This window comes from Aquarana catesbeiana, linkage group LG02, assembly GCF_042186555.1.
Source record: "Aquarana catesbeiana isolate 2022-GZ linkage group LG02, ASM4218655v1, whole genome shotgun sequence".
Classification (NCBI taxonomy): Eukaryota; Metazoa; Chordata; class Amphibia; order Anura; family Ranidae; genus Aquarana; species Aquarana catesbeiana.
In genome coordinates, this window is record NC_133325.1 from 752,174,393 (window position 1) to 752,304,127 (window position 129,735).

The 129,735-nt window shown below is 44.0% G+C and overlaps 2 protein-coding genes across 4 annotated transcripts in view; both read right to left on the reverse strand.

The window, feature by feature from the left end:
- Window positions 1–3,700: 3,700 nt before the first annotated feature.
- PAXBP1 (PAX3 and PAX7 binding protein 1) lies at window positions 3,701–56,608 on the reverse strand. Its single transcript, XM_073617134.1, has 18 exons — window positions 55,917–56,608; window positions 53,910–54,035; window positions 47,799–47,969; window positions 46,122–46,340; window positions 45,195–45,298; window positions 43,491–43,711; window positions 41,662–41,851; window positions 38,529–38,652; window positions 32,188–32,290; window positions 27,236–27,351; window positions 25,752–25,951; window positions 21,381–21,525; window positions 21,072–21,193; window positions 18,723–18,799; window positions 18,434–18,500; window positions 11,100–11,246; window positions 7,856–8,010; window positions 3,701–4,955 (listed from the first exon to the last, which is right to left on the reverse strand). The coding sequence occupies exons 1-18, from the start codon at window positions 56,134–56,136 to the stop codon at window positions 4,838–4,840; spliced, it is 2,625 nt and encodes an 874-aa protein (XP_073473235.1). The 5' UTR covers window positions 56,137–56,608; the 3' UTR covers window positions 3,701–4,837.
- A 39,680-nt stretch (window positions 56,609–96,288) lies between these two features.
- Window positions 96,289–129,735, reverse strand: part of EPCIP (exosomal polycystin 1 interacting protein) — a 36,094-nt gene continuing 2,647 nt past the window's right edge. Inside the window, exons 1-2 of one of the 3 annotated variants that reach the window (XM_073617138.1) lie at window positions 110,558–110,698; window positions 96,289–97,071 (exon numbers count right to left, since the gene is read on the reverse strand). In XM_073617138.1, coding sequence (XP_073473239.1) covers window positions 96,340–97,041 — 702 coding nt within the window. In that variant the 5' untranslated portion in view covers window positions 97,042–97,071; window positions 110,558–110,698 and the 3' untranslated portion in view covers window positions 96,289–96,339. Of the gene's footprint in view, window positions 97,072–106,595; window positions 106,863–110,557; window positions 110,699–129,735 lie in introns of those variants that run through there. The other 2 variants (XM_073617136.1, XM_073617135.1) reach the window with 2 other exon arrangements.

The following is a 129,735-nucleotide window of genomic DNA, read 5'->3' on the forward strand; positions in this document are numbered from 1 at the left end:
GCTCTGGAGCAGGTTTTCATCAAGGATGTCTCTGTACATTGCTGCATTCATCTTTCCCTCCATCCTGCATAGTCTCCCAGTTCCTGCCACTGAAAAACATCCCGACAGCATGATGCTGCCACCACCATGCTTCACTTTAGGGATGGTATTGGCCAGGTGATGAACAGTGCCTGTTTTTTTCCCCAAACATGACACTTACTATTCAGGCCAAATAGTTCAATCTTTTTTTTTTTTTTTTTTTACTTGGAAAAAAAACGTTATTAATATAAAACACATTTTACAAGTCAATCGGGTACATATAGCCACAGAAGGTCAGATACATATTGCAACATCGAAATTAAATATGCAGGAATATTACAGTGCATGCATACACATATATTCACGTGCCATAAGTTATGCGGCAGATTAGTCCAACTTGTAAATAAACCGTGTTTTAAGTGTAGGGGAACGCTGCACTGGATTTGGAACCATTATACACAGATTATACACAGGTCTCCCCGTCCTCCAACCATCTGTCCCAGATCTTTGAATATTTTTGTGCGGGTCCCCTGTGTGCGTAGACCAGTTTCTTAAATGGCAGGGTGTCAACTGCTTTTTTTCCACAACTGCATCCATCTTTGCGCGCTAAGAATGTTTCAAAAATGAAAATTGTGTGGTATTTGTCCACCTCCACATCTGGCAATAGTCCCAAAATACATAACTTAGGGACCAGCACCACAGGGGATCCTATATTATAATGGAAAAAAACGGACAACCTGCATCCAATATGCCTGAACATGTGTGCAGCTCCATATGAGATGGTAAAACGAGCCTGACTCAGCTCTGCACAGGCGACACGTCGGGTCTGGCGTGTGTTGAAACTTTGCCAATCTCACTGGGGTCAGGTAAGCTTTGTGTACTATATACAGTTGTGTTAGTCTATCAGAGAGCTTAGGGGACACCGGCTTGGTTCCCTCTAAAATCTCGGCCCAGTCAGTGTCATCTATAAGTCCTACGTCCTGTTCCCATACTGTTTTGGCCTTGTGTGAAACAGCAGCTGCGCCTCGTTGTCTAATTGTGTAATATAAATGTGATATAAGCTTGGAGGGGTCATTTCCCAGAACTATATTCAGCAAAGCGGGAGGCTCCATCTCTACATTCAAGTCCGGCGGTTGGGCTCTAAGTGTGTGGCGGAGCTGCAGGTATTTAAACGCTAATTGGTGTGGAAGGGAAAACTCCTCCTTGAGAGTCTGAAACTGCTTGAGCCCAGAGGTGGACAAAACCTGATGGAGATACAATATTCCATGTCTAGCCCAAACTATCGAGTTTGGAACTGTTTCCAGTTCCGGCATATGACTGTTAAGCCAGAGTGGGGTGTGGGAGTGAAATTTCCCCACATTCTGCTTCTTTAGAGACATTTTCCATACCCTTTGGTGATGTAGCAACATGCCCGCGTTATATCGCGCAGAGGTACCTTGTGTTTTTTTCCCCCCGAAGTATATCCTGAATGGGTGTATATGCCGGGTGTCCTGGTTTGTCACAAACTAAAGATCTATAGCGTTGCATTTCCGACGTGTGGAAATGGTACATGTGGGAAAGCTGCGAGGCTAAATAATAGTCCTGTAGGTCCGGGAGAGATACACCCCCCATGTCTGTGGGGTTTTTAAGGGTTTGCCAAGCTAGCTTTTGTCTACTATTACCCCAGACAAACGAATTTAGGATAGCTTCCATCTGCTTAAAGATTTTTAGGGGAATATATAGGAGGGCGTGCCATATCAAAGAATTTTGGGCAGTATAATCATTTTAATTACATTTACGTGCCCCATCACCCCCAATGGCACTCTAGACCAAGTTTGTATTTTACTTTTTAATAAGTTATATAAAAGGGGTTACATTCAGGGGTGTATAGTCTACCAGGTCCCTGGTTACCTCCACCCCCAAGTATTTAATCTTGGATACTCTAGCAAGTGGTAGTTCAATCAGAACAGAGAATTCTGTTTCTCGTGGTCCGACGGTCCTTCATGTGCACCTTTTACTGAGGAGTGGCTTCCGTCTGGCCACTCTACCATACAAGCCTGACCAATGGAGTGCTGCAGAGATGTTTGTTCTTTTGGAAGGTTCTCCTCTCTCCACAGAGAAACGCTAGAGCGCTGTCAGAGTGACCATTGGGTTCTTGGTCACCTCTTTGACGAAGGCCCTTCTCCACCGATCGCTGTTAGGCCAGGTGACCTGCTCTAGGAGGAGTCCTGGTGGTTCCAAAATTCTTCAATTCACAGATGATGGAGGCCACTGTGCTTATTGGGACCTTCAATTCTGCAGACTTTTTTTGTACCCTTCCCCAGATCTGTGCCTCCATACAATCCTGTCTGAGGTCTACAGGCAATTCCTTGGACTTTATGGCTTGGTTTGTGCTCTGACATGCACTGCCAACTGTGGGACCTTATATAGACAGGTGTGTGCCTTTCCAAATCATGTCTAATCAGCTGAATTTACCACAGGTGGACTCCAATCAAGTTGTATAAACATCAAGTATGAGCCATGTAAACAGGATGCATCTGAGCTCAACTTTGAGTGTCATGGCAAAGGCTGTGAATACTTATGTACATGTGATTAGTTTGTTTTTTAAAAATTTGCAAAGATTTCAAACTTCTTTCACATTGTCATTATGGGATATTGTTTGAACTTCCAGTGACCAGTATGAGAGTGATAACACCAAATTTAACACACCTGCTCCCCATTCACACCTGAGACCTTGTAACACTAACGAGTCACATAACACAGGGGAGGGAAAATGGCTAATTGGGGCCAGTTTGGACATATTCTCTTAGGGATGTATACTTATTGTTGCCAGAGGTTTAGACATTAATGGCTGTGTGTTGAGTTATTTTGAGGGGACAGCAAATTTACACTGTTATACAAGCTGTACACTCACTACTTTATATTGTAGCAAAGTGTCATTTCTTCAGTTTCTTTCTTTAGAATAAAACATTTACAAAAATGTGAGGGATGTACTCACGTTTGTGAGATGCTATACATACACACACACACATATATATATATACATATAAAATGTATTTATTTTTATTGCAAAATCCTCTTTCATGGAGTTGAGACATGGGAAACCTGACACTGGTTATACTGCCAGTTACAAGAGGCACTGGCAAACAAACACTAACCCAGCCCATTGCCTGAAGGTCACATTATAGACTAGCCACGACGCACATGCAGTCCAGAAGAGTCTGGACATAGCACTTCAAAGTCAAGCCTAGGGAAAGCCATTATTGGATAGCTATGTAGAAGCATGATGTCATGAGGAACCATAATTGGAACTTGACGGATAAAGAATCTAAAAATTAACACTGAAGAAAATAAAAAGGATGGCAAAGATTGATTAGACCTTATACAGTACAGTGCATAACGCTAACTTGCGTTACACATCCCATTGTTGTGCTGAACTAACCCTTGGAGTCATCTCTAGCGCTTTCACAACAAACCTAATGTATAAACGTTTCAGTACTAAGAATTGTCCTCATATCCCACCCACAGCCATCAATCAAAATCAAATCTGTCCTGTAAAATGGTTTCAGGCGTCTTGATTTTTTTTATAGGATTGTGGCTATGAGGAATATAGGAGTGCCCCTGGGGGGAAAAAAAAAAAAAAGCCTTACAACAAACTTTACATTTGCTTGGTCATTTTAGCATCATAAATACAAGAGACAAGTTAAAAACAGCCTAAGAAATTTATTTAATTTCAGAAAATATACAAGAGTTCTCAGAAGTGGTTTTAAGCTTAGCGTCTGTACATAAATTGAATTAGTTCTTCTGTACACAATTCACAAAAGAAATATGGACTTCACACAGTAGACATGAACAACGGGCAGGAAACAGGAAAACCATCTGTCATTTGCTTCAAAATTGTAAAGTTGACCATAGACGGGCAGAAGTCCCCACTGAGAATAATGGACAGCCAGGCATCTCCCTGTCCTCAAACTCAACGTCAAAGCCCCGGGATCAGCGAAGTTGTTTTACAAACTCACATAAGATTTTAACGGTACAGATAATGGCAAAAGTCTGGATGTCTAAAATGGCGCTTCACTTGTACCACTATAACTTAGAACGACTGAGGAACAAGTAATTGTGTGGCTCATGCTCTGTGGGAAATCGGTTAATCTTGTCCAGGAACAGAATTGAATGATCCATAAAAATTAGGAACCAGCTTCATATTTACAGTGACAAGGCATTATGGAGAGGATAACAAGTGATTCCAAAATGAGGGTCATCCAACTCTTTTTTTGAGTTCCATCTTCATGTACAAAACATCCTTTTGTAAGATAGCATTCTATCCACTTCAGGCTCTGGAGGGAGCATGTTCATGTAAACAGCAGGAGATGCATTTCTTTGGATTCTGGCTCCAGTTTGGAGAAGGAAATTCACTCATTATCTTGAGCTCTGGGAATGAAGGTGTGTCTATAATGCCAGGGACATTGGAAGCGGAGCAAGTTTATAGATAAAGAGACCAGCATAGGGATGTATTTGGCATCCCATAGACATTGCCTTATTAAGGACAATAAATTACTGCAATTTATTTCTCTCAACTGAAGAGAAACAAACATTCCTCCGGGCCCGCGTAATCCTTCCCCTGAAACTCCAGCACAAAGAGTCTCTGAACAATTGTGCAGTAATGCATGCAACGGTTATGCATATAAACCCAGGTACATATACAATCCTCAGTCACTTGTTTGTCTTTTAGACATATTGACCTTTGTGTTAAAACCAACTGTTTTATACAGCAATTAGAAACTTTAGGTACAGGATATATACACAAAAGGAATGGGTTCACAGCACAGCTTCTTCAAGTTCATTTCCCATCTGAAGATGACTTGATATCTTTAATGTTGTAATCGTTTGCTACTGACACCGCGTTTTCCAGAGCGCGGATAGCTGCAAGCAGCTTTACTATCTGCCGGATCTGGTCCCTGGGATAGGAAACAAAATAGCCATATGTGAGGCACAAGACAGAAAATCTTCTATGATAAGATTATCACTTCAGTGTTTTTATTTTTTAATCTATACACACACTCACATTTACATACTAGATAAACTGCTCATTAAAGCAGAGTTCCACCCAATTTTTGAAGTTCAACTCCCCGTGTTGCAGATCACATTGCCCATAAAGCCTGGTACACACTATGAGTTGGGTTAAACAAAAAAAACCTGCCAGCTCCGGTTGCCTCTGTACCAACGATCCGACATTAGTACAGCGATCTCCCCCACAGCACTCTGAAGGGCACTCTCCGCCAGTCGATTGGCTGCTGGTTTTCCAGCATGCTGATCCGTCAGAAGCCAACCAAAACGGCTGGCTTCAGTTGGACAGGGTGCCATACACAGGCTGAATGTTTTCTTTTTTTTTTTTAAACCAGCTGATGTCTCCCGACATTTGGTCTGTGTATACAGGATTTATTCATTCATCAGAATGTTTCTTCCGATGAAGAAGCTTCAAAGCTTACTACCTTTTTCGACCATTAGACAGGTGCACTTCTGCTGTACCTCGCTGCGGCGAGGTACATCATATCTGGCTGCCCGTTGGCTCCTGGGATATAAGTCCCATCAGTCCCAGGAGTCAATGGGCAGCCCCCAGCAATATGAGTGCACCGCGCTTTGTACGCAATTCGCATGGGCGAGATCAGGTGGTGCTCTGCTTTGTAGCCAGAAGCACCATATTGCGGAAGGAGCTACGAGCGGGCTTCAGATGCCCACACTGAAGATGGGAGCGCACTTGCTAAGGAGGGGACAGTGAATAATTTGCAGATCTAACAAAAAAATACTTAATTCACTACATATGCCAGAATGCATTATATAAGATGTGATCATTGCAGGGGTGTTTTTTTTTAATTATTTTTACAAAAAAGGTTGGAGCTTCGCTTTAAAACAAATGATTGCACAAGTGATTGTAACTCAATATATAAATATGAAAACATGGCCACCAAGTTTCCGTTCAACCAAACATTAGTACTGAGAAGATTTGTGATCTATGGATACTAGAGTGGTGGTTGTACCATAAGAAATGCTGATCCTGCATTAAAGTGGAACTAAAGGCAACATTTTTTTTTTTTGGAAGGCTGTTTTTGTGAAAGCGATGTGTTTAGGCAAAATCTTACTGAGCTGGAATGCTAACTCATAAGGCCCGCCCCTCATACAGAGACTACGCAATCAGTTTGATGGTTGATAATTCAGACTGCCCTTACATGCACGCCCATGATACATTTTTACCCCGTACAACCACACTCTCTACCAACCTCTTAAAATGATGGATAAAATCTCGAGCCACCTTAATCTAGGCATTTATGTGACTTTGTTGGATTTTATTAATCTCTCTTTGCATAACAAATCCCTGCTTACTGCTGTCAGAAGCTATGGCCAAGAGTTTGTTCCTCAAGATATTAATGTCCACTTCATTAATAACACCCATTCCTCCCAGTATATAGTGCTGAATACATCTCTCCTATCGGTTACTTCTCAGAAATAAGCGTCCTGAATGAACATACTTACGTGTCCGCACACCTCTGGGAGTAAGAAACTGGTATAACGAGAGATGCTAAAATGCCACATGGTGAAGGCATATTGTACCTTGGTAGCCAGTGTTTGGGAAGAGCTTACATCTATTTGGAGGGGTTCTCCTTTCTCTAACGGAGCGTGTTTTTGTGAGTAGTCACTGGTATTACCAATGCAGGCTTCCAACTGCTCAAGCGAGACATCGACCAGGCCTATGTTAAAGTGGAAGTAAACCTTCCTATTGTTTTCAGTCAAAGAAGCCACCATCTCGGCCTCTGTTTAATCTTCAACTGCTATGATGCTGCACATGTGATCAGTTATGACACCAACCATTGGATGGTTTGACAGTTTGGTTGGGAGCACAACCAATGTGACAGTTACATTCCCGACACATGCCAGGAATGTAACTTTTTTGAAACTATTAAAATCTATGGGTTTACTTCTGCTTTAACAGATGTTTGGGTGAAAACATCTCAACTGGTGGCCACCCGGCCTATAAGGGAATGATGCCGGGGCTGGCCTCTCATCCATCCAGGTGGACATCATATGACATCACTCTGGATCGCAGGGCCGCACAGCGGCACGATCTGTTACCAGCTGCGTCCATCGGACTGATCACTGTACTGTCCCGCTGCCGGTACCATCTGACCGCTGTAACCAATCACAGCGGGTCACATGACAGTTGTACGCAATGGATGGCTTCCTTTTAAGCCATCCATTGTGTACAATTGTGTTGCTAGCTGTGATTGGTCATTCATGGCAAATCACGGCCCATCTGTGCCATTTGATCAGCTGTGGCCAATCACAGCTAAATCACAACAAAACAAACTGAAGAAATCTATTACATTCAGTAGAATGCTTGCATGCAGCAATGAAATTCATTGCTATATGCTAACAATGTGTAAAAAAAAAACCTCAAAAAATTGTATTGCTTTTCTTTTAAAAAATTATGACAAAAAATGACAACTTAAAAAAAAGCTCGTCATGCATCGACTTAATACCTTGGTATATCTACATTCCAAAAAAAGGGGTGACTTGGGGGATATCTGTACTGGCCTTGCATTTTTGGGCCTCAAAAAAAAAGGAGATAGGCTGTCACAACAGGATTGATTAATTTTCAGATATATTCCATAGTTTGTGGACTTTCCTACAGACTAATTGTCATTCAAAATGTAACAGCGCTGAAAGCTGAAAATTGTCTATAAGGGCCGAAAAAAGTGCTGACTGAAAATCAACTGGTCTCTGTCAAGCTTTTATAAAACATTGTTCTAGTTCTAGATATTTACATATATGCAGAATTAATAAATAGACCAACGCAAATTACCTGGCATTTCGTTTCTCTACATCTGAGCAGCCCACATTCTGCCTGTAGATGATGCCGGAGAGATGTGTAAGAAAGCGGGCAAGGTTCTCCAGCTGTGGAATTGTTTTGCCACCTTTGAGGTTTGAAAACCACTGCTTTGGAAAACAAGCAATAACCTGTACAAAGAAAAAAAAAAAAAAAAAAAAAAAAGAAAACCTGTAAGTGGCTTGTGCAGATCAACAGAATAAAAGCAGCGGGGAAGAGCTGAAGACAGCAAAGAGTATCAATATGGGGGAGTTTCTTGTATCATCTTTCCTAGAAATGTAGGACACATCCCAATGGGTTTATAAAAAGAGCTGAATGTGGATTCCCCTGCTTATTATGTAATTTGACCTCAGCTCAAGGCAATGACAATTTTTTCTGCATTACTTTCAAAGGTTAGTTAACGGAAACTCAATGGGTTCCATCAGCATCTGAAAACATTGCTCTTGAAGCCCATAGTAAGCATACATTGCTCTTATACATAATAGTATATTTATTCCAAGTGGCATATTGATTTTCACACCCTCTTCCAGTATTATGATACATCTTTCAAAGCATACTTTGAGCAAACAGATACATACACAGTTGAAATACAAAATAACTATTCATTCAGCCACTTTAGCAATATTTATAATATAATTTATAAAATTGCAATGCTTTACAGGCTCATATATATATATATATATATATATATATATATATATATATATATATATATAAAAAAAAAATGTAATTACTAACTGCACCATTTTTTTACCTGCAAAAAATGTGCAATTATTTTTTTTCAAAAAGTGAACTTATTCTTTAAATCAGTGTGATAACCACCACATAGCTGGTGTTTTGAGACAACATAGAGCCCCTTAAAGGGGTTGTAAACCCTCATGGTTTTTCATTCTATGCATTAAGGTGAAAAACCTTCTGTAGTGCTGCAGCCCCCCAGTGCCCTCGTTTTACTTACCCAAACCCGGTTTTCTTCCCAGGGACGAGCACGCCAGCTCCAGCTGGTTTCTTGTGTCCTGATTGGATAGATAGCAGCGGAGCCATTGGCTCCCACTGCTGTCAATCAAATCCAATGACGCAGGAGCCGGGGCCGAGTCCGGCTTTTTATGTCTATGGATGCAAAAGCCCGCACGCATGGGTACCCCCAAAGAGAATGGTTTGGCAATGCAGGGAGGAGCTAACAGCGCGGATGAGTGACCCCAGAAGAGGAGGATTGGGGCAACTCTGTGCAAAACGAACTGCACAGTGGAGGCAAGTATAACATTTACAAAAAAAACAAAAAAAAAAAAAAACACAAGGGTTTAGTAACCCTTTAATAAAAAGGCACAGCTTGAACTCTGAACCACAGAAGATGCCTGAGGTTTGCATAAGTCCCCCGAGGATCCAGCACACAATGGCCCTCTACAAAGTACATAGAGCAAGCAGATATCTGCTTTCAATATCTACTACACGTTTGGCATTTTAAAAAAGGACAACTGGGTCACATTAACTGGCCGTGAAAATTCATGTAGGTGACATTAGATTGTGAGGAACTGATATAAATGCCTCTGTGTGTTCTGTGTACAGTTGCATAAAGGTGAGCACTATATGACTGCAGGAAATAAATTGCCCCTATCCACATGCGGACAGTGACAAACCTGTCTATTAGCAACTCATTTACACCTTTGGGGATGCAGCAACTTTAATCAACACAATTAAAATACCATTAAAAGGCAGCAATTCATTACAATCACAAAGGACTGCATCTGTAACATGGAACACACATTAATAAAAGCACATTGCGGGCAAATAAGAAATTCCAGAATGCTGAAGTGCTGGTAAGAAAAATTAAAATTGAAGTCCATGTACAAAGGTCTCATTTAGTGAGTTTATTACAATTATTAGAGGCAAAAAGGTATAAATATATACACACACACACATATATATATATATACATATATATATATACACACACACACACACACATACACATGCGATGTATATGTACATCGATGCTTTAGATATAAGCCTCTTAAAATTGTAACACCTTACACTTTTTGTTTCGATGTACTTGGAATGTATTTATCCAATATACATTTAAAAATCCAATTAAGCTTGAAAGTGTATGTTGACCCAAACAATGGACTTCTTTTACTTGCTCCCCTTTGGTCTGTTAAATATACCACTGAAAGTGGTTTTGGTATAATTGTTCAATAAGTGCCAAAAAATACTTGTTGATCTTGCCAGAAATCCATTGAGCTGGTAACTTCCTGTGGATTCTGTCTATGCTACACTCCTAGCACCTCTATCCACTATAGAACTCCTCCTCCCAATGGCTGGCCATACATGTTCAACCTTCTTGTACAATTTTCCTCTAGATTTACCTTAAACTATGTAAATGCAAGGACCTGCTTGATTGGATACAATTGAAAGTTGTTTACGTTTTAAACTCTTATTGTATATGATTATACAGTGGTAGCCCAGTGGTCGGTATCGCAGATTATGTCCACTGATTACACAGGCAAAACGGCAATCTGCTGTAAACAAGGCAGACCGCCATTCTGTCAGAGAGGAAGGTATTGATCCTGTGTTCTCGCAAAGGAACACTGATCTTTGTGTTCCCCCAGCCAAAGCACCTCCCCACAGTGAGTAAGCACAACCTAGGCATACATTTAACCCTTTGATCGCCCCTGATGTTAACCCTTTCCCTGCCAGTGTCATTAGTACAGTGACAGTGCATATTTTTTTAGCACTGATCACTATATTAGCGTCGCTGTTCCCCAAAAAGTGTCAAAGAAGCTTCGGTTAGTTGTCTGATGCAATATCGCAGTCCTGATACAAGTCGCTGATTGCCACCATTACTAGTAAAAAAAAAATATATCCCATAGTTTGTAGACGCTATAACTTTTGCGCAAACCATTTAATATATGCTTATTTGGATTTCTTTTGCCAAAAATACATAGAATACATATTGGCCAAAATGTATGAAGTAAAAAAGTTTTTTCTTTTTTATTGCGCAAAAAATAAAAGCACAGGAAAAGTGATCAAATACCACCAAAAAGAAAGCTCTATTTGTGGGGGGAAAAAAGCAGAAAAATTGTATTTGTGTAGAGTGTTGCATGACCGCACAATTGTCAGTTAAAGTAATGCAGTGTCGTATCACAAAAAATGGCCTGGTCATGAAGGGTGTTAAATCTTCCAGAGCTGAAGTGGTTAAAGAGGCACCATGATTTATAGTACTTACACTCTGGGCTTTCTTGATGCTGTCTTCTCCACTCTCGTTATTCTGGAATGCCATCAATATGTACCTGTTCAGCAGGCCGTCTATTGCCAGCTCCTGTAAACACTTGTTGGAAAGAACTCCGTACCACTTCAGGAAGTTACCAAGTAGCTGAAACAGTCATGAAAAATCATCAGCACAATAAGGACATACATACATATATACACACACACAACCCTGATGTCCTAGGTTTTGACATACACCAACCAATCTCTGGAGAGATCTCCGGTGCACTCTAAAGCCTCGTACACACAATCAGATTGTTGAACAAAACCGTGGACTTTTGTCCGAAGGGCGTTGGCCCAAACTTGTCTTGCATACAAACGGCAAGGAATTGTCGGCCAACAAATACGAAAGTAGTGACGTACTACGTTGTTTTTCAGCTCTTTAGCGCCACCCTTTGGGCTTCTTCTAATTGCGTGTTGGTAGAAGTTTGGTGAGTGTTGATTTGGGCTTTTCAGTTCCTTTCTGAACAGCCGTTCATCAACCAGATATGTTACGGAATCGGAGGAGATAATGTGTTATTTATTATTGGCCTTGGAGTTATTGCTTTGACATTATTTTTTTGGTCGAATAATAATGATTTGATTTGTTATATTTTCTATATTTTTGGATGCATAGAATGTACTTTTTGGTTAAGTTCTATTGGCAGATGATATGTCTAATTTTTATTTGTTTTCTTTTTTAATGCACAATAAAAAAAAATTGTGTAGAATAATACTTGGCTATGTGTTTTACTTCAAATGACAGTTTGGGAGTAGGCAGTTACATTTTATAAAATACAATGTAAAATTAACAAGGGACACCAACATAGTTGTATCTTTGATCTTAAAAGCTACGGGATAATGGTATTGTGCCCAAATAAAAAAAAAAAACATTCTCGATATCACTAGAAAAAAAAGCCTTTGAGGATTTGTTTGCCATAACTCCCTCAGTATCACCAGCAAAGCAGCTTCATTATTATCCCATTAAAGAAGAAGAGAATTGTGCGCTGCATTTGGAGATGTCATAATTTGCTGCATCACAAATGTTAATTCTCCATTACAAACACTAATTTACAAGATCGACAACTTCTGGCTCGTCCTTGCTTCCAAGCATGCGTGTTTGTACTTTGGACCTTTGTCCGATGGACTTGTGTACACACGCTCGGAAAATCCGACAACAGACATTTTTCCACGGAAAATTTTAAAACCTGCGATCCAACATTTGTCCGCGGAAAATCTGACAACAATTGTCCGACGGAGCGTACAAAACGGACGGATTTTCCGCCAACAGCCTGTTATCACATATTTCCTGTCGGAAAATCCGATTGTGTGTACGCAGCTTTACGGTTGGGGAACAGTCTAGTAATTAGAACACCCTACTAGGATTCCTCCAGCTATCCTAGGAGCTAGAACTCTTGTGTTAATCAGTCTTCCCACCGTCTACACACACACACACTTAGCTTGCCATCACCTAGCATTTTGCCTACTGACTTGTCTGCTAGGCCACCACACACACACAGATCTAGTCTGGCAGATCTGCTAGTTTACACTCTGCATGCAATCTGCCAACACACAGTACAATTGCATACAAACTGGCAACAAAATTAGACTGGGGGATAGGAGTCCTAGCTTAGTGCACAAAAGTCACTTATTAACCGCTTGCCGACCAGCTCATGCCGATATACGTCGGCAGAAGGGCACGTACAGGCATATTAACGGACATGTATGTTGCCCTTTAAGAAGTGGCTTGTGGGTGGGCGTCCGCGGGGATACCCACGATCGTGTCACGGTGAGGAAGAACGGGGAAATGCTGATGTAAACAAGCATTTCCCAGTTCTGTCTAATGACACTGATCACAGCTCCCTGCGATCGGGAGCGGTGATCAGTGTCAGGTCACACATAGCCCATCCCCCCCCCACAGTTAGAATCACTCCCTAGGACACACTTCACCCCTACAGCGCCCCCTCCTGGTTAACCCCTTCACTGCTAGTCACATTTACACAGTAATCAATGCATTTTTAATCGCACTGATCGCTGTATAAACGTGAATGGTCCCAAAATATCGCCAAAAGTGTCCGATGTGTCCGCCATAATGTCGCAGTCACGATTGAGGCTCTTTTTTTGTTTATAGCGCAAAAAATAAAAACCGCAGAGGCGATCAGATACCACCAAAAGAAAGCTCTGTTTGTGGGGGGAAAAAAAAAAAAAAAGGACGTTAATTTTGTTTGGGAGCCACATCGCATGACCACACAATTGTCAGTTAAAGCGACGCAGTGCCGAATCACAGTGCCGAATCACAAAAAGTGCTCTGGTCTTTTGCCAGCCAAATGGTCTGGGGCTGAAATGGTTAATTTTATCATTTAAAGTGCTACTAAACCCAGAGTGAGAAAAGATGGGTTAAAATAGAGTATTCCATGGCGGAAACATTTGGACACCTCCACAACACAGAGCACTCGGAGTAAATACACTTATATTAACAAAGGATGTTTTGAGGGTATGGGATTCGTTGCACATAAATGGGAATTTAATTCACCACTAATGGCACTAAAAATAATTATAACTATTTTGTACCAGGGAAAAGTGTGATAGGGGGAAAGTGGATTAAAAAAGATAACATACAACTACGGCATACAACACAGAGGGAAAATTAGTTCACTGCACGATATAAAAACAAAAACAGATTGGTTTATAATGAATGAATGGCGGTATCTTCAGCTCAAACATTTTGTAATGGCATTGCCTCGCCCATTGAGAGACGGGGAAGATTTGACAGCAATAGAGGGATTATGCGATACGGACACAGCACGGGGTGGTATATCACGGATTTATAAAATCCTAGTAGAGGGAAGGGAGTTTGAAGTGCCGACATTTATAAAAAAAAAAAAATGGGAGAGGGAAATTGCACATCGGGGGGAGAGTCAAGAGATAGGAAAAATCTTGAGATTGGTACATGGATCTTCAGTCAATAATAGAAATGAATTATTACTCCTGTAGTGAATACTGGAGTAGAAAGGATGTTCTTTCCTACCCTTGTTTTTTGTATATGAAATTTTGATAAAGATTAAAAAAATAAATAAATAAATAAAAGTGTTACTAAACCCAGGACTCTACATCCACTATATCTGGTCTCCCACAGTACACAGAACATGGAAATGCATTTGAGTAAATATAAACTGCTAAATGCCTTTTTTCATCGGCAGTATATAGCAGTCTTGTGACTTCTATTGGTGTCTGGTTAAAGCTTGGTAGGAGTTTCATCCTGTACTGGGTGTCCTATCAGGATGCAGGATCCCTGACCCTCTGACCGGACAGTGCTGACTGGTCCTGTGCTGATCACATGCACCCTCCCAAGAAAAAAAAACTCTAGCAATACACGCCAATCTGAGCATGTGCAGCCTGACTCCGCTAGCTATGTCTTATCTGAACATGTTTTGGGAACAGTGGAAGAAGGGGAGGATCTAAGACAGGATCAAACAGCCTTTTTACACAATGCAAAGGATTAACCCCTTAGGTTCCACAGCGAGTATAACAAGCATGCTTTACTGCATATACAGACCAAGTTTATTCTTGTGGGTTTAGTAAAACACATTAATATCTGGAAAGTGGGCAGTGCATAAAATAGACGAAAAATATATCCAAAAAATACAAAAGGGGGACATGCACAGCTGGCTATTCAATATGAAAATATTGTCATCCTCTTTCTGTAGGGTTCCCCAAAGCTCTGTTCTTGGACCCCTTCTCTTCTCAGTCTACACCCCCTCCCTTGTCTATTTGATAACCTCCTATGACTTCCAATACCATCGCTATGCCAATGACACCCAAATCTATATCTCTACCCCCCTAACCTCACCCTTCAGTCTCCTCTCACATTACTAACATAGCATGGATGTCTCACCACTTCCTCAAACAAAATCTTTCTAAAACTGAGCTGATAATCTCTCCCCCTCTTCCATTACTTTTCGATGAAGATCAATAATGCAATCATCAATCCCTCCCTGCACACCCGGGTTCTAGGTGTAATTCCTGGACTCTGATCAGTCTTCGGCCTCAAATCCAATCATCAAAAGCTTTTAGACTTCATCTCCGTAAGATCTCTAAAATCCCCCCCTTTTTAAATAATGAAACTACCAAGCTACTCATTCACTCCCTTGCAATCTCTTATCTTGACTACTGCAACTCCCTTCTCATAGGCCTACCTCTCCATAGGCTATCCCCTCATTCAGTCTATCATGAATGCTACTGCCCGACTCATCTACCTTACCAACCACTCAGTGTCTGCCACCCCTCTCCACCAATCCCTACACCGGCTTCCCATTGCACAGAGAATTAAATTCAAATATTAACATACGAACACTTCCCTGAGCCTTATATACCAACCTTGTCTCCAAATATCACCCAAACCGTCCACTCCGCTCCTCCTAAGACTTCCTACTCCTTTGTCTACTCCCTCCCATGCTCGTCCTCAGGATTTCTCCAGAGCCTTTCCCATCCTCTGGAACTCAACCTGAATCTGTCCGGCTATCTCTTACTCTTGCTGCCTTTAGTTGATCCCCCGAAATCTCATCTCTTCAGGGAAGCCTATCACACCTCCAAATGAACTTTTAATCACTTCCATCAGCTCATCTTATGAGCAGGGCCCTCTTAACCTTCTTGTATTCTATTGTAATGTAACTGTACTGTCTTTATTTAGATTGTAAAGTGATGTGCAAACTGTTGGCGCTATATAAAAACTTAATTATAATAATAATACCATATTTCTAAAGAAAAATTATTTGTTTCAGCTGGACAGACCCTATAAAAAGCAGACCACCTTAAAATGAAGAAAAATTAAACACACACACGTTGGGGGGGGGGATTTTCTACAAACCAAGGTGAAAATTAAGTAGATTTGAATAATTTTGGGAATTTAATCACAGAAAGAGCTTAAATACATTGATTTATTCAGTAGAGCTGGGCGATTCTCCCCCCCCAAAAAAATCTGCAATGAAAAAAAAAAAAAAAAATTTCGAATCATGATCGAATCAAGTTTTTTTTTTTTTTTTGGACACCGCGCCGGTCCTGAGGAGCTGCGGGCAGGAGTTTAGGCGAGAGCACAGCCGCGGCCTCACCTAAAAACTCCTGCCCGCAGCTCCTCAGGACCGCCACAATGTCAGCGCTGGTCCTTGTGAAAAAAAAAAAAATAGATTTGCTGAAAATTTGAATCGATTTGACCTCTCAACTCGATTTTTTCCCCAGCCCTATTATTCAGGTATGTATCCTTAAAGTGATTGTAAACCCTTACACATACCCAATGAAGCGACTGATCTCAGATGACACACAGAGATTAAACCAATCCTCCTACATACGTTGTACCCGTTTATCTGCAGCCGTCTCTTCTCCACATTCGTTCAAAGTCCAGAATTTATACAGCTTGTCTGAGCTTTTAGGAAGCTGAAGTTACACTTTGCAGAACTCATTGAGGAGAGCTGAGATCTGATTGGAGGGAAGGCACACCCCCTCCACTTCATACAGCAAACAGAGCTAAGGCTGTCAATCACATGCTGTGTGCTGGAGCTCACTCCCACCACCTTTGTACCTCAGAAGCGACTCATGCAGATAGCAGAGGAACGCGCAGCAGACAAAAACGACACTTATTCATATTTCATGTCACAGGTTTACAACCACTTCAAGTCAAAAAATACTTTCTATTCCTCTCAGCTCCTTTTTGCTTTAGCTGCTGTGATCTGACTTCCTGTTAGAAGATGCCTATGTATGTTAGTTCTCCATGGTCTCAGTGTATGTAGGAACATAGCCACCCTCTCCTCTTCACTCCCGAAATAGACTAGGGTAATCTGGACTATAGGACTTGTACTGTACCTAGAGCAGTACACATGACTGCAACAAACATGCACTGCTCGTTCCAAAGTGGAAGTGAGGGGGAAAAGGTAACCGAAAGTAGCACGATTTCAAACTAGCATTTCAGTGCTACTTCAGGTGCTACTTGGAAGACATCTGTGTGACTTCATGCACAGGTGTCTATGCAAATCACACCTGAACTTGCAAAAAGTAGTGCAGGAACTACTTTCAAAATCGGTGCGACTCAGACTATTTGACAGCTTTTAATGCGGACAATAGAGTGCGAATTGTTATGAGATTTGAAACTGTCACACTGGTTGTGTGACAAGCTTGACAAGTCACACTGGTGTGACCGGGGGCTAAAGCACAATTCCAGACATTTTTTTGTTCTGCAAAGATTTGGGAAGAGTTACAACATGCATCAAGTTTTCACTTCTGCCTGCATACTTATATTTTTTTTTCCTCACTTCCTTTGCAGAAAAATACATTTTGCCAACTGGGAGACATCAGTAAAAACTTTTTTTTTATGCAAAGGGTTGTTGGAACCCTGGCAGGTTTGTATTGTGGTTTGTAAGCCAGTTGGGGGAGTGCAGACATGATAATCAAAAAAAAAAAAAAAACCCACATGGTTATATTTCTTAATTTCTGTAACTGTGTTTGAGTCATATTATACCTCAGGTAAATAGCCCCTACTGCCGAGGTGAGCAGCTTTACATACCAAAACCAGCAATAAGCACTATGTACACTCACCGGACACTTTATTAGGTACACTTGTTCAATTGCTTGGTAACACAAATTGCTAATCATCCAATCACATGGCAGCAACTCAATCAACTTCTAGATGTGGTGAGGATGACTTACATCAGAATGGGGAAGAACGGGAACTTAAGTGACTTTGAACATGGCCTGGTTGTTGGTGCCAGACAGGTCTGAGTATTTAAAAAACGGCTGGTCTACTGGGATTTTCACAAATAACCATCTCTCGGGTTTACAGAGAATGGTCCGAAAAAGAGAAAATATCCAGTGACCGGCAGTTGTGTGGATGAAAGTGCCTTGTTGATGTCAGAGGAGAATGGGCAGACTGGTTTCAGATGATAGAAAGGCAACAGTAACTCAAATAACCACTCGTTACAACCAACCAAAATGAATATAAAAATATCTATCTATATCAAATCCCTTTGTGTCACCACTTGTGTGCATGTTATCAGGCCAAAATCACCAGGGTATGTAAACTTTTGATCAGGCTCATTTGGGTAGTTTCTGTTGTCATTATGATTTAAAAAGAGTAAACACAGTTGATTGATCATAAATGGCATATCACATCGAATCATATTCATACTGTCTGAAAAATGGAGGCGAAATCAAATTCTGCCAGGGTATGTAAACTTATGAGCACAACTGTATATACACACACACACACACACACTGCATTGTGTGGTTGGAGCATTATTTAAATGCACAGAAATAATTTGTTATTACCTTCACAGATGACCAGAACTGGCGCTGAAAGAACACACATGGTCCCGAGTTCTTATTCTCTATAACACTAAGAACAGAAGATATGAGAATGAGGAAAAACACTACTCGCTGTTGAAACATGAATACATTTATACATCACAAAGGTTAAAGACAGAGAATGGACATGAAGCAGAAAAGGGATGTAATATATTTAACTTTGGAAGGCACACAAAAAAACTTTACTTAGCGTTTTAAAAGAAAGATTCCATACATTTAAAGCCAAAGCAGCCAGGTAAGGATAAAGTCTTACTTTTTAGGATATAAAGGCATAAAGACATCATCGTCCAAAGTTCTTCTCATTCTTACTAACAAACCTTTTAGTAGAGCCTGGAAAGGAACAAAGGATACATCATGTACAGATTTTTTTTTTCTCAACATCAGCCTGTAACACTCTGAAAAGCCGTTACAAATATTTCTTTTTTTCAGTTTACATAAATATTTTCTGCATGCTTTTGTGCAAATCTGCAACAGGCCTCATTGTTCCCCTTCTGTTTACACTTCCCATCCATACAAGGACCATCTGACTGTGTATTATAAAGGGTGCAAAATCCTATTGGATAAGCAGTAGACAAGCCACTATTCCTAAACTCGTTGGCAGGTTTGGGCTGTAGATGAAAAAGTGAATCATGTTCCATGATCCAAAAAAAATTAAAAATAAATACGGAAAAGGGTCAAATGTAGATCAGAACATGTTAGCTGGATAACTTAACTTACTAGGAGGCCATCATGTCGGCACTCAGCTAAGTTTACAGCTCCGGAGGAGACAGCGAGCAGGCAAGTAGGGGCATTTTAATGCAGAAGAGATAGCGCATGTCTCTTCTGCAATAAAAGCCTGGGATTTTCCACCTTTAGACTACACAGGGGTGTACAATATTATGCATGAAGATCCATAATTTATAGGGATCAGAACGTAGCATTATTGTATTCAGTGTTCATTTTGTCAACGAAAACATTTGTCAAAGATTTCGTCAGTGGCATTTTTACAGTGATGAAAACGAAACTAAAAGCACAGCACACTTCTGTCCACTGACTAGAACTATGACAAATGTTTTTGGGCCATCCCCAAACTGTTCCCACAAAATTGGGAGCATGAAAATTGTCCAAAATGCCTTAAGTTTCACTGGAACCAAGGGGCCAAGCCCAACCCCTGAAAAACAACCTCACAACATAATCCCCCCTCCACCAAATTAAAATAAAATTTATAACAAAGTAAAAAATGCTGTTTTTTTTTTTAACATTTGTCTTTTTCCTTCATAAAAAAAAAAAAAAAAAAAAAAAAAAAACAGTGGTGATCAAATACCACTAAAAGCAAACAATTTGTGTGAAAAAAATAAAATGTTATATATATTTCATTTGGGTACAGAGTTGCAGGACTGCGCATTTGCCAGTTAGAATAACGCAGTGCTGAATAGCAAAAAATGCCCTGGTCATGAAGGGGGTAAAACCTTTCCGGAGGTCAAGTGGTGTACAGCACTAATGTACTCTATTGGCAGCTACTCGGGGACAACTTGTAAGTATCAACAATGTGTAATCAGAGATCCCTGTATCGATCATTATGCACTACAGAGCTGACATGTTAATCCTGCATGGCTCCCTGGGCCCTAGCAACTAAGGTCGCTAGGTGGTAGGAGCTGCTTGCACCCTAGTATCTAAGGACAATAGGCATCAGGAGTCGCCTCTGTCCTATCACCCAATAGGGTGCATTTGCATGGTACACATGTAAAAATTAGCACAAGTGTTGCATACATGCAATGCATGAACAAGATGTTATATAGGATCTTATTGCCTGAAGATTCTACGTGACATTATACGCTCCCTGTCCATACGGCCGAATTCTGCAAAGCCAGTATGAAGTATCGTAATTTAAGAACGGTCTTTCCTACACTTGCCAACTACAAGGTGGTATTAAAGTTTTTGAGACTAGTTTTGTAATATGCCAACAGATGGCAGCACAATGCTGCATGCACAGTGACAGGGAGCACCGACCTTCATAAGTCAGTGTGCCAAAAGACATTGTATATGTTGGGATGAGTAAGCCTTTGGTACAGATGTCCGCCAATGCTCTATGAAAAGGACTGGAGTGGACATATTTCACAATGCCATCGACTGCACATGAATGGACAGCAAGACAAATTGTTTGGCATGTAAACAGCTACAATATATGCATTTTATATAGTGTAGTTTCTCATTTGCCTGGATATCCAATTCAATTTTTTTTTACTTTTTTAAAACAATCTTTACACTTTTCTGTTTTTTTTCTCCACTTTATTTCAACTTAACACTCCAAAGTTTTAGAAATAGAAAAAATGCTTACTGGTAAAGCAGGGTAAAGTTTATCAAAATGAAAAAAACAATCATAAATAAAACACTAAACAGCCGTGCACAGAATCGAATCATAGTATTTTCATGGTGCAGGCACAGAGAGACTTGAGCATATCATTTGTTTTATTATATCTATTTTACAGGGCTCATAAGCCTAATAAAAAATAATGAAGGTCTGGGTGAACTACACAACATAGGCTATGTTTTTCTTATGCTTCAATTCCCTATAGTAAAGCTGGGCAAAGTCCCAATGTTCTAGGGCTGCAGTGATTTATACCTCTGTGTTTTTATTGCCAGAATTTACAACGGTGGGGTATCCATTTATTAACTTTTGCATCACGGCAGCCAGTCTATTCGTCTGTGTAGCTGAGAAAGGGTCCCACACGCTCTCAGCAATACCTGGGGGACAAATGACAAGACAGACACAAAATGAACAATGCTGAATAACTTCATTATCAGACATCACTGTTTATTTATGAATGGAAAGAAGTTTCCATCTAGGAAAAAGATGTAAATAACTACCATACAATGCTCTGCTCCCATACAGACTTAGCGGAAATCACAGCAACGCATAAAACAAACTTACCTGTTAGCTTGGGGAGAACAACTTTTTCCACCAAGGATGGCAATAGAGCAACGTCTGCATCCTCCTTGTCTGCGTCTTTCATGTCACAACCATAGAAAAGTAAACACTCAAACCACATCATGCTTTCAAAGTCACAACAATTGGGCTAAAAGAAAGAGAAAAGATGCATGTTAAGGATCCCCTGTCACCAACTTAAAAAAAAAATTACAGAAAAAAAAAGCAGTTAAAAAAAAAAAAAAAAAAAATGAGAAAATAACTTGCAACATTTTTTTCTTCCCATTGAGGTTTAATTCATTTGCAATGGCCCAGCTCCTCCTCCTCACCTTCATGCATAACTTTTTTATGCAGCTGTTGGGAAGGAGCAAAGAATAATATTATAGAACATAACTAGAGGGACAGTGCCGAACCTGCTTGGGCTGCTGATATCACATCCAAGATGGTAGCACCCAGTGGCAGTCTCAGGGATGTTCCATGTCTACAAGAGAGGCTTTTACAGATAGATAACATGCCTAAAAATAGGTTTTGATGAAATGGATGGTCTGGTGACAGTCTCTTTAAATAACTGAAGAATGTTGGCAATTTTGTTACATAAGAAATCCAGGCTAACAGTTAAAGTGATTGTAAAGGTTCAGTTAAAAGAAAAAAAAAATGAACATGCAAGGGTTTTGCACAGAGCAGCCCTGATCCTCCTTTTCTGGGGTGCCCCTCCAGCGCTCCTGGCTCCTCCCCTTCATCAGGCGCCCACACGGAAAGGAGCTTTCTATGGGGCACCGCTGCGGGCGCACTCCCGAGCCCTGCTGCTGCATCCATTGACACAGACAGCGGGGGGGGGACCCAATGGCTCTCACTGCTGATCAATCTGCCCAATGAGCACAGAGACAGCAGCTGGAGCCGCTGGGCTCGTGCACATCAAAGGATCGGTTGGGCTCATGTAAAAAAAAAAAAAAAAAAAAAAAAAAAAAAAAAACGATAAAAGAAAAAAAGAAATTAAAAAAAAGAAAGGGGGGGGGGGGGCTCTGGGGGGCAGCTGCAGCAAAGGTGGTAGAATGCATTAAGGTGAAAAACATTGAGACTTTACAAATCACTTTAAATACAAGGTTAAAATACATAAGTGATTACCATTTTACCTGCCAAAGGATTTGTAATTCTGATCAGTCATTCTTGTGTTAAGCATGCCCTCTGATTACTCTGCTGCTTCCTACTTTAGGCTCGGTTCACACCTATGTGTTTTTTTTGTTTTTTTTTTTTTTTAGTGCTTTTTGCAGAAACGCACTACAGTCCATTTAACATGGTTTCCTTTGGGACACGTTCACATCTATGCTTTTTTTCAACCGCTGTGTTTTTGGAAAGGGTCAGGGACTTTAACGCAAAACATTGCATTTTTGGTTCAATGGAGAAGCAGTACATTTTTGCCCAATCTTTTTTTTTGGGGGGCCAATCTGTTGTTGGGCAGATTAAAAAAAACACAAAGAGAAGAACATTAAAAAAAAAAAGAAAAAGCCTAAAAAAACACGTGCAAAAATGTAAAACGCACCACAGAAGCGGATCAATATCGAACTGCATAGGTGTAAACCAAACCTTAGCATAGCTGCTTTCTTTGTCAACCTTACTACTTTCAAGGTCAGCTCAGTGTTTCCTGGACAGAGTGGATAATGCTGAATCACTGTCCAATGTGAAGGCTGGCAATGGAGAAATAATATAGCTGCCTTGCCGAACTAAAAAGATAAAACTGCTTACATTTTTTAAGGTATATATCTATGCCAGCCCCTCTATTAGAGGCTGGCATATCACACTGTGTATGTTTTATTTAAAAACGAGCACTGTAAATAATGAATATCAGCTATCTTCAGGCCGGTCTCATTAATCGTGGCCACTTTCTAGCTCTGATAGAAGTCTTCTGTGGGAAGGGCTGTGATCTCCCTCTGACGTCAGAGGGAGATCACGTGGCCGCTGGTCTCCTCCGCAGAAGACACCCATCGGAGCTGGAAAGTGGCCTCGAGTCACGTGACTGGCCTGAAGATAGCTGATGTATAGTATTTACAGTGCTAGTTTTTGTTTTTTTTTTTAATCTTTTTATTGAGTACAAGATACAAACAGACAAATAATAGTAAACCTGCCACAGCATTAGGACTAGACCCACGCAGGAGTCAGTGCCAGCCAGGAATAGGGCTGCTTCCATTATTAGTGACATACAGCTGTAGCACGTCCACAAGAAAAGAACAAACAACCTAGTGCTGTATTGGCTCCTGCTAAATTGAAGTATCTAAGGATCAAATTTTTCATTCGAGACCCAAGGGACAATAAAAGATATCACATAAACCCATATCAGAGAGTGGTATTATGTACATGCTCAATCAGTCTGCAGTTGCCGTGGAGGCCTCAGCTAGCCATTTGGCCCACACTATCGTATTTTTTGGGGCATCCTCTACTTTGGTAGGTTTCCTTTTAGAATGGTAGTACTTTATCAACATGTGTTTTACAGCGCTCGTTTTTAAGTAAAACATACACAGGCCCCGGAGCCAGACAGAGAGGGCACTGACAAGGAGGAAGGAGGGAGTGAGGGGGGGGGATAGGAGAGCAGAGAGTAGGCAACCTATCACAAAGGGAGGCACTTTGACCACGATGATCAGGGTGGAGCTGCCCTGGTTATCGTGGTCTGTTTAGAGAGAGGCTTTACAGGAAGTGGCAGGTTTAGGGGTTTTTTTTTTTTTTTACAGTTTAGAGGGGGGGGGGGGGGGGGCGGCAGATTACATAGCACAAGCGCTCTGCTGTGTAATCTGCTTTAAGGGACCAAGAATCAACATTTTTTTTGTTAACTAACGCTTTAATTAACAACTTCACGCATCACCAGTCTGAATGCGCAGTTTGGAAAATGTTATACATCACAAAATAAAATTGGCTGTTCAGAATTACATATGTTTGGCAGGTAAAATAACAAATATATATGCATTTTCCTATGTATAGTGGTTTGCCTGGATGTTTCCTTGAATTAAACATCTTATTTATATTTTATATAATTAAAATTTAGTATTAAGTGCGCGTGCTGCAGCAGTGACCCAAGAATAACTAAGATGATAGAAAATATACACAGGATTTGGATTACAAGCACTTATTCACAGCAAATTGGACAACTTACAGTCTGAATCTTTTAATGGCTTAGTGCTGCCCTATGTAGGGAAGAGTTCAGGCATGCTTGGACACAAGTCCAAACCCACCTAAACTATCCTGCCAGAAAGCGGGCACCACACACAGCCAGTCATAAGTTGCATTTCCTGCCCCACATATACAAGGGGAGCGGCTGCAGGGCAGGGAATGCCCCAGTCGCTTATGGTTGTAATTTTATCCTCGGCTCTGCTGCAGATCTTTCTATTCCACAACTATTAACACCTGAATAGGATTAACGTGATATTAAAGCTTTGGATTTTTTTTTCACATTAAAAATAAACATGTTATGTCATATTTACCTGCTCTGTGCAGTGGTTTTGCAGAGCAGTACCGATCCTCCACTTCTCCGTTCCCTTGCTGTTGTCTCAGCCAATGAGGGAAAGTCCCCAGAGAGTCAAAGCTCTCGTGCACATAGCTGGATTGCGATGGGGCTCAGGTATTTATTGTGGGGGAGCTGCTGCGCACAGATTATTTTTAGCTTCATGCATAGAATACATGAAGGTAAAAAATCCTGAGCCTTTTAAACTCACAAAACAACTATGTATTTTCAGGAGCAGAGGCCCCGTAGAATAAAATGGTGGAGGTTGCAATTTTCTTTTTTCTTAATATATGTATCGCAATACTTGCACGACTTTTTTTTTTTACAAGCATCATTTTGTACAAAAATAACTACAAAGAATTTTATTACAAACAAAACACTTAATTTTCTATAAAATTATTGGGTTACTTTAAGTAAATAGATATCAAACATGTCAAGTCTTATGGCCAGTTCACACCAGAAAGCGGTGTGGGAAACTGGTGTTCCATGCGCCTTTCTCGCACCGCATTCAAACGCACTGCACTTGCAATCTTCAGGTGTCAGCGTTAACACCACCACAAAACGCAGTGACTTTGCCTGCACGAGATTGCATGGTATGCCTGCTGTGTATTTTTTTTTTTTGGCTGCTTTTGGTGTGGTCAGGCGCAATTACAGCCCACTCAAATGAATGGGCTGAGATCGCACTGCAACAAGGTCGCATGTAGATGGCACAGGAATGCACAGGGCTTTCCTGTGAGATTCATGGTGTGAACCGGCCCCTAAAATTGAAAATAAATGAATTCCGTGAGATGGTAAAAACTACAATACCCAAAACAGTCCATAGGTGACACTTTAAAGCCATACTTCAGGGATCATAAATATCAAAAGAATGCACATTTTCAACATACCTCCAAAGGGTTCCAAGTTAAAAGCTGCAGCCGTACAAGAGGACTTAAAAGTTTTGGTAAGCAAAGTCCAATAAAAGCATCTTTATAGGAATTCTCATATTTACATCTCCAGTTGTCAAACTGCTCTTTAATACAGTCAAAAGAATAAAAAATTTCCAGTGTATCTTCAAAAACTTTACTTGAATCTTTTAGAATGCGATCTAGAAAGAAAAAAAAAAAGAAATAAAAGTTTAATAAAAGGCTCCCCATTAAGAGAATACATACATAAATGGTGGGCACAAAACCACATGAATTTTAAGATTTTTTAGTTTTGTATATATCTCTGTACACCTTGCCGGTTTTATTCTGCTGATTTAACAGTTGTGAAAAATGATTATAGAGGACTATTTAGGTGATGTGTGAGGTGATATTAAAATATAGTAGCTGCCATGATTTATATATATAAACCAATACGCAAAAAACAATGACCTTATATATGATTTATACATACTATTTGCACAGTACTTTATTTGCTGTGTACCCAATTGTCATATACTTTTGCTGCATCGGTTGCATGTATACACTTTTATAAAAATATAAGCATTTGTTTTGTAAAATATATTGGAGTAGGCATGCCAATTATATCAAGATAAATTAAGTTTTCTATTACAATATGCAAAGAGGATATAGACTTTCTTATCAGTTCAGGACCGCCCAACGTACTTATACTGCGGCAAGGAGGCACCACTGCCCTGGCTGTGCCGTCATTCACTACAGCACAAGCTGATCAGCTGAGCGAATGACAGAAGAGAGCCCTGTGTTGGTTAGCACAGGGCTCTCTATAGAGTGCAGATATGTGACTGTCTTTTTCTCCTTGCAAAGCAGGCAGATAAAACAGTTACATTGTTCAGCTCTATTTATGTGAAAAAATTTTTTTATAAAAATTTAATTTGGGTGGAGCATTGCATAACCGTGCAATTACCAGTTAAAGTAGCACAGTGCTGAAGAGCAAAAAAATGCCCTAGTCATGAAGGGGGGTAAAACCTTCCAGCGCTTAATTGGTTATTATACCAGTGTCTCCCTACATAACCCTACTTACACCTACAATGCAGCACAGGTGTTATAGGGACCATCTATAACCCAGAGGTTTATATTTCAGAGTAAGCATATACATAACAGGCTGGAGATCAGACTACACAATCTGTTGCAGAAGATTGCAAGAACCATTTAGTGCATAGATCTGTATCAGAGGAATCTTCTCCTGCACCTGTGGGAGCCATTTGTGGGAACCTGAAATCCCCACATCTTCATTTTCGCTCCACAGGCATATTTACTTTAGTAAGTACGATAGTGCCCCTAGACATGCATCTCCTGAGAATAGCTGACACACGGAGTAAGGAAGCAAAACTAAGACCAACTGACTGAACCTAGCCTAATATTTTCAGCATTGATGGGTCAGTGTTGTGCTTCTCACAGTATTAATGCAAAGAAAAACAGACACCCACCTTTCTCCATGTTGAAGTTAGTGATGTCAGTGGATGTCTCTTCATCATCACTAGAGAGACCTTCAAGGTGTTCGGCCATCTTGCCAGTTACTTCCCGAGCTTGCCTCCGTCGTGCTCTAAAAACAGCAGCAAATGCTTGCTTAGAATTAAAGGCTACAAAAAAGGTCATTACTCAATGTTCCAAAAGTTATAGATTTCACCATCTTTATTTTTGGTACTTGGAAGGGCTCAATATTACTCAGAAGTTAAAGCGGAGTTACACACAAAAATGGAACTTCCGCTTTTCGAACCTAAGACAGTCTAAGACAGGTATTTGCACCCACTTTGCACCCACTTTGCACCCACTTCCGGCATAGACTCCCATGGGAGTCTATGCCTCTTCCTGTCCCTCCGCGCTGTCTCCTGGGAAACACAGCTCCCAGGAGATAGCGGGGACCACTTACAATGCGCAGCGCGACTCGCGCATGCGCAGTGGGGAACCGGGAAGTGAAGCCGCAACGCTTCACTTCCTGATTCCCTCACCTAGGATGGCGGCGGCAGTTTTTTCTCAAAATGTTATTCTTTCCTGCAGTGCTTGATACAATGTTGCAAGGCAGTTGCTAATGTTTAACTGTTCACTTGCTAATGGAAAAATTAAATTTGACCTGTTTTTGATGAGAATATGGGTAGAATTATTATTTCTCATGGGGTTTATGGGAGGAATATCATGTCAACACCAGACAACATATTTAACCCATTACCAATTATTTTTCTACATGGGGACTATGGATGGAATATTGTAGTTAACCACTTACAGACCGCCGCAAGACGATATACATCCTAAGTTTGAAGAGGAATATCATTGTTATAGCAGCAGCTAGCTGCCATAACGCCGGTATTCTCTTCTTCGGCCGGAGGTCCGCTTTCCGATAAGAGTGGTCTCGCCACAAGATCACTTATTTGCGGCGGGAGAGGGGCCCCGCCCCTTCCAGTGCCCTCTGCCACTTACCGGAGCCGTCAGCAGGGGCAGAAGCGATCGGATGTTGCCCCTTGCTGGGTATGGAGACGAGTGACCCATCTCCATACCATTGCAGGGCGGAAGTGATGTCAAAACGTCACTTCCACCCATAGCTCTTTTTTTTTTTTTTTTTTTTTTTTTAATTTTAGTGTAAATATGAGATCTGAGGTCTTTTTGACCCCAGATCTCATATTTAAGAGGTCCTGTCATGCTTTTTTTCAATGGGATGGGATGTTTACATTTCTTGTAATAGGAATAAAAGTGACAATTTATTTTTTTTTTAAAAAAGAACAGTGTAAAAATAAAAAAGGTAAAATAAATAAGAAAAAAAAAAATTTAAAAATGCACCAAACTTTTTTACCCTTAAAAATCTCCATAGGTGACGTTTAAAAAGATTCTACAGGTTGCATGTTTTGAGTTACAGAGGAGGTCTAGGGCTAGAATTATTGCTCTCACTCTACCGATCGCGGCAATACCTCACCATCAAATTTAACAGAACTTGAGCAGTTCTGCAAAGAAGAGTGAGCACATTTTGCAAGGTCTAGATGTGCAATGTTAGTAGAGACAAATCAACAGACTAATGGCTGTAAATAAAGCAAAAATGTGGTTCAACAAAATGCTGACATAAGGAGTTTGATCCCTTTTTGAACAGCGATTCTGTTTTTGATTTTTTTTTTTCCCTGACATATTGGTGTTATATCTTTCACTTGGATGTTATAAGTTGCACTAAGAAAATACAGCTGGATAAAACAAAAACTGTCTGTCTTAATTTCAGGCTGCAAAGCAACAAAATCTGATTATTTTAAAATGGGGGCAATTCTTTTCTATACCCTCTGTATGCATGGAATGAACAAAAAGGCAGACAAGTCCAGCCTGAATGATAACCATGACGTCCTCTATTGATACAGTGGAGGAGTGAGCATAGCAGACCCAGGGACAGGAAGTGTATTATTTTCAGGACTATCCGTTTAAAATAAAGATAAGAAAACATGGAAGAAAACAAATCAAGAAAAACAAAAAAACAAAAAACAAATGCAGGCATCACATATAAAGCCTGGTAAGCAGCAATATATTTTAGGCAGGTGTGAAAAAAAAAAAAAACACAAATGTAAATTAATAATGCTTTCTGAAATAGAAACGTTAATAGTTCATCTTTATCAATTAAAAGGAAAGTAAATAAATAGATGTTTTCACACCTGTCCAAAACATTTTCAAAGTACTGTATATAAAACACACATGAAGAAGAGAAATGCAAATCAAATCAATATTTGGTGTGACATCCCTTTGCCTTTAAATCAGCATCAATTCTTCTAGGAAAACTTGCACATAGTTTTTACAGGAGCTCAGCAGGTAGGTTGTTCTAAACAGATCTTCTGTGGATGTAGGCTGCCTCGATTCCTTCCGTCTCTTCATGTAATCCCAGACAGACTCCATGATGTTGAGATCAGGGCTCTGTGGGGGCCAAATTATCACATTCAGGACTCCTTGTTGTTCTTTACGCTAAAGACAGTCCCCAATGACATTGGCTGTATGTTTGGGGTCATTATCCTGCTGCAGAATAAGTTTGGGGCCACACATATACCTCCTTGATGGTAAGGCACGATGGAAAAGTATCTGCCTGTATGTCTCAGCATTGAGGATACCACTGATCCCGACTAAATCTCCAACTCCAATTGCAGAAACGCAGCCCCATACTTGCAAAGAAGCCTCCACTGTTGCCTGCAGACATTCATTGTACCGCTCCCCAGCCCTTCACCAACTTGCCTCCTGCTACAGCAAATATTTCACATTTTGATTCATCAGTCCAGAGCACCTGCTGCACCCCAGTTCCTATGTTTTCGTGCATAGTTGAGTTGCTTAGCCATGTCGGAGGTATGGGTAAGGCTTTTTGGAAGCAATTTTTCCATGAAGACCACTTCTGGCCAGACTTCTCTGAACAGTAGATGGGTGTACCTGGGTCCCACTGGTTTCCCCCAGTTTCGTGTTGATGGTACTACTGGACACCTTCCAATGCCAAAGAGAAGTAAGCATGTGTCGTCTTATCTGCTGCATTAAAGTGGTTGTAACCCCTTACATATATCCAGTGAAGTGACTTGACTCCGGTGATGCTCCGAGATGAAACAAATCCTCCTATATAAGTTGTACCTGTCTATCTGCAGTCTTCTCTTTGAACATCTGTTCAAAGTGATGAATATTTAAATTGTTGGAGATGTCAGGGGAAAAAAAGGGAGCAGAGAGCTGAAGTTACACTCTACAGATCTCAGTGAGGAGAGATCTGAGAGCTAACTGGAAGGAAGGGACACACCTCCCTCCACACAGCAACAGAGTCGAGGCTGTCAATCAGCTGGAGGTTCCTCCCGTGTCACCATTTTTCTCTTGGTGTCAGGAAAACTTGTCAGAAGTGATTCATGCAGATAACAAAGCAACGCAGCAGAGAGAAATGACACTTAGTGCTCTTAATTGAGACAAGTGCACACTATAGAGGGATATGCTTTGTTCACATTTCATGTCTGAGGTTTACAACCACAAGTTTTCTTGCCTGACCACTGCGTCGACGGTCCTCACCGTTGCCGGATTAATGGCGTACTCAATGCTGAGAAATACAGGCAGATACTGATCAATCATGCCATACCATCAGGGAGGCGTGCGATTGGCCCCAAATTTATTCTGCAGCAGGACAATGACCCGAAACATAAAGCCAATGTCATTAAGAACTATCTTCAGTGTAAAGAACAAGGAGTCCTGAAAAGTGATGATTTGGCCCACACAGAGCCCTGATCTCAACATCATTGCATCTGTCTAGGATTACATGAAGAAACAGAAGGATCCTACGTTCACTTAAAAAAAAAAAAAAAAAAAAAAATCAGTTATAGTGGATGTAAACCCAATGTCATCCTTTCTAAACTATTGCCATAGGGTTTATCTATAAGGATATACATTCCTCCTGCATGTATCTTTACCTGTCAAATGTCTCCCCTCTGTCTGTTATGAGACCCGAAAAACTGCATATTCTGTGGGCGGGTCTGTTGTCTGGAGCTCGGTGGGTGGAGTCGTGATGTCAGTAGACTCCCCGCCCACCTCTACACTCCCCTTGTCAATATGCATTTTCTCCTGTGTATTTCTTACACTGAACTTCTGCTATGATCTCTAACATCCAGTGAAAAGACAGGAAAGTAACCACAGGACTTCAGCATGCCAAATCATGCTGAGGTGTGGAACAGCCAATCCTTGCAGAGCTGCTGAAGAAAGGAGTGGGGGAGGGAATTAAAAAATAATGCCTGTGTCTTAGGCTAGTGCACGAGATATGTAAATCACCTGTCACTCACAGCAAGGGGGAGGATTTGACAAAGTTTTTCTCAGTTTGTCAAGAATTATCTCACTGAACAATAAAAGAGGATTGCTCAGAGATGGATTAAGTCTGTGTGGCAAGACTGGGCTCAAATGATAGGAAATCTTATACTCTACAGTATGATATCATTAAAAAAAAAAAAAAAAAAATTGTTTACATCCACTTTAATAGTTCCCCAAGATGTATGGAACAACATACCTACTAAGTTCCTTCAAAAACTGAGCAAGTGTACCTAGAAGAATTTATGCTGTTTTGTAGTCAAAGGGTGGTCGCATCAAATATTGATTTTGATTTTCTTCTGTTCGCTCACTTTATTTTTAGCACTTTTAAAAATGCAAACAATTAAAATATATAAGCATTCCTTCACACACAATAAAAAATTTATATAGATATATATATATATAGATATATATATCTATATATATATATAGATCTATATATAGAGATATATATATCTATATATATATATAGAGATATATATAGAGATATATATATATATATATATATATATAGATATATAGATATATCTATATATCTATATATCTATATATCTATATCTATCTATCTATACACACACACACATATACATGGAAGCAGACTGTTTACCTTCGGGCCTCTCTCTCAGCTATCCTCCTCTGCTTTGCATGTTCTTGGTAAGATGCTCGATCTCGCCCAAAAGAATCGAGATTTGGTGCCATGACAGCTTTACCTGTGAATTCGCGTAAGAGAAACTGCAAATCAGACAAGTTACTGGACATCTTAATTTATCAAGCACCAAATTTTGTCTAAGAAATATCTACATCAGAATAACAAACCATGATGAAAATTTTCCCATAACAATTCTATTATCTTGACATCTCACAGCCCCTGAACTGTGGCATCCAGGATTCAAAACAAAGTTGTAAACAGGATTCGATTGTTTATACATTAGGATATTTTGCAGACATTTAATCAAAAAACATTTACAAATCTTACATGAGTCCCCAAATAACTAGAATATCAACATAGTTTCTTAAAAGAGAACCTAATGATCTGGTGACAAAGTGTAGACGCCAGTTTATTTTAATGGTAAGATGTTAAAGTGGAATTTCACTCAAATCTACTAGATAAAAATAATGTTCTTTAGCAAGGAACATACATTCCGCATTAATAATTATGCTATCAAAATAAGTGTGTGATGTTAATTGCCTCCAGCATTGCTCCTGTTTCTTCTTGTGAGGCTGACATTTTGCTGAAGCCCAGAGTTCCTGAGCAGCAGTAAATTTTTAGGCTGTCAGCAGATTGGACTCTACAAATTTGGCAGTGCCTAAAAAAAAAGAAACCAACTGAGCATGTGCAGAGCAGGGCGAGACAGTCTATTGCTGGCTTCTAAACAGCAGAGAAACTAATTTTTATGTTTTACATAGCTATACTTGCAAAATGGGACAGCCTCAAGTGATCTAGCAGAACTTAAATTTTTTGACTAAAGGAACGTTCCCCCTTGACATTGCATTACTAATCTTAGGTAAGAAATTGGCCCTTAAACTGCAATAATTATGTAGTTCACAATTTTGGTAGAAAGTATTAAACCCTAACTATTTCTCAAACTGAAAATATATAAGTCCAGCTGTGATCTTAAAAAGCTAAATACAACCAGTGATCTAAATCTGCAGTATGAGAAAAAAAAATTAAAAATGTGGTGAAGAAAGGTCTTACAATTAACTTAAAAAAAAAAAAAAAAAAAGAAAAGGGGGGGGGGGGGTGAGGAGTGGGAGGAGAGGGGACGACCGCATACAATGCAGAGCTCTAAAACCACACAAATCACTAAAACCCCTGAAAGAAAAAGGGATTTTTGACAAATCTTTGGTGATCTAAATTAGTAACATAAATTTAAAGCAAATGTAAATACTGGCATACCGGGGGGGGGGGGGGGGTGTTACCAGTCAGGTGGGCTGATGAGGTCACAATATGAGACTACGCAAAATCAGAGGAAGCTTTGTATTCAATGACAGAATACAACTCTATCTATGAATAGGATGAGTGAATTCACCGCTCAGACCGACACTGTTTTGTTCCGGGTGAGACGGGAAGGTCTTGCACCTGGAACACAGTACTGTATAATGTATGTAGCCTCAGCTACATACAGGTCATACAGCATATTCTGCAGCCATACATATTGGAGGGAAAGTTTGTTTGGGTCAGCTTGGCCTGAACTATTTAAAAACTAAATCTGGAGATCAACTATAAAACGTAAATTTGTTTAGGTACATTCAGGAGTATCTGGATGTAGAGAATTCTATTTTCTCTAAACATAGCTAAACTGAATGCATCTAAATGCACAGCATGAATGTCACCATTTTAAAATTACATGTATTTATTCGCTTTTTAAATATCTTATGAAACACATGTATGTAATTTCCCACTCGAATATTTTTTTTCTCAATAAAGCCTCTGGAATGCTCATTAGCCATGTCAAGCTTCCAATAGACCACTTTTATCAAGAATAAGTTTATAGAATATAACAGAAGCACTGTGGAATGTCCTGTAAGATAAGGCATTAAGGAGCTGGAGGTGATCTAATAGCATAGTATCATGCTTTCAGCTCAATTTCAGGGACATCCAAATAAATATTCTGCAAGGTGAAAGAAGTGGGCAATGCTGAAGAGCAAAAGGACAGAACATGAGGAACTGGCACACAGACTGGATTGAGCGCACACAAATGGCAGACAGAAAAAGTTCTAGCTAAGCCGGTAGACTCCTCAGGATCCAGAAAGCGAATGTGTCAAAAATACAGTTGCAGTCAAAGTTTGAGCTTCTGTAAACACACATTTAAAGCAGAACTGCAGGTATAACACTTGTGCGTGGGCAGGCTAATAAGCAATGTCTCGAATAAAAAATACACCTATCTGCCTTCTCACAGCAATCTCTGGCGTGTAAGGTGAGCTGCGCATGCACAGCTCAGCTTACATCTCTAGCATGATTCCCGTGTGCGCAGGAGTTACACTATCCCATACTGGTCAATAAAGAGGTTCGAAGACTGGCACCAGCAAGGGACACCTGACAGACTTTGGACGTTATAGAGAGGCAAGTGTACTGACTTGAGTTCTGCTTCAACAAAATAGCAGCCAGCAAAATACAATGTACCGTACTTTAAATTTGTGTATTACACCAGTGTGCGCAATTTTGAACAGTCATCAAGATAATCCAAGACAGTGTTAATCCATCTGTAAAATATCCAGCATGATCTGACCAACAATCAACACACAGGTGTACAGATGTGTCTATATACCCACAGACATAGGATAATTATTGCCTCATGTGGCTTATGACTGGAATGGAAAATAGGTCTGTGGGTTAGAGATTTGCAGAGAGCCCAGTTACAACATCCCAGCCTCATTACAATAGCTCATATACCCAGTCTGCTTAATCAGATTCCCACCCAAGATTTGGAGACAGAACTTTTTCCCCTGATTTTTTCCTATGCATAAACCAGAGATGCGAGCAGCTGGGTATTTAGATTAGCTAGCTGCCTATCTCCACCATGTTTTACATAGAACTTGTCCAGACACCCATGGGTGGTCTTTCCTGACAAAAGTAGATAATTCTTTATAAATAAGTCCAGTGCCAGGAATCTAAAACAAGGGACACTCAGCACACTGGTCCCCAGGACACTCATGGGGAAGAGATTTTATGGGTATATTGGCTGCTCTAAGGAGACACCCCCAGCACAAGCCCATCTCAACTGCATAGTGAATACTACCTTGGAAAATCCAACATAAACAATTAGGTTTGTTACACAAGATCTACTGTCTGGGAACGTCTGTTGAGGTTGAAATTATGACTAACGCAGCACTAGATGTGTGAAACATTTTAACCTCCCATTCATTCTTTCCTGTGATTGCATCTCTATATATTACATAAAGACGTTTTTATTGGTATCCCGTTGCGGTAAGCAGCCGCCTATTCCACGTTTCCTCGTTTGTCGCAGTGGGGAGCGCTCTCCTCGTCTCACATGGAGCAGTGATTTCTCCTCTGCCTTCCATAAAGAGTAGTATAACTAAAAAAGGCAAAACTTTCTTTAGTGTTGAATAGAGTAGAGAAGGGATTAGAACCTCTGTCAGTTTTTATTGGGATCTGTGCTCCAGTTAAAGCAATTGTAAATCCTCATGCTTTTTCACCTTAAAATGTTACTAAACCTAAAGAAGTTTTTTATCTTAACTTAAGTTTGCATGTTTTCAGTTTCTCTGTGCCCTCTTCCCTATGTGAAGGGGAAGAGAGGGATTAACGCTGTGCGCGGCCGTATCTTTTCTCCCCTTCCTTCCTTTTCACACAACATTCCAGCAGCAGCAGGAGCCATTGGCTCTTGCTGCTGTCAATCAAATGCAGTAAAAGGAAATATTGGGGGGGCACTAAGTTCCGCTGTGTAAGTCTATGGAGCACGGCAATCTAGACACAGGTCGGGAGCACACAGACCACGCTTCTCCCCATAGCCAGCGGTTGGCTATGGTAGTCCCAAAACGAAAAGGAGGAGCCAAGATCGGCACCCGGGACCTCAGAAGAGAAGGATCGGGGGCCACTCTGTGCAATACCACTGCACAGAGCAGGTAAATATAAAATGTTTGTTATTTTAGTTAAAAAAAAAAATCTTTGACTTTAGTAACACTTTAATGCATTCTATGCATCAAAGTAAAAAACCTTCTGTGCTGCAGCTGCCCCCAGACCCCTCCCTACTTACCTGAGCCCAATTAGATCCAGCAATGTGCACAAACCCAGTGGCTCCAGCCGCTGTCTCTCTCCTCATTGAACAGACTGATATCAGTAGGAGCCATTGACTCCCGCTGCTGTCAATCAAATCCAGTCACACAGGAGTGGGTGGTGGGGGCCGAGTCCCGCTGTCTGTGTCAATGGATACAGCAGCGTGACTCGATAGTGAGCCTGCATGGGTCCCCCCATGGAAAGTGGCTTTTGATAAAGGGGAAGAGCCAGGAACGCCAGTGTGGCACCCCAGAAAAGAGGATCAGGGCTGCTCTGTGCAAAACCATTGCACAGAGCCAGCAAGTATAAACATGTTTTTATTTATTTTTTTTAAAAACAAAACACCTTTACAACCCCTTAAAAAGAAATTTACCCTTTTTTGTCCCGTTTCCATTATTATTAAAAGTGAAAGAAAATTGAGTTGTCCCCAAAAAAGGAGGGGAAATTTTCCAATGGGGATGCTAGTTCTGATGGCCTGGGAGTACCCAGTGGATTCCCTTAATTTGCAGGGATTTCCTCTTCATGCTTTGGCTATGAGACAAGAAGTGAAGGGAAATCTCCCCAACGGTACACAGATGGCAAGAATAAACTGACAGGAGGTGTAACCCTTCCTTACTCTATCCAAAATGGAACAAAATAGGTTTTGCCTATAGTTCTACTTTAAACACATTGGCTGATGATCATTTCATGCTTAGAGCCAACTTCACTTGACTGCACGACTGACTTTTTATAAAAAGAATAAACCTGGTACATATTTTGCATTTTTCTTTTTCTCCTATGTAGTTGTAAAATCTTACCTAAACAATCCATTCAACCTGCAGCCAGGGAGGCAGGCCTCTACACTAGAGTATAGAGCGGGGCTCAGCAAGAATGTAGTGGCAGGCCAACTTAAGGAGGAACCACTTAAGGTATTAAAATGAACAATCCAATAACACACAGGGCTTTTATTTAGTAACATAGTGGAGATAACAGTGATATAAACTCCCTGACAACAGGCAATCTGAAATCAACTATTCTATTGCAGTCGGTAATGAAAACTGATCTGCAATTGCCTTCTAGGGGTAAATGCAGATAAGTGTCCGCTTTTGCAAATTCATTACACATTTCAAAGGCCAAATTTACCCAAAATGGATTTTGCGTGGTCAACAGCCACTTTTTTGCTTTTTTGTATTGCTCAGATGTTCTAGAGATTACATATCTGTAGAGAGAACTGTAATAGGCATTGCAACCGCAAATAAGGTTGTTATGCTCCTTTGATGGATTTTTAATAATATGGATTAAAATGGCAATTTCACTTTTAGTAAAGCTGTCCTTTATGGACCTCCAATGCCCAGCAATGGATTCCCTGTGGGGAAATATTTACCCGCAACCTAAGCCCAGCACTGATAACAATGCTGGCTGAGTCCTGACACACATGTCCACAGCAGTTCCCACTTATTCCTATAGATCACAGGTGTCAAACTACGGCCCTCCAGCTGCTAAGGAACTAAAAGTCCCATGAGGCATTGCAAGGCTGACAGTTACAAGCATGACTCCCACAGGCAGAGGCATGATGGGTCTTGTAGATCCACAGCAGCTGGAGGGCCGCCAGTTTGACTCCCCTGCTATAGATGGATCTATACTTGTATTCCTGCATTTCACTTGGGGTATAGCAGCCTCTCCATATGCATAGAAGGGGAACACAAGGTACATGCCCAGGGTGGGGGTGAAGATGTATTGAAAACAAAAATGTACAGTTCTGGCACCGCACAGTGAAGATCACAGGTGCAGCGCAGCAGGTAAAGACACCCAAATGGAATCCACTAAAAAAAGAGGGTCTATAAAGGACTAGTTACAGATTATACTCCCTGTTATGGATTTGTGGCAGGGACAGAGACACAAACTACTGCATGACAAAATGGCAGTTCAGAGATATAATTGATTGATTGGCTAGCATTTCTAGGACTGGCCACGAACCAATAGAATATTGGTTTTGGGTGGAGCTGGCCTATAAAGTGTATTGACAAAATAATAATAATCTGACACGTGGACACACAAGGCTTAAGATTGTACATGACAGTCTCTCCCACATGTCCACAAGGACACACTGCAACAGTGATGAGCATCAATTTGACCACCTAACCCAGCTCTGAAATGATTAAAGCACAGACATTTCAAGTGATTTACTAACAAGGTCGTTTAATGAATAATAAAAACCTTCAAGATGGACTGACTTGAATGGCTCGAAAACTCCGAAGATTCATCTTTAATATCATCTTGTCGTCTTTGGACAAGGCGGGCAGCTCGCTGTTTGAACAGCTGGTGCATTGCCGTTTCAAGTTCGATAATCAGAGGCACCTGAAAAAATATAACAACATTCATAATAGCCAGCCTTTGTGCATGCATCGGGGACAGGTTATTCCAAGCACTAAGAGGACTTCCCGAGAACAGTCTACTTTTCTCTTTCCAATCAACACGTCAAAACACAAGAAAAATGCAGTCTGTAATGACTAAAAACAAAGTAAAATTCAAAATGTTTGATAGTACACAGTGCAATGTACATGAAACCATCCCTGCCACCTCATGGTGTCAAAGAAAGAGAACCTTAACATCTATTGCCATATAACCCAGATATACACCCTCCCCTTATATGGCCTCAGAAACTGGCATCCTCAGAGTCGACTTACCTGGTCTACCCGCAAGATGGCTGGGTGGAGAAGCGGTTTAATATGTTACTATCTCAATGGGCCGCTATCACATAAAAATGAAGTATCCAATACAGTTTTCTGCTGCACTACCCTGAGAACATTGTTTCCAACTGCATCCATAAAGGCATGTTGAAACAAGGTAGAGAGCTGCACTGTGTCAGCTTTTGGTGGAAACTGCAGAAATGCTCCAAATAAACAGAGCCGTATCAAACCTCTGGCAGAGCAGAATTACATAATATGTACAGCAATGCACTAAAGAGTCCCCTACCAAGACCTTTTTTTTTCCACATACATATGTTAGCCTTAGATGGGTCTCTTTTTTTTTTTTCTTTCAAACAGCAGGCTGATCCGGGGAAAAAAAAAAAAAAGCCGATTCCTTCATCCACACATGTGATGTGAAAGAGAATCTCTCCCGCTGAGCCCCTTTAATCTGACAGCGGGGACACTACGTTGTCAGAATACACTGATCAGCGGCTGCAGATGACTGATTGCAGCCACTGATCAATGAAAGTTTTCCAATATTCCTTTTGTTGAACAGGGCTGGCCACACATGGATCTAAATTTGGCCGGACCCTGCTGAACCAGCTGAATTTCAGTCAATGACCAGCTTTACTGCTCTGATAGGTGTCAGAATATTACCACGTTCACCTCACTGAGAAAACCCTACTACACATGTAAGTTAGTGGTGAGGAAGACGTGAGAGACTTTGGATTCAGCACATCACAGCTATGAAACAATTAAGGGGGTGTTATATTTTCACACATTTTTCATCTAACTGCCCTCCAACCAGTTTTGCCCACAGTCACATCATTCATTCACAGAGTTTTGTGAATGAACGAACTACAAGTACAATCTTCCACTGCAGCAGATTATTTGAAGTTATCAATGAAGTGGGAGGGCGCTGGTGAGCACTCAGTTGACTGATCTTTCTGCTCTCCAGTAAATGTCTGCCTCCACAGAAGGTATGGGCAGACAGCTAAACTGAGATTCCGCAGGAGCCTGACGTTGTACCCTTGATCTGCTGATCGTGGTGAGTGCAATGCTCTGCAGGCTCCAGAAAAATAAACGTGCATATTTTTGCAGGCATTATTTTTTTTAAGGTGAAATTAGGTCAGGCCCGGCTTTAGTTATACTTGCCTTGCATTTGTTCAAATCTGGAAGGAAAAGGCATTTGCAAGAAGCAACTCACACAATTCCAAGGACCCTCTCCCCACCAATTTGCCATTATCAGTGATGGTACGTGGGGCTGCACAGTTAAAAATTGGATGATGCATTTTAGTTGCAAGGTCCAATTAATGGTATGCTCGCTGCAACTTTAAAGCTTCAAGTAGTGCTGACACGTACTGAAGCCTGTTAGCTGCTTGTTAAAAGTGAAAACACACCATTAAGATCTGTGTTTACCCTTCCCAAACTGGAGCGCAATAGTTCTTTAATGGCTACAAGTTTGCTGAAAGTTTGACAAATGATGTACAAAAGCTTGCTGTACACACAGCTCTCTTAGGCCCCTTTCACACGGGCTGTCCGATCAGGTCCGCCTATGGGTTTTTCAGGCGGACCTGATCGGACCCTCCATTCAACCCTATGGAGAGACGGATGTTAGCCGACATCCGCCGTTATCTGATCCGGTCCGCAAAATGCAGAAGGATGGAGGTCCCATTTTCCATCCATCTGGCGGATCGGATGAAAACGGACCGCCTGTCCGTTTTCATCCGATCCGCCAGACGGATGGAAAATAGGACCTCCATCCGTCTGCATTTTGTGGACCGGATTAGATCACCCCATAGAGGAGAGTGGGACTGGGTCCGTCTCCGCTCAGTAGGGATCAACGGAGCAATCCCTCGCTGAGCAAGCAGATCCCGTCCAACGGAGTCGCCCGTCTGAAGGGGCCTTACAAACTAAAACTTATGTGTACAAGGCCTAAAAGTATCTATGTATGATTAATGGGATAGGTAAGATTAGTTTGTGCACTTCTCTAGAGCCAGAGGACAAGAAACTCTATATAATTTAGACACCAGCTACCCGATTCTTGGATTTGTCCAGGCCTGATAAAAGATTAATGTAGGCAAACATTATATAAGTAACCAGATCTGCAGTCTATTTAGGAAGAATTTAATCCACACTTATTCTGGAGACCTACTTTAACCTATTCTTTTCCATTGTAGTTACCAGCACCAACTCCTAACAAAAGGCTGTCCCAATATTTAAACAAACCCAACAGCAGTTACTTAATTAAAAGGCACATGGAAGGTGTACACATGACCAAGTCCAATATGTAGAAATCAAGAGATAAGCAAGTGGTCCAAATAGAAAACCAGGAATGGTTTAAGGCCAAAAAAAAGTAAAAACCCTAAGACTAACTGCAGATATCTGGCCATTTAAAGAACTATATTAAAATGTGCGTGAAAACTGGCGTCACAAAAGAACATTTTTATTGCTTCTGCAAGAGGTATGCAAAGTGACATTTTGCTTGTCTAATAATAAAATAGGAACATGCTCGGACTAAATTGGTATTGGATTCAAATATGGAAAAAAAAAATAAAAAGTCTTAGGCAAACAAGCGCTGAGAAAACACAAGTACAATAGAAATGTTTGGAGATAATAATGTGAAAACCAAAAAAGGTCTGAAACGTTAGAAGACTAAAAATGATTGCATCCTTACCTTTTCACGGAAACACTCAAGCAAGTCTTGGACATACCCTCGCATTTCTTGTAAGAACTGATACTGTTCTGCATTATCCCCAGAACACCCTTCTAATCGGCTAATTGCTTTATTGGAGTCTTGCCGGCTTTGCTCATGTTTCTCATACATTTCCAGATTTGCTTTGTGAGTTTCCTCCATTGCTCTGAGCCTGGTATAAAACATTACACGTGAGCAAGTGATTTTGGCTGTCCCCATTTCTGCACACAAAGTATTTGCAACAATAGCTCCTAACTTTAAACCACACACCATTCTGGCACAATTTTTTTTTTAAACCTTACATCACAAAACACATTCCTGACAAGTAATACGGGTGTACAGAAAGGAGTTGAGTCTCTAAATATTAGCAGCCAGTGGGAGTTAAAAACCTGAAAAACTACCTTTAGAGCAGAACAACCAGTTAAAATGAAATTCTATCAAGATATATTAATCTTCCAATAACAATGACAAACAGCATAAAGGAAAAAAACTTACCTTTTACTAAAAAAGATAACTTAATGCTACACAATTTGTTTTGTGATTAAAGAGGAACTTCATTCAATAGAGGAAGTTCCGCTTTAAGTCGTCCTCCCCCTTCCTCTGCCACATAATTTTTTTAGGGGGGGGGTACTAGTTTTGACAGGCACCTGGCTCCTACTTCTGCCCGGATTGCCTGGGTGGTCTGAGCGGAACTTTTCCGCTCATCCTCCCTCCCCGCAGTCTTCTGGGACATGTTACAGGTCCCTAGAAGACTGCGGAACCATTCACAAAGCTCCATGCAGTGTGACTCGCACATGCGCAGTGGGCAGCTGGCTGTGCTGCAAGCAGCACAGCCAGCTGCCCACAGTTAAGATACCGTTCTGAACCCAAAGGCTAGTGAAGGACTAGCCTGGGTGAGGACAGTGCTGGATCCCTGGACTGGTAAGTGTCCTGTTATTAAAAGACTTTTTTTTCTAAAGTGAAGAACCTCTTTAAAGGTTATTAGAATTACTTTTCTACCTTACAATGCAGCGGCTGCAATTCTCGAAAAAAATAAATATAAAAGATGAATGACACAACCTTGCAAAACGGCAACCGGGAATTGCTCCAAACACTGTTGGTGTTCAGAATGTCTCACATATCTAATTTTGTGCTCAGCTCATTATAATAATTGAAGTTACACTGATACAAATCAGGTTTTAGACATGTCTTGCAATAGTGGATTAATTTTTTGGTGAGATCCTTGCTAAGGCTCATCAACTTCTAAAAAAAAAAAAAAAAAAAAAAATGCAGATGATAGTTTCTCATTATTAGATTTGCTCAGGTGAATATAATAACGAGCAGTCCCTTCCATTCACAATTTAATTAGAGGGGACATAAAAAACAGTTATTTACTAACAGAGAATGGCATTAATCTGCAATGATTGCTAACAATGCACATTGTTCACCTAGCAGTTTATTTTTTCTGATGAAAACTGGGAGGTATACTTTAACATTTTCTAAAGCAATCCAACTCATAGGTTTGTGCCCAGGGTTTATCAAACTGTACAGTGATCAAATGAACTGTTGCATGTAGGCTTAACCTTGTATACCTGTGGCCCTCTGTGAAACTCATTGTCATCTCTATTTTTGGTCCACAAGGTCTAGTGACACAGCCCTGGCCCAGAAATCAACCTCAGTAGGAAAGCCATTTGCTCAATTCTTGATTCCATCCGACTTCTTCGGTTCATGGTTGTTACACAAAAGCTTTACAGTTCCTGGTGCCATACAACAAAGGCCAGGGCAACTGAAAGCCTGCGGTAGTCCCCCAAAGGAAAGCTAGTCTGCCCTACCTGTCTTTAAGCTGGTTCTTTACCAAATCAATAGTAACAGGAGTCATCTCATTATTGGGAGTTTTGAAAGAGACAGAATTATCTGGTTTTGGAGGTTTTGTTTCAGCAGATCCAAAAGCAGAATAGGTGTAAGGGACATTGTAGGATGAACCATAGGGTATCCCTTGGTAAGTGCTTGGGTAGAACAAATTATTTGTCTCGGCAGTCTGGGGTGCTTGGACCTGAAACAGAACAGACAATATTGGTAAAATTAGGCAGTCATGAAAGGTCTTTTATTAAAGCGTATCAAATTATAATATTGCAACTTAACAGTTCCTTCACCTGGTGATCCTGCCAGTAACATACAAGCTGTTCTAAGGTGTTAAAGCCTAACTAGTCTTAAAGCCGATTTCCAACTTTAGTTACTTTAGTTTTTTTTTGGGCCAAGTTGTTCCATCTGTGAGACAAGACCCTTCTGTCTTACACCAAGAACAAAACAGTCAGGCTGTGTGGCACTCAGGCATTCATAGGCAGCTTTGTATTCTCTAAATACAAAGATTTCTCCGATTGGCTAAGGTGGAGAGGTGGGCAAATGACATGAGCTCCGCCAGTCAGAGGAAGCTTTGCCTTCATCATCAGAAAATAAAAAGCTGACAGAGAATGGCTAAGCACCACTCAGTCCAACTATTTTGTTGGACAGGAAGGTCTCGTCTAACAGATGGAACACAATGCTACTGGATGTAACGGAGGCTATACACAGTTATACAACGCACCAAGCGAGGCCACCTGTTAGTGTAGGAAATGGTACATTTGGGCCACCTTGGCTCAAACAATTAAAAGTGACAGTAAAGCTGGAGATCAGCTTTAAAATTGCTCCCCCCTAACTAACTAACCTGTGTAAAAAAGCAAAAAAAAAAAAAAAACAAAAAAAAAAAAAAAAAAAAAAAGGAAAAGAAAAAAAGAAAAAGAAGTGTATATACCTCCCTATTTCCGGCCTGCTCCAGTCATGTGATCTCATGTCAGCCAGTGACACGATGGCTGCAGGTAAATGTAAAGCGCAGCCCAACAATGGCTGTGAAAGCCGGAACAATGAAGTCACCCATAGTCTACCATGGTGCAGCCGTTGTCGATGGTTCCTCCTCTACTATGTAACCACTGTTGTCTGACACAGGGGAGCCGAATTACACGACTGGACGAGAGCAGGCTAAAAATACTGTAGGTAAGTATATACATTTTTTTTGTTACACAGGTTAATTAATATAGGTGTAGGGAGGGGTAGGAAGTATTTTTTTTTAAGACTAGTTAGGCTTTAGCAGGAATTCTACTTTAATGTTTACTTACTGTACGAGGAGCAGTTTCACCAATTTGGATAAAGGTCCTTCAAACATACAGACAGTGGGGAAGTGTCAAATTAAGGATTTCCCCTCACTTCCCATCATGTTGACAACCTTTTGCCAGAGAGGAAGTGGACTTTTCCACAGCAACAATTTTTTTTCGTTTTTTTTATAGAACAGCAAAATTAGAAACCCTGTAAGACTTATTTGTCTGCAACTCCTTTGCAGATTTTCCCTTACTTCCTGTCTGGTGAAATCACTGACAGGAAGTGAGAGTAAACTTCTCTACCTGAGCCCCATCAAAAAATTGGCTGGACATAAACATTACCTCTCAGAATTGTGCAAAACATTCTGGTATTATATGCCAGTTGTACCAAAAGAAAATGCCCACCTGTGGTATACTAATTCCTTTTCGTATCTGTTCTTGTTCCCAGCGACTGATTTCTTCATCTTGCTCCCCTGTTGTCAGAGCTTCATCATCACTTCCCTCGATTCCTGCCACAGAGAAAACACAGTTGTGTCAACTACAATGTCTGAAATACGGGCCCAAACTAAGGAAATATGCTGCCAATATGGTGTATGGCATGAAATGAACACCTTAATGAGGACCTCTAGCACCATATAACTTTATTTAGATATACTGCGGTGTGGGTGCCACCCTGGCAGTAGCATACAAGTGAACATGTCTACAAAAAAACTCAAAAGGCAGCTGTAAGAAAAAAAAAAGGGAGGATAACTCACAGCTGCTACTGAGCTTCTTTAGATCCTGTTACTGCCACACAGTAGCAGTTAGGGAATCAATAGTAATAGGGCAACTCCTCTTAAAGTTACGCTGTCCTTTATTACTCACCCCAAGGGTCTATTCACACAATCTGGTCCTCTATGGTGCATTAAAAACCATGCACAATAAAGTACGTTCCATTAGGGCAGCTCACTCATTTTATTTTGGTTATCACAGCTGACCAAAAATCATGCAAGCAGCACTCTCAGCACCACATTGCAATGCACATCCACTGGCAAGGTGTGTTGGGACGCTATTCAGATTTAATGCAACTGCATTGCACCAACACTAGTAACATGCATTACCGTAACGCGATGGTGCGAATTGGCCCTAATGCAATACAAGTGTGAATGATGATATAGAGATATATTTTAAAAATACAAAAATCTCTTTCCTACGCATTCAACAGCATTCTAATGTCTATGCCTGGTTTTACCCAAATAACACACAGGAACTGCTTGGTAGAAATTTCCCGTCACTTAGCACAACCCAAAACAAAACATCATCTCTAAAAAGTAACATGTTAATAAGACTCACCAATTTCCTCAGCTATCTTCTGCCTTTGGGATTTTTCTCGGACTGAGAAAACGATCCGCCTCTTTTCATCATCATCGTCATCATCACTGGCATCGTTCTCATCCTCGCGCACCAACCTTTTACCACCATCCACATCCAAAGATGGAACGTCCCCAAGTTCCCGAGCCATCTGTCTCTTCTTGCGAGCAGCATGGATAAAGGCTGCATCCGGGATCTCTCCTGAAAAAAAAAAAAAAAAAAAAACACATCAGCGATTTTCCTCGTTATGAATATCAGGGAGTGAAATAGGAATTTAACCTTAAAGCGGAGTTCCACACAAAAATGGAACTTCCGCTTTCCGGAACCCTCCCCCCCTCCGGTGTGACATTTGGCACCTTTCAGGGGGGGGGGGGTGCAGGTATTTGCACCCACTTCCGGCATAGACTCCCATGGGAGTCTACGCCTCTTTCCCGTCCCCACGGCGCTGTCTCCTGGGAAACACACAGCTCCCAGGAGAGAGCGGGGACCACTTGGGACGCGCAGTGCGACTCGCGCATGCACAGTAGGGAACCGGGAAGTGAAGCCGCAACTCTTCACTTCCTGATTCCCTCACCTAGGATGGCGGCGGCAGCTGGCGAGAACCGAGCGGGTTCTCGGCGTCGCCTGCCAACATCGCTGGACCCTGGGACAGGTAAGTGGCCATGTATTAAAAGTCAGCAGCTGCAGTATTTGTAGCTGCTGGCTTTTAATATTTTTTTTTTTTGGCGGTGTGGGTGGACCCCCGCTTTAAAAGAGAAATTCTAAATATGGACGTCACTGCTCGGCCTCTCCAGCTTGTCCAATCAGAGAACGTATTGTATTCATTCAGAAGATGCAATGCATCTCCTGGGTTCAAAAATGCAGAAGAACAGCAACTCAGCACGGCTCCTGGAAGCAAGTGGAGATCATTGGAATAACGCTGTCTACTTCAGCGATTTCAAGCGGCATTGGCCAAGTATGGTATCTACATTGGTCACATTGGTCCAAGCTGTATAAAATATAACTTGGAATAAATCTTTAAGTACACTTTGACAATTTGAACAAAAGAGATATATAAAGACACAAAGGGTACTAACAACAGACCCCACACATTAGAAAAAAAAAAAATGAATTGTTATTGAACGCGAGAAAGGAAAAGGGTTTTGCTTGGTTTGCTGATTTGACAAGATAGAGAGAACAGGCCAAAATGTCAGACACTCAACTTCCTATTGCAGTGATGGCGAACCTTGGCACCCCAGATGTTTTGGAACCACATATCCCATGATGCTCATGCACACTGCAGTGTAGTAGAGCATCATGGGAAATGTAGTTCCAAAACATCTGGGGTGCCAAGGTTCACCATCACTGTCCTATTGTCTCAATGCACAGTTGCACTACATTCACAAAACTCAGGATGACACTTCAGTTGTCATAATAAGTGTAAGCTTTTCCCTATGCTAGTGGGGCACTGAAAATGATAACATGCACAAAGTTTTGTTTGCTTCAGAACAGGCTACTGCTTGGAGCCCTTTAGAATGAAAAACTGGGTTGGACACAAGAATCAAAGTATCCAATATGTCCACTGTGGAACACATGAAAATTCTCACTGAAATGGAGTTGTGTTTTCAATACCAATGATCATTAATCGAATCCATCTGCAAACATATACTGACTTAGTACCTGGGCGCAGAACATTTAAAGATGACGACAGGGAGTTGGCAAAAGAACCGGCTTTGGGTTTCTCCTCCTCTTTTTCACTTTCTACTTCCATCTCTTCCTCACCAAGGTCACTACCGATGTTCATATCTTCCTGGCCACCATCTTTAATAGCCACATTTCTTACAGGCTGATCTAAATTAAAAGAAGAAAAATAAAAAACGGAAAGAATAAATATCTTTGTGCTCTGGCACACGGTTCTCTGCACTTGCCTCTAGTCGCTCTCTTTTGTAGTCTGAAATTGAGGCTCCACAAAATTCAACACTTTCTGATAGTGCTAAAACTGTCTTATGGCCCTTTCACACTGATCCGTTTTTGATGTGCTTTTGGTATTTGAAAAGCGGAACAAAAAAGCATTGAAAATGTATCCCTTTAAATCCTATGGAACTCTTCACACCAATGCGCTGTGGGTCTGGTGAGTTTTTAAAAGTCATACATGCTGCGTGTTTGGTGAATGTTTAAAGGGGGTTTTTATTTTTAATAAAAATAAACGCTATACTTACCTGCTCTGTGCAAGGGTTTTGCACAGAGCAGCCCTGAACCTCCCTGATCCAGCTCTCCTGGCTCCTCCCCTTCATCGGGTGACCCAGCAAAAAGCCCTTTCCCTGGGGGCACCCATATGGGCTTGCTCCCGAGTCCCGCTGCTGTGTCCATTGACACAGACAGCGGTACTCAGCCCGCCCCCCGTGTCACTGGATTTGATCGACAGCAGCCAATGGCTCCTGCTATCAATCTGTCCAATAAGAACTGACAGCGGCTTGGAGCCACTTGGCGTGTGCACATTGCTGAATTGGATGGGCTCAGGTAAGAATAAGGGGGGGGGGGGTCTCTGGGGCAGCTGAAGCAAAGAAGGTTTTTCACCTTAAAGCGGTTGTATGCCCGCAAAAGAAAAAAAAAAAAAAAACCCTGTAAGGCAAAGGCATAAATGAGCTAGTATGCGCAGCATTCTAGCTCATTATGAAATACTTACCTTAGAACGAAGCGCCGGCATCTCCTCCTGATCACCGCTGAGGGAGCCAACATGTTCCCTCCGCGTTTCTTCCGGGTTCGCGGCTCCGCCGCTGTGGGTGGCCGGAGCCACGATGACGTCACTCCCGCATACATGCGCGCGGGAGTCCTCTTTCCGGCAGCATCCGCCGGACCTTCAGAGCGCATGAGCCGCTGACAGCGGCTGCATGCAAGGTGAATATCTCCGACCTACACCGTGCAGGTTTAGGAGATATTCATTTTTATAGGCTTACCTGTAGGTAAAAATTTGAAAGTGGGGGTATAAAACCGTTTTAATGCATAGAATGCATTAAGTTAAAAAAACCTTGAGACTTTACAATCACTTTAACCCTTTCACTGCCAGGTCTGTAAATCTTACAGACCTGACAGAGGGGGAGTTTCAGCCACCAAGATTTTGTGTAAAACTAACAGGCAGACTCCTGCCTGTCAGATGAATGCATTTGGGAGGCTGCACTGCTGCTGCTTGATTGCCTCCACAAACCCCTGGTGCCGGCACCCCGACCATGCATTCCTGGCTCTGCTTGCCAATCTGCAGGCCTGGGACGATCATGGCGGGTGGCGGCAGTTGGAGGGGAGCTGTGACCTGGAAAGCGACGTTTATGATGTCACTTCCGGGTCAGGCTCTCAGTGTCCCCGGCTAGCATAGCCAGGAAGGGATGTATTGCAATACATTCGGTGGAGCCCAGGAGGTCTTTTAGACCCTGCATGTCTCAAAGAGAACCAGTTACCTAAAAACCATCACATAGGGGATAAATGAAAATGTAGGCAATCAGGGGTAAATGACCCATACCTGTTCATGGTCAATGGTGTTTTTTTTTTCTCCCTAGAATTGGTAGTCAGTGCGCCCCTTTTATGGTTAGTGAGCCCTCCTTTCATTGGTAGTCAGTGGGAGGTTTACACACAAAAGATCAATAGAGCAGGAAGTGGTTTGTTTACATTACATGAATTATGTGATTAGTTCACAGGGAGCACAAGCCTCTCCTTGGTCTACGATCTGAGCTACCAATTGACAGCTCGATCACAGACTTTCAAAAGGAGCACTGACTGCGTTTTTTTTTTTTACAGTGGTAGTAAGGTGGTAATGTCTTGCCGACCACATAACGATTATGTCACATGATCAGGCAGTCTCCTCACCTCCACCTTGTTAGACCTTTTAAAGAGAAATAAAGATCTTTTGAATTTTTATGCCATTAGCCCCATGAGAGGAAGGTGACGGAAGGGTCACAATGATTTCATCTGTTTCCCAACTCTTAGACTTCATTCCCACGAGGCAGATCCGCTGCCTCTGAGTCCACTTCTGTCCACCAGCTCAGCTAGAGATCTCTCAGTTGATCTCCACTGAGCCGGCGGATGACAGGTCCCTCTCTGCTCACTGAGCGGGGATCTCTCCATAGTGCCGCTGGTTGCTATGGAGAGATTGAATAAAAATGGACAACACCCGATCCAATCCGCCAGGGAGTGGTGTGAACGTAGGGCCATCCGTCCGATTTTGGCAGATCGGACCGGGACGGATGTCAGCGGACAGGTCACCGCTGACATCCGTCGCTCCATAGACTTACACGGAGCGCCCGCTCACGTCTGCCGACAAAACTGACAGGCGGACCTGAATGGTCCAATCGTGTGAAAGGGGCCTTAATGAATCACCTATCTTTAAAAATAGTACTATAAACAAACTATTAGCAAAGCAGAAACCAAAGATATTTACATGTTCTGGGTTGTTAAATAGAAGGACCTGATACCACAATAAAAGTTGAGGACACGTATAGAAATCACACATCTCTAAGAGCCCTTTCACACTAATAATAGCGCCTGCAAACCGACCCGAAAGTGCCGCTGCTGTGTATCCAGTGTGAAAGCCCCGAGTGCTTTCACACTGGAGCGATGCGCTGGCAGGACGGTAAAAAAAGTCCTGCCAGCAGCATCTTCGGAGCGGTGTGTATACCGCTCCTTTACCGCTCCTGCCCATTGAAATCAATGGGACGGCGCGGCTATACCGCCGGCAAAGCGCCTCTGCAGAGGCGCTTTGCGGTGGTATTTAACCCTTTCTCGGACGCTAGCGGGGGGTAAAACCGCCCCGCTAGCGGCCACATACCGACGGTAAAACGCCGCTAAAAATACGCCGCCCCTGCCCCAGTGTGAAAGGGCTCTTACTAAACCTATTGTGAAGACTCTAGGAGTTGTTTATCCAGCTGTCTGTCCAAAGTTCATTTCAAACTCTTAAAGGAAACATATGAACTTTTTCTACCCAGTAGTATTTCAGAAAATATATAACGTTCAAATAATATAAAATTACATAACATCTCAGTATCCACTGGTGCAATAGTCATTCTGTATGACAAACATATCTTATTTTGAGCATATTAGAAGAATGGTTTTAAATATACCAATCATTGTTGTGAATGGAAAAAATAAATAAATTTTATATATATATATATATATATATATATATATATATATATATATATATATATATATATATATATATATATATATATATATACACACACACACACACACACACCATGTCTACACAAATATACATCCATATTAGCATGTGTTTTACATAGATGAATAAGTACTCATAGTATCTACAAGAGCAATACAATTATCCATATACAATAACTTTATGTGATATTTATGAGTAAGATTATACCCTCACATTGTACTGGTTACCAGAATTCCTGAAAAAAAAAATATACATACACACACACATATACATACATACGATACAAATTATGAAAATTGAACATATTACAGTACTTAGAAAATATATTTCAGAACCATTATTTCTGCCCTTAGACATGCTCAGTGGTTGGAAGTGGTATTACCTACATTTAAAAAAAAAAAAGTAATCAATAAATCTTTCAACCAATGGAAAAGTTACACCTTCAAGGCTAGGCTTATTATAATTTTGTCCAAAATGGTATATAGCATCAGATTAGATGCCATGGAGGGACATGCAATCAGACATATACACTCCAAATAATATCTTCACATTCATGAAGATTCCTTGTCTCCTGATACTTTGAAACTCAGAGGTCGCAAGAAAAGCAATTACTCTTTGGACCTCTTTTTCAGGTGCTTTTGGGTTAAAAATAGTGCCTGTAAAGCTCCTGAAAAATGCCTCCCCTGCAGCCCCAGTGTGAGAGCCCGAGTGCTTTCACACCGGGGCGTTGCGCTTGCAGGAGGTTAGAAAAGGTCACGCAAGCACCTAGGGCTGGGGGGAAAAAAAAAAAAAAAAAAAAAATCGATTTGAATCTTGAATCGAGATGAGGTCAAATCGATTCAAAACGATTTTTTAGATTTTTTTTTTTTCACCAGGACCGCGCTGGTCCTGAGAAGCTGCGGGCACGATTTTTCAGGCGGGCTTCGGCCTAGTCCGCGAGGCCGGACGCTGTGCATGGGTGGGTAGGCGGGGTAGTGGGCGAGGCTTATATCTGTTGGTGGAGCGCTGTGTATCAGAGGGCTGTGATGTCGGGGGGGGGGGGGTCAGTGACTAATGTACAGGGATCACAGGGATAGTCCCTGGCGAGAAGGAGAGAGGAGGGTGAGTGCTGGCTGTATGGATGGCAGTGGGTGTGATCAGTACACACTGACAGACAACAATCCATCAATGCAATAGTCAGTATACTGGGATGTAGTGGGTCAATATACAGTCAGTATACAGTGATGTAGTGTGTCAGTATACAGTGACCATCACTGTATACTGACACACTACATCACTGAGTGATGTACATGTCAGTGCCATCTGTCCCCAGTGCCACCTATCAGTGCCCCGCATTAGTGCCCCGCATCAGTGCCCCGCATCAGTGCCACCTATCAGTGCCCCGCATTAGTGCCACCTATCAGTGCCACCTGTCATTGTCCTGGTGCTCCAGGGCCTTCAAAAGTGTAATAGTTAGTCAACACGTTAGATGTGTAATTTATGCTCCTAGAACACCTGATGGTGCTCCCTGCATGCTGGGCCTATGTGGCCAGGCTGAGAAAAAGTCCCACGCATGTGGTATCGTAATACTCAGGAGGAGTAGCAGAATGTATTTTGGGGCATCATTTGATGTATATACATGCCATGTGCGAGAAATAACCTAATACAATGACAATTTTGTGGGGAAAAAAATTTTTTTGCAAAGAATTGTGGGAAAAAAATACAACATCAAAAACCTCACCATGAATTTGAATTTTTATGCCATTAGCCCCATGAGAGGAAGGTGACGGAAGGGTCACAATGATTTCATCTGTTTCCCAACTCTTAGGCTTCATTCCCACAAGGCGGATCCTCTGCCTTGGAGTCCGCCAGCTCAGCTAGAGATCTCTCCTTGGAATGTCTACTTTCCAAAAAGGGATCATTTGGGGGGGTATTTGTACTTTCCTGACTTGTTCGGGTCACAAGAAATGTGATAGCCCGTCAGTACATCAGGTGTGATCAATGTTTTATGATTTGCACCATAGTTTGTAGACTCTCTAACTTTCACAAAGACCAAATTATATCCACTAATTTGGGTTATTTTTTACCAAAGATATGTAGCAGTATAAATTGTGGCCAAAAAAGAAAAATTAATAATTTGCAAAATTTTATCACAGAAACTAAGAAAAATGTGTTTTTTTTTCAAAATTTTTGGTCTTTTTTCATTTACTGCACAAAAAATAAAAAACCCAGAGGTGATCACCAAAATAAAGCTCTATTTGTATAAAAAAAAAAAAAAAAAAGACAAAAAGATCATTTGGGTACAGTATTACATGACTGAGTAATTGTCATTTAAAGTGTGAGAGCGCTGAAAGCTGAAAATTGGTCTGGTCAGGAGGGGGGTATAAGTGCCCAGTAGGCAAGTGGCTAAAGCCATCTATTGTGTATAATTGTTATGTAATCTGCTGTGATTGGTCACAGTGATCACATGGTACCAGAAGCGGGCCATACATGTGAGGTGTGTTCTGGGGAGGTCACATGACGTCCACCCAGAACGGTGAACGTCCCGCCCGGCCATCAAGGTGTTATACAGTCCATGTATGAGAACACTCATATACCCGCTTTTGGAATTAGAGAAGCACACAGCCGAATGAATTTCTTACCATCCAGTCCGGGGATAACATCTGACTTGGGCTTCGTTTTCTCCTTATCCTCTTTGAATTCCTTTTTAAGGAGTTTTACTATCTTCTTGCTGTGATTTGATTTCTTTATTTTAAAAACTTCTTCCTCTGTATAGTAAAAGATAACAGAACAAACCATCAGGAACTACAATGGTCAGGAAATAAGAACACATGACCCTTTTCCCTCCACTGCGTGCTGGGACATGTAGTGCCTCATCAGGGGGGAGAAATCAGCCGTGCTTGGACGTGTGGAGGAGTCAGCCCTGCTGGGACTTGTGCCTCATCGGAGGGGAGGGGATTCAACCCTGCTGGGACTTGTAGTGCCTCATCGGGCAGGGGGGGGGGTCAGCCCTGCTGGGGCGTGTAGTGCCTCATCAGGGAGGAGCCAGCCGTGTTGGGACGTGTAGTGCCCCATCGTTGGGGGGGGGGTCAGCCCTGCTGGGATGTGTAGTGCCTCATCAGGGGGAGAGGCAGACATGCTGGGACTTGTAGTGCTTTTGTACTCATGCACCGCCCACTGTTGTGTGATGTCAGTGATGGGGGAGGGGGTCAGTGATGAGGGGGGGGGGGTCGGGTCAGTGATGGGGGGGGGGGGGTCGGTGATGAGGGGAGGGGGTCGGTGATGAGGGGGTCAGTGATGAGGGGGGAGGGGGTCAGTGATGAGGGGGGGGAGGGGGTCAGTGATGAGGGGGGGGAGGGGGTCAGTGATGAGGGGGGGAGGGGGTCAGTGATGAGGGGGGGGAGGGGGTCAGTGATGAGGGGGTCAGTGATGAGGGGGGGGGAGGGGGTCAGTGATGAGGGGGTCAGTGATGAGGGGGGGGAGGGGGTCAGTGATGAGGGGGGGGAGGGGGTCAGTGATGAGGGGGGGGAGGGGGTCAGTGATGAGGGGGGGAGGGGGTCAGTGATGAGGGGGGGAGGGGGTCAGTGATGAGGGGGGGAGGGGGTCAGTGATGGGGGGGGAGGGGGTCGGTGATGGGGGGGGGGTCGGTGATGGGGGGGGGAGGGGGTCGGTGATTGGGGGGGGGGTCGGGTCAGTGATGGGGGGGGGGGTCAGTGATGAGGGGGGGGGGGGTCAGTGAGGGGGGGGAGGGGGTCAGTGATGAGGGGGGGGGGGGGGTCAGTGATGAGGGGGGGGAGGGGGTCAGTGATGAGGGGGGGGAGGGGGTCAGTGATGAGGGGGGAGGGGGTCAGTGATGAGGGGGGAGGGGGGAGGGGGTCAGTGATGAGAGGGTCAGTGATGGGGGGGAGGGGGTCAGTGATGAGGGGGGAGGGGAGTGTCGGTGATGGGGGGGGGGGGGAGGTGATGAGGGGGGGGGTCAGGGGTCAGTGATGAGGGGGAGGGGGTCAGTGATGAGAGGGTCAGTGATGGGGGGGAGAGGGTCAGTGATGGGGGGGAGGGGGTCAGTGATGAGGGGGGAGGGGAGTGTCGGTGATGGGGGGGGGTCAGGGGTCAGTGATGAGGGGGAGGGGGTCAGTGATGAGGGGGTCAGTGATGAGGGGGGAGGGGAGTGTCGGTGATGGGGGGGGGGTCAGGGGTCAGTGATGAGGGGGAGGGGGTCAGTGATGAGGGGGGAGGGGAGTGTCGGTGATGGGGGGGGGGGTCAGGGGTCAGTGATGAGGGGGAGGGGGTCAGTGATGAGGGGGGAGGGGAGTGTCGGTGATGGGGGGGGGGGGGGTCGGTGATGGGGGGGGGTCAGTGATGGGGGGGGAGAGGGTCAGTGATGGGGGGGGGGGTCAGTGATGAGGGGGGGGGGGTCAGTGATGAGGGGGGAGAGGGTCAGTGATGAGGGGGGGGGGTCAGTGAAGGGGGGTCAGTGATGAGGGGGGGGGAGAGGGGGTCAGTGATGAGGGGGGGGGAGAGGGGGTCAGTGATGAGGGGGGGGGAGAGGGGGTCAGTGATGAGGGGGGGAAGGGGTCAGTGATGGGGGGGGGGGGATCTCTATCACCGGTGGTTCTCCCAGCTCTGCATTGCCCATCCCCCACACTCACCCTCCTCGTCATCCTGGAAGCTGAGTAGTTTAGATTTGGGTTCTCTGGCCCTGAGGGCCGCCTGAACACCTCCGCCGTCTGTGTGAAGGAAGCTGGGCGGTGGAGGGGGAGGAAGAGGCGCGGCGGGGGGCTCGCTGTGCTCCGGGGCCTCATGTTCCCTCTCCTCTTCCTCCGAGTCATTCCTCTTCCTCACATTCACCCGCCGAGCCTTGCGAAACATAGCGGACCGAACAACCGAGCAACGCCGCGCCGAGCTCCGCACCACACACAGCGCGCTCACTGCACCGCCAACACACACAGCGACCCCTACCGGAGGGCGGCCTCCACTGCACCGCGCCAATTACACCACCATAGCCAACAGCGACCCCTACCGGAGGGCGGCCTCCACTGCACCGCGCCAATTACACCACCATAGCCAACAGCGACCCCTACCGGACGGCGGCCTCCACTGCACCGCGCCAATTACACCACCATAGCCAACAGCGACCTCTAATACGCAGAGCGCACTAAACTACTGCTTTCCGCAGTGATCCCCCTTCTGCACGGCGGCCTCTCATACACCGCGCTCTCTACTGCACGACTGCTGCCCACAGCGACCCCTACTGCAAGGCAGCCTTCAATGCAACACCTGTGTCTGCCCTAATGAATGTGTAGTTAGAGTAACGCCTAGCGGGCGGAGCCTGCTCATCACCGCGCTTGAACTAGGCAAGGCATGGAATAATAGCGGCACCTAGTGGTTGCCAATGACCCAGTTCACACCGCTGTTCTGTAAGATTAGTGAACCCGTCAGGTCAGTGAACGAAATTGACATTCCGCCAGCTGCGCGTGCGTTCTGTCGCTACCAGGTTTGCTAATCTGACAGAACACCTGCAGTCAGAAGGCGGTGTCCTGTCAGAATACCACCACCCATCAGAAAATGTAACGGAAGTGATGTTCCGTCACCGCCATCTTCCTACACCCCGCAGTCGTCCGCAGTAAGGATATGCGGCAAGCGGACATCTTGTTACACCCACCGGAGTCTTGCATTTCACACTTATTTTTTACCAGAAAACTGAGCTTATATAGTGAAATTCAGTATATAAAAAATCCGTCTGTTTACATGTTGAATTGCAACCACTTACCGACCAGTCGCCGTCTAGTATTGACCCCTTCCCTGCCAGTGACATTTATACAGTAATCAGTGCATTTTTATAGCCATGTATAATTGCCATAGGTCCCAAAAATGTGTCCGATGTGTCCGCCATAATGTTGCAGTCCCGATAAAAATCGCAGATCACCACCATTCCTAGTACAAAAAAATAATAAAAATGCCATAAATCTATCCCCTATTTTGTAGACACTATAACTTTTGTGCAAACCAATCAATATACGCTTTTTGCGATTCTTATTACCAAAAATATGTAGAAGAATACATATCGGCCAAAACTGAGGAAAAAATTAGCTTTTTTTTAAAAAATGGGGCTATTTATTACAGCAAAAAGTACAAAATACAGTACAAAGTGTTTTTTTCAAAATTGTTGGTCTCTTTTTGTTTATAGCGCAAAAAAATAAAAACCGCAGAGATGATCAAATAGCACCAAAAGAAAGCTCTATTTGTGGGAAAAAAATGACGTCAATTTTGTTTGTGTACAACATCGCACAACCGCGTAATTGCCAGTTAAAGCGACGCAGTGCCATATCGCAAAAAATGGCCTAGTCATTGAGCAGCCAAATCTTCCGGGGCTGAAGTGGAAAATGAACATCAAAACAGTCTGACGGATTTCAAAATCCTGTATTTTACTATATAAGCTGAGTTTACTGTTAAAAATAAGTGTTAAATGCCAGACTCCGGTGGGTATAACAAGATGTCCGCTTGCCGCCTTCTCTCTGTATTCTACTGTGGACGAGTGCTGGGTGTAGCAAGATGGCAGCGGCAGAACGTTCCTTCCGTTACAAAATCTGAAGGGTCACCTAATCTGACGAAATACCGCTATGCATTCAAATAGGTTTCCTAATCTGACAGAACATGAAGCCAGCAGCGGACATCTTCTTACACCCAGGCAAGCAAGCAGAAGGTGGCGATCTTGGTACACCCCGCACTGCTATGCGCCAAACTGATTATATACTGAAATACACTATTTAACTCGGTTGCAGTGAAATCGTTTAATTCAGTATATAAGATGCGTTAACCACTTCAGCCCCGGAAGAATTTACCCCTTCCTGACCAGAGCACTTTTTGCGATTCGGCACTGCATCGCTTTAACAATTGCGCGGTCATGCGACGTGGCTCCCAAACAAAATTGATGTCCTTTTTTTCCCACAAATAGAGCTTTCTTTTGGTGGTATTTGATCACCTCAGCGGTTTTTATTTTTTGCGGTATAAACAAAAAAAGAGCGACAATTTTGAAAAAAACGCATACATTTTTTACTTTTTGCTATAATAAATAGCCCCCAAAAATATATATAAAAAACATTTTTTTCCTCAGTTTAGGCCGATACGTATTCTTCTACATATTTTTGGTAAAAAAATCCCAATAAGCGATTATTGATCGGTTTGCGCAAAAGTTATAGCGTTTACAAAATAGGGGATAGTTTTATGGCATTTTTATTAATAATTTTTTTTTTTAAATGGTGGCGATCAGCGATTTTTATCGTGACTGCGACATTATGGCGGACACATCGGACATTTTTGACACATTTTTGGGACCATTGTCATTTATACAGCAATCAGTGCTATACAAATGCACTAATTCCTGTGTAAATGACACTGGCAGTGAAGGGGTTAACCACTAGGTGGCAGTGTAGGGGTTAAATGTGTCCTAGGGGCGTGTTTCTAACTGTGGGGGGCATGGCTGTGTGTGACACGTCACCGATCTCTGCTCCGATGACAGGGAGCAGAGATCAGTGACACTGTCACTAGGCAGAACAGGGAGATGCTTGTTTACATTAGCATCTCCCTGTTCTTCCTCCCCGCGGCGATCCAGTCCGCGGGACCCGCGACCCGACTCACGGAGCTTGCAGTGGGCGCGCCACTGCGGGCACGCCCGCTGGCCGCCTCTTAAAGGGGAACGTACAGGAACGTGATTCTGCCTGTACGAGCCTTTCTGCCGCAGTATATCTGCTTGTCGGCAAGCGGTTAACTGCTAAAATAAGTGTGAAATTTAAGACTTGCCTGGATGTAAGAAGATGTCCGCTGCCACCTTTATGTTCTGTTAGATTAGGAAACCTATTAAAACGCATAGCGGCCATGTTGGAATGTGGAGCGCATGCGAAATAAGCCATTTTGTTTGCAACGTCACTTCCGTTTTCTGATGGGTAGCGGTATTCTGATAGAACAGCGGCAGAGGACATCTTACTACACCCAGCTACGTCTTGAATTTCAGGGTAATTTTAGCAATAAAGTGAGCGTATATAAATAAATATACTATGTTGACATCTGTCATGCTGTCTTGATGTTACATTTTGAAAGAAGCTGGATGCCAGCAGTAGGAAGGTGGCGGAGGCCATGTTGGTACACCCCGCAACTGCTCAGCGCTAAACCTTTAGGCTTTCAAAATTTAACATCCAAGACAGCATCATAGATGTCAATACAGTGGAACCTTGGTAACGAGTAACGCGGTTAACAAGCGTTTTGAAAGACGAGCAACTTTTTTTTTTTTTAATTCTGACTCAGTTTGCGAGTGTTGTCTTGCAAAACGACCAGAATTCAAGATAATGGGGTGTGCAGTACCGCGTTTGGCCAGAGGTGTGGGGGCACCGATGACACTCGGAACGGCTCGGAACCGTTCAGAGCCGTTCGGAAATACTCGGAATCACTCGGAAATACTCCGTTCCCCAGTGTTTCCGAGGGTTTCCGAGTTTAGCGGAGCTGTCCTTGAGTATTTCCGAGGCTCTCCGGCGCCCCCCCAACCTCTGGCCACATGCGGTATTGCATGCAATAGAAGTCAATGCAGAAGGAATTATCTTCGTTGACTTCCATTGACTTCTATGGGGAAACTCGCTTTGATATGCAAGTGCTTTGGATTACATGCATTCTCCTGGAACGGATTATGCTTGCAATCCAAGGTTCCACTGCATACTATATTTATTTTTATATGCTCACTTTATTGCTAAAGTCACTCTGAAATTCAAGACGTAGCTGGGTGTAGTAAGATGTCCGCTGCCACCTTCTCACTGCAAGTGTTCTGTCAGAGGAGCAAACCTGGTAGAGGTGGAACGCATGAGCAGCTGATGGAACAGCGCTTCCGTTCACTGATCTGACGGGTTCGCTAATCTGACAGAACACCAGCATTGAATTTTAACGCGCCCATTGTGTTAAAATGCGTTCACAACACACCACAAACGCTCTTGTGATTTTTTTTTTTTAAAGGAAGTGATTTAGAGGAAGTTAACCCTTTCATGACCAGATGTTCTTGACCCTCCTGAGGCATGCTGTCAGTTCAGGCCTTCTCTCTGTGGTTCTTGTGGTGCCTCTAACATCAGAGCATGGATTCCTATACTATTGTCTGGCTGACGCGCGGCTTGCTGCACGAAGTGCTGATTTTGGAGCGAATGGCTGAGCAGGAGAGGAAGAGGGGGTTGCGTCCATACCGGAGGTGTCCAAGAGTCTCTCGAAGATCTCCCATGGGGCGGTTTCCCACCTTGTAGCAGGAATTGCGCTCCCACCCTCCAAAGTTTTTCGATTATGTCCGTAGGAGGATCTCAACATTCAATGTCTTGCTGGAGATCCTCAGACCACGGCTGATGCGCACCTGTATCCAGTATGAGGGGGCCGAGTCTGCAGAGGAGCGCCTCCTCCTCACACTGCGCTAAGTCCTCGTCTAATGGATTCTATAACCACTTCCAGTCCAGGGGGCGCATATACTGTATACAGCCTGGACAGCAAGCGGTCACACCAGGATCATTTATAAATCCTCCTTCTATCCCTTTATATCCAATGCATAAAGTGCTACAGTAGCTCTATATCCAATATACAGTGGTGAAAATAATTATTTGATCCTCTGCAGTTTTTGTAAGTTTGCCCACTTATAAAGAAATGGAGGGTCTATAATTTTTTATCGTAGGTGTATTTTGAATGAGGCAGAATATCAACCAAAAATCCAGAAAAAACACGATAAAAATGATATAAATTAAGTTGCAGTTCAGTGAGTAAAATAAGTATTTGATCACCAAGCAAAACATGACTTAGTACTTGGTGGAGAAACCCTTGTTGGCAAGCAGTAGGACGTTGTAGTTGGTTACCAGGTTTTCACACATCTCAAGAGAGATTTTGGTCCACTCTTCTTTACAGATCTTTTCTAAATCGTTAAGGTTTTGTTGGCTGTCGCTTGGAAACTCGAAGTTTCAGCTCCCCCCATACATTTTCTATAGGATTAAGGTCTGGAGACTGGCTAGGCCACTCCATGACCTTAATGTGCTTCTTCTTGAGCCACTCCTTTGTTGCCTTGTTGGTAAGTTTTGGGTCATTGTCATGCTGGAAGACTCATCCATGACCCATGTTCAGTGTTCTGGCTGAGGGAAGAGGGATGACTAGGCATCACTAGGGATGAGCCAAACACCCCCCAGTTCGGTTCGCATCAGAACATGCGAACAGACAAAAAATTTGTGAACACCGTTAAAGTCTATGGGACGTGAAAAATCAAAAGTGTTCATTTTAAAGGCTTCTATGCAGGGGACCCGGGTCCTGCCCCAGGGGACATGTATCAATGCAAAAAAAAGTTTTTAAAACGTCTGTTTTTTCAGGAGCAGTGATTATAATAATGCTTAAAGTGAAACAATAAAAATGAAATATTCATTTAAATATCGTGCCTGGGGTGCCCCCTTGGTCTGCCTATAAAGTAGCGCCTCTTTCCATGTTTATAACAGTACTGCAGCAAAATGACATTTCTAAAGGAAAAAATGTTATTCAAAATTGCTCGCGGCTGTAATGTATTGTTGGATCCCGGCAATATACATAAAAAATCATTGAAAAAAACGGCGTGGGGGTCCCCCCCAAAATCCATACCAGACCCTTATCTGAGCATGCAACCTGGCAGGCCGCAGGAAAAGGGGGGACGAGAGAGCGCCCCCCCTCCTGAACCATACCAGGCCACATGCCCTCAACATTTTTTTTTTATTTTTTTAAATGACAACATTTTTTACTTTATTTTTTATTGCATTTTAGTGTAAATATGAAATCTGAGGTCTTTTTAACCCCAGATCTCATATTTAAGAGGTCCTGTCATGCTTTTTTTCTATTACAAGGGATGTTTACATTCCTTGTAATAGGAATAAAAGTGACACTTTTTTTTTTAAAGAACAGTGTAAAAATAAAAAATAAAAGGTAAAATAAATAAGAAAAAAAACCCATTTTTTAAAAAATGCGCCCTGTCTCGCCAAGCTCGCGTGCAGAAGCATACGTGAGTAGCGCCCGCATATGAAATCGGTGTTCAAACCACACGTGTGAGGTATCGCTGTGATCGGTAGAGCAAGAGCAACAATTCTAGCCCTAGACCTCTTCTGTAACTCAAAACATGCAACCTGTAGAATTTTTTAAACATCGCCTATGGAGATTTTTAAGGTTAAAAGTTTGTCGCCATTCCATGAGCGGGTGCAAATTTGAAGTGTGACATGTTGGGTATCAATTTACTCGGCGTAACATTATCTTTCACAATATAAAAAAAATTGGGCTAACTTTACAGTTGTTTTATTTTTTAATTAAAAAAAGTGTATTTTTTCTAAAAAAAAAGTGCGCTTGTAAGACCACTGCGCAAATACGGTGTGACAGAAAGTATTGAAACGACCACCATTTTTATTCTCTAGGGTATTAGAAAAAAATGTATAATGTTTGGGGGTTCTAAGTAATTTTTGTTTTTAACTTGTAAACAACAAATCTCAAAAAGAGGCTAGGTTCTTAAAAAAAGACCCCCGCTCTCTGTGCAGATCTTCATCTCCTCCCACCCTCTGCTCTCCTGATTGGATGACATCTTCGCCAGGACGGGAGAGCATGGCTGCATAACAGGAGCTGAGCGGCTACTGTGGTCTGTGATAGCCCTGTCTGGACCATGGTCACCGTTTACTTCCCCCCTATGAGGCCCAGCCATCAACAGGCCACGAATGGTGCCGGTCTGTGGCCGGGGGGTTTAGGGCCCCTGCAATAAACCACAAATAAATGTTCTCAAAAAGTGCAATACTGTATATATAAAAGTGCCAGTGCTGTAAACCAGTGGTCTCTAAACTGCAGCTCTTTGCTTGCCTTTATCCGGCCCTTGTGGCACCATTCTCTCACGGACACCAATTATGGGGCACTATTCCTCCCACTGACACCAGTGATGGGGCACTATTCTTCTCACTGACACCAACAATGGAGCACTATTCCTTCCACTGACACCAACAATGGGGTACTATTCCTCCACTGACACCAATGATAGGGCACTATTCCTCCCACTGACACCAATTATGGGGCACTATTCCTCCCACTGACACCAATGATGAGGAACTATTCCTCCCACTGAAACTAATTAGGGGGCACTGTTCCTCCCACTGACACCAATGATGGGGTACTATTCCTCCCACTGATACCGATAATGAGGCACTATTCCTCTCACTGAGACAATGTTACTGATGCCAGTACAGTTTCTACTCCTATTAGCCACAGTCCAGCCTCTCTAAAGTCTGAAGGATAATAAATTGGCCCCTTGTTTAGAAAGTTTGGAGACCCTTGCGGTAAACAATAAGCTGTGATCAGTCCTCTGTTCAAACCTCCCACTGGTGCCCTTGGGGCACCATTCTCTCACTGACACCAGTGATGGGGCACTATTCTTCTCACTGACACCAATGATGGGGCACTATTCCTCTCACTGACACCAATGATGGAGCACTATTCCTCCCACTGACACCAATAATGGGGCACTAGTCCTACCACTGATACCAATGATGGGTCACTATTCCTCCCACTGACACAAATGATGGGGCACTATTCATTCCACTGACACCAACAATGGAGTACAATTCCTCCACTGACACCAATGATAGGGCACTATTCCTCCCACTGACACCAATTATGGGGCACTATTCCTCCCACTGACACCAATGATGAGGAACTATTCCTCCCACTGACACTAATTATGGGGCACTATTCCTCCCACTGACACCAATGATGGGGTACTATTCCTCCCACTGATACCAATTAATGAGGCACTATTCCTCTCACTGAGACAATGTTACTGATGCCAGGACAGTTTCTACTCCTATTAGCCACAGTCCAGCCTCTCTAAAGTCTGAAGGATAATAAATTGGCCCCTTGTTTAGAAAGTTTGGAGACCCTTGCTGTAAACAATAAGCTGTGATCAGTCCTCTGTTCAAACCTCCCATTGATACAAATGATGGGGCACTATTCCTCCCACTGATACCAATGATGGGGCACTATTCCTCCCACTGATACCAATGATGAGGCACTATTCCTCCCATTGATACCAATGATGGGGCACTGTTCCTCCCACTGATACCAATGATGAGGCACTATTCCTCCCACTGATACCAATGATGAGGCACTATTGATCTTTTATTGAAAGAATCAAGCAACCAATTTTATAAAAAGTAAAAAACAAAACCATAGTACAAAACTTCAACAGAAATCAAAGGAATACACATCCATGTTCAGCATATATACAATATATACATAGTCTACTACCAAAACATTTTTAGAAAACTAATTACATAAAGCAGCAGAGAGGGCCTAAGAGGCAAAACCCATCACCTATGTACGCAGCCATTTATCAAAAATGAATCATAAATTATAAAATCTAGGGTGATAAGAGACAGACAGCCACACCCAGGAAAGAGACTCCTGGCAGTCAGGGAGGCCTGAAACCCCTCCATGCCTTCAGCCAAGCCCCCTGACCCCACTTGTCTCTCTCAAGCTCCCGAATCTTCCCCACCTCATGCAAAATGTCATACACCACCACCTCAACAGGAAGGATTTTATGCCGAGTGCTGACCTGACACTGTGCGTTCCAGGTGAATGGACTACTAGCCTAACTAAAAAAAGTGTATCCAAACAAAAAACTCCACCAGTATTGAATGCTCCATACACCCACTCAGCATAACCCAGCCTGGAGAGGAAAGGAACACAGAGGGCCCGCCCCACCTGTTTGTACACCTCTATGTTAAAAGGGCAATGAAGCAGAAAATGGTCCATAGTCTCCTCCTCATCTGCACACTCCTCCCAAGGACAGCTAGGATCCATCCCACTGCGGAATTTCAAATTGCCCCGAACATAGCGCCTCCCATGGAAGCACAACCAGGTCAGATCCCTAAATTTAAGGGAGACCCTATCCAAATGAATCAGTCTAAACCCTGCCCTCAAAACTGGGCCTGGGCAATCCCTTAAGGCCATGGGTCATGAAGGACTTCGCTCAAGACTCGACTCATAAGGACTTTCCTTGGAACTGATCTGAGATCTTCAGCCGACAATCGCCACTGCCGCAGCAACTTCAGGCACGGAGCGACATAGGCTGGTAGCTGACCACAATGACCCCTTAGATTCTTCATTTGGCCACCTTCTTCCCAAAGTTGTAGAAAAGGCCTAAACCAAGATCTAAATGTGCCTACCCACCCAGGAGGTTCCACTGCAAGCATATTACCAATGTTAAACTTGAGAAAAAGCAGCGAAAATAAAAGAACTGGGTTGACCACACCTAAGCCACCCTCCCTCCTGGATAGATAGGTGACATTCCTCTTGATGGGGTTCAGTCTGTTCCCCCACAGCATCTGGAAGGACACACTACTGACCCTAGCATAGAGAGACACTGGCAAGATGCAGGCAAAGCTGACATACAAGATGATCGAAATGAGGTAAGTCTTAATCAGATCAACCCTTTCCCTCAGAGATAACTCTTCCAGCTGACCACCTTAGTATTGGCAATTTCCAGTCCGCCTTCCCAGTTTTTGAGGCCATAATCGCCAGGTCCAATTTCAATGCCTAGTATCTTCATTTTTTCTTGGGGCACTGGAAAGGTCTCTGGGAGATCAAACCCCTCACCTTCCTTTCCCATCCAGAAAACTTCACTCTTTTCCTGATTGATCTTGGAGCCTCATACTTCAGAGTAAAGTGATGTCAGAGAGACCACCTCCTCCGATTCATCCGTCACAGTGACAATCACCGACACATCGTCCGCACAGGCAACAACCCTTAATGGCGGCTCACCCGGGAGCCCCACTGGTACCCCACACAACATGCCGCTCTCTAGCCTCCTGATGAAGGGGTCGATTGCAAACACATAGAGCAGGGGACGCAGGGGACAACCCTGGCGCACCCCAGAGCCAACCTCAAAGGACTGCCCAATCCAACCATTAACAAGAGGAAAGCTTTCTGCCCCCTTATACAAGACTTTCAACCAATCAACAAAACCACCCGGCAGACCATACTTACTAAGGAGCAACCACAGGTACTCATGGTTAACACGATCAAGAGCCTTTGCCTGATCCAGTGTCAGCAAATACTTTCCCCAGCCTGCAGCCCTGCACCGCTCCAAGGCCTTCCGGACAGCTAAAACCGCTGTGAAGGTGATCCTACCCTGGACCGAACAGTGCTGATGGCGAGAAAGCAAAGATAGGCACCAGAAAAATATCTTTGCCAGCACCTTTCTATCGACATTGAGAAGAGTGATGGGGCGCCAATTCTCAATCATCAAAGGATCTTTACCTTTTGAAAGAAGAATCACAGCCGAGTGCCTCATGGAAGGGGAAAGCACCCCCTCAGCAAGGCAACTGTTAAAAACCTCTACCAAATGTGGGGCCAGAATAGACTTAAAAAAATGGTAGAATCAACCTGCGCTAATGAGCAATGCGTGATAGAAAAGTATATATATACAAAAGGTGCAGCTGCAAATAAAACTCCAAATATCTTTGAAGTGGTAAACATATAAATAAACTTAATTGCGCTAGCAGTAAAAAAAAATTTTTTATAAAAGGTGTTCTAACAATGAAAAAATTTTTTTTTTTTGGAAAGTGCTTAGGAGACACAATGTGTATGTAAATACACATTGTGTATGTAAATCCCAACCCAAATGACAATAAGTGCATGAAATATTTATGCAAAAGTGCAAAAAATATGTTGAAAGTCAATAATCATAGACCAAAAACACTTATAATCAGTCCATAATCATATGAATTGCATTAGATAAAGAAGGAAACCGTCCGCTTCATATGTTTCATCACCACACACTAAGGATTGATGAGTCAAAATACTTCTGATCAGATGTGCATTGATTGCAGCGAGAGAAGTAATAGGTGTGCGCTTACCCCAAATGTTGGACCTCCACTGTGGCCGTCAAGCCATCTGGTCCAGGTTACATTTTGATGGCAAGCGGTTCACTTGCCCTCATCACCTCTTCCACTGTGATCCAAAAAGCTTTCCATCCTGTCACGGTCAAGCTCTTTCCTCCCAAGAAGGTCAGCATAAAAGGACCTCACGACTGCACTTTGTCAAGGAACCTTAAGGCCAACAACTGTTTTAACAGCTACACCTTGTTTGCAGTTTTGGTAAGGGTCAGGCAAGTGGTACTTCCCATAGTCCCTCTCCAGAACCAAAGAGGCATGCCAGTCATACTTCCTGAGGAGTTTCACTTTGGAGATTGCCTCAGGATCTCCTACTCTCGAGACAAGAATATCCAGCTTCCTCTGTAAATGTTGGTAGGTCATGTATTTATTAAACTGTTTTCTATTGGCTAAGCCCCTGAAGTATCCAGCAATCGTCTTTTTTGGTCAACTCCCACCATTCAGCATCAGGACCTGGGCTCAAACCTGGGACCTCTTCGGTGTCTGGCTTTGACTCATCCCACTGAGCTATCTGGGATGCTGGACAGCTCTCTGCCTGATCTATTGGACACTCCTATCAGATCCATTGGACAACCCTGCCTTGTGTCTTGATTGCTGTTGAACCTTGAACTCCTTGCTCCTTCCATGAACTTCCTATATAAGCCTTATCTCAGCACTTCCTCTTTGCCAGGTTATTGTGCCTTCTCAGCCAGTGCCTCGCTCTTGTCTTCCCTGCTGCTGTCTGTATTTTGCTACCACTTGTGATCAACCCTTGGCTTGTTCCTTGACTACTCGACTGCCTGATCCCAACCTGCAACTGCTCGTTACCGACCTTTTGGCTTGTTTACTGACCACTCTGTTGTTTGATCCTTATCTGCTCATCCGCTTCTGGACCTCTTGTAGGGCAAACATGAGGACCGCGACCTGGTACTAGCAAGCAGCTAAATCCATCTCCACCATCAGGAGCTCTGGTGAACACCGGTTAGTACTTAGACTCCGCACCTCAAGTGAGCCTGTGTCATCTGCCAGGGTGAATGCCAGTGTACCTATCCTGCTGGTCGGTGGTAGTCCTGCAACTGCTATAGCAACTGGTCTTCAAGCCTGACACCTGATCGTGACACTCAGCCTTGCTGCTACAAATGTCCAGAATGGTCACCTGTGCCTGAAAGAATTGTCTAACATGTTCTTCCTTGAGAAGAGTTGGATTAAATCGCCTGATGCCCTTGCCCCTCTGAGGGGCGTCTGAAGCATTCAGGACCACAGATAGCATACAGTGATAAGAGAACTCTACGGCCTGCACCACTGGGGTGTCCCACTTTGTGTGCAGCCCATAAACATTAATTAGGCGCAGGTCCTGCCCTCCAACAAGGATGTCTAAGACCATACATCTCCCAATCTCCACCTCATTAACCCACCGGACAGTTACCATGTCGGTTTTAAATGACGTAAGGCTCGGCGTAAGGATCGGCTGCAATAGACCAGTAAGATGGACCATACCTCCACTCTCTAACTACTACCATGTCACTAAGGATAATTTAGTTGCATCTGGAGTATGTATAAAATCTTGAAGTATGTATATATACTTATATTTCAAACTGTCAAGATTCTCATTTGGATATATTACACACTCACTAAACGAGATTCCCATATCCCCCTCCCCCCTTATGTTGATATTTTCCAGCTATCTGAGATATATCCAATTTACATCAACCATCTTCCTTATTTCCCTTTGAATCTTCTACAGTAGCCCCATCAGGTATGTTAGACCTTCACTACTAAAAAACTTTCACTATCAAGTAGACCCATTTGGCTGGTTACTACAGATGTTTACACTTTTACTCTTTACAGGATTCGCACTTTTTGGCCTCAGTGGAACTTCAGATCCAAAATCTCTCTACGCCCTATGTATATGGGCCTCTCCTCCAACTGTGAGGAATCAAATTACCCATACATATCCATACTCAGCCATTTTCATCTACTACGTATGAAGTATTAACATTCTGGATATACTACTTAACCCCTATCTATCACAATTGGGAAACACGCTAGATGGGCAGACAGTGTCAGCGCCTTAAATTGCTTTTAAATTGCTTTGGAATGCGAAGCTAGTCTACATAATACCAATGTAAGTGTAAAGGAAACAAAAATACAATCTGTACCTATGTCTTTATGGTGTGATATGTACATATACTCACTATTTTTTCTGTTAAATACACTATTTTTAATTTAGAAACCCTTGCTAAAACTTACAATCACCCCTGAAGAAGGAGGCTAAAACAACTCCGAAACGCGTCGGGTGCAAGCACATTGGTATCAATACTTATATATGTACAAATATATGAATCGCATTCCTTCCATCATTTGTTATAATGTTATTGATGTTTTTATGATGTCTTTGTAATGAATACATTTGCCTATATATTATACCTTTTTCTATATGTTTTTTTCATATGTGCCTTAAAAGTCCACCAGGGGAATTTCTTTTGCCTAAATACCTCCACTCTCTCTTGGCCATATGAATACCTGCCAAGGAGGTGAGCCTAGTCTCTTGCAAAAATACAATTTCAGCATCTAATTGGCTGAACAAAAAGAAGGCCATAGAATGAGCTCTTACTGACTTAATTCTGGCGACATTTATTTCACCACTTTTAACGGAGGGGGAATCGCCATTTGGGTTATTTGGTGGATTGCTCCCCTCTGCTGCTCATCACCAGAAGCCTCTCTCTTTCTTGAGGCCGCTTCCAATTGCATTTCTGAATCTGAACTTTGCTCAGAAGAAGCCCCAGATGAGGAAATGTCTAACTTAGAGGCCCCATGACGGTTGGAGACAGGCACTGGAGCTTCCCGTCCCCGTTCCATCCTCACCGCCTGCCTCTTCCACCACCCAACATTCCTTCTCTCCTCCAGGTACTGCAGGTCAGCTTCAGAGATGCTCTGAAGCTTTTGAAAGAACTGACTCGGGGCACAGACTTGGAAGGTTCTGACACAAGAGGAATGGGTACAGTAGGCTGGGGGGGGGGCACAGAGACAGATACAAAAGGATTACTTACAAACACAGGAGGGGTGGCCATAGGAATTTGTGTGGGATCCTAAACAGGACCAGGGGAGTCGGTCACCGCAGAGGAGGATGGTACACCAGGGGCCACACCCTCCAACCTGTCCAGCCTCAAAAGGTCATCTATTACCTCCTTCGTCATATTGTGCCAGGCCTCAGGACATTGGCTGTAGGAGTGACAAAGGCGCTGGCACAGGTTGCACCTTATCTCGGTGCAGTCCCCAGCCACATGACCTTGACCCCGACACTGAACATATCAAGGCTGAACAGGAGGAGCTCAAATGCCCAATTTCTCCACAGCGGTGACACAGCTTCGGCTGACCAGGGTAGAAAATTGTCCTCCTATCCCTCCCTATAAAAGCTGAGGGGGGGGGGCAGGTGATGGACAACATTCCCATCCCTGGCCAACCTAACTGTTATCAACTAACCTCCAGTCCAGATGTTACGTTCATCAAGGATTTTATCGGGCTTAGTCAAAACCTCACCATAATTCTTTAACCGGACCTCAAGATCCCGTGCAGGGACGCTTTCATTAGTGAGAATAATTGTGATCTTTTTTTTCACTGTTGACCTTTGTGAAACTGCAACTGGGGCCAGACCTTCCCATTCGGGTCTTGACCTGCACCAAGCCTCATATCGCTCCCAGGGACGATTGTCCATCACACTTGTGCTGAGCCGATTGCTATCAGTCACACACATATTCAATTTGCCATCAGGAATAGACACAGTTTCTGCTGCAATACCAGCTGTCTCATGAAGCTGCTCTGTAGAGTCTTCAGCAGCTGTGGGGCAAACAGCTTTGGACTTAGCTAAAGGAGGGTTAACAGGCTGGGCTGACACTTGTAGTTCCTTTGCAGGAATGTAATTTTTAAATGCAACTTTTGCTGCACTGCAGCATCAACAGGTACAACATTGCTACACATAGGATAGATGGCACAAAAACAGTTTTAACCCCTCTTTGGGCCCTATACATTATCAGGCACATCATCAGTAATGTCCTCATCACCGAACGCCAGCTGATCAACTCCACCCCCCCGCATAGGAGACTCCATTGCCTGGATGGCCCTCAGCATGTGATTCCTGGGAAGGCATGGGGCTGCTTACCTCTCCCTGAGGGGGCAGGGGGTCTGAACTAGGGATCTCCTCCTCCACCTCCACCTTTGTCATCCTTGCAAACCTTTGATCATTGTCAAACTTCTCCTTGAAGGGCACATCTCTTCCTTCCATCATGGACACAACGATCTCCTGGTGTTCCACCCAGACTTTAGCCAGTTGGATTTCTGAATCTATCGATCCGTGTTTCCTGCGGTGCAAGCCCTCACGCTGCCTTTGCACACGTTTCAGATCCGCTCTGAGTTTGTAGAGCTTGTCTCTCTCCCTATTCAGGACCTTAATCCCAGCCACCACTTGCTCCCGAATGGCCTCCGAGCCTTCATCCTCACCAGGAGCAGAGAGATCACCAGCCATGGCTTGTACAGGGGCAGGCATGTCACCCGACGGCCCAGGAGATGGTTGCGAGCTTCCAGCAGGAGAGGCCCCGCTGGCCCCCATGGCTTCCCCAGAAAGGGGCCAGGAGAGCTGGGAGAGATTTCACCACACTCCCTTCTCACACAGATTACCTGGAGAAGCTTCAGAATCACAGCAGGAAAGAAACCTTCCTCCTGACACACTTGTGCTCTAATGATGAGTCAGGGCACTATTCCTCCCACTGACACCAATGATGGGGCACTATTCCTCCCACTGATACCAATGATGGGGCACTATTCCTCCCACTGACACCAATGATGGGGCACTATTCCTCCCACTGACACCAATGATGGGGCACCATTCCTCCCACTGACACCAATGATGGGGCACTATTCCTCCCACTGACACCAATGATGGGGCACTATTCCTCCCACTGACACCAATGATGGGGCACTATTCCTCCCACTGACACCAATGATGGGGCACTATTCCTCCCACTGACACCAATGATGGGGCACTATTCCTCCCACTGACACCAATGATGAGGCACTATTTCTTCCACTGACACCTGTGATGGGGCACTATTCCTCCCACTGAAACCAATTACGGGGCACTATTCCGCCCACTGACACCAATGCTGGGACACTATTCCTTCCACTGATACTAATGATGGGGCACTATTCCTCTCACTGACACCAATGATGAGACAATGTTACTGATGCCAGGACAGTTTCTACTCCTATTGGCCACAGTCCAGCCTCTCTAAAGTCTGAAGGATAATAAATTGGCCCCTTATTTAGAAAGTTTGGATACCCTTGCTGTAAACAATATGCTGTGATCAGTCCTCTATTCAAACCAATAAAGTGCTTTAACAAATGTCTGTGCTTGCTGTTCTATTGTCTCGCCACTTGTGTCCCACAGCAACCAGAAAGTGCCTGTGCTTATTCACCACTCCCCTTGTGAATAGTACTCTTCGAATAATGGTGACCCCTTATGTTGAATAAGAAAGTCAGTAGTGCTTTACATAGCATTTTCTTCCATCAGACATCCTCTGCTTAGACTCATCTGGGGGTACCTTCTCACCACCACTTGCCTTTCCAGTCCAACTCGGGGTCAAGAGATCAAAGATGATCGTGTCATTCAATTTATTAACTCAAATAAAAAACAATTGCTGCACTTATAGGGTTCATATGTTGATTCAGCCTCTGTGGTATTCAATGGCACCTTTACTTCCTCATCAAAATGACTGTGCTCTCCACCGGCTGGAATTGACATTCCTCTGAAGATGTCACACGGACGAAACGTGTCGAGCGGAGCCACACTCTTGATGTCACCTCTGGCCGAAATCATAAAATTAATGTAGCCTAACAGTACACAGAAGCATCCGCCTCTGTACTTCCCGCAGAGATAGAGGAATGCCATTCCCCCTTCTCGCCTTGTGAAGTATGAAGTTGGAAATGACAAGGATTTTGTGATTTCCAGTTTCAGTGCTGACTAGACATAAGCAAAACGAAAAAAAATAGTTTTTTGTTATTTACATAAATTCGTTTAGTTCATTTAATTCGTTTTCAGAATTTGTTTAGTTTATTTGGGTTCAAATGGATTTGTTATTTACATAAATTTGTTTAGTTAAATTCGTCAAATTCACTTAATTCGTTTTCGGAAATTAATTTTGTTGTTTCTAACTCAATTCGATCGACTTCCAATTTAATTCCATTCCAAATCCATTTGAATTTATTTTATTTGAAATTTGAATTCTGGAAGAAGGTTGTATTGTTATATTCTTTCTATTCTATTCTATTTTATTCTATTCTATTGTTTTTTTCTATTCTATTCTTTTCTATTATTTCATTTTCTATTCTATTCTATTCTTTTCTATTCAAATTCTAATTTATTCTATTAGAAATTTTAATTCTGGAAGGTGGTTATATTCTTTCTATTTTATTCTATTCTATTTTTTTCTATTCTATTCTTTTATTTTCTATTCTCTTCTAATCTACTCTTTTCTATTCTATTCTAATTCAAATTTATTCTATTAGAAATTTGAATTTACAGAAGAAGGTTATATCATTATGTTCTATCTGTTCTATTGTTTTTTCTATTCTATTCTTTTTGATTATTTTATTTTCAATTGTATTCTATTCTATTCTCTTCTATTCTATTTGAATTCAAATTTATTCTATTCAAAATTAGAATTTTAGAAGATGGTTATATTCTTTCTATTTTATTCTATTCTGTTGTTGTTTTTTTTTTCTATTCTATTTGTACTTTCTATTCTATTCTAATCTATTATATTTAAATCTATTCTTTTCTATTCTAATTTATTGAATTTAAATTTCAGAAGAAGGTTGCAGTGGAACCTCGGATTGCTTGCATAATCCGTTCCAGGAGTATGCTTGTAATCCAAAGTACTCGGATATCAAAGCGAGTTTTCCCATTGAAGTCAATGGAAACTAAATTAATTCGTTCCGCATTGACTTCAATGGGATGCAATACCGCATGCGGCCGGAGGCGGGGTGGGGCGCCGGAGAGCCTCGGAAACGGCTGAAAAGGCCCGAGGACACAACGGAAGACCTCGGCAAACCTCGAAAAGACTTCCTACCCAAGATTTGCCGAGAACAGATGTGCTGTACTCGGCCCTTTCCGTGCATTTCCGAACGTGACGTTCGGCTCTGCTCGGCTCCGGCGCCCCCCCACCTCAGGCCAAAAGCGGTACTGCACACCGCTTTGGCCTGAATCACGCTCATTTTGCGAGACAACACTCGCAAAGTGAGTTATGATTTTTAAAAATACAGTGCTCGCATTGCGAAACGCTCGTTAACCGCGTTACTCGCAATCCGAGGTTCCACTGCATATTGTTATATTCATTCTATTCTTTTCTATTATTTCATTTTCAAGTCTATTCCATTCTATTCTATTTGGATTTCAATTTATTCTATGCGAAATTGGAATTCTGGAAGATGGTTATTATATTTTATTCTATTCTATTTTTTTCTATTCTATTCCATTCTTTTATTTTCTATTTTATTCTTTTTTTTTCTTTTTGATGGATCTGAAATGACAGGTGCTCATTTATTCTTGCTGGTAGTTAAAATCTTTAAAATTAATGCTGTGCATATTATCTCAGCTTGCAGAGCTTGAAATCATTGAATGAGTTTACCAAAAATGTAAATATTGCAGAATAGACAGCCTCATGCTGCATAACTAAGCTCCATTTCATGCTGGATAAACTAAATTGTTGAATTCAAATCAGGGCCGGACTGGGAATAAAAACCAGCCCTGGAAATAATTTCATACCAGCCCCATAGCATTTTTATACCAGCCCAACTGCATAACGTCTTTATTTTCTTGTTCACAAAAGGGAAAACTATGCATTTTAAAGCACATTTGAAGAGTGTATTATATATAGATAAGAGAGACATGGAATTTACAAACAGCAGCAATTTTTTTCAAGGCAAAAATCATGCCATTTACTGGCACATTTTTTATTGACACTGCAAAAAAAAAGGTGCCGGCAGTTTTCAGTGCAAATATCAATATTTAAGCTATAAACTGCTATTAGCAATGTGTTAAGTTAAACAAAAGTCAAAAACCATATTTCTCCATTTACATGAAGGTCAGATTAATATAACCCAACACAGAGTTCCCCCCATACATCAGGAGGATTCCCCTTTACAGTGCAAGGGAACTCTGACATAAAGGGGAACATTGCAGATCATGATCTAAGCGGGAACTCTGATATAAAAGGGGGGCATTGGTGACCAGAGACCCCACTTATATCAGAGTCCACTGCTTTTTACATCAGAGTTCCCCCTTGCACTGTAAGGTGGAATCCTGCAGACTATGATGTAAAGGGGAACTCTGGGAATGTGGGGAGGACTCTGATGACCAGAGACCACCTTCCGCAGAAAGAAAACACTAAAGTAAGGGGGTTTACTGATATAAGGGGGAAACCTATATATCAGTGCCCCCTTACAATATTGTATTGACCCCCCCCCCCCTCAGGTAGGCCTGGCGGCGCTGTCACTGACCTCCTCTCAGGTGCACCTTACAGGGCTCAGTCAGTCGGCTCCAGCTCGGTGGCTCTGGTTTCATCCCGTAGTTTCCTCTCCACAGTCCATACATGTCTGACTTCTCCCATGACCCACATCCCTGCGGCACTCCCACTGTTGACTCCACTCCAGACTGCAGACGTGATATAAGACAAGAGATGGTCAGAGGCTGCGGATGGTACAGGAGATGTCAGAGGCTGCGGATGGTACAGGAGAGGTCAGAGGCTGCGGATGGTACAGGGGAGGTCAGAGGCTGCGGATGGTACAGGGGAGGTCAGAGGCTGCGGATGGTACAGGGGAGGTCAGAGGCTGCGGATGGTACAGGGGAGGTCAGAGGCTGCGGATGGTACAGGCGAGGTCAGAGGCTGCGGATGGTACAGGGGAGGTCAGAGGCTGCGGATGGTACAGGGGAGGTCAGAGGCTGCGGATGGTACAGGGGAGGTCAGAGGCTGCGGATGGTACAGGAGAGGTCAGAGGCTGCAGATGGTACAGGGGAGGTCAGAGGCTGCGGATGGTACAGGGGAGGTCAGAGGCTGCGGATGGTACAGGGGAGGTCAGAGGCTGCGGATGGTACAGGAGAGGTCAGAGGCTGCGGATGGTAAAGGAGAGGTCAGAGGCTGCGGATGGTACAGGAGAGGTCAGAGGCTGCGGATGGTACAGGGGAGGTCAGAGGCTGCGGATGGTACAGGAGAGGTCAGAGGCTGCGGATGGTACAGGGGAGGTCAGAGGCTGCGGATGGTACAGGGGAGGTCAGAGGCTGTGGATGGTACAGGAGAGGTCAGAGGCTGCAGATGGTACAGGAGAGGTCAGAGGCTGCGGATGGTACAGGAGAGGTCAGAGGCTGCGGATGCTACAGGAGAGGTCAGAGGCTGCGGATGGTACAGGGGAGGTCAGAGGCTGCGGATGGTACAGGGGAGGTCAGAGGCTGCGGATGGTACAGGAGAGGTCAGAGGCTGCGGATGGTACAGGAGAGGAGCGGTCAGAGGCTGCGGATGGTACAGGGGAGGTCAGAGGCTGCGGATGGTACAGGGGAGGTCGGAGGCTGCGGATGGTACAGGGGAGGTCAGAGGCTGCGTATGGTACAGGGGAGGTCAGAGGCTGCGGATGGTACAGGGGAGGTCAGAGGCTGCGGATGGTACAGGAGAGGTCAGAGGCTGTGGATGGTACAGGGGAGGTCAGAGGCTGCGGATGGTACAGGGGAGGTCAGAGGCTGCGGATGGTACAGGAGAGGTCAGAGGCTGCGGAGGGGGGATGACAGGAGGTCAGAGGCTGCAGGGGGGTGACAGGAGGTCAGAGGCTGCGGGGGGGGATGACAGGAGGTCAGAGGCTGCAGGGTGGGGACAGGAGGTCAGAGGCTGCAGGGGGGGGCAGGAGGTCAGAGGCTGCAGGGGGGGCAGGAGGTCAGAGGCTGCAGGGGGGGGACAGGAGGTCAGAGGCTGCAGGGGGGGGACAGGAGGTCAGAGGCTGCAGGGGGGGGCAGGAGGTCAGAGGCTGCAGGGGGGGCAGGAGGTCAGAGGCTGCAGTGGGGGCAGGAGGTCAGAGGCTGCAGTGGGGGCAGGAGGTCAGAGGCTGCAGGGGGGGCAGGAGGTCAGAGGCTGCAGGGGGTGTAGGAGGAAGAGGCCACCAGACGAGTACTCACTGCGGTACTTTTAAAAATGGCGCCACTCGGCGCCATCGTGTCACTGCGCATGCGCCCGCATTTCCGAGAATTGCCGAGTACACACTTCCGAGAATAGCGCTAGCACATGCGCAGTTGCATGTCAGCCTGGCGGCCCCGCAGCCATGTTTCTTTCAGGCGCCGCTGCCCTCACAGCGGCACCAGGGGCAGCCAGACAGCCGGCCCACCGGGGGATTTCCCGGTATCCTGGTAGGCCAGTCCGGCCCTGATTCAAATGTATTCTAATTAGAATTTCAGAAGATGGTTATATTCTTTCTATTTTATTCTCTTCTATTCTTTTTTAATTCTATTCTATTCCTTTATTTTCTATTTAATTTTAGCCTGTTCTTTTATTTTCTATACAATTTTGTTCTGTTTTACTCTATTATATTAATGTGACTGGCAGTGAAGGGGTTAACCACTAGGGGGTGCTGTAGGGGTTAAGTGTGTCCTAGGGAGTGATTCTAACTGTGGGGGGAGGGGCTATGTGTGACACTGATCACCGCTCCCGATTACAGGGAGCTGTGATCAGTGTCAGTGTCACTAGGCAGAACAGGGAAATGCTTGTTTACATCAGCATTTCCCTGTTCTTCCTCTCCGTGAGACGATCACGGGTATCCCCGCGGACATCGAGTCCGCGGGACCTGTGATCTCGCTCACGGAGATCACGACGGGCACGAGCGCACCTGCAAACTGCTTTTTAAAGGGCAACGTACAGGTACGTTAATATGCCTGTACGTGCCCTTCTGCCAACGTATATCAGCGTGAGCCGGTCGGCAAGCAGTTAATAAAAAATGAATTTTTTTGGTTAAAGTTTTTTCCCCAAGTGTGAGTGCGTGCGTGTGGGGGGGAGCCTTTTGTGGGTAAATATCCGCTCTAACCTCAAAGTTACATTTTCGATGCAATAAAGCGTTTGAAAGGTCTGCTTTCCCTACCGCTGTCCAAATCACATTGCTATATAAAAAACAAATTCTTTTTTTTTTACAAAGCTTAACCACTTGCCAACCATGCTATAGCCAAATGACGGCTACAGCGCGGTCATCCAGTTCTGGGAGGGTGCCTATTGACGTCCTTCCAGAACCATGCCCCCCCCCCCCCCGTACATGAGCTGCGGAGTGCACCCGGGGTAAAGGGCCAATCACAATTGCCCTTTACCACGTGATCAACTGTGTCCAATCACAGCTGATCATAATGTAAACACACTTGCCGGTTATCGGCATTCCTTTCCTGACGCTGTCACAACTTGAGGAGAGGCGGTAACCAGAAGGTGTGAAAGGGACATTTACACTGATAATCAGGGTGCTGATTGTCAAAGTGTAAAGAGATAACTTTCTGTTTCTAATCATCTGTTCTGTAAGCAATTTCACCTATGTCAGTCTATTTACACAGTAAAAATGACTATTTTTTCTGGCATTAACCACTTGCCGACCGCCTAACGACGATATACGTCAACAGAATGGCACGGGCAGGCAAAATCACGTACCTGGTACGTGATTGCCTTCCCGCGGGCGGGGGTCCGATCGGACCCCCCCCGGTGCCATAGGTGGTCGGCTCTTGTTCGCGGGCGATGAGAGGTGAGGGGGAGGCCATCCATTGGAGGCCGATTGCTCCCAGCGAATGAAATGCTTCCTCTCCCTCTGTAATGTAAACAGAGGGAGAGGAAGTGATGTCATCCCTCCTCGAGCCGGTCTTTTCGATCCGGCGCCGAGGAGAGAAGACATCCAAGTAAGTTGCACGAACACTACACGTTCAGTAGAACACGCCAGGCACACTTGTCACCCCCCTTCACCCCCCGATCACCCCACGATCACCCCCCTGTACCCCCTGTCACACTGACACCAATAGCAGTTTTTTTTTTTTTTTTTTGCATTGGTGTCAGTTTGTGACAGTTATAAGTGTTAGGGCAGTTAGGTTAGCCCCCTTTAGGTCTGGGGTACCCCCCTTCAGGTCTAGGGTACCCCCCTAACCCCCCCTAATAAAGGTTAACCCCTTGATCACCCCCCGTCACCAGTGTCGCTAAGCGATCGTTTTTCTGATTGCTGTATTAGTGACACAGGTGACGCTAGTTAGGGAGGTAAGTATATAGGTTCGCTGTCAGTGTTTTATAGCGACAGGGACCCCCATATACTACCTGCTAAAGGTTTTAACCCCATGATTGCCCCCTAGTTAACCCTTTCACCAGCGATCACCGTATAAGTGTTACGGGTGACGCTGGTTAGTTAGTTTATTTTTTATAGTTTATTATAGTTTATCATAGTTTTAGGGCACCCGCCGTTTATTACCTTATAAAGGTTTAACCCCCTAGTTGCCCGGCGGTGATATAAGTTACGTTTTTAGGATCAGATAAGGTCTGCGTCGCCCCAGGCAGCGTCAGGTTAGCACCAGTACCGCTAACACCCACGCACGCAGTATACACCTACCTTAGTGCTATAGTATCTGAACGGATCGATATCTGATCCGATCAGATCTATACTAGCATCCCCAGCAGTTTAGGGTCCCCAAAAACACAGTGTTAGCGGGATCAGCCCAGATACCTGCTAGCACCTGCGTTTTGCCCCTCTGCCCAGCCCAGCCCACCCAAGTGCAGTATCGATCGATCACTGACACTTACAAAACACTAAGCACACATAACTGCAGCGTTCGCAGAGTCAGGCCTGATCCCTGCGATCGCTAACAGTTTTTTGGTAGCATTTTGAATCAGTCGCTAACAGTCAGGAGCTTTTTTGCCTGTGAGTCTCACTAGTGTACCCCTAAATTTAGAGCCCAAAATGGCAAATCGAAGGTACACTAGTGAAGAGGCCTACACGTTTCTGAGCATGACAGGTAGTGAAGAGGAAGTCACTCATCTGTCAGATTCAGGCTCAGAATACGATCCTGTAGAGGACAGCGGCTCCATGACAGATAGCTCTGATGACGGAGTTGTGGTCCCTGCCAAGGTCAGGCGTACCAGACCCCAATCTTCTTCTTCTGTCCTTGAAGTGCAAGAACCGCAGGGCTCTCGTATGGAGCAGAGAAGTACTAGTGCCGCTATTCCTTCTGGTGAACTGGCAAGCACCAGCGGCCTAGTACACCCTGGTCTTACATCCAGCACTGCAGTATCACGTGGTGACGTGGCGAGTCCCATAAGTGCAGTTCAAGCTGGTGAGGTGGCAAGCACTAGTAGTGTTCCGCTGCCACCAAGAAGACGAACACAGGCCCGTCGTGCCCATAGTGCCCTTCCTGCTGCATTTGCCAATCCGAATTGGGTACCCACCACTTCTGCAGCACCCGTACTTCCCCCATTCACTGGCCAACCCGGAATTCAGGTGGAAACAGTTGACTTTACGCCACTGGATTTTTATTCGCTGTTTTTCACCGAAGATCTCTATAGATCTATTGTGGACCAAAGCAATTTATACACTGGTCAACACATCACCGCTAATCCCCAGTCCTCCCTTGCCAGAGATTGGAAACCAATTACGTTTTCCGAATTTAAGATCTTTCTGGGCCTTTCCCTCCTCATGGGCTTGAATAAAAAGAGTGATTTGCGGTCATATTGGTCCACTGACCCAATTTACCATATGCCCTTGTTCTCTGCTTCCATGGCCAGGGCACGATACGAGCAGATTTTGCGGTTCATGCACTTCAATGACAATGAACTCTGTCGTCCTCGTGGAGACCCTGGATACGATCGGCTCTACAAAATTCGGACCCTCGTAAACCACTTCAACCAACGTTTTGCAGACTTGTTTACTCCCCATCAAGTTGTCTGCGTTGATGAGTCCCTGATTAAATTTTCTGGCCACTTGTCATTCAAACAGTACCTTCCCTGCAAGCGTGCCAGATACGGGGTCAAGATGTATAAGCTCTGTGATAGGGCCACAGGCTATACATGTAGTTTTATGGTTTACGAGGGCAAAGATAGTCACGTAGAGCCGACAAACTGCCCTGACTACATAGGAAGCGCTGGCAAGATAGTGTGGGACTTGGTGTCACCCTTATTTGGAAAGGGGTACCACTTGTACGTGGACAATTATTACACGAGCATGCCACTTTTTAGCCACCTTTTTGATCATCAGATTGGAGCATGTGGCACCGTGCGACCTAATCGCCGGGGCTTTCCTCAGCGGCTTGTAGATTCCCGTCTTAGGCTGGGGGAGAGAGCCTGCTTGCAGTGTAATAACTTGCTCGCTATGAAGTGGAGGGACAATAAGAATGTTTTCGTTCTTACCTCCCTTCATGCAGACACGACGGTCCAAATTACTACGGCGACTGGTGTTGTGGAGAAACCCCTCTGTGTCCACGAATATAACCAAAATATGGGAGGGGTGGACCTCAACGACCAGTTGTTGGCGCCGTACCTAATTGCCCGTAAGGCCAGATGCTGGTACAAAAAAGTGTCTGTTTATTTATTTCAATTGGCTTTGCTGAACGCTCATGTGCTATACAGAGCTTCAGGACGGACTGGATCCTTCCTTAAATTCCAGGAAGAGATCGTCAGAGCCCTTCTGTATCCAGACGGTGCTCCACCTCACCATCCCCAACCAAATGCAGTAAGCCGGCTGCATGAGAGGCATATTCAATATGTCCTCCCGAGTACCCCTACCCAACGAGCCCCCCAAAAAAGATGTCGTGTCTGCAGCAAGCGCGGATTTAGGCGTGACGCCCGGTATTATTGTCCCCTCTGTCCTGGCAATCCTGGTCTTTGCATTGGTGAATGTTTTGAACGCTACCATACACTAGTGGAGTATTAGCGTAGGGTACAGCACTGCACAGACTAGGACACACTTTCACAGGGTCTCCCAAGATGCTGTCGCATTTTGAGAGACCCAAACCTGGTACCAGTTAAAAAAGTTAAAGTTACAAAAAAAAGTGTAAAAAAAACAAAAAAAAGTAAAAAAAAAAGAAAAAAACACAAAAAAATATATAAAATAAAAAAAACAAAAATAGTTGTTGTTTTATTGTTCTCTCTCTATTCTCTCTCTATTGTTCTGCTCTTTTTTATTGTATTCTATACTGCAATGTTTAATTGTTATGTTTTTATCATGTTTGCTTTATAGGTATGCAATTTTTTTATACTTTGTTTTTTTATTGTTAACCACTTTTTTGTTTTCAGGTACGCCATTCAGCTGCAGAGCGGATTTATTTATCTTGACAGCAACAGCGTTTGCTCCCACGATACATAAAGCCATGACTCCAGCGCTGTCGGAGGTGATTTCACCACCACAGTTACATACTTCAGCATATATGCCGAAGCGTGGGGGCAGCAGTGGGTGAAGAAGCGATTTGCTCCTGTCTTTTGCGGGAGGATGCCCCCATGCTTCGGCATATATAAATTTTAGGTAGGCACAGGTTGCGTTAAATGTTTTATTTTTTACTATGTTTTTTTTTGTATTTTGCTTTGCAGGTATGGTAAGTATTACTGTTATACTGTTATGTTACTTTGTTTTTTTTGTTAACCATCATTTGCTTAGCAGGTACGCCATTCAGTTGCAGCACGGATTTATTTATCTTGACAGCAATAGCGTTTGCTCCCACGATACATAAAGCCGTGACTCCAGCACTGTCGGAGGTGATTTTACCACCACAGTTACATACTTCAACATAAATGCCGAAGCGCGGGGGCAGCAGTGGGTGGAGGAGCGATTTGCTCCTGCCTTTTGCGGGAGGATGCCCCCATGCTTCGGCACATATATACGGTGCATGTATGCCCATCATTAGAAGTGGGTGGATGAAGGGAGGTATTCTAATGGTGGGCATACCCACCGATCAATATCTTTTTTTCGTTCAGCCCACAGGCTGCATGAAAAAAAAGTTTACAATATATGCCCAACAAGGACTAGCAACGTACTGGTATGTTGCTGGACTTTGAGTGGTTATACCAGAATGATGCCTGCAGGTTTAGCTATCATCTTGGTATCATTCTTTTCAGCCAGCGGTCAGCTTTCATGTAAAAGCAATCCTAGCGGCTAATTAGCCTCTAGACTGCTTTTACAAGCAGTGGGAGGGAATGCCCCCCCCCCACAATCTTCCATGTTTTTCTCTGGCTCTCCTGTCCCAACAGGGAACTTATGAATGCAGCCGGTGATTCAGCCAGCTGACCATAGAGCTGATCAGAGACCAGAATGGCTCCAAACATCTCTATGGCCTAAGAAACCGGAAGCTACGAGCATTTCATGACTTAGATTTCGCCGGATGTAAACAGCACCATTGGGAAATTAGGAAAGCATTTTATCACACCGATCTTGGTGTGGTCAGATGCTTTGAGGGCAGAGGAGAGATCTAGGGTCTAATAGACCCCAATTTTTTCAAAAAAGAGTACCTGTCACTACCTATTGCTATCATAGGGGATATTTACAGTCCCTGAGATAACAATAAAAATGATTTAAAAAAAAATAAAAATGAAAGGAACAGTTTAAAAATAAGATAAAAAAGCAAAAAAATAATAAAGAAAAAAAAAAAAAAAAAGCACCCCCGTCCCCCCCTGCTCTCGCACAAAGGCGAACGCAAGCGTCGGTCTGGCGTCAAATGTAAACAGCAATTGCACCATGCATGTGAGGTATCACCGCGAAGGTCAGATTGAGGGCAGTAATTTTAACAGTAGACCTCCTCTGTAAATCTAAAGTGGTAACCTGTAAAGGCTTTTAAAGGCTTTTAAAAATGTATTTAGTTTGTCGCCACTGCACGTTTGTGCGCAATTTTAAAGCATGTCATGTTTGGTATCCATGTACTCGGCCTAAGATCATCTTTTTTATTTCATCAAACATTTGGGCAATATAGTGTGTTTTAGTGCATTAAAATTTTAAAAAGTGTGTTTTTTCCCCAAAAAATGCGTTTGAAAAATCGCTGCGCAAATACTGTGTGAAAAAAAAAATGAAACACCCACCATTTTAATCTGTATGGCATTTGCTTTAAAAAAATATATAATGTTTGGGGGTTCAAAGTAATTTTCTTGCAAAAAAAAATAATTTTTTCATGTAAACAAAAAGTGGCAGAAAGGGCTTTGTCTTCAAGTGGTTAGAAGAGTGGGTGATGTGTGACATAAGCTTATAAATGTTGTGCATAAAATGCCAGGACAGTTCAAAACCCCCCCAAATGACCCCATTTTGGAAAGTAGACACCCCAAGCTATTTGCTGAGAGTCATGTTGAGTTTGTCGAGCCATGGAATATTTTATATTGTGACACAAGTTGCGGGAAAAAGACACATTTTTTTTTTTTTTTTTTTGCACAAAGTTGTCACTAAATGATATATTGCTCAAACATGCCATGGGAATATGTGAAATTACACCCCAAAATACATTCTGTTGCTTCTCCTGAGTATGGGGATACCACATGTGTGAGACTTTTTGGGAGCCTAGCCGCATACGGGACCCCGAAAACCAAGCACCGCCTTCAGGCTTTCTAAGGGCGTAAATTTTTGATTTCACTCTTCACTGCCTATCACAGTTTCGGAGGCCAAGGAATGCTTAGATGGCACAAACCCCCCCCCCCCAAATGACCCCATTTTGGAAAATAGACACCCAAAGCTATTTGCTGAGAGGTATAGTGAGTATTTTGCAGACCTCACTTTTTGTCACAAACTTTTGAAAATTGAAAAAAGAAAAAAAAATACGTTTTTCTTGTCTTTCTTCATTTTCAAAAACAAATGAGAGCTGCAAAATACTCACCATGCCTCTCAGCAAATAGCTTGGGGTGTCTACTTTCCAAAATGGGGTCATTTTGGGGGGTTTTGTGCTATCTTGGCATTTTATGGCCTTCGAAACTGTGATGGGTAGTGAGGAGTGAAATCAAAAATTTACGCCCTTAGAAATCCTGAAGGCGGTGATTGGATTTCGGGGCACCGTATGAAGCTAGGCTCCCAAAAAATGCCACTCATGTGGTATCCCCGTACTCAGGAGAAGCAGAAGAATGTATTTTGGGGTGTAATTTCACATATTCCCATGGCATGTTTGAGCAATATATCATTTAGTGACAACTTTGTGCAAAAAAAAAAAAAATTGTCACTTTCCCGCAACTTGTGTCAAAATATAAAATATTCCATGGACTCAACATGCCTCTCAGCAAATAGCTTGGGGTGTCTACTTTCCAAAATGGGGTCATTTGGGGGGGGGGGTTTGTGCCATCTGGGCATTTTATGGCCTTCAAAAATGTGATAGGTAATGAGGAGTGAAATCACAACTTTACGCCCTTAGAAATCCTGAAGGCGGTGCTTGGTTTTCGGGGCCCCGTACGCGGCTAGGCTCCCAAAAAGTCCCACACATGTGGTATCCCCATACTCAGGAGAATCAGCAGAATGTATTTTGGGGTGCAATTCCACATATGCCCATGGCCTGTGTGAGCAATATATAATTTAGTGACAACTTTGTGCAAAAAAAAAAAATTTGTCACTTTCCCGCAACTTGTGTCAAAAAATAAAATATTCCATGGACTCAACATGCCTCTCAGCAAATAGCTTGGGGTGTCTACTTTCCAAAATGGGGTCATTTGGGGGGGGGGGGTTTGTGCCATCTTGGCATTTTATGGCCTTCAAAACTGTGATAGGTAGTGAGGAGTGAAATCAAAAATTTATGCCCTTAGAAATCCTGAAGGCGGTGCTTGGTTTTAGGGGCCCCGTACGCGGCTAGGCTCCCAAAAAGTCCCACACATGTGGTATCCGCATACTCAGGAGAAGCAGCTAAATGTATTTTGGGGTGCAATTCCACATATGCCCATGGCCTGTGTGAGCAATATATCATTTAGTGACAACTTTGTGCAAAAAAAAAAAATTTGTCACATTCCCGCAACTTGTGTCAAAAAATAAAATATTCCATGGACTCAACATGCCTCTCAGCAAATAGCTTGGGGTGTCTACTTTCCAAAATAGGGTCATTTGGGGGGTTTTGTGCCATCTTGGCATTTTATGGCCTTCAAAACTGTGATAGGTAGTGAGGAGTGAAATCAAAAATTTATGCCCTTAGAAATCCTGAAGGCGGTGCTTGGTTTTCGGGGCCCCGTACGCGGCTAGATTCCCAAAAAGTCCCACACATGTGGTATCCCCATACTCAGGAGAAGCAGCTGAATGTATTTTGGGGTGCAATTCCACATATGCCCATGGCCTGTGAGCAATATATCATTTAGTGACAACTTTTTGTACATTTTTTTTTTTGTTGTCATTATTCATTATTCAATCACTTGAAAAAAAAAAATATTCAATGGGCTCAACATGCCTCTCAGCAATTTCCTTGGGGTGTCTACTTTCCAAAATGGGGTCATTTGGGGGGGGGGGGTTGTACTGCCCTGCCATTTTAGCACCTCAAGAAATGACATCAGCAGTCATAAACTAAAAGCTGTGTAAATTCCAGAAAATGTACCCTAGTTTGTAGACGCTATAACTTTTGCGCAAACCAATAAATATACTCTTATTTACATTTTTTTTACCAAAGACATGTGGCCGAATACATTTTGGCCTAAATGTATAACTAAAATTGAGTTTATTGGATTTTTTTTATAACAAAAAGTAGAAAATATCATTTTTTTCAAAATTTTCGGTCTTTTTCCGTTTATAGCACAAAAAATAAAAACGGCAGAGGTGATCAAATACCAGCAAAAGAAAGCTCTATTTGTGGGAAGAAAAGGACGCAAATTTCGTTTGGATACAGCATTGCATGACCGCGCAATTAGCAGTTAAAGCGACGCAGTGCCAAATTGTAAAAAGTGCTCTGGTCGGGAAGGGGGTAAATCCTTCCGGGGCTGAAGTGGTTAAAGTGATTGTATACCCTTTTTTTTTATATTTTTACCTACGGGTAGGCCTATAATAAGGCTTACCTGTAGATAAAATTAATATCTCCTAAACCTGTACGGTTTAGGAGATATTCACTTTGCATGCAGCCTCTGATGTCAGCTGCACCAGATTTTGCATTCTTCAGTTTTAGTAGATCAACCCCATTATGTTTTCTGTGGGGCTCACCCTTTTTAATCCTGAGACACAAAAAGAAAAACAAAAGATTATGGCCTTTTGGATCAAAATTATAGTAAAAATTGCAATTTACAATATTTAATCCAAGAAAAAGGGGCCATAAAACATTTCCAGAAGTATTCAGCTGCTGAATTATGTAAGGAAGTGTAACAACTGCAAAACAGCCAGGGGTACAGGCATTTTTTTTATTTTTTTATTCCTGAACTACTAAAGGCCACAGAGAAGGCACAGGAGGGCCATGCATGGCCCACTTTGGCATGCCTTCAGAATATTCTCCTTTTAATTGACTTTTTTCTAAACTGGCCGATAGATGGCGTGTGTGTGGAAACTCAAAGTAAAGTAAACAGGGTCACTTATCCGGCACTTCAATCTAAATGAGTGTTAATTTTTGGTGGTTAAAAGTTGGTGGAACTAGCAGCCACTATAATAATGCAATACAATATAATCCATAAGCCATAAAGTTAATTCCGAAAAAAGTCCTTAAATCCTTAAAAAAGAACCCTAGCCAAACGAGTATCTGAACATATCTATAACATTCAGATTGGATATAAGGATCATAGTGTGTCTCTCCACTTTAGACGCAAACACAATAGAGATCCCTCTGGTTTGTTGTTTTGGGGTATAGAGAAGTTGTGTCCTTCTTGGAGGGGCTCTTATATGGTGAGGGAAATATCCAAGTGTGAGACAAAATGGATATATCTCATCAAAACTCTCCAACCAAAGGGGTTAAACGTTGAGCTCAATTTGAATTGCTTTATAAGCGACTACTAATCGAGTCTGACTGTGTTTAATATGGTACCTTAGAGTTAAAGTAGGAAGCTAGGGGGTGTAACATATGGCAGGACGATGTCCCTCCAAATGTAGGTTTTTACATTTAATATTGGATGCCAATCATCACCCTTTTGAGGTGTGCCAAAATATTTAGGGCCATAACTGAAGGAACATTATATGTGTGTTTGATTAGGACCTTGTATATATGGTTTTAAATTTATGAGATTAAAGTATAATAAACCAATAGCAGTTGTATCAACTGCATTGGAGGAAGCTTGGAATGTATGTATATATCTATATATATATATAGATATATATAGATATATATAGATATATATATACATACATACATACATATATACATTCCTGACTTAATTTATTGACACTGCTCAATACTTTTATTTATTATAAAGATTCCATATATATATATATATATATATATATATATATATATATATATATATATGATATATTGAAAAAGACGTAATGACGAAACGCGTCTAGGTGTGACCACACGGCTTTCTGCACTGGTCCACAGTATTCGATCTCTTCTTGGGAATCACAGCAGACGAATTGACCTTCACAAGCGGTGAGAGAGTATCGAATGACGGTGTCAGGAGGCACAAGCCGCCTCCGTCCGCCGGGCTCCAGGGCGCATGCGCGGAGGACTCACGCTACGCCGTACACCCGTTCGCGGCCCAATGGTGCGGCGCGCGCAGGTGCACGGCGGTCCCCGTGTGCGCGCCGTGGCCGTGCGGGTGCCCGGCAGCGCGTCACGCTGACGCGCTCGCCGGAGGGCTGCATCTGACGGCTCCAGCACCCAGTCGGGTTGCTGGTTTGTCGTCAGCTGTGCCCTGTCCCCTGTACCTGCTATTTTCCTTGTCTACAGTGTTTCCTGTGCTGAACTCTGCCTGTTAAACGGATTACCCTTGCTTGCCTGATACCCTGACCTCTGCCTGTTATACGGATTACTCTTGCTTGCCTGATACCCTGACCTCTGCCTGTTATACGGATTACTCTTGCTTGCCTGATACCCTGACCTCTGCCTGATTAACGGATTCCGCTTGCTGGCCTGATACCTCTGAACCCTGCTTGATTATACGGACTTGCTCTGCTTGATACCCCGGTTCTGACCTCTGCCGGTATAACGGACTTGTCCTGCCTGACACCCCAGTTCCAGTTAACTACTTGCCTTGCAGTTCCTCCAGTGCCCAACGGTTACACGGACCTCCTTCGGGCCCATCGGGAATCCAGCCACCACCGGAAGCCCGTGCCTCCGCGTGCCCCCAATTCCCTGTATCACTTCCAGGGGTTCGGGTGCGCGTGGTCGTAAGGGCGAGCCGCTCTCGGCATCTTGGCCTCGGTGAGTATAGTCCCGACAGTACAAACCAGCCAGATGTCCGAGGCCGACAGAGCGCGCTCTCCTTTGGAGATCCTGTGTCAACAGGTCTCCACTTTGGCCGACTCAGTCCAGAAGCTACAGGAGGGGTATACCCAGATTGATAACCGCCTCCAACAGATTACTGGGGTACTTCCCCCTGCTGCTGCAGTTCCGGCACCCAGCAATGAAGGTCCGCTTCCCCAGGCCACCACCAACCCTACAGTTGTCATGGCGCTTCCCGAGCCTAGGGTCCCTACACCCGAACGGTTCTCAGGGGACCGTAAAAAATTCAGAGCCTTCAAGAACGCCTGTTCTCTGTACTTTGCCCTCCAGCCCCGGACATTCACATCAGAGATCGTCAAGGTGGGTTTTGCTATCTCGCTGCTGTCAGAAGAACCTCAGGCTTGGGCCCACGGCTTAATGGAACAGGGAAGTCCTGCATTAAATTCCATAGACACCTTCTTCGAGGGTATGTCCAAACTCTATGACGACCCTCAACGGAAAGCTACAGCTGAAGCCATCTTACACCACTTGTCCCAAGGGAGGAGACCTATTGAAGACTATACGGTGGAGTTCCGTAAATGGGCGGCCGACACGAATTGGAACGAGCTGGCTCTTCGTTACCAGTACCGTCAAGGCTTGTCTGAACTCCTCAAAGATGAGCTAGCCAGAATGGAGACTCCTGATTCTTTGGAAGAGCTCATTCAGGCAGCCACGAAACTGGACAGGCGCCTGCGAGAACGCCGCTCGGAGCGGTTTCAGGGTCCACGCCCTACGTGGGCGCCATTCAGGGCCCCACCTATGCCGTCACCATCTCCTACTACACCTCCTGAAGCTGAGCCCATGCAGCTAGGCCTGGTCAGGGCCCCGCTAACTTCGGAAGAGAGGCAACGCAGACGGCAGTCCAATCTGTGTCTGTACTGCGGGGGAGCTGGACACTTCCTGCGCAATTGTCCAATAAGGCCCAGTAAGTTCCTACAGCCAAAATTGATGAATTACCAAGATAATAATGCTCCAAAGTCTTATGTGATGTTGTCTGTTTCCTTGCAGCTACCGGAAGGGGAGTCTCACCTACCCGCCATCATTGATTCGGGGGCTTGTAGCTGCTTCATGGATGCAGCCTTGGCCCGCAGCCTCCGTATTCCCTTGCAAACAAAAGCTCAAGGTTTACAAGTGCATCTAGCTGATGGGTCTCTTCCTAGTTCAGGTCCAATCACCCAGGAGACCCAGCCTATCCTCGTAACCACCGACTCCGGGCATCAGGAGCTCCTACGGCTTGACCTCATCCATTCTCCCATCTTCCCAGTCATCCTCGGTCTGCCCTGGTTACAAGCTCATGATCCGCAGATCCAATGGAGCACCAAGGTGGTGTCCTTCTCCTCTCCATATTGCTCTGAGCATTGTCTCCCTTTAACCCCGAAGGTTTGTGCTACGGTGACCACTCCGTCAGACAAACTTCAGCAGATTCCCTCTGAATATCTGGAGTTCCAAGAGGTCTTTAATAAACAAATGGCTGACCGCCTACTACCTCATCGGCCTTATGACTGTCCGATCGACCTGTTGCCGGGATCAGTGATCCCGTTCGGTCGTATATTCCCTCTCTCCGAGACTGAACTGGAGGCGCTCAGACAGTACATCGATGAGAACCTGGAAAAGGGTTTTATCTGTCCCTCATCCTCACCTGCTGGAGCAGGGATATTCTTTGTCGGAAAAAAGGATGGGTCCCTTAGACCTTGTGTGGACTACCGGCAGCTTAATAATATCACCATCAAGAACAGGTACCCACTACCACTCATCCCGGAGCTATTCCAACGATTCCGATCTGCCAAGGTCTTTTCCAAATTAGACCTGCGGGGTGCCTATAACCTTGTTAGAATCAGAGCCGGGGATGAATGGAAGACAGCGTTCAGGTCCAGGTTTGGACACTTCGAGTACCTGGTGATGCCATTCGGGCTATGCAATGCTCCAGCCACCTTTCAGCACCTAGTTAACGACATATTCCGAGAATACCTGGATGACTTCCTTGTTGTCTATCTAGATGACATACTCATTTTCTCTTCCACGATTGAGCTACACAAGGGGCATGTCAAAAGAGTCCTCACTATATTAAAACAGCACAAGCTTTATTTGAAAGTGGAGAAGTGCGAATTCGAGAGGTCAGTGGTACAATTCCTGGGGTTCATCATATCGGCCGACGGGATCGCAATGGACCCCCAAAAGATACAAGCCATCCAAGATTGGCCAGCTCCATCCGATAAAAAAGGGGTCCAACGATTCATAGGATTCGCTAACTTTTATCGGAAATTTATTATCGGATTCTCGACCATTGTAGCACCTATCACCCAGCTAACCCGTCAGCACAGTTCTTTCCGGTGGAGTGAGGCCGCACAAGAGGCCTTTCTGAAATTAAAAGACCTGTTTAGTTCGGCTCCAATTCTTCGCCACCCCGATCCTTCTCAGCCATTTGTTCTGGAGGTGGACGCCTCGGAAATTGCAACAGGAGCAATTCTCTCCCAAAGACAAGGGCCCAAAGCCATCCTTCACCCCGTTGCATTCGCTTCCCGGAGACTCAGCCCGCCAGAGTTAAACTACGACGTGGGTGACAGGGAGCTGCTGGCCATAAAATTCGCTCTAGAAGAATGGAGGTATCTGCTCGAAGGCGCATTACATCCAGTAATGATCTTTACAGATCATAAAAACCTCGAATACTTACGGACAGCAAAACGACTAAAACCTAGACAAGCCCGCTGGGCTCTCTTTTTCTCCCGCTTCAACTTCCACATATCCTACAGACCAGGCTCAAAGAATGGAAAGGCAGACGCACTCTCACGGATGTTCTCAGCAGAGTCCCAAACTCCAGAACCTGGTACAATCCTCTCTTCTCAAAACTTCCTTGGGGTGACACAAGTGGATTTGATGTCATCCATCAAATCATCATCCAACTCTTGCATGGAACCAGAGGTGCAATCCTTGAAAAGAAATGGTAATTTTTTTTGGATCCGTGGGAAAATTATTGTACCTCGGGAGACACGGTCGCTAACCCTTAAGATGTGCCATGACCATAAACTCGCAGGGCACTTTGGAGTAAGGAAGACGTCCGAGCTGGTCTCTCGTTCCTTTTGGTGGCCTGGGTGGAGACGGGATTGCAAAGAATATGTGGCATCCTGCCCTCTGTGTCAGCGGAACAAGGGTCGAAACGCCAAGTCTTGGGGTTTACTAAGACCCCTACCTATCCCCGAACGGCCATGGTCTGATGTCTCCATGGATTTCATAGTGGACTTGCCAGCCTCGGGGGGTTTTACCACTATTTTTGTCGTGGTTGACCGTCTCTCCAAGATGGCCCATTTTTTGCCCATGAAGGGCACCCCTTCGGCCTTAGAGACTGCCAATATTTTTCTGAAGGAAATCATCAGGCTCCATGGAGTACCAAAGAACATCGTATCAGACAGGGGTGTACAATTTACGTCCAAATTTTGGAGGGAGCTCTGCAAAGCCTTAAATATCAAAGTCTGCCTCTCATCAGCTTACCACCCTCAGAGTAACGGCCAAACGGAGAGGACGAACCAGACTCTAGAGCAATATCTGCGGTGTTTCTGCTCGGGATCTCAAGATGATTGGGCAAGCCTTCTCCCATACGCAGAGTTCGCGTATAACAATTCCGTTCACGCTGCTACCAACCAAACGCCTTTCTGGGCAAATTGCGGATTCCATCCCACCTTTCTGTCCCACGATGTTCCTGAGATAGCAGTCCCTGCAGTGCATGACAGAATAACCTCTTTACAAGCGAATTTCCAGAGGATTCAAGACATGTTGCAAAGGGCTCAAACGGATTACAAGGAGCAGTATGACCGGGGCAGGAGGGAAAATCCAACCTTTAAATTAGGAGAAGAGGTCTGGTTATCTACTATCAACCTTAAACTATCCGTGCCTTCGCGGAAATTGGGGCCCAAGTTCATTGGTCCTTTCCCCATCAAAAGGATTATCAACCCTGTGGCTATGGAGCTAGCATTACCAAAGACTTACAGAATCCATCCTGTCTTCCACGTGTCCTTACTGAAGCCCGTGGTGGACAGCACTTTTCCGGAAAGAGGGGAACTTCCTCCGCCACCAGTTAGGGTGGATGGAGAGAATGAGTTTGAGGTGGAGTCCATCCTTAACTGTAGGAAGAAGGGCAGACAATTGCAGTATCTGATCCAGTGGAAGGGTTATCCACCTGAGGACAACTCTTGGGAACCCGCAAAGAACCTACATGCACCACGCTTAAGTCAAGCTTTCCACCGAGACCATCCGGAGGTGATGTCCAGTCTGGGCGTCCAGTGTCCGCCCTTAGGAGGGGGGCACTGTCAGGAGGCACAAGCCGCCTCCGTCCGCTGGGCTCCAGGGCGCATGCGCGGAGGACTCACGCTACGCCGTACACCCGTTCGCGGCCCAATGGTGCGGCGCGCGCGGGTGCACGGCGGTCCCCGTGTGCGCGCCGTGGCCGTGCGGGTGCCCGGCAGCGCGTCACGCTAACGCGCTCGCCAGAGGGCTACATCTGACGGCTCCAGCACCCAGTCGGGTTGCTGGTTTGTCGTCAGCTGTGCCCTGTCCCCTGTACCTGCTATTTTCCTTGTCTACAGTGTTTCCTGTGCTGAACTCTGCCTGTTAAACGGATTACCCTTGCTTGCCTGATACCCTGACCTCTGCCTGTTATACGGATTACTCTTGCTTGCCTGATACCCTGACCTCTGCCTGTTATACGGATTACTCTTGCTTGCCTGATACCCTGACCTCTGCCTGATTAACGGATTCCGCTTGCTGGCCTGATACCTCTGAACCCTGCTTGATTATACGGACTTGCTCTGCTTGATACCCCGGTTCTGACCTCTGCCGGTATAACGGACTTGTCCTGCCTGACACCCCAGTTCCAGTTAACTACTTGCCTTGCAGTTCCTCCAGTGCCCAACGGTTACACGGACCTCCTTCGGGCCCATCGGGAATCCAGCCACCACCGGAAGCCCGTGCCTCCGCGTGCCCCCAATTCCCTGTATCACTTCCAGGGGTTCGGGTGCGCGTGGTCGTAAGGGCGAGCCGCTCTCGGCATCTTGGCCTCGGTGAGTATAGTCCCGACAGACGGCACACAGTGCAATATTTTATTAAATGCTGATTTTTAACTGTTGTTTGTAAGTGCATAGGGTTAAGGGGGATTTAATTTATAATAAAATCTTAACAGAGTTACGCTACGAGGATTGTTTTCCTTTATGTTTGAATCTGAGGAAATACCTATGATTACATGAGTGAGATTAACGTGATTTGGATGGCATCAATCCAATCCATGGTCCTGATGATTTATTAGAGATATCCTGGATGACGAATCTTTGATATTGTTTGGGCATAACATATCCAAAGCGTTATTTAACATATTTCTGGTAAGTGCAATTCCTGTGGGAGTGGAATCACGTGGTGCGGTGAAGGTGGATTCTCCATACACCTGATGAATTTCTATGAACTGTTGCACAAGCATTTTGACCGAATTTGTCTCACTAGGTGCCTTGTACTATTGTCATCTAATGGTGCACAATATTATTTGGAAGCGCTGCTTTGCCTTAAGGACTTTTTCGGAATGAACTTGATGGCTTATGGATTATAGTGTGTGTGTGGAAACTGTTATAGAATACACCAATCAGCCATAACATTATGACCACCCACATAATATTGAGTATGGCCCCTTTTTGCTAAAACAGCCCTGACCTATTGAGGCATGGACTCCAAAGTAACATCCACATGAATGGTAGGACCCAAGGTTTCCCAACAGAACATTGCCCAAAGCATCACACTGCCTCTGCCATCTTGCCTTCTTATACCGCATCCTGGTGCCATCTCTTCCCCACGTAAGTTACGCACATGCACCTGGCCATCCACATGATGTTAAAGAAAACGTAATTCATCAGACCTGGCCACCTTCTTCCTTTGCTCCGTAGTCCAGTTCTGATGTTCATGTGACCATTATAGAAGCTTTTGGCTGTGGACATTGGTCACCATGGGCTTCACAGCCCCATACACAACAAAATGCGATGCCTATTTTATTCTGCTTTCACCACATCAACTTCATGGACAACATGTTCACTTGCTTCCTAATATACCCCACCAATTTTCAAATGCCATTGTAATGAGATATTCCCTTTACCTGTCAGTGGTCATAATGTAATGGCTGATATGTTATCCCTATAGGCAGGGGCATTGCTAGGTCTATAAAAGATCTGGGGCTAGAGCCCATAGCAGCGTAGTAAAGAAAGTCATACGCTTGGGCGGGCATACACATGTATATACAGTAATATATGTGTGTGTGTGTATATATCCCCAGAGAGCCCCCACTTACATCAGGGTCCCCAGAGAGCCTCTCCCTTAAAATCAGGGTCCCCAGAGAGCCTCCTCCTTGCATAAGGGTCCCCAGAGGGCCTCCCCTCCCCTTGGGGACACCTGCAGAGACTCGGGGCTATGGGCCCCAGATTCGGGGCTATAGCCCCAATAGCCACCCCCTAGCGACACCACTGCCTATAGGCTCAATTCACAAAGCTAACACACCAGGATAAGAAACTTTATTTTTGAAATGATAAGTTTTTTTCCAATGAGATTTGAAAAATGACTCTGAAAAATTATGCTGAAAACAAAGCTCCTTATCCATGTGTTAAAGCTTTGTAAATTGAACCTATTGTAAAGTAAAGCAAAATCTATAGAAACTAACATTTTTTTTGCATTATTCACATTCAGAGCACTATCACAATAACACAAGATAAATACAAAAAAAATAGTACTTTTATTTACAGTTAAATGCAGTCATCCCTGTCATCAGTAGATTAACGTCACAATGTAACTTGTGTCTGCTGTGGTGATCACATTAGACAAAGGCAAGTTTGGGAAGTGTTCCAAAACACTGGAGATGTTCTCCACGCTGTATGATTTGACCAGGGAAAGCCCATTAAAGACAGACGTGTCCAGGTAAGAAATATGTAACTGTGACTGCTTGTCTCTGGTTGTGGGACAAGGTCCGTCTCCATCCTTGACCTTCTGATCACTGCAACTGTAAATGATCACACTTTGCTCCGCCATATCTTCTGTTTGCACCCTTAGATGTCGGAGTCCCAGAATGGCCAGGTATTCAGTTGGCAGCACTGTAGTGCCACAAAGTGAAAGTTTTAGGTTTTGCACAAAAGTGAAGTTCACCAGTTTGCCTAGAGTGGACGTATCAGAGAACCAGATGGTCAGGTTGCCACTGTAGCTCAGCCTAGATCCAGTCTTGTTCTTCGGGTGGACAGTCTTACAGCTGCACTCCAGGTTGGCCAGGTTGTAATCGCAGTTATGGATGTTAGAGGAGCAACTGCAATTTCGGATGTTGTTGTCTTTGGAAAATATCAGCGTGTGGTTCTGACTGAGCACAAGGCCTGAAATACTGCAGAGACCCAGAAAGCCTAGTAAAAAGAGATGTTGACTGTAGAAGGACATTGATATCCTAATACCAAATCTGCCAGACTTCAAAGAGCACAGCTTCATCCATCAGGGGCTGCACAAGACAAGATTTCTCTAGAGACAAGAATTTACATCAGTTAGTCCAATGTAAAATACAGGGACATATTCATAAGTCCACAAATCCAGACAGTCGTGTGCCTAAACTAAAGTAATAGAGTGATAAATATTTACAATTTACAGTGTATTTTACACCCATGTGCTAGAGCCCTTTAAAGCATAACTAAACTGAATTTAGAAAAAAAAAGAATTTATTGTAGCTTACCAATCAATGGAGGGGTGGTTGGATTCGTTTTCTTTTTTCAAGCTTTTTTCCTATATTTTCACCTGGAGATCAGCCAGTAGCCTACCTCCTGTCTTAGGGTGGCTATATACACTCCTCCACTGCATCTATGGAGGAGCAATCTAGTCACCCTTGGACAACAGCATTTTAAAGCTAAGGTTAAAAGTGACTCTGACAGTTGCCCAAAAAAATTCTTATGGAAGCTGCAATAGATGCTTTTGTAAGCAAGTGCTTACAGGGTACCCAAGTTTAAAGCATTTCTGTGGTTGTACCAACTGCACTATGTGGCTATGGAGAAAGTTCAGGTTGGGAAAGGGTTAATGTGTTTTTCTCCTTTCCAAGGTTTTTCTTGGGTCCTTAACCCCAGGTGGATCTGATGGAGCATGTAATCCTACAAGGAGCATGTGCCCCGCCCCCTACTGTGTCACCTGCTTGGGATCTCACCTGAAGCCAGGAAACCACCAGCAATGAACTTGCATTGAAGGACTTGTTACCTTGGAGATGGTATGAACCTGGGCAGCCTACGATAGGTAGTTAGGGTTGGACTTTGTTCATGTAAGCTGTACTGTTGGACTGTACAACTGAATTTTCAGTAAAGTTCCATTAACCGCTTTATGCCTCATCTGAAGTTTGGCCAAAGGGGTGTATTAGGGTACATGGCCTATCCAAAGAACAGGGCCTGTAACATCAATAGGGATGAAAAGAAGAAGCTAGAGAGCCACCGATAAAGAGTTAACCATACAAAGGAGTTTGTGGGAAGTCATGTCTAACATGCAGTTGCTATGGGTAACCAGGACTGGTGGGAATGCTATAGCAGCCAGTCAGCGGGAAGGTGGTACCAAGCATGGGTGATGGGTCCTCTGGTTAGTGAGGGGGTTTGTGCTCTGACTTTTTCCCTAGAGGTCAGTGCCCCACAATATTTGGAACAGAACCCACGGCACGGGGACCCTACGGACCTAGCTGCAGGTACGGGAGAGTAGGAAATTAACGTGTGCACATGTAGAGATCCACACTCAGTGCATGGTGGGATTTCTGATCTGCCACTGGAAGTGAGGTGCCAGAGTAGATGGCTGGTGGAGCAGGACACAGTCTCCACGGTGTCCCCCTCAAAGTGCTGCATTCAGAAGATAAGGTGTACAGTGTCACAGGAGAAGAGTGCCTTACAGCAAAGAGCCTCAAGTTTAATGTATTACTGTGCAAGGTGGACGGGTAACTTCTAAACATGGGATGCCTGCTGAATTCTGAATTGTGCATGACTGTGGCCCCACCTAGTCCTGGGCATTAGTGAGCCCATCCACGTGGCTCCACACAGTATTGTATTTACATTTCCTGGGACCCTCTCTCTTACCTTCACTCTGTTACAATGTTGCAACTTACATCAGACTCCTCAGCTTTTGACACTTCTAGGAGTGTCGGATTCTTGTGGATTTATTCTCCAGTTCTTATGCCATTGCTGTGTCCTGTGGAGATGGAAAGATGGAACCACAGCACATGGTGGGGGACACAGGAATCCGATACTCCTAAGGGTGTTTAATGCTGATTTGCCTAATTCAGCACCATAACAGAGTTATGGGCTACTGGAGAAGTGAGTATAATACCTCCTCTATTTTAGGGAATCTCTATTAGATTTTTTTCAGATGACTGAAGGGGTCACTTTAAGGTTTTTTTTTAAACATAATGTTGAGGTTGGAGGAAGTTAAAGTGACAGTGACTGGCTTTCCCCAGGTAGACAGAGCAGGAGGGGGAGGATCTGTGCATACAGGATAAAACAGCCTTTTTACACAATGCAGAGGATTAACCCCTTAAGTTCCACAGTGAGTATAACAAGCATGCTATGCTGCATATACAGACAGATTTTACTGTTGTGGGTTTAAGGTCAAGGACTGTGAGGTTCACTTTAATTTTAGGTTTGTTTTCAATGCCAAAATCCTCTTCCAAACTATTGGAAACATTATTTAAATAAGGCAAAACTACAATTGTCTTCCAGCTTTTCTATTTGACGTCACCTCCAAGTTCCCACAGGGCATTTGTTCTATAAATAACTTGTGCCGACATCCAAATTTATAACTTTGGAATTACGCAACACACATCTTCCACAGATTACCAGGGACTTCTCATACTCTCCAGCGCTTTTCATTGTACATGAACGTGATTCTGTATAACCTTAGCAGATCACACGTTTGCCTCTTCTATTCCATCCAACCTTCTGAGATGATAAAGAGACAGACCTATAAGCACAAAGCAGGGCCGGACTAGCCTACCGGGATACCAGGCCGCCTGCCCTGGGGGCGCTTTGAGCTGCGGCTGCAGCGCTCCCCTCCCTCCTCCTGTGTATAACTGAGCTGGTTTCTGTGTTCAGCAAGCGCGCTGTTACAAGGTCCCGCCCCCTTAGACCGGCTTGTGTGATAGTGGATTGAAGGTTCCGCCTATCACACGAGCCGGTCTAGGGGGGCGGGACCTTGTAACAGCGCGGCCGCTGAACACAGAAACCAGCTCCGTGATACAACGCGGGAGATGTCCGCTGTCTCTGTGAGTGTTATAATGGTGAGCCTGTATGGATTGGCACAGTGAGTCTGCATTCATGGGCACAGGCTGCAATGATGGGCACAGTGAGGCTGAATTCATGGGCACAGTGAGGCTGCATTCATGGGCACAGTAAAGCTGCATTTGATAGGCACAGTGATGCTGCATTGATGGGCAGGGAGGCTGCAATGATGGGCACAGTGAGGCTGCATTGATGGGCAGTGAGGCTGCAATGATGGCCACAGTGAGGCTGCATTCACTGGCACAGTAAAGCCGCATTTGATGGACAGTGAGGCTGCAATGATGGGCACAGTAAGGCTGCAATTGATGAGCACAGTGAGGCTGCATTTGATGGACACAGGGAGTCTGCATTTGATGGGCACAGTGAGGCTGTAATTAATGAGCACAGTGAGGCTGCATTGATGGGCACAGTGAGGCTGCATTTGATGGGCACAGTGAGGCCGCATTTGATGGGCACAGTGAGGTTGCATTTGATGGGCACAGCGAGGTCGCATTTGATGAGCACAGTGAGGCCGCATTTGATGGGAACTGGTGAGGCTGCATTAATCTTCTGTATCATGTCAGCAGTCTCTGACCATCTCTTGTAGCATGTCTGCATTCTCTTACCATCTTTGGTATGATGTCCTCAGACTCTAACCATCTCCTGTATCATGACCGCAACCTCTGACATCTCCTGTATCATGTCTGCAGTCTCTGAGGGAGTCTGAAGAGGAGTCAAGAATGGGAGCACCGCCGAGATGGGGGTCATGGAAGAAGTCAGACGTGTGTGGACTGTGGTGAGGAGACCATAGGTTAAAACCAGAGCAACCGAGCTGGAGCCAACTGACTGAGCCCTGCATGGTGCACCTGAGAGGAGGTCAGAGACAGCGTCGCCAGGCCAGTCTTAGGGGGGTCACTGATGTAAGGGGGGAGTGAATTCAAAAATGTAAGGGGGCACTGATATAAAGATTTCCCCCTTATATCAGTAACTCATCCTACCTTAGTGTATTCTTTCTGCGTAGGGTTGTCTCTGGTCAACAGAGTCCCCGCCCCCCCGCCACGTTTTGAGTTCCTGGTGTCCCCCTTGATGATTGACCACTTTTAACTGGAATTTGCTTATATATATATATATATATATATATATATATATATATATATATATATATATATATATATATATAAGCCCTATGTGCTTTCATATCTGTCTTATCTATATATATGGTTTTCCCTTTCATGAACAAGAAAGTTATGCTGTTGGGCTGGTATAATAATGCTATGGGGCTGGTATGAAATTTTTTCCAGGGCTGGTTTTTAGTCCCAGTCCGGCCCTGGCACAAAGTATTTAGAATAAGGACACCCCAATTATGTGGACCAAGAGGAATTATTATGCAAAAAATGGTTGGTTAAACCAGGTCCTTTCTTGACACTACTTTTCCTTTATATTGGGTTTTCAGCATGCAACAATTTAAAGCTTAAATGAAAAGTTTAGTGTAGTATAACATTTTTGTGTTCAGATAATTTGTAGAGCTGTATATGAAAGACTAAAATGAGCAACATCTAAGGAGGAAAGAGGGATACGGCTGGGTATTAGGTTCCCAAAGAGGGACAGCTGGGAGCCATACTCACCTCTAGGACCTCTGGACAGCAGTAAGCAGGAACTAAAAATTATCAACTGGTACTGCTGATCCTGACCTTTCTGTCTGAAAATACTAGCTGGCTGGCTGTCATGCTGAATCAAGGCTTCAGTGAATTCTGGGACATTAACCTGAACTAGTCCAATGTTCTTACTCCTATTTCTGCATGCTAGACCTAGGTCAGTGACTCAGAAAGCCCTGAAGCTGATATAAATAAGGCAGTCATGACATAATGACAGAACAGCACAGGGGATTATAAGGAAGGATTCTAGACCTACTGTGGCCTCCTTGTCCACATACCCACCTAGGGCCTACCCTTTCAAAAACATAGTAATTCCTTAATATGGCAATGACACCACAAGGGACAGGGGGATCCCACCATATAATCCCCTGTACTGCCTGCCAGGAAATAAAAGTTGGATCCCTTTTGCTAAAGGCCAGGTGGCAGTGAGGGAAGCAGAGTCTACTCTCCAGGATAGAGCTAGGCCTTTCCACAACTGGTAGCTGTGAAGTAAACAGGCCCCAGGGTCCCAAGACTTCTTCACCAGTTCATAAAAGAGTGGATTGGTTTGCCTGGGATACGCAGTGATTCATGGTGACTATACCTCTCAACTTTCTGAAATTATAAAGGGACACTTTTTGGCACACGGCCCACAAAGATCTAATATGCAGATAATGATTGGCTAAATCTGACAAGTGCTTTTTAACCTCTATTTTTCTTTATATTGGCTTTTCAAAATAAAAAATACAGTAATATAAAGGTTGGATAAAAAGTTTAGTACAGCATAGCATTTTTAGTAGTAAAATATTACATTTTATATAGGGATGTACAAATCAGACAAAAAAAAAAGGGACAGCTGAGGCTGCATGAGGGACAAAGGGGTTTGGCCTCAAAAGAGGGCCAGTCCTTCCAAATGAGAGGCAGTTGGGAGCTATGTTTGTGACCACATATCAACCAATCCACTCATCCCTATGCTCGGTGTTAGGAAAAGGTCCTTTAGCACAGTGGTCATCAACCCTGTCCTCAGGGCCCACTAACAGGCCAGGTTTTATGTATTACCTTGGGGAGATGCAGACTAGAATACTGCAATCACTGAGCAGCGAATGATATCACCTGTGATGTATTTCAGTCATCTTGCAAACCTAGCCCGTTAGTGGGCCCTGAGGACAGGGTTGATGACCACTGCTTTAGCACCCATGTCAAAAAGACCAAGGTGTGCTTCCCCATGAGCTCTGAGCCACTTCATTGACACAGCCCTGTTCTTTTTTTTGTGCTCCTTCCTGCTGAAGTGCCCAAGACAGCCTCTGCTGCCTACCCCTTGGCCTGGCCTGCCTATCCTTAAAGTGGTTGTAAACCTCAATTATGAAATCTGAACAAAGCTCATATATCAGTAGTGTTTACTTGTCTATCCCCAAAGCTCCGAGTGTCGTTTCTCTCTGGTGCTTTGTTCCTCTATTATCAGCGTAAGTTTTCATGAGATAAAATTTGTGTCGGGGAGGAGAGCTCAGCACACAGCTTATCTATTCACAACACAGTTCTGCTGTGTTTGTGAAAGGGATGTGTTCCTTTCCTCCAATCAGCTCTCACACAGGGGTCGATTTACTAAAGGCAAATGGACTGTGCACTTTGCAAAGTGCAGTTGCTCCAGAGCTCAGTAAATGAGGTAAGACTTCACTTTGCAAAGAATACCCAATCACGTTCAAAGAAAAAAAAAAAAATAATTTTTGTTTGCACATGATTGGATTGTGGAAATTAGCAGAGCTTCTGTTCATTTACTAAGCTCTGGAACAACTGCACTTTACAAAGTGCACAGTCTTTTTGCCTTTAGTAAATCAACCCAACAGTGTCTCAGACTTCTAACTGCAGCTCTCTACCCCCTCCTCTGTGATACTGAAAAAGCAGAAGGATTTCACCTAAAATCAGCACTCTTGAAGGAATGTGCAAAAAAGAAGACTGCAGATAAACAAGTAAAACTTACGTATGAGGATTTGTTTCATCTCTGTGTATCATCTGAGGCTATTCACTTCGCTGGGTATATGAGAGGGTTTACAACCACTTTAACATTACACTTATGTTAGCACATTGCACCATAGCACATTCAAAATTGAATCACTAATGGGGAGTAGTGACTTCTGGATTGGATTACATTTTGGAGTTGATTTACTAAAGCATATCTCCCAACTTTCTGAGATGGGAACAAGGGACACCTACTAGTAAAAGTATGTAGGCATAGGACACACCACCTACTACACCCACCTAAAGGAGAATTGTACAAAAGAAATCGATTGTTTAAACCCACAAGTGCTTTTTTACCACTACTAATTCCCATTATATTGGCTTTTGGAATTTACAAATGCAGCAATTTAGAAATTGTATTGGATGAAAGGTTTAGCACTGTAAAACTCTTTTTGATAGATAAATAGTGCATTTTGTATACCACTATATAGACCAGACCAAATGAGGGACAAATGAGGAGCTATGAGGGACAGAGGGACTTTGTTCCAAATCCAGACATCCCAACCTGCAGAAACTCATTTCAGGGAGGTGGCAAACCAACCCCAAACGCCCCCCCCACCCCCCCACCCCCCGCGGCAAAATATTATTTAAATCACTTTTTCAATATTTTTTCGCAGTGCTTCTGGGGAAGAGGGTGGAGTGGGTGGTATGTGGATGGTGTCAGTAGTTTTTTTTATTTTTAATAATTGATTTTTTTACAATTTAATTTGTTTTTTAATTTTTTTCACAATGCTTTTTTTTTTTTGGGGGGGGGGGGGGGATTGGGCAGTGGACAGTGTTGGTAGGGCAGGGGAGAGTGGTGTCAGTAGTTTTTTTATTTTATTTTTTTACACTTTTTCATTTTTTTACAATTTTTTTTTACAATTTTTTTTTATATTTTGTGGGGGGCTTTGGTGAGATGTCAGGGGTCTAAACAGACCCCTGACATCTCTCCTTTGAGACAGACAAAGGGACTGAGGACACACATTCCCCAGTCCCTTTCTCGGCACTAAATATGAATGAACAGGAGACAGAGGCTCCTGTTCATTCATAAACCGGGCAGAGTAAACACAGTTTACTCTGCTTATTTATCAGGACACAGGAGAGATCTCGCTCAATGTGTCCATTAACTAGTTCCCCCCGCAGCCGGTGGGAGAGGAGAGGAGGGGAGCCGGCTGCGTGGGACGAGGGGAGCCGGAAGAGAACAAGGGGGCTGCGGAGAAGGACATGGAGGGGGCTGGAGAACGCGGCGGAGAAGGACATGGAGGTGGCCGGTGGAGAACGGGGGTGGAGAAGGACATGGAGGGGGCCGGAGGAGAATGGGGGCGGAGAAGGACATGGAGGGGGCCGGAGGAGAACACGGGGGTAGAGAAGGACATGGAGGGGGCCAGGGGAGAACGGGGGTGGAGAAGGACATGGAGGGGGCCGGAGGAGAACGGGGGCGGAGAAGGACATGGAGGGGGCCGGAGGAGAACACAGGGATAGAGAAGGACATGGAGGGGGCCAGGGGAGAACGGGGGTGGAGAAGGACATGGAGGGGGCCGGAGGAGAACGGGGCGGAGAAGGAAATGGAGGGGGCCGGAGGAGAACGGGGGTGGAGAAGGACATGGAGGGGAGCGGAGGAGAACGGGGGCAGAGAAGGACATGGAGGGGGCCGGAGGAGAACGGGGATGGAGAAGGATATGGAGGGGGCTGGAGGAGAACGGGGCGGAGAAGGACATGGAGGGGGCCGGAGGAGAACGGGGGTGGAGAAGGACATGGAGGGGGCCGGAGGAGAACGGGGGCGGAGGACATGGAGGGGGCCGGAGGAGAACGGGGGTGGAGAAGGACATGGAGGGGGCCGGAGGAGAACGGGGGTGGAGAAGGACATGGAGGGGGCCGGAGGAGAACGGGGGTGGAGAAGGACATGGAGGGGGGCGGAGGAGAACGGGGCGGAGAAGGACATGGAGGGGGCCGGAGGAGAACGGGGTTAGAGAAAGACATGGAGGGGGCCGGAGGAGAACACGGGGGTGGAGAAGGACACGGATGGGGTTGGGGGAGGAGCACACAGAGCAGCTGGGGATGATCGGTGCGACTGGAGGGACAGCTGTGATCACCGATCTCCCTGTATAGCTTTTTAGCTGACAGCCGCAGGAGGGAGAGAAGGAGAAGCTGTCAGCTAAAAATCTATACAAAGGAGATCGGTGATCACAGCTGATCCCCGCTGCACCGATCATTCCCAGGAGATCAGAAAGGCGCTTGCGGGTGTGCGTGAGCCGCCACAGAAATGTGGGAGTCTCCCGCACCTTCCGGGAGACTTGAGATGTCTGCAAATCAGGGACAGTTGGGAACTATGCTAAAGGCAAATAGACTGTGCACTCTGCAAGTGCAGTTTCTCCAGAGCTTAGTAAATGACAGAAGCTCTGCTGACTTTCTTCATCCAATCATGTGCAAGCAAAAATGCTATTTTTTGTATTTTTCCTTGCACGTGATTGGGTATTCTGTGCAAAGTGAAGCTTTACCTCATTTACTAAGCTCTGAAGCAACTGCACTTGCAGATTGCAACTTTGCAAAGTGCACAGTCGATTTGCCTTTAGTAAATAAACCCCTATGTCTAATTCCTAGGTTTGGAATCCTTAAAATGAGGACATGTCCTGAAATAGGCTTGATTTCCTGGTACAGGCCAGACATTTATAGAATGTTTTCTCTTTCAGATAGTTTGTCATAAACGAAAAACGGGTTTTGTTATATAGAACTCGCATTGTATGTTTAGGATGGAATTTTCTGTTTTTCCTGGAATTTTCCTTTGATGAGAGAAGGAAAGAAGCTTGTCTTAAAATATGTGCAGCCAGTATAAGATTTCCGCTGGGTTCACAGCTGATGTTTTTCATTATGCACAGTTTGTGAGGAGAAGTGAAATTGGACTTAATCCTTTCTAATCAAGATTCAAGGGATATACAATGCATGTTAATAAGGGAGGAAGGAGCCATCATAGAGGGGACCACAATTCCCAGCAAGTCCTTCCAACTCTTACAGGGAACCTTCAGTCTTCAGCTTGGCTGCCCACATCTGGAAGGGTAGCTTGGGAAATCTTTCTACACTGTATTAGCTGGATGGCATAAGCAGCAGTGCATAACAGTGTTAAATCAGTGGTGTAAACACTTACCAGCTCTGGGCATTTCTCATCAGTTCAGGTTACACTGCGGACATACGCATTCCGCAAACTTGAATCGCATTCTGTTTCTGAGCGCTTCCTCATTTTTGCTCTGTTTTTTGATTCGTCTGCCACGCAGCAACACCAGTAGCAGGAAATGGATCTCAGACGTTTTTGGCTAACCGTCTTGAGTTAGTTAAAGGAGCAATGTCATTCTGCTAATTTAATATGTCTGTGCAAATACCTAAAAGAGAGCTGGAGAAGGAGATTCCAGGGCTTGGAATATCTACAAGGAGATGATGCTTAAAGTGGAGCCCCAGCCAAGTAGCTACGTACCGCGCTAAAATACATCTATATATGCCAAAAATATTTGGCAGGCATTCTTGTGATTTGCACACTTCTTCTGCTTTGCATAACCAGCCGGGTGACACCATTGTTATCTACAGCAGCTATGCAGCTTCCTGTGTCAACTGTCCGCTCATTTAACTTGGATTGAGCCTTCACATATCAGTCCATAACAAAACAGGGGAGCCGCTCGCTGTAATAAAAGCCAGGCAGTACGTTTATTGAAACATCTGAAGCATTATTTCGCCACGATAATGCTCCAACGCGTTTTACATCGTAGGTGGAGCTTATTCATAGGGCGAATGCACCCAGGATTGGAGGACGCTAGAGCAGTGGTGGCGAACCTTGGCACCCCAGATGTTTTGGAACTACATTTCCCTTGATGCTCAACTACACTGCAGAGTGCATGAGCATCATGGGAAATGTAGTTCCAAAACATCTGGAGTGCCAAGGTTCGCCATCACTGCGCTAGAGATATAAGCGGCAGTGGAACTTGTCAGCTTTCAACAAAATGATGATTGAGACTTGTTGTCCTACTGAGGTCAGAATCAGGGCATTATGGGAATAATGTGCTGACAATGATTAAAACTGAACTCAATAAAAAAAAATCAAGGATTACAATTGTGTATTTATTAAATAAAAAAAAATATATATAATTAATACCTATATTTGACTTAATTTGAGCTTTGTGTAAATACCATATGGAGGATCTAAGATTGGAAGCAGGGGCAGTACTTGGGGCCAACCAGGTGCCCTGCATTCACTGCTCTGTGAATCTGCTGTCAAAAAGAATGCTAATGGGGGAGGGCAGAGAGATGAGCTCATCAGTCTTTTGCTGCTCCCCTGTTGTCCAGTCGCAGGCTGGGGGTAGGGAACTTGTAGGTGAAGCCTGTTTTAAGTACCTTGTATTGGGAGGAAATACTCACAGTTTATAATGAACTGACGTCTTTACATAAATCGGCACAGTCTATTGACAGTACAGATAAACCAATCTTCAGCACTAGTATAAACCAGTTTTTCTCAATCTTTTTTCAGGCGACCTTTAAAAATTATGGACAATCTCGAGGCACCCTTTAAAAATGATGGATAGTCTCGAGGCACCACATTCTAAAAGGTAAAAACTAAGTTTTACATAATGCAGCAACATCCACAAATCCAAGAAGAACACCCAACATTTAAGGTGATTTATTCTTCCAAAGCAAATACACTTTTGCAAACTGGCACTGACTAGTATTTCAATGTTTCTCCCTCAGTTTTTCTCCATCATTCAGCTAACATGGCCCCGACACTGATGGAGAGGGGCAGGCGAGGGTCAAACAAGGATGTTATGAAGGCAACTGACACCCTCCTTATCCACTGATGATGCCATTGGTCCTTAGGACGCTGGCAGCTAGAAGGTTGCAACGGTGCACAATGAAAAGCTGTGACTTATGCCGAGTACACACGGGCGGACTTTTGAGCATCAAACGTCCGACGGTCTTTCCGACGGACTTACGACGGACTTGCGAACGACTGGACTTGCACACACACACACGAACGGACTAAAGTCCGTTCGAAAGCCCTAAAGTCCTTTTCGAAAGTCCGGTCGTTTGAACATGATGATGTACGATCGGACTAGAATAAGGAAGTTCATAGCCAGTAGACAATAGCTGCCCTTGCGTCCTTTTTTGTCTGTTGGACTAGCATACAGACGAACTGATTTTTCGATCGGACTCGAGTCCGTTGGAAAGATTTGAAACATGTTCTAAATCTAGAGTCCGTCTGATTTTCAACAGAAAAAGTCCGCTGGAGGTCCAATGAAGCCCACACACGATCGGATTGTCCGAGGGATTTGTTCCGTCTGACCAGTCCAGTCGGAAAGTCCGCCCGCGTGTACACGGCATTAGTGTAACTAAAAGGCAGGCTTCATCTACAGGCCGGCTTGTATACAATCTTTGGGCAATTTTTGGGCATTTTGTCAAGGCACCCGTGAAGAAACCTCAAGGCACCCCAGGGTGTTTGGGCACCCTGGCTGAAATAGGTTGGTATAAACAATCCAGAGAATATACAGTCTCAGTATTTTACAGGAAATATTACCGTAGGATGCCTTCTGTTACCAGGGGTAGTGTCCATTCTTGGCATAGACCGTAGAGGCAGTGCTGGGACAAGGCCATTTGGTGCCCAGGGCAAAGATGGCAAACTGCGCCCCCCCCCCCCTCCATTTTTAAGAAAGAATCAATGTCATTTCAAAACAAGGATATACTTAAAACAATACAAATTCAATTAGGTTTAATGTGATAGAAACAGAGTTCACTCACACCTTTTAATTATATGTACAGTCAGGTCCATAAATATTGGGACATTGACACAATTCTAATCTTTTTGGCTCTATACACCACCACAATGGATTCCACCACTGGTCCACAGTGGGAGGATCCCCCCTTCCACCTGGAATGTGTAGATGGGGGAATTGGAACATTCTTTTATTTTTTCATTCAACCTAATAGTTGAATGAAAAAAGTGATCAATGTATGGGCTGCCCAAGAGCGAAGACTAAGATAGTTTAACCTCTTGACATCCACGCTATAGCTGAATGACGGCCACAGCGAGGACCTGAATTCCCGGGAGTGCACGTGCCCTGTGCGCGCTGTGATCACCGAGTCACTGAGTCCCGGCCCCTTACCATGTGATCAGCTGCCAGCCAATGACAGCTGATCACATGATCAAAACAAAAGCTCTGTGATCGTTTTTTTTTTTTTTTCTCCTCACGCTGACAGCGCAAGGAGAAAAAAAAGCTGATCACCGGCTCATCTGCAAGGGACATTGGTCCCGAAGAGGGAGAGGCAATTATGCCTCATCTGTGCCACCTGCCATTGCCACCTACCTATGCCCATGAGTGCCAGCTATCAATGCCCACAAGTGCCACCTATCAATGCCACCTATCAGTGTAACTGATCAGTGCCCATCAGTGCCGCCTCATCAGCGTACATCAATGAAGGAGAAAAATTACCTGTTTTAAAATTTTATAACAAAATATAATAAAATTTTTTTTTTTTTTCGGTCTTTTTACATTTTTTTTTAACAATAAATAAAAACCACAGAGGTGATCAAATACCACCAAAAGAAAGCTCTATTTGTGGGGAAAAAAATTATAAAAATTTCATTTGGGTACAGTGTTGTATGACCGCGTAATTGTCATTCAAAGTGCGTCAGCGCTGAAAGCTGAGAATTGGTCTGGATAGGAGGGGGGTTTAAGTGCCCGGTAAGCAAGTGGTTAAATCTCAGCTGTTTCAGCGAGAACTGGCTGAGATTAGAACCATTAATGGGCAGGCTGAATGTACCAAGTTGATCGATCAAATTGGGTACAACCAGCCTGCCGGATTCTCTTATGATTATCACTAGCGGTTGCTATATCTGATAATCCATTGTTTGTGGGGACAATACAATTGCTCAGCAGAAGGGATTCCCGAATCATGTAAATTTCTGTGGTTACTGGAAAGAAATTTGTACCATCTATTGTCTAACTGAAAGTGAAAGTGAAAGTTAGTGAATATCTTGAAAGAACACGAGAGGGGGAAGGGGGAGACAGATGGAGATAAGGACAGTTCAGTGATTACATGGCACTGTAGTGTACACAGTTGCACACTCACCCAGGTCCAGGCTGGATGCTCGGGCATCTTTGGCAGGAATCTGCAGCTGCTGTTTTCATATTTCCCACCCACAAATCCCCTCTCTTCAGATACATCTGCACGACGTCGGGGATAGTGTGGGGGGGGGCGGGAAGTCACTGAAGGAGCAGAGGTGGGAGGAGGAGGAGGAGGAGAGCTGTATTCCTCACTGATCTCCTGTCAGTGAGGGGGGGAGGTGATGTGTTCGCTGGGCTGTGTAAGGCTGCTTTCACACTGGGGCGGTAGGGGGCGCTGGCGGTATTCGGCCGCTAGCGGTGCGGTTTTAACCCCCCCGCTGGCGGCTGAAATAGGGATTAAAACCGCTCGTATAGCGCGGCTATAGCCGCGGTATTGCCGCGGTATAGCCGCGCTGTCCCATTGATTTCAATGGGCAGGAGCAGTGAATACACCGCTCCTTCACCGCTCCAAAGATGCGGCTGGCAGGAGTTTTTTTCTTTTCCTGCCAGCGCACCGCTTCAGTGTGAAAGCCCTCGGGGCTTTCACACTTAACAAACAGCAGCGGTTGTTTTGGGTCGGTTTGCAGGCGCTTTTTTTAACGCAATAACGCCTGCAAATCGCCCCAGTGTGAAAGGGGTCTAAGTGTCACAGTCTTATGCCCCGTACACACGGTCGGATTTTCCGATGGAAAATGTCCGATCAGAGTGTGTTGTCGGAAATTCCGACCGTGTGTGGGCTCCATCGGACATTTTCCATCGGATTTTCCGACACACAAAGTTTGAGAGCAGGATATAAAATTTTCCGACAGCAAAATCCATTGTTGGAAATTCCGATCGTGTGTACACAAATCCGACGGACAAAGTGCCACGCATGCTCAGAATAAATAAAGAGATGAAAGCTATTGGCCACTGCCCCGTTTATAGTCCCGACGTACGTGTTTTAGGTCACCGCGTTCAGAATGATCGGATTTTCCGACAACTTTGTGTGACCGTGTGTATGCAAGACAAGTTTGAGCCAACATCCGTCGGAAAAAATCCATGGATTTTGTTGTCGGAATGTCCGATCAATGTCCGGCCGTGTGTACGGGGCATTACACAGCTGCAGCCACCAGTCTCACAATATTACAGACTGATTCTCCTGTCCTACGGATGGGAGAAATCAGTCTGTTTCCTCACAGTTACCAAAATAATGGGAGGCTTGTCTGCCCCTCCCCCTGCTGGTTCAATCCCTCTGAAGTCGCTCTCCTCCCTGCCAATGAGGGGGAGGGAGCAGATCGGTCAGAGCGGCTCTCATATTATGCTCAGAGTCAGCGAGCAGAGGGAGGGGGAGAAATCCGCCCCCCTCTCACACTCCGCCCAGGGCACCCACCCCTCTCGCCCACCCCTTGTACCGGCCCTGCGTAGAGGTTTATGTAGTCACTACTGGTTCCATGCTGCCATACTGTTTATCAGAATTTAAAAAGTGAAGAAGCTTCTCTGAGCTATTCCTACTCATCTGGTACCTTATATTGTGCAAAGCACTGTCCCTCACAAGCACGCCAAAATGATATGGGATCCCTTATTTAAAATCCAAACGCAATGTTCCCCATGCACACATTCAAAAAAACTGGCTGTTCAGTGATGCTGGGTGCTGTAATGACCATAGGCTGGAAACCGTGGATACTCAAAGTGAAGAAAATGTCATCAGCACACCAAGGATTCCTCGAAAGGGTCAAAAGCTTTATTCCGTGGTCACATGATAGATATACAGCAACGTTTCGGAGCCACGCAGGGCCCCTTCGTCAGGCAAGGTTCCGTCACCCAAGATGGCCCCCGAAGTCTCCCAAATGTTCAGTGTCCAATCAAGCTACTTTCCTCTATCAAGTTTTGTCACTAGACTGGTTGTACATTGTGGCTGAGCTATTTAAAGTAATACTAAAGTTTTTTTTTATTTTTAAATAACAAACATGTCATACATACATGCACTGTTTAATGGTTCTGCACAGAACAGCCCCAATTCTCCTCTTCTTGGGCGCTCCTGTCTCCTCCCCCTTGTCCAGTGCCCCCCAATAGCAAGCAGCTTGCTATGGGGGCACTGGTGAGTGCTTGCTACCAAGCCCCACTCTATTCATCCATAAGGCAGATAGAGCAGGGCTCGGGCCCGCCCCCGCTCTCTCCAAATTGGCTCACTGGCTGTGATTGACAGCAGTGGGAGCCAATGGGTCCCTTTGCTGTGTCTAAGCCAATGAGAAGAAAGAGACCCAGGACAGCCAAGGCCCTTGTGCACATTGCTGGATCGGGGGCTCAAGTAAGTATTGGGGGGCTGTGGGGGGGAGCAGCATACAGAATTTTTTTATCTTCTAGCATAGAATGCATAAAGGTAAAAAACCTTCAGCCTGTACAACAACTTTAAACCTTTACACTGTGAATATAGAGAAATGCTAATTCTTTTGCAAGTAAAAGCGTTCCCATATATTTATTTAGTTGTTTGCCTGGAGTTCGGCTTTAGGGCTCTAGAGAGAACACTATAGAACAGCTTTGCACCCCTCTTGTTTTCAATGGGACGCTTATTTATTTTGCCCCCATTCCCTACCTTCTGAGTGACATTTGCAGCTTGTGTTGATTTCCTTTCTAGCCCCAGAAAACAGCAATAGAGAAAGTTGTCTTTATAGCTGAGCCATAAGAAGGATTTAAAGATTAATCTCCTTAGTTACTCTGAGAAAAACCTCAGTGGGGAATCACAACATAAAGGTAATTAACAACTTAATTCAGTGCCGGGAGGACAATCCCCTCCGTGTTAGGCTGTTTGTTCTGCTCATTCTCCTGAAACAGATATTGCAATGTAAATAGAGATGTATCGGCGTGAACAAGCACCATGATAAAAAAAAAAAAAAGAGAGAAATTGTGGAAATGGGAAATATTCCAATAAAGCATTTAAGCCAAGTTATATAATCTACCCTATAAATTCTAAGAGCTACTCCATGATGAAGCAATTCCTTAAAGGAAACCGTTCTGTGTTTTAAGTACGTACACATTTTTGTGCATGTTGAAAAAAAAAAAAAAAGTCTTTGCACATTTGTTAGTTCTGCTGTGTCCAGTGGCCATCTGTCTTTGGTAAACCAGAGTGAAGTACATTTAAAGCGGACCTTCACAATGTATTTGCACCTGGCCCACCCCTTCCCTCTGCCAAAATTAAATAAAAAATGCTTCTGACTTTTTTTGTGCTGCAGCGCTCCCTAGTATTCTTGCCTAGACGAGGATGATGTTGCGCTCCCTGTAGCCGCCCAGGTTCTGCATCTGCATAGCTCCCAACTGTCCCTGATTTGGAGCAATGTCCCTCTTTTCCCCTCATTTGTCCCTCATTTTGGTCCCATCTATATATAGTTGTATATAAAATGCACTTTTTATCTTTCAAAAAGTGTTTCCCAGTGCTAAATTTTGCATCCAAATTCTAAATGGCTGCATTTGTCAATTTTAAAAGCCAATATAAAGGAATATTGGTGTTAAAAAAAAGCACTTGTGGATTTAATTAACCCTTTTTTTTTGGATATGTCCCCTTTAAGGGGGCGTGGCAGAGGCGTGTCCTATGCCCACATATGTTTGCTAGTAGGTGTCCCTCATTCCCATATCAATATGTCGGGAGGTATGCATCTGGGCAGATTTGCCCCAAGGTTTCAGGAGCCAGCAGAGATCTGCAAAACACGAGTTCAATGTGCATTCAAAAGATGCTGAAGAAATGGCATGTCTATGCATGTGTGAGAAATCTCATGTGCATATGTGCTGCCCACCCAAAGGCCAGGCAGAATCCTTCAGCACATCTGCGCATGTGCTGTATTCCTAAAGATTGGCCCCAGAGAAGGGAAATGGGAACATCAGATGAAGGGAACTGAAGTTTCTTTTAAAGTCCAATTCAATTCAAAATGGCTGTAAAGGCTGAAGATTTTTACCTATTCTATGCATAAAGGTAAAAAACCTTCTGTGTGCTTCTCCCCCCCCCCCCCCCCCCAATACTTACCAGTGCCCGATCCAGTGATGTGCACAAGAGCCTTGGCTGTCCCAGGACTCCATCTCTTCATTGGCTGAGACAGCAGCAGGAGCGAGGAGAGAGCAGAGGGGTGGGGCCAAGCCATGCTAAGTGTGTCCATGTACACACAGCATGGCTCGGGATCGAGCCTACATGAGTGCTCCCATAGCAAACAACTTGCTATGGGGGCAATTGGCAGGGGGGAGGAGTCAGGAATGCCAGTAGGTGACCACAGAAGAGGAGGATTGGGGCTGCTCTGCACAAAACCATTGAACAGAGCAGGTAAGTATGACATTTATTTATTATTATTTATTTAAGGTACTTATATAGCACCGTCAATTTACGCAGCGCTTTACATATACATTGTACATTCACATAGGTCCCTACCCTCAAGGAGCTTACAATCTACGGTCCCTAACTCACATTACTATACTAGGGCCTATTTAGACAGAAGTCAATTAACCTACCAGCATGTCTTTTTGGAGTGTGGGAGGAGACCGGAGTACCCGGAGGAAACCCACACAGGCACAGGGAGAACATGCAAAGTCCAGGCAGGTAGTGTTGTGGTCTGGATTTGAACCAGCGACCCTTTTTACTGCTAGGCGAGAGTGCTACCCTCTACACCACTGTGCCACCAGTTTGTTATTTTAAAAAAATATACAAAAATTCCTTTAGAATTGCTTTAACCTTTTTACTGCCACTGCTATACGCCATATGTAGGGGTTTTACACATACTGAGTGTAAATGTCACATACCAACTGTTAGCTTTCAGATGGAAGTAATGGCTTCCACAGACCCCCCCCCCCCTCCCCGAAAGGGTGTGTCCCTCCCTGCATAACCCCTGCTGTATTTCTTGAGCTTCACTATCCTACCTGCATGCCCAAGACTCGCATGTCGGGTGTTGTCAAGTCAAAGGGAGATAGACCAGAAAACATGCATTGGCTGATCTCCCCTAGTTAGCAAGAACCTGGAAACAACAAGAATTTTGTTCTTGCTGTCACTTTCCCTGGACTCTGTGACCAGGGAGGAAGAAAATGGACTGCGATCTGCGCTCCAATAGCTTTGGCGTTGTGCAGGAGAGACATCAGGGGTCTAATATATGCAGTTCATCTTGCATTCCTGGCACACTGCGGCTGTGCTGAGATCACTGACTCCTGTGCACAGGATCATATCATCCCCCCTGGCCAATCAGGAAGCTTAACCATGTCAAGACCACAATACGTATATATACTTCACGGCTCTGCAGTGGTTTATTGGGGCTATGGCTGAGGCTGTCAACCATAACCCCGGTATTTGTTTTTCTTTTATTTGGTGTTCCGTCAGATCAGGTGACCTGTCAGATTTTGTAATGGAAATGACGTTCCATCAAGGCCTTCTTGGTACACCCGCACTCGGCCACACAATACAGTCTGAAGTCGGCAAGCAGACATCTTTTTACACCCACCGAAATCTTGCAAAACAGTGTCACGGACTTCACAATACTGTATTTCACTATATAAGCTCAGTTTAGTGGTAAAAATAAGTGTGAAATGCAAGACTTCGGTGGGTGTAAAAAGATGTCGGCTTGGAAACTTCAGACTGTAGGCTTACTGCAGCTCAGTGCGGGGTGTACCAAGATGGCCATGACGGAATGTCACTTCCGTTACAAGTTTCGACAGGTCGCCTAATCTGACGAAACACCGGCAATTCTTTTTCTACTAAAAGCGATTTGAGCAACTGATTAGCTGCTGAATCGCTTTTAGAAGCATTGGGAGGGGTTACCCCCCCTACCGCTCTCTGGTGTTTGTCAGGCTTACGGTTCTCACCAGCGAACCCGGGAAATGATCCGGCAGTTCACACGGCTGGCCATAGAAGTGAGGAGAGACCAGGCCGTCTCTCCTCACCTCTATCATCTAGAAGGCTGGGAGCGATGTCATGATGTCACTTCCGGTTTAGGACGGATGTAAACAATTTTTTTTTTTTTTTATCTGATGCTTTCAAGGGTAAAGATATCTGTGGTCTTATCTGTTATTTCTATAACAAGGGATATTTAAATTTCTTGTGATAGGAATAAAAGTGATGAAAAAATAAATTAAATTAAAAAAAAGGGACAGTGTAAAATAAAATAAATAGTATTTTTTTTTTTTAAAGCGCCCCCATCCCTCTGTGCTCATGCATGTGAGGTGCGAACGTTATAGCGAGGGCAATAATTCTAGCGGTAGAACTCCTCTGTAACTCTAAACTGGTAACCTGTAAAAATGTTTAAAATGTGGAGATTTTTATGTATCGTACTTTGTCACCATTCCATGAGCGTGAACATTTTTAAAGCGCGACACGTTGGGTATCTATTTACTTGGTGTAACATCATTTTCTATATTTTACCAAAAAATTGGGTTGTATATATATTTTTTTGCATTTAAATTTATTAAAGAGTAACTTCACCTTTGTTGAAAAAAAAACCCTCTGGGTGATCTATGTACATTACAAGGATTTTAACAAACTCTGTTGCAGATTCCTAAATTTTTGCTATTCTGTGGTAAGTGAATATAATGGGAGTGGTTTCATAATTATCAATCAGCTGCTGCACTAGCTGGGCACTAATGAGGAAAGCTGCTGGGCCTGCATCCCTTTAGACGTGATTTCCTATCGAGAGTATCTCACCAAAAATTACATTTTGTTGCAGGGGATGCCTGAAATCTGACTTCTGGGAAAAATCAGTTAGCCAATCACACAAGAAGGAAATGATGTTTCTGGGGGTGTTCTGTACACATTCTGTGTACAGAACAACTCCAGGTAGCCATATTGCATTGCATTTTACAGAAAATTACAGAGCTGCAGATTGAAAAGGAAAGGTAATTGTTAATAACATTCAATTACAATATGACTTGAGTAGCAATTGTACAATATATGCTATATATAAATATTTTTAATTTGCTACTTTTTTTTCCCCATGAAAGTAGAGTTACCCTTTAAAGTGTATTTTTTTTCCAAAAAACACCATGTGACATACAAAAATTTGCAACGATCAACATTTTTTTCTCTAGGGCAGTGATGCTGAACGTGGCACCCCAGATGTTTTGGAACTACATTTCCCATGATGCTCAAGCCCTCTTCAGTGTATTTGAGCATCATGGGAAATGTAGTTCCAAAACATCTGGGGTGCCAAGGTTCGCCATCACTGCTCTAGGGTCTCTGCTAAAAATATACCGTATTTTTCTCTCCATAAGACGCACCTGACCATAAGATACACCTAGGTTTTAGAGAAGGAAAACAAGAAAAAGAATATTCTGAAGCAAATGGTGTACAAAAATATTTACCAGTGCCCATGAAATGCATCCTGACCTCTGCCAATGAAATGCAGCCTTACCAGTCCCATAAATGCAGCCTCACCAGTCCCATAAATGCTCCGGTGCCCTCCGCTGTGCTCCAGAGCCATCGGCAGCGGCGGAGGGGATCAGATGTTTTCTCTTGCTGGGTATGGAGATGAGTGAGGGGAAGATGGCCCCCACCCATCTCAATATCATTGCAGGGCGGAAGCGACATCAAAACGTCACTTCCGCCCATAGTTTTTAAAAGTTCATTTTTTTTTATTGCATTTTAGTGTAAATATGAGATCTAAGGTCTTTTTGACCCCAGATCTCATATTTAGGAGGTCCTGCCATGCTTTTTTTCTATTACAAGGGATGTTTACATTCCTTGTAATAGGAAAAAAAGTGACTTTTTTTTTAAAAAAAAGAACAGTGTAAAAATAAAAAAATAAAAGGTAAAATAAATAAGAAAAATATTTAAATTTTTTAAATGCGCCCCGTCCCGCCGAGCTCGCGTGCAGAAGCGAACGCATACGTGAGTAGCACCCGCATATGAAAACAGTGTTCAAACCACACATGTGAGGTATCACCATGATCAGTAGAGCAAGAGCAATAATTCCAGCCCTAGACCTCCTCTGTAACTCAAAACATGCAACCTGTAGAATATTTTAAATGTCGCCTATGGAGATTTTTAAGGGTAAAAGTTTGTCGCCATTCCAAGAGTGGGCGCAATTTTGAAGCGTGACATGTTGGGTATCAATTTACTTGGCGTAACATTATCTTTCACAATATTAAAAAAAAATTGGGCTAACTTTACTGTCGTCCTATTATTTAATTCAAAAAAGTGTACTTTTTCCAAAAAAAGTGTGCTTGTAAGACCGCTGCGCAAATACGGTGTGACAGAAAGTATTGCAACGACCGCCATTTTATTCTCTAGGGTGTTAGAAAAAAAAAGTATAATGTTTGGGGGTTCTAAGTAATTTTCTAGCAAAAAAAACTGTTTTTAACTTGTAAACAACAAATCTCAAAAAGTGGCTCGGTCCTTAATTGGTTAATTATCCCAAATATTCTCTGTGGAACACCATCTTGAATGTCTCTCTCCATCCTTCCAGCCCTCGTAGTAACCTTAACTCACCCCTCCAATCTCTCTCTGGACACTGGCAGGCTCCCATGTTATTTTAAACATTAGATAATCCAGGCAACCCTTTCCAGACCACCCGGAAAAAAAAAAAAGTCAGCAAAGGACATTCGTATTTCTACGGATTATATAATTCTACTCAGGATCAAACCTAAAGCTGATTTTGAGGCCTACAAAGCAAAAAGGACAATACCAGTTTGGACCATACCACCTACTGTGCCATACACCAATAGTGATGTATGATACAGAGATGGGGTCTGACTGGTGAACAGTAAAACAGAGGTTAATTCTCGTGCTGAGCAGGCGGTAAAAATAAAATTCCAGTACGTCTCACCTCCATTCATCACTAATGGTTTGGTGTCAACACACAGGCATTAATGGGAGTGCATAGCATTAGATATTGTAAATGTCAGTTTGGTTACATTTTCTCGGTAATCTGTGTTTATTTTGTGAATATTGTTCACACTCTGGCCCCGAGCGTGCTGAAAGATCCACCTGTGAAGATCAGTAAATTCTTTGAAAATTTTGCACTGAGCTCTTTTGATGTCGGCCACGTCTTGTCAGAATACAAGTTGTTGGCTAATTTATTACTCCAGAATTATTTTGATGGGCAGCCAGTTCAAAAACCAACACCATTTCATAATTAGCTTGTATATTTATTTTTTTTTAAAACCTATTTGCTTTGTAGCCTGGTAATACTGCAATATAAAATCAAACTGGAAATAGCATGATTAACCACTCGAAGACCAGACATTTTCTGGCACTTTTTGTATACATGTGCAAATCTTTTTTTTTTTGCTAGAAAATTGCTTAGAACCCCCAAACACTATGGGGTTGATTTACTAAAGGCAAAAAGACTGTGCACTTTGCAAAGTGCAGTTGCCCTCTGTAAGTGCAGTTGCTCCAGAGCTTAGTAAATGAGGTAAGGCTTCACCTTGCAAAGAGTACCCAATCACATGCAAGGAAAATTTTAAAAAATGAATTTTTGCTTGAACATGATTGGATGGTGGGCGTGAGCAGAGCTTCTAGTCATTTACTAAGCTCTGGAGCAATTGCACTTGCAGAGTGCAACTGCACTTTTGAAAGTGCACAGTCTTTTTCCCTTTAGTAAATCAACCCCTCTATATATCTTTTTTAAATTGGATGTAAACCCAAAATTGTTTTTTTTTTTTTGATGTCATAATGTAGAGCAGTGATGGCGAACCTTGGCACCCCCAGATGTTTTGGAACTACATTTTCCATGATGCTCATGCATTCTGCAGTGTAGTTGAGCATCATGGGAAATGTACTTCCAAAACATCTGGGGTGCCAAGGTTCACCATCACTGATGTAGAGTATAAGATTTCCTATCATTTGAGCCCAGTCTTGCCACACAGAGTTAATCCATCTCTGAGCAATCCTCTTTTATTGTTCAGTGAGATAAAACTTGACAAACAGAGAAAAACTTTGTCAAATCCTCCCCCTTGCTGTGAGTGACAGGTGATTTACATATCTCGTGCACTAGCCTAAGACATGCAGTATTTTTTAATTCCCTCTCCCCACTCCTTTCTTCAGCAGCTCTGCAAGGATTGGCTGTTCCACACCTCAGCATGATTGGGCATGCTGAAGTCATGTGGTTACTTTCCTGTCTTTTCACTGGATGTTAGAGATCATAGCAGAAGTTCAGTGTAAGAAATACACAGGAGAAAATGCATATTGACAAGGGGAGTGTAGAGGTGGGCGGGGAGTCTACTGACATCATGACTCCACCCACCGAGCTCCAGACAACAGACCCGCCCACAGAATCTAATAACAGACAGAGGGGAGACATTTGACAGGTAAAGATACATGCAGGAGGCGTGTATATCCTTATAGATAACCCTATGGCAGTAGTTTAGAAGGGATGACATTGGGTTTACAGCCACTTTAATCAGAGGCCCTATAGAATAAATTGGTGGGTTTTGCAATTTTTTTATGTCACGCCGAGTAAATAGTTACCAAACATGTCACGCTTTAAAATTGCGCACACCCACGCAGCGGCGTCATAAATCTTACTATCCTTGCTTTAACCACTTGCCGACTAGCTCACGCACATTTACGTCAGCAACTTGGCTCCTTCCTGTGAATCGCCGTACCTGCACGTTGGCTCCTTTAACCACTTCAGCCCCGGAAGGATTTACCCCCTTCCTGACCAGAGCACTTTTTACAATTCGGCACTGCGTCGCTTTAACTGCTAATTGCGCGGTCATGCAATGCTCTACCCAAACGAAATTTGCGTCCTTTTCTTCCCACAAATAGAGCTTTCTTTTGATGGTATTTGATCACCTCTGCCGTTTTTATTTTTTGCGCTATAAACGGAAAAAGACTGAAAATTTTGAAAAAAAATGATATTTTCTACTTTTTGTTATAAAAAAAATCCAATAAACTAAATTTTAGTCATACATTTAGGCCAAAATGTATTCGGCCACATGTCTTTGGTAAAAAAAATGTCAATAAGCGTATATTTATTGGTTTGCGCAAAAGTTATAGCGTCTACAAACTAGGGTACATTTTCTGAAATTTACACAGCTTTTAGTTTATGACTGCCTATGTCATTTCTTGAGGTGCTAAAATGGCAGGGCAGTACAAACCCCCCCCAAATGACCCCATTTTGGAAAGTAGACACCCCAAGGAAATTGCTGAGAGGCATGTTGAACCCATTGAATATTTATTTTTTTTGTCCCAAGTGATTGAATAATGACAAAAAAAAAAAAAAAAAAAAAAATTTACAAAAAGTTGTCACTAAATGATATATTGCTCACATAGGCCATGGGCATATGTGGAATTGCACCCCAAAATACATTCAGCTGCTTCTCCTGAGTACGGGGATACCACATGTGTGGCACTTTTTGGGAGCCTAGCCGCGTACGGGGCCCCGAAAACCCAGCACCACCTTCAGGATTTCTAAGGGCATACATTTTTGATTTCACTCCTCACTACCTATCACAGTTTTGAAGGCCATAAAATGCCAAGATGGCACAACCCCCCCCCAAATGACCCCATTTTGGAAAGTAGACACCCCAAGCTATTTGCTGAGAGGCATGGTGAGTATTTTGCAGCTCTCATTTGTTTTTGAAAATGAAGAAAGACCAGAAAAAAAATTTTTTTTTTTTCTTTTTTCAATTTTCAAAACCTTGTGACAAAAAGTGAGGTCTGCAAAATACTCACTATACCTCTCAGCAAATAGCTTGGGGTGTCTACTTTCCAAAATGGGGTCATTTGGGGGGGTTTTGTGCCACCTGGGCTTTCCATGGCCTCTGAAACTGTGATAGGCAGTGAAGAGTGAAATCAAAAATTTACGGCCTTAGAAAGCCTGAAGGCGGTTCTTGGTTTTCGGGGTCCCGTACGCGGCTAGGCTCCCAAAAAGTCCCACACATGTGGTATCCCCGTACTCAGGAGAAGCAACAGAATTTATTTTGGGGTGTAATTTCACAAATCCCCATGGCGTGTTTGAGCAATATAACATTTAGTGACAACTTTGTGCAAAAAAAAAAAAAAAAAAAAAAAATTTGTCTCTTTCCCGCAACTTGTGTCACAATATAAAATATTCCATGGACTCGACATGCCTCTCAGCAAATAGCTTGGGGTGTCTACTTTCCAAAATGGGGTCATTTGGGGGGGTTTTGAACTGTCCTGGCATTTTATGCACAACATTTAGAAGCTTACGTCACACATCACCCACTCTTCTAACCACTTGAAGACAAAGCCCTTTCTGACACTTTTTGATTACATGAAAAAATTATTTTTTTTTGCAAGAAAATTACTTTGAACCCCCAAACATTATATATTATTTTAAAGCAAATGCCCTACAGATTAAAATGGTGGGTGTTTCATTTTTTTTTTTCACACAGTAATTGCGCAGCGATTTTTCAAACGCATTTTTTGTGGAAAAAACACACTTTTTTAAATTTTAATGCACTAAAACACACTATATTGCCCAAATGTTTGATGAAATAAAAAAGATGATCTTAGGCCGAGTACATGGATACCAAACATGACATGCTTTACAATTGCGCACAAACGTGCAGTGGCAACAAAATTAATACATTTTTAAAAGCCTTTAAAAGCCTTTACAGGTTACCACTTTAGATTTACAGAGGAGGTCTACTGCTAAAATTACTGCCCTCGATCTGACCTTCGCGGTGATACCTCACATGCATGGTGCAATTGCTGTTTACATTTGACGCCAGACCGACGCTTGCGTTCGCCTTAGCGCGAGAGCAGGGGGGACAGGGGTGCTTTTTTTTTTTTTTTTTTTTTTTTTTCTTTATTATTTTTTTGCTTTCTTATCTTATTTTTAAACTGTTCCTTTCATATTTTTTTTTAAATCATTTTTATTGTTATCTCAGGGAATGTAAATATCCCCTATGATAGCAATAGGTAGTGACAGGTACTCTTTTTTGAAAAAATTGGGGTCTATTAGACCCTAGATTTCTCCTCTACCCTCAAAGCATCTGACCACACCAAGATCGGTGTGATAAAATGCTTTCCCAATTTCCCAATGGCGCTGTTTACATCCGGCGAAATCTAAGTCCTAAAATGCTCGTAGCTTCCGGTTTCTTAGGCCATAGAGATGTTTGGAGCCACTCTGGTCTCTGATCAGCTCTATGGTCAGCTGGCTGAATCACCGGCTGCATTCTCAGGTTCCCTGTTGAGACAGGAGAGCCAGAGAAAAACACGGAAGACGGTGGGGGGGGGGGGGCATTCCCTCCCACTGCTTGTAAAAGCAGTCTAGAGGCTAATTAGCCACTAGGATTGCTTTTACATGAAAGCCGACCGCTGGCTGAAAAGAATGATACCAAGATGATACCTAAACCTGCAGGCATCATTCTGGTATAACCACTCAAAGTCGTGAATGGCGTACCTGAAGACAAAAAAATGGTTAACAATAAAGCACAGTAAACGGTAAAGTATAAAAAATTGCATACCTGAAAAGCAAACATGATAAAACATAATAACAATAAAACATTGCAGAATAGAATACAGTAAAAAAGAGCAGAACACCAGAGAGAGAATAGAGAGAGAGAGAACAATAAAACGACAACTATTTTTTTTTATTTTTGTTTGTGTTTTTTTTTTTTTTTTACACTTTTTTTTTGTAACTGTAACTTTTATAACTGTAACCGGTTCCAGGTTCGGGTCTCTCAAAATGCGATGGCATCTTGGGAGACCCTGTGAAAGTGTGCCTAGTCTGTGCAATGCTGTACCCTACGCTAATACTCAACTAGTGAATGGTAGCGTTCAAAACATTCACCAATGCAAAGACCAGGATTGTCAGGACAGGAGGGACAATAATAGCGGGTGTCACGTCTATATACGCGCTTGCTGCAGACACATCTTTTTTGGGGGGGTTCGTTGGGTAGGGGTACTCGGGAGGACATATAAATGCCTCTCATGCAGCCGACTGCATTTGGTTGGGGATGTGAATGGGGGAAATACGGGCGCTGCAGAAGTGGTGGGTTCCCAATTAGGATTGGCGAATGCAGCAGGAAGGGCACTATGGGCACGACGGGCCTGTGTTTGTCTTTTTGGTGGCAGCGGGACACTACTTGTGCTTGCCACCTCACCAGCTTGAACTGCACTTATGGGACTCGCCACGTCACCAAGTGTTACTGCAGTGCTGGTATGACTACGACTGGGGTGTACTAGGCCGCTGGCGCTTGCCAGTTCACCAAAACGCTACAAAAAAAAGTGACAGTGATCGATCGATACTGCACTTGGGTGGGCTGGGCCGGGCGGAGGGGCAAAACGCAGGTGCTAGCAGGTATCTGGGCTGATCCCACTAACACTGCGTTTTTGGGAACCCTAAACTGCTGGGGACACTAGTATAGATCTGATCGGATCAGATATTGATCCGATCAGATACTATACCACTAAGGGAGGTGTACGGTGCGTGCGTGGGTGTTAGTGGTACTGGCGCTAATCTGACGCTGCTTGGGGCTGGTGCTTGCCAGTTCACCAAAATGCTACCAAAAAAACTGTTAGCGATCGCAGGGATCAGGCCTGACTCTGCGAACGCTGCAGTTATGCGTTTAGTGTTTTGTAAGTGACAGTGATCGATCGATACTGCACTTGGGTGGGCTGGGCGGAGGGGCAAAACGCAGGTGCTAGCAGGTATCTGGGCTGATCCCGCTAACACTGCGTTTTTGGGAACCCTAAACTGCTGGGAACGCTAGTATAGATCTGATCGGATCAGATATTGATGTGTTCAGATACTATACCACTAAGGGAGGTGTACGGTGCGTGTACGGTGCGTGCGTAGGTGTTCGCGGTACTGGCGCTAATCTGACGCTGCCTGGGGCGACGCATATCACCGCCGGGCGATCAGGGGGCTAAACCTTTATTCGGTAATAAACGGCGGGTGCCCTGACACTAAAAAAAATAAACGAACTAACCAGCGTCACCCGTAACAGTTATACGGTGATCAGTGGTGAAAGGGTTAACTAGGGGGCAATCAAGGGGTTAAAACATTTATTAGGTAGTATATGGGGGTCCCTGTCGCTATAAAACGCTGACAGCGAACCTAAATATTTACGTTCCTAACTAGCGTCACCAGCGACACTAATACAGCGATCAGAAAAATGATCGCTTAGCGACACTGGTGACAGGGGGTGATCAAGGGGTTAAAACTTTATTAGGGGGGGTTAGGGGGGTACCCTAGACCTACAGGGGGCTAATACTAACTGTCCTACCACTGCTAACTGTCACAAACTGACACCATGCAGTAATCAGGAAAAAAACAAAACAAAACAAAAAAACCTGCTTGGTGTCAGTTTGTGACAGGGGGGGGGGTGATTGGGGGGGATCGGGGGGCGATCGGGGGGGGATCGGGGGTGTTTAGTGTGCCTGGCATGTTCTACTGTGTTGTGTGTGTGTTGGTGCACTTACATGTCTTCTCTCCTCGGTGCTGGAACGGAAACTGGCCAGCCGAGGAGAGATGACATCACATCCTCTGCCTCTGTGTACTATACAGAGGCAGGGGATGTTTCTCATTGGCTGGGAGCGATCGCGAGGGGGGGGCCACGATCGGATGGTCTCCCCCTCGTCTCTCAACTCTCCCAGCCAAACGCCGACCGCCGATGGCACCGGGGGGGGGTCCGATCGGACCCCCCGCCCGCGGGAAGGCAATCACGTACCAGGTACGTGATTTTGCCTGCCCGTGCCGCTCTGCTCACGTATATATGCGTGAGGCGGTCGGCAAGTGGTTAAGAGCCATAGCAGGCGCGCATGCACCTGCTGCATGGCAGGGGACCCAATGCGTGTGGCCGGCAGCTGCGATGTCCACCGGCAACCCGCAATCGCGGGCACGAGACCCAGAATGGGGATCTGTTTATGTAAACACACAAATCCCTGTTCTGACGGGAGGAGAGACAGATCTGCTGTTCCTAGTAATTAGGAACAGCGATATGTCTGCTCCTCCAGTCAGTCCCATACTCCATACAGTTAGAAACACACACGAGGGAACACATTTAGCCCCTTGATCGCCCCCTAGTGTTAACCCCTTCCCCGCCAGTGACATTTATACAGTAATCAGTGGCTATTTTTTAGCACTGATCGCTGTATAAATGTCACTGGTCCCAAAAAAGTGTCAAAAGTGCCCGATCTGTCCGCCGCAATGTCGCAGTCCAGCTAAAGATCGCTGATCGCCGCCATTACTAGTAAAATATATAAATAAATAAAAATGCCATAAATCTATCCCCTAACTTTTGCGCAAACCCATCAATATACACTTATTACGATCTCTTTTACCAAAAATATGTAGAAGAATACATATCGGCCTAAACTGATGGAGAAATTTTTTTTTTAAATAATTTTTTTGGATATTTATTATCGCAAAAAGTAAAAAATATTGTTTTTTTTTTTTTTCAAAATTGTCATTTTTTTTGTTTAAAGCGCAAAAAATAAAAATCACAGAGGTGATCAAATACCACCAAAAGAAAGCTCTATTTGTGGTGAAAAAAGGACATCAATTTTATTTCAGTACAACGTCACACGACCGCGCAATTGTCAGTTAAAGCGACGCAGTTCCGTATCGCAAAAAATGGCCCGGTCATTAAGGGGGAAAATCTTCTGGGGGTGAAGTGGTTAAAAGCCTTTATAGGTTACTACTTTATATCTACATAGGAGGTCTAGTGCTAGAAATACTGCCCATGATCTGACGTGATCTGACGTAAAGGTACTGCGATATTGCGGCGGACAATCAGACACTAACTGACACTTTTGACACTTTGTGGGAACCAGTGACACTAATACAGTGATCAGTGCTAAGAAATATACACTGTCACTGTACTAATGACACTGGCTGGGAAGGGGTTAAACATCTAGGACGATCAAAGGGTTAAATGTGTGCCTAACCAGTGTTTATGTGTGTACACAGTGAAGTATTTTTACTAAGGGATGTGGTAGATTTTATTCCCTGCTTTGCAGGGAAACAAAATCCACCACATCCCTGCTGACAGGAGGGAGCTCTGCATTTTTTACATATGCAGATCTCCGTCCTGTGTCTCTCTTGAATGATCAGCAGGTGGCGGCGGTCATCCATTGGCCGGCACCTGCAGATCGGCTACTGCTGTGATGTATCATGTGCAGGCGTCTCCTATCCGGAACTTTAGAATCACGTATATATATATACGTGATTCTGCACAGAAAAGCCACCCCGTAGCAGTAAATCTGAAGTCGTGAAGTGGTTAATAATTTCAGACCAGGCACAGAACAGTTGATGCAACATTATTTAAACAGTTGATGCAACTTTACTTAAAAGTCCATTAGTTATCTATGTATTTAGCTGTTTGCTTTGAGCTAAACTCAAAGTGAGCAGCCAAATACACAGATGAACTACATACAGTATACAGGTAAGGGATATGTTTTACCTGCTAAAGGATTTGTGTTTCTGTCAATCCAGTCATGAGATTTACACAACTTTGCCACAAAGCACATTCCTGTCTAGAAGGGAAGGGAACCCGAACTTTGCCTGCTGCTTACAGGTTCCCCTCCCCATCCCCACCCTGCGACTGGACAGTTAAAGGAGCTACAATACACAGATGAGCTCATGTCTCTGTCGCTCTGCCCTCTCCTCCTATAAGCATGTTCCTTGACCTGTAGTACACCTGATTGGCACCTTCTGCTGCTTCTCCCACCCTCTCTCTGTGTTCTGCTGTACAAGTCAAATTCAGGTATTTGAAAATATACATTAAGACCCCTTTTACACTGAGGCGGTTTTTCAGTGTGACATTTCACAGTGGGGAGGTGCGCTTGCGGAACGTTGGGAAAAGTCCTGCAAGCAGCATCTTTGGGGCGGTTTGGGAGCGCTGTATATGAAATGAATGGGCAGCGCCTGCAAAGCGCTTCGGAAGCACAGCAAGAGGGGCGCTTTTAACCCCTTCTTCGGATGCTAGCAGGGGTTAAAAGCGCCCGCTAGCGGCCAAAAAGCTCCGCTAAAGCGCTGCTAAAATGAGCAGCGCTTTAGCATTAACGCTTGGCGGCCCCAGTGTGAAAGGGGTCTTATCCAGGGCTATTTTTCAGCGGGAACGTGGGGGAACGCAGTTCCGGCACCTCTGGTACTGAATGTATGTAATGGCTAGGAGGTGCTGGAGGGTCTATTGCTGGGTGCTGAGGGATCTGTTATGTCTGGAGGGGATCTTTTGTTGCAGGGGGAGTATTGTTGATGGTGGGGGATCTATTGCTGCTGGGAGGGACTTACTATTGAGGGAGGAGGCTATTGATGCTGCTGCTGAGAGATCTATTGTTCCTGGGGTGGTTCTATTTTGCTGGGGGAGCTATTGTTTTTGTTGGGGGGTCTATTGTGGCTGGGGGGATCTATTGTTTGTGTGGTGGGGGACTATTGCTGCTGGCTGCAGGCAATATATTTTACTGCTTTCCTTGTTATTACCAAATACAGTAGAACCTTGGTTAACGAGTAACATGGTTAATGAGCGTTTTGAAAGACGAGCAACTTTTTTTTTTTAAATCCTGACTCGGTTTGCGAGTGTTGTCTCCCAAAACAAACAGAATTCAAGCTAATGTGGTGTGCAGTACCGCATTTGGCCAGAGGTGCGGGGGCGCCGGTGACACTTGAAAAAGTTCGGAGCCGTTCAGAAATACTCATCATTCGGAAATACTCCGAAACACTCGGGAATACTCTGTTCCCGAGCCTTTCCAAGGGTTTCTAAATTCAGCCGAGTTGTCCTCGAATATTTTCGAGGCTCTCTGATGCTCCCCAGCTCTGGCCACATGCGGTATTGCATGCAATAGAAGTCAACGCGGAACTAATTATCTTCGTTTCCATTGACTTCTATGGGGAAACTCGCTTTGATATGCGATTGCTTTGGATTACAAGCATTCTCCTGGAACTGATTATGCTCGTAATCCAAGGTTCCACTGTACCATACAAATTATGTAACACCACAAAATGATACTTGGTTCAGTATCTTCCAAAAACGGTGATACTGGGAGGTAGGTAGGGGGTGGAACCAAGGGACAGTGCTCGGAGATGGCTAGGTGGTGGAACCAAGGGATAGTGCTCGGAGGTGGGTAGGGGGTGGAACCAAGGGACAGTGCTCGGAGGTGGGTAGGGGGTGGAACCAAGGGACAGTGCTCAGGGGTGGGTAGGGGGAGGAACCAAGGGACAGTGCTCGGAGGTGGGTAGGGGATGGAACCAAGGGACAGTGCTCAGATGTGGGTAGGGGGTGGAACTAAGGGACAGTGCTCGGAGGTGGGTAGGTGGTGGAACCAAAGGACAGTGCTCGGAGGTGGGTAGG

Bases quoted from the DNA above. Each gene is read 5' to 3' on its own strand.
- PAXBP1 (XM_073617134.1), bottom strand. From the start codon at position 56,136: ATGTTTCGCAAGGCTCGGCGGGTGAATGTGAGGAAGAGGAATGACTCG. The intron at 18,800-21,071 runs GTATAAATCACT...GTTCCTTTCCAG, and splicing joins CTGGCAATAAAAACACAGAG to GCTCTACTAAAAGGTTTGTT. The intron at 4,956-7,855 runs GTAATTTGCGTT...TTCCTATCCCAG, and splicing joins GTAGAGAAACGAAATGCCAG to GGACCAGATCCGGCAGATAG.